General features: G+C 42.9%; 2 protein-coding genes across 2 annotated transcripts in view; one reads left to right on the top strand and one right to left on the bottom strand.

Annotated features, from left to right (window-relative positions):
- The window catches only part of LOC132406691 (glutathione S-transferase A-like), an 8263-nt gene extending 7023 nt beyond the window's left edge, over positions 1 to 1240 (bottom strand). The window contains exons 1-3 of the mRNA XM_059992546.1: positions 1012 to 1240; positions 745 to 810; positions 417 to 522 (exon numbers count right to left, since the gene is read on the bottom strand). Of these exons, the coding sequence (XP_059848529.1) occupies positions 417 to 522; positions 745 to 810; positions 1012 to 1179 (340 nt within the window). The 5' untranslated portion in view covers positions 1180 to 1240. The remainder of the gene's footprint in view (positions 1 to 416; positions 523 to 744; positions 811 to 1011) is intronic.
- A 57622-nt stretch (positions 1241 to 58862) lies between these two features.
- LOC132406688 (endonuclease/exonuclease/phosphatase family domain-containing protein 1-like) lies at positions 58863 to 142859 on the top strand. The gene is made up of 8 exons (XM_059992543.1): positions 58863 to 59072; positions 65345 to 66225; positions 77727 to 77778; positions 104531 to 104641; positions 111662 to 111796; positions 115260 to 115380; positions 128714 to 128908; positions 139899 to 142859. The coding sequence occupies exons 2-8, from the start codon at positions 65354 to 65356 to the stop codon at positions 140012 to 140014; spliced, it is 1602 nt and encodes a 533-aa protein (XP_059848526.1). The 5' UTR covers positions 58863 to 59072; positions 65345 to 65353; the 3' UTR covers positions 140015 to 142859.
- The last annotated feature ends 1320 nt before the right edge of the window (positions 142860 to 144179 follow it).

Here is a 144179-nt window from a genome sequence, read left to right as displayed (position 1 = left end):
TGCATTTACAACCAAACAAGATGGTAAAAAGGTATGTTAACAAACGCGATTGCTGTAGGGAGCAATTCTCTCAAGTACTAGAAGTAGATATCTAGAGGAATAGACATTTCAAGATTCACCAGTTTAACTGAAAACTGAGCTCTGTGAGCATACCGGAAAGACATTCATCATTTTATCAGTGATTTGACAAACTACAAAGGCATTTTCCAAACAATTCCCTTTTATGTTTTTCCTTTGGCTTAATATTGCGTGCAATCTTTTTCTTTCCTCTCACAGCAATGAGAAGCACAAAAACATTTACACAAGGATAATTGCTCTGGGGATTAAAGTCAGTTAGCCTTACTTGGCAACAGGGCTTTGAAGTGACATGAAACCATAACAGGTGCCACATGGGGTGGGGTGGAGGGCGGACTTACCGACTTTTTCCTGCAGAGTCAGAACCTCGAACATTCTCTGATAAACAAGAGCCTGCTCAGCTCCGGAGTCCGGAATCAGTTGTGTGCCTTGAGACTTGAACTGGTTCTGAGGGAAGACAATTCCAGAGTGAGCACGCCTAGACCTTGCAAGCCCGGAAACACAGCCGCCTGATACTCAGTTGATACCTCGCTAACGACAACCATTCCACCACCCTCTCCATTACAGAGGAAGGCAACAGCGCCGAGAAACAAAAGGTTTAGAGATTTAAAGAGCGAAGTTTGTAGTTGGTTTTGTTTCTGGGAGGTGGCAGTAGGAGGCGATTCTTACCTCTAAATACAGACAGACTCCAAAAGATTCGTTTAGGATAATGTCCCCATGACGGAAACTGGGTAACTGCAATTACAATGTTGAAGTAGTTTTTAAAATAAAGCCATCAAAAGTCCAATTTGAATTCGTTTCGACTTTTATTTTTAAAAAATTGTAGATAAAAAAATATCTGCTCTACAGCCGCTGATTTAATTGAAAAGTAAAATCAGTTCTATATAGCAGGCTACGGAAAGGGTTCGCGATATGGAACATATTTTCACTCTGTACCTGACCCCTGGAATTAATCGCCACAACCTCTTCCGATTTGTGCTCCATCTTCTCGAAGGACAACAACTTTTCCTTATAGCCTTGCAGTTTTTTCTCTTCCAAGACAATCATGATCCTCCAGCAGGGTGGGGAACCGGAGCCCCAATACAGGAACATATCCTCTGCCATGCCCGCGTCTCAGTATACCGAGCAGCTGCTTTTCAATTCCCTTTTATATAATCACGCTGCTCCCTTCCAAGCCTCACACTGGTGACGCCGTTTCCTGATTTCCTCAACTCCCAGATGTAGCACCAGCTGAAGGCAAATATTTCAGCCCTTTTCACTCCACTGAAACTGCAAACTGCAATTATATACTTCGCCAGATAATGAGATTTAATGAAATTGTCTATAAGATAAGTGTACTTATTTATTGAGATACAGCGCGGATTAAGCTCCTCCCTTCGAGGCACATCGCCCCGCAGTCCCCGATTTAACCCTAGCCTAATCACCGCAGGATTTACAATGATTAATTAATCTATTTACCTGTAGGTCATTGGACTGTGGGAGGAAATCGTAGCACCCGGTGGAACACATCGCAGTCACGGGGAGAACGTACAAGCTCTTTATAAGCAGCCACGAGGAAATCTGCAGACGCTGGAAATTCAAGCAACACACACAAAATGCTGGTGGAACACGGCAGGCCAGGCAGCATCTATAGGGAGAACCACTGTCGACGTTTCAGGCCGAGACCCTTCGTCAGAACTAACTGAAAGGAAAGATAGTAAGAGATTTGAAAGTAACAGGGGGAGGGGAAAATGCAAAATGATAGGAGAAGACCAGAGAGGCTGGAGTGAAGCTGAGAGCCGGAAAGGTGATTGCCAAAAGGGATACAGAGCTGGAGAAAGGAAAGGATCATTGGACGGGAGGCCAATGTCCCTTCTTTCTCCCTGGGCCTCCTCCTAGGCATTTTCCCCTCCCCCTGTTACTTTCAAATTTCTTACTATCTTTCCTTTCAGTTAGTCCTGACGAAGGGTCTCAGCCCGAAACGTCGACAGTGCTTCTCCTTTTAGATGCTGCCTGGCCTGCTGTGTTCCACCAGCATTTTGTGTGTGTTCTTTATAAGCAGTGGCAGGAATTGAACCTGGGACTTGTACTGTAAAGTATTGTATTAGCCACTATGTTACTGTGCTACCCCAAAGTACGGACTGGTTTACAAGAGAGGATAATCAAATATTGGCATGCTCTTTTTTACTGAAGTCCAAGCAGCAGATAGCTCTTTGATTTTTGCTGTTTGGTCCTAAAGATGTGGGGCATCCTCAGAACAGGGTATAATGTCATTCTTGATTATGTGTTCATCTCTGCTGCTTCACTGTCACACACATCCTTCTAAGATGCCAAGGGGAGAAGTACTACTCTGAACCAACAACCGACTTAACATCAAATTCAAAGTTTGGTACTTTGTAGTATCAAAGTACATATATGTCACTTGAGATACATTTTCTTCCTGGCATTTACAGGAAAATAAACAAATACAATAGAATTTATGAAAAGAGATTCAAAAGCAATCACTGAAGTAACAACCAATATGCATTTCAATTCCAGCGAGTGCCATCCGTGAAGAGTTTGTACATTTTCCTCAAGTCCGTGTGGGTTTCCACCCACATTCCAAAGACACACAGGTTAGTAAGTTAATGGGTCACATGGGTGTAATTGGGCGATGTGGACACGTTTGGCCAGAAGGTCCTGTTGCTGTGCTGTATCTCTCAGTAAGATAAACAAATGATAAAAAGTAGACTGAAGGCAAATTGGATACATGTATCCATGCAAACTCTAATTCCCATCAAAACTTGGAGGCTTTGGAATTTATTTATTTTTATCCTTTATGGAGGCCCAGTTTTGAGCCAATGTTCTAAAATTGTGTCCCACCATCAGCATCAGAAATATATTCCACTGCAACCTGTAATGTTATGACTCCATATACCCCTCACTCTAGCTTTATAATCTAGACTGAGAATTAACCCTTCTTGAATGGGAAGTGAAGAGCATTCCAAGAATATCCATAGGGATACATAAATCGAGGAGTCTGTCCAAGAAAACTCAAACAAGGGACAATGTGCATGCTTGACAATGAAAGCAGTGTACAATAAACAGAGATAGTACGTCCTGGGATCGATGCTGAGGACCAAGTCCCAAGGGTCAAATCAGAAATCTGGAGTCGAGTCAGAATCTCTAGGAGTCCACTGGGGAAGTCAAAACCCAAAGCCTCCAGGCCCAGGTTGGAGGCCACTGTTTGCCTGTCCTATGGTTAAAGAACCGTGTAGGTGGGAGGGAGGAATGGGTCGTGTTTTGTTGTTTGCTCTGATTTGTGCTGTTCTGCTGAGCACTATGGGCTGCTGTGTTGGTAATGGAATGTGTGGCGACATTTGTTGGCTGCCCCAAATACACCCTCGCAAATTGTTGGTAGGTTAATTGGTCATTGGTCATAGGCTAGGATTATATTGGGGGATTGCTGATGGTTCAAAGGCCAGGAAGGGCCTGTTCCACACTCTACCTAAAAACAAAATAACTACGTTTGCAAAAATTAATAAGTAAATAAACTTAAAATGAAATAGTTGCATTTTTCCAGTGCAAAGACAAACTCAGCTGAGTTATTTCATCAAGGCTGATTCTGCCTATAAATCAATGTATATGACTTGAAATTAATTGAAACTAGCAGATTTAACAAACTGTTTTGGGTCATCATCAATCTTAGGCTGACAAAAATATTAATACAAGTATATATTGCTTCCAGTAATGTTTGCCATTCCAAGTTTCAGGGTGTCATGGGGCCTCTGTTTTTTGACAAGCAGTCTAGTTTTTTCTAGTTCCAATTTTTCAGGATTGGACCTCAAGGTGTTATTTTATTCTGTTAGTGGTTAGTGTGGCACTATTACAGTTCAGGGCATCAAAGTTCAGAGTTCAATTCCAGCGACTTCTATGAGCAAGTTCCTTCCTGTGTGCCCATCGGTTTCCACCAGGTGTTCTGGTATCCTCCCACAGTCCAAAGACATACTAATTAGTAGGTTAATTAGTCCCCAATTAGATGAGGATTAAATTGGTGGGCTTATGGACTTCACAGCTCATAGGGCCAGGAGGGCTGTATCTCAAAATTAATTAATTAATTAATTAAATGTGTTAAATTCCTTCTACGATCGTGCTTTGCTTATATTTGCAATTACAATTCACTGCAGTAAAGCAGAATGGAAACTTTGCTGAGAATGTTCAATTAACCTGTTCTGTTATCGCTTTGCTGCTATTTTTACCATGTGTGCTTAGCCCCCTACACGTCATATATGTTTGCTGATGACACCACTGTGTGGTCTCTATCAAAGTTGGTGATAAATCAGCATACAGGAAGGAGATTGAAAATTTGGCTGAGTGATGTAATAACATCAACCTCTCACTCTCAGTCAGTGGTATGGAGATGACCCCACGTGCTCCCTCTACCCGACTTCAGCAACACTAAAACACATTCTGGTAGGCTGCAAGACCAGCCTCACTCAAGGCCGATACACCTGGCGGCACAACCAGGTGCTACGGTGTCTTGCAGCAGTGCTGGAAAGTCAGCAGACAAGTGTCAATGCCCTCCCTCCCCCTTCATACCGCTGGCCATTAACAGTCTTTGTCCAGAAAGAAGAGTGTCAGGCCAGACTTGCCACATCAAGACCAGACACCAGGCAGATAGGTGGGGCACATGATTGGAAGATGGTGGCAGACTTAGGCTAGAGGCTCTGCTTCCCGACTGAAATTGTGGAAACTGACCCCAGACCAGACCTTGTGCTATGGTCGGCCTCACTCTATCTCGTTTACATCATTGAGCTTACAGTGCCCTGGGAGGATGCAGTGGAGGAGGTCTACGAACACAGGAAGCTGAAGTATGCTGAGCTTGCAGCCGATGTGCAGCAACATGGCTGGAAAGCAAGGGTGCGATCGGTCGAAGCAGGCTGCAGAGGATTTGTAGCCAGATCAACATTAAGGCTACTCTGGGAATTGGGAGTGCGAGGGAAGACACACCAAAAAGCAGTCAAAGACCTCTCCAGAGCTGCTGAAAAGGGTAGTCAGTGGCTCTGGATGAAGAGGAAGGATTCCATCTGGGCCCCCAAGTGAGTGAATGGCATCTAGGGGGGTGAACCCAGGATGCCAGGATTCACTACTGAACCATCTGGAGGTGTCGTGGGCCTATCAGAGAAACACTGAGGAAAGAGGGCGCCCACTTAATAACCCAGAAGATGCCACCACTCACTTAGCTACCCCACAGAGTGTAGGTAGCATATCTCAGGAGTGCAAATAAGGGATATTAAAATCTAGTCCTACATAACATACCTGAAGAGGAATAAGGAATGTACTTTGGCCACATTCTGCAAAGTGTATGGTGATTGAAATGATATCTTCTGGATGATTCAGCAATCCCATCATGAATTTTTAGTTTACTTTTTCTTTTTAGTTTGCTTTGAGTTTTAGTTTTCAGATTACTTAAAACATAGTAGAACAAAAAAAAATCTAAGAAAAGACCATAAGATATAGGAGTAAAATTGGTCTGTTCAGCCTTTTGAGTCTGCTCAGCCTCATGGCTGATTTATTATCCCTATCAACCCCATTCTCCTGCCATCTCCCTGGAACCTCTGACACCCTTAGTAATCAAAATCCTATCAACTTCCATTTTAAAAATACTGAATGACTTGGCTTCAGCTATCTGTAGGAGACCAAAGTACTTGGAGTGCTGTTTGGGTTCTCAAAATGAAATTACAAGTAAGTTTCAGAAACCCAGTCACTTTGCCCTCTTCTTGATACGTATGCTCTTCCTCTTTCCTTTCTTGTAAGAGTGAGGTAGATGGTACATTATCTCAGTCAGGTGTGTTGCTTCTTGCAGGGGATATGTTTTGTGTGCCTTTCTGCTGTCAGCCCTTGGGCATTTTGTAGCCACAGGCTGGTATTATAATCAAAAGAACACATAGTCTGATCCATCGTGGATAACCTGCCATCTTTACTGACACATTTTTCCTTATTGGTGGTAACTACAGCCTTCATTTTCCATTTCTTTGCCTCTCAGTGACCATTAATAAAGTATGATGAAATGGTGAATGTTTGCAGCTTGAGATAATGTTTCAGCTTCACTGTGTGTAGAGATATCACATTCAGTCAGGTCCAGCTTCTGATGAATGTGATATGGGTCACATGGTAACACAGGATGTCACAATCCAGTTTTCTGGTGCCTTCTGTAGCCAAATATGGACAAACGTATTGAATTAGGAATAGTTACTTGACAGAATTATGGCAGTTGCTACAATAAACATTAATTTTAAAATACAATAGCAGAGAATGGGGGACCCTTGAGATCTTCCTAAGCTAAATGAGAAAGTGTTTGATAGAAAGTTAAAACATTTCATCACAGTAACCAAACACTGTCAGGTGAACTGGAAACAGGATCCTCTATAATCTATTTCAATTCTTAGTAGGAAAAGAGATCCAGACCATTCAAACAGACTTTTTTGTGGAACGGAATATATGTCAAAGAACAAATGAGGTTAGTTACTGCAACAAAAAAAATCTATGTAACATTCTAAGTCTAAATTAAGGCTTGGGTTAGAAAGAGGGAAAAATTAATTACTGTTGTAACATGTTTAAAACCTCTAACATTATATTCACAATCACAAGCATAGTTCAATTGTAAACATTTTGAGAGAAGCTGGTGTTACATTATTAAAATGGACATTTTAAAATTTATTACAAGAGCTTTTACCAATTTCCAGAACACCTTTTCCCTGTAGTTACCTTTTAACTTAGGCAGGTTAAAGATAAAAACTGATCACATTATTATTTCACTCCAGTCTGATAGATAAGAGATTCCTTGTGAAAATCAGTGGGCAAGACAGAGCGGGGTCAGGAAGACTTTCTAACTCTAGGGATTGGGAGTTTAGAAGTTTAACACACATAAAATGCTGGAGGAATTCAGCAGAGCAGGCAGCATTCATTGAGAGGAACAAAAAAGTCAATGTTTCAGGCCAGCACCCTTCATCAGGCTCATGAACAATTATTTCAATAACAATTTCAATACTCAGATTCCTGAGCCAGCGGGGGTAACTTCACTCAACACTGAACTGATTCCACAGCCTATAGACTCACTTTCAAGGACTCTGCAACCCATGTTCTCAGTATTGCTTACTTATTTATTTTTGATGTATTTTCATAGATTGTCTTGCCTTGGACTTTGGTTGTTAGTTAGTCTTTGTGTACTGTTTTTTACTGATTCTATTGTATTTCTTTGTTCTGCTCTGAATGCCTGCAAGAAAATGAATCTTCGGTAGTATAATGGTACTTTTATTTTCCTTCATGGTGCTTCTGATATCTACAGAGAGAAAGTGAGGGTTCACAAACCATGGCTCAGGAGACCAAATTATATGACTTCATGGTAAGGATTTTTAATGTTATGTAAGCAGGCTCCACATGAAAACAACTCATTTCACTAAGTTATAGGTTGGAACTGTTTGGAACAGTTCACCACAGCTGGTCTTTGAGTAGATAACAAATTGTGTTTCAAGTTCTGAGCAATGGGATATTATACCCAATGGGGCTACTTAAAAAATCCTCAGTTTGGCACTGGCAACATTCTCCAATGTATTCTCTTGATATCTATTTGGACAGAGTAGATATAAATATTAACTTTAATGTTGTATGTTTCAATCTATGCAGCTTAATGATTCTGCAATTAAATGAGTTGCCATAGTGAAATAATAAGTAGAACCATGAGTAGGCCAATCAATTAGATCAAGGCTGATCATTTATCTCAGGGTGTCTTTCCTTAAGTAATTCCATATCCCTTGATTTCATCAATATCTTGAAAAAAATCAACTGATCTCTGTCCTGACGAGAAACAATGGCATGGAAGATCTATCACTGTTTCCTAGTATGACATCCCATGGCCATACCTGAGGAGAAACATAATCTCTTCAGAACTGATCAGCAAAGTAATATGGCACCCAGAGTTCTCCTCTCACTGATATTGTTTCATCATTATTTGTCTAAAAGGCCTTCTCATTGATGACAGAATTGGTAGGGATCCATAGTGAAAGCATAGAAGGTATCAGAGCTGGGCCTGATGCTGGCAAACTGTTCACCAGGCTTATTGGATAACATCTGCTGTTTCTGATTTCTCTCTCACTTTTTATGCAGTTCATTGCTAACACCTTCATTATAACCTAGTTGAGATCAGCTCCACAAGGTAGGTCATGATTAAGGATCTAGCAACAAGCTATCTTTACCATGTGATATATTTATACAATATAACAGAGAGAAACTACTAACACATTGTGAGAGATTGTGTTAGTCTGGCTCCATCGAAGGACTTTGCTATTACTGTGATAAATATACAACAGACTATTCCTGATTTACCAATACCCAAGAATCAAAAAACCTATAAAAAGTGATGGATACAGCCCGGTCCATCACAGGAAAAGCCCTCCCCACCACTGAGCACAACTGGAAAGGGTACTGCTACAAAAAAGCAGCATCTATCATCAAGGACCCCCACCATCCAGCTTTCCTCTTTTCTTGCTGCTGCCATTGAGAATGAAATACGGAAGACTCGGTTCCATACCACCAGATTCAGGAACTGTTATTACTCTACGACTATCAGGCTACAGAACTGATGTGGATAACTTCACTCACCTAAACATTGAACTGATTCCACAACCTATGGACATACTTTCAAGGAATCTACCACTCATGTTTTCAGTATTATTTATTTATTTTTTGTGTATTTACATAGATTGTCTTCCTTTCCAAATTGGTTGATTGAAGTCTTTGCTTGTGTGTATATTCTCATTAATTCTATTGGTTTTCTTCAGTCTGCTGTGAATACCTGCAAGAAAATGAATCTCAAGGTAGTATATGATGGCATTTAAGTACTTTGATAATAAATTTAATTTGAACTTTGAACTTTGGATTTTGATTTTTCCTGAAACAAAGTCAAGGTATGTCAAGCCACTCTTTCCAAAGTGAAATTCAGTCAAGTCCTCCCTTAATTTTTGAATGCAGACATTTTCCAGTCAGGGGGCAGGCTACCAATGTATAGTAATCTACAGTGATACCTGCTGCTGATGGTGCCTCCTCCACCACTCAGAACACCATCTAGATTGATTTCCATGATATCTCAGTGAGGAGAAGTCACCATATTTGGTTCTTAGTCAGGGCATCAAAGGTTACAGAGAGAAGATAGGAAATTGTGGTTGAGAGGGATAATAAATTAGACATGATGGAATGGTGAATCAGACTTGATGGGGTGAATGGCCTAACTCTGTTCCTATGTCATATAGTCCTATTAGATATCAATGTTAGCATTCTCTGTATGGTTATTACCACATTTGGGTTGGGGTTTTATGATAGGTTTAACCAAAGCATATCATTGGGCTCACTGAAAAAAACAACAAAACCAACAATAGATGTTTGAAATTGGAAATATAAACAAAAAATGTTAGAGATACTCTGTATGTATGGAACAAGAGAAGGGATTAACATTTTTGGTCACTGACTGTTCATTGAATAAAATCAAAACCTCAAGAGATTTAGCAGATGCTGGAAATCCAGAGCAACACCCACAAATTGCTAGAGGAACTGAACAGGTCAGGCAGCATCTATGGAAGGGAATAACCAGAGCAAGCTCTGGGTTTAAACTCTTCATCAGGACTGGAAAAGAAGAGGGAAGATGTCAGAATGAGAAGATGATGGGTAGGTGAAGGAGTACAAGCTAACATATGTTTTGTGTTACAGAGATGGGGAAGGAATGAATGGAATGAAGGGGGTGTGTGTTATTGAATGGAAGTAAGAAAGACTATGGTGGCATTGTCAGGTGAGAGAGGGTGATGAAAGTGCAGCTGAGGTGTAGATGAAAGAAGATGAATGGAAACTTAGGAGAGGAGGAAATGAATTGCATTAGTGCTGCTGTTTGTCTCAATTTAACCTCAAATTTCCATCACCATGGGACTTCCGGTAAGATGGCGATTGCTTAGCTGCTCCGAACTTTTGTTCTGTTACTGTCGCTATCTTTGCACTAAATGTCTCCATTTTTTAAACCTTAGTTGGGAACTTTTTCGGTACCTGTGAACACATCTAACTTACAATGTCTAGCAAGAGCTCTAAATCCGGGAGAAAGGAAGCTGCGGCTCTCTCAGACGAGACCCTGGCTGCGCTCGGTCAGCTCCGAGACGAAATTTTAAAGGAATTCAAAACCGCTTTCAAACAGTTGGAGGACAAGCTTGATCAGATCAACGACAAGGTGGGCAAGCATGCCCAACACTTATCTCACATTGATTCGACTTCTGAAGATTTAGAAAGTCGTGTTCGATACTTGGAGACTCTCTGTTCCAGCTTGGAGGAAAAGTGTAACAAACTCCTTTTCAAAACGGTGGATCTTGAAAATCGCAGCAGACGCTGCAATCTTAGAATTCTTGGATTGCCAGAGGCCACCGAACAGGGATCAACAGTGAAGTTTTTCGCCGAGTTTCTCTGTGAGATATTCGGGAAAGATTTGCTTCCGAACCCGCCTGAGCTCGAACGGGCACACCAGGTCCATGTTCCCGCCGGAATTCTGGGCAACCGCCCACGACCAGTAATCTTGTGCTTCCATCAATACCAGGTAAAACACCGTCTGATCATGGAGGCACGTCGCAGAGGTTCTTTTATTTTCCAGGATACAACCATTCGCTTTGTGGAAGATTTTGCACCCCAGACCTTAAAGATGCACACTGAGTTTAAAGGCGCAATGAAAGTGCTTTTTGATCATGGTTTTAAACCCTCTCTTCGTTCCCCTGCTGATCTACGAATCAAGCTTAACACTGGGAAGTACAAATGGTTTAAGTCAGCGAAGGAAGCTGAAGCATTTGTGGCAAGTCTTCCAGCTATCCAGCCATCTTCGGAACCCGATCAGACCTCCTAAAATGGTGGATAAGTACTTCTAGTAGTAAAATTACTTTTTCTGAACTCAGACTTTACTTGAATCATTCAGACATTATTCATCGAAACTCTAAGGGCAGTTGACAATCTCTCCCTGGATTTGGTGTGGGTGTAATCTATTTTTTATTTTTGTACAACTTTATCTACAGAGTTCTACAACTGACTTTAACGTGTTTTGGAGGTTTGAAGTCTTCAGTGAAGGCCTTCCTGTTTGTTGGTTCACAGGTTAATTGCCGATCTATTTTTTCCTTCTTTTTATATTTATTTATTTTATTATACTTTTTTCTTTTCTTCATCCCCTTTTTTCTAATCTCTGAATTCTTTTCTCTCTTCTCTGTAAATGGTTGATAAATACTTGTCTTGAATTTATAATTTTCCCCTTCCTCTCCTTTTTTTATCCTTTTTTTTCCTTTCTCTTACTTTATTCTTCTATAAGTTTTTTTCGCTGGCAGGTTAGCTTTGGTCTTCCGATTTTCTCTGTATTAAGTTTTATATTCCTGCAGAAGGTGTTCTAATCTGTAGTTATGTTTTCTAGTGCATAAACTAGTTACTATTTGTTATAGTATTTACACGGAACTGCTGTTAATGACACAAATCTGGAAGTTGTATTTGGGTTAATTTTTTTGGTAGAGCTAGCTACTTGTTTTGGTAGCCGTCTAGTTTTGGGTTGTGTGGATGGGGTGGATTTTCTAGTTCCAACATCACTCACTGTATACATTATATCTCTTTATTGCTCAGGACATGTATATGTTTTGATTTTACGAATCTATGTTTACATCTCTGCTCCCAGACTGCTATTGTACTGCTTGACTTTTTATATGCCTTCTGCCTTTTATGCATTAATAATCGATAATGGCTAGTGCACTTAAATTCGTGAGTTGGAATGTAAAGGGATTGAATCACCCTGTTAAAAGGAGGAAGGTATTCTCACATATCAAACAACTCAAAGCTGACATTGTTTTCCTTCAAGAAACTCATATTCGTTGTTCTGATAACTCCTGGCTTTTGTCAAAGTGGGCGGGTGAGCATTTTCATTCATCCTTTACCGCTAAAGCTAGGGGAGTCTCCATTCTTATTAACTCAAATATTCCTTTTGAACTCCATAATAAAATATCTGATATAAATGGCCGTTTTATTATTGTTTCTGGCAAACTATATAACACTAAAGTTGCACTAGCAAACCTGTGTGCCCCCAACTTTGATGATGTTAATTTTCTTGAGCGGTTTTTTTTCCTCACTACCGGACTTAAACTCATACTCCCTTATACTGGGTGACTTTAATTGTTGGTTAGATCCTAATTTGGATCGATCATCCTCTGTTACTAGACCACCTACTAAATCTGCCTTAGCTATTCAATCGTTTCTCTCTAATTATGGTATCTCTGATATATGGCGTTTCCTCCATCCTACGGAGAGAGATTATTCTTTTTTCTCACATGTTCACCATACCTTCACTAGAATTGATTATTTCTTACTTGATAACCAACTTATTCCATTTGCCCACTCTTGTGACTATCAGAGTATACTGATCTCTGACCATGCCCCAATTACTCTCTCTCTGAATTTGCCTGGTCTCCCTCAGAGGAATAAACACTGGCGGTTTGATTCAACTTTACTATCGGATGATGATTTTTAAAAATTTATTAAGGATCAGATAACCTTTTATTTTAACACTAATACATCACCTGAAGTGCCATCCCAGATTGTCTGGGATGCCATGAAAGCATATCTGAGGGGGCAAATAATCTCTTACACAGCAAATCTCAACAGAAGATCCCGTGCAGATCGATTAGACCTCATTAACCAGATTAAAGAATTGGATCAAATATATGCCCAAATTAAGAACCCTGAATTATACAAGAAGCGTGTTGAACTCCAAACTAAATTTAACCTTCTGTCCACTCAACCTGTCGAACGCCAACTTCTCGAAAGCAAGAGTTGCTTTTACATTCATGGGGATAAGTCTGGTAAATTCCTAGCCAATCAGCTGAGGCGTTCCAAAGCCAAACAACATATTACAAAGATCCGGAAGGAGAACGGAGACTTTACATTGGATCATTTAGAAATTAATGACGCATTTAAAAATTTTTATTCTCGGCTTTATTCCTCTGAATCTCTGAATGACAATATCTCTGTTGATCAATTTTTACAGAATCTGAATATCCCCTCACTTTCATCTGCTTTCAAAGCCAAACTCAATGCGCCTATGTCATTAGAAGAAATATCTACTGCAATTTCTGCACTGTCTTCAGGGAAATCTCCTGGACCTGATGGGTTCCCTGTAGAATTTTATAAATCATTCTCTTCTCTTCTTTCTCCTCAGTTACTTTCAGTATTATCTGACTCATTTAATTATGGCAAATTGCCACCCTCTTTCAGTGAGGCATCTATTATTCTTCTTTTAAAAAAGGGCAAAGACCCAACAGAGTGTTCCTCGTATAGGCCGATCTCTCTGCTCAATGTTGATGTAAAGATCTTAGCTAAAGTTTTGGCTCATAGATTAGAAACCGTCATTCCCTCCATTATCTCTGATGACCAAACAGGCTTTATTAAAAACCGTCTCCCTTTTTTTAACATACGGCATTTATTTAATATCTTATACTCACCTCCAACTGGGATTCCTGAATGTGTTATTTCCCTCGATGCGGAGAAAGCATTTGATCGCATAGAGTGGAACTACCTTTTTGCAGTTTTAGAAAAATTTGACCTTGGCCAAAGTTTAATCTCTTGGATCCAATTGCTGTACCTGTGTCCTACTGCTTCTGTTTTAACTAATTTTCAGAAATCCCAAGTATTTAATCTCAAACGTGGCACCCGCCAGGGATGCCCCTTAAGTCCCTTTCTCTTTGATTTGGCTATGGAATCTCTGGCGATAGCATTTCGAAACTGCCCTGAATTGACTGGGATTTGGAGAGGGGGTGTTGAGCATAAAGTTTCTCTCTATGCTGATGACTTATTACTCTTTCTCTCAAATCCGTCTACATCCTTACCTCTAATGTTTTCACTTCTTGACCAGTTTAGCCAGATCTCTGGCTATAAACTTAATTTACATAAGAGTGAACTTCTCCCAATTAATAAAGAAGCACAATAACTAACATTTCGTGATCTCCCTTTTAAAGTAGTCCATAATCAATTTACTTATCTTGGAATTACAGTCACAAGGACGTTTAAAGATCTATTTCGTGAAAACTTTGCCAATCTTTCATATGCTATAAAACAGAGTCTGGTACAATGGTCACCTCTATCTATGTCTTTGGTAGGTCGTATTAATGTTGTTAAAATGTATGTTCTCCCCAAATTTTTATACCTATTTCAATCTATCCCAATTTTTATTCCTAAATCTTTTTTTGATTCCTTAGACTCTATTATTTTGTCATATCTGTGGCAGAATAAGCGCAGATCTTTTCATTGATAATCGCTTCGCTTCTTTTCAGCAGCTCTCTGATAAGTTCAATCTGCCCATTCAATGCTCATTTTTTCAGATATCTCCAAATCCAACACTTTATTGCTCCTTTAATTCCTAACTTTCCTGAAATGCCTGCGAAAAATGCTATGGACCTATTTCTTTCCATGAATCCACAAGGTAAAGGCTTAATATCAATCATCTGAGATAAACTAGCAGCCTTACGATGGGCCCCCATGGATAAAATCAAAATGGCCTGGGAGCAGGATTTAAATATCTCCTTATCTGAGGAGAGCTGGGATTCAGTTCTCAAATCGGTTAACTCAACCTCTCTTTGTGCTCACCACTGCCTTTTACAGTTTAAGATTGTTCATAGAGCCCATATGTCTAAATCTAAACTATCTCGATTCTACCCTAGCATTAGTCCGCTCTGTGATAAATGCAAGAGGGGCGTGGCCTCTCTCATCCATATGTACTGGTTCTGTCCTAGCTTGGAGAAATTCTGGAAAGATGTCTTCACTACGTTATCGTGTATTCTGAATCAGCACCTAGAACCAAACCCCTTAATTGCTCTGTTTGGTTTTATGTCTGGGTCCGACCAAATGCCGAATATTATCCTTTGCCTCTCTCCTGGCTAGATGCTTGATCCTCCTCAGATGGAGAGATGTTGCCCCGCCCACTCATGCTCAATGGCTTAACGACATCATGGCCTACTTGGACCTCGAAAAAATTCATTATTCAGTTCTCAATTCGGATCTAAAGTTCCATAAGGTCTGGGGACCTTTTATCGAGTACTTTCATAACCTTCCTCTTGACTAGGGTTTTTTTTTTGTTTTTTTTTTCTTTTCGGTCCCTTGCTTTCAGCTCCTTTTTTTTCTGGTAGAAGGCATTACTATCCTCTGTTGCTGAGTGTACTCACAGTCTGGGAGTTTGGCTGTCCTGACTTATACTCTCTATATTGTGTTGTGGTTGGTCTGGAGTTGCTGTTGTTTTTTCTTGTGTTGTGGGGCTTGGGGAGGACACTAAGCTTACTTGTCTTTAATTTAGGTGCTTTTTTTTGTTAAATTCTCTTCCTTTGTAGCATATTGTTATTGTATGCTTAATTTTGCACTGTTTTAATGTTCCTCATTGGGATTTGGGGTTTTTAATTTGTAAAATGCTTTGAAACTATAAAAAAAAAAAAATTCCATCACCATTACTACCAATTTCTACCCTGAACTGATTTTGACATGATCCACCTCTAACTCTTCACTTCTCTTTCTCTCTATCTCAAGGGATAGGTTATCAGAATCAGAATCAGTTTTATTATCATTGGCACTTGACGTGAAATTTGAAATTTGAAAAGGGCATGCCCTGGGGTGCTGGAAGTCCTTAATAATGAATGCTGTCTTTCTGAGACACTGCTCCCTAAAGATGTCCTGGGTACTTTGTAGGCTAGTACCTCAGATGGGGCTGACTAGATTTACAACCTTCTGCAGCTTCTTTCAGTCCTGTGCAGTAGACCCCCCCCCCCCATACCAGGCAGCGATGCAACCTGTCAGAATGCTTTCCATGGTACAACTATAGAAGTTTTTTGAGTGTATTTGTTGACATACCAAATCTCTTCAAACTCCTAATAAAGTATTGCCGCTGTCTTGCCTTCTTTGTAACTACATCGATATGCTGGGACCGGGTTAGATCCTCAGAGATCTTGACACCCAGGAACTTAAAGCTGCTCACTCTCTCCACTTCTGATCCCTGAAGGATTAGTATGTGTTCCTTCATCTTACCCTTCCTGAAGTCCACAATCAGCTCTTTAGTCTTACTGACATTGAGTGCCAGGTTGTTGCTGCAGCACCATTCCACTAGTTGCCATATCTCACTGCTGTATGCCCTCTCGTCACCACCTGAGATTCTACTAACAATGATTGTATCATCAGCAAATTTGTAGACTGTATTTGAGCTATGCCTAGCCACATAGTCACGTGTATATAGAGAGTAGAGTAGTGGGCTAAGCACACACCCCTGAGGTGTGCCAATGTTGATCGTCAGTGAGGAAGATATCTTATCACCAAACCACACATATTGTGGTTTTCTGGTTAGGAATTCAAGGACCCAATTACAGAGGGAGGTACAGAGGCCCAGGTTCTGCAACTTCTCAACCAAGATTGTGGGAATGATGGTATTAAACGCTGAGCTATAATGAACTATAACTGTAGTGTTATAGCCAATGGGACCAAACTAATCTTCCACTAGCTGGCAGAACCCTTGGAGGCAGGAGCTTTGATCATGATGAATGCTGTTCAAAGCCATTCTTTATAGGTGAAAGCCATTGGAGGAATACCTTGTGTGGCCTAATTCCCCTAACCAATCCTGCTTCCAACATACAAAAAAAATGCAATTGATTCAAGGCCACTATTTTTGACACAGAATTAAAAAATAAAACTGATCTGGAGATATTCTAAAATTGGTAGCCAGACTGACGTGACATGAGTGTACAGAGTTTAGGCTAGAAACTATCAAGAACAATCATTAAAACTATTTAACTTTGTCATGTGCACATTAGCATGCAAGCAACATTATTGCGATAGAATTATTTAACTCACCGAAGTCACAGTAAATTTTACCACAATAAAACAATACAAACTCCAATGGATAGGTCATCTTATCCAGGTCTTCCCAAACAAGTCCTTTTCTCCCAGTTGAAGGAAGGTCAGCAAGTCCCTGTAAGTCAAAGGAAAGGCTTCAAAGAGAACATTAAAATCAGTCTGAAGAAATTCCACATTACAGGTAAAAACTGGGAAAACATTACACTCAATAGATACACCTGGAGGTAATCTGTTCAAGAGGGAGCTCATGAGAACAACCTCCATTGTGCCACACAGAACAAGCAGCAGCTGCAAAAGGAGAGACTGTAAAACCAAAAGACCCGACCACTAACCACAGCAACCATTTGATAATATATGGATCCCAGACTGGCCTCTACAGCCACCTAAAGATCCACCAATAGACAATCCCTGAGGAGAACATCATACAGGACACAAGTGATTGTATCACTTACTAATGTTACAACATACAATTCAGATTCATTTTCTTGCAGGCATTTACAGAAAAATAAAGAAATACAATAGAGTTGTTGAAAAAGCTCCATACATAAATAAAGACTGACAAACATCCAATGTGCAAAAGAAGACTGACTAATTGTGCAAATAAAAAATAAATATTACTGGGAACATGGGTTCTTGAAAGTGAGTGTCAGTATTACTTCCCCACTTTTTAATCATGATCCTGTAAGTAGATGTACAAATTTCATTCAGGTATGTGAATTCAATATCTAGTTCTGAAAAGGTATTCAAGTCTAGCATGCCATTTGAGGAAATGAATCCTCCAAGATGACTAAACATAAGAAATTCTGCAGATGCCACAAAGTCAGAGCAAGACACAAAATGTTAGAAGAACTAAGCAGGTCAAGCAGCATCTATGGAAGGGAATAAACAGCTGATATTTCAGACTGAGGTTCTGATGAAGAGTCTCAGCCTGAAATGTCTACTGTTTATTCCCTTCCATAGATGCTGCTTGACCTGCTTAGTTCTTCTAACATTTTGTGTCTTGCTCTGACTTTGTGGCATCTGCAGAATTTCTTATGTTTAGTCATCTTGGAGGATTCATTTCCTCAAATGGCATGCTAGACTTGAATACCTTTTCAGAACTTAGTGTATTCTTTCAGTATTTTGTGTGCTCCTCAACAAAAGAGCTAGTTTTGGATGGTGTAGATTGAGTTAATGGACAAAAAAATGAGAAGTATTTGCTGTCTTGATATGTATGTCCAGTGGGAAAAGTTGTAACCATAGAGCAGAATTGCAGAAGGAAGCCACTAGCATCACTAGTTTCTTTGAGATGACAGCCATGGAACAAGGTAAATACAGCATAGAAATGCTTTGTCTGTCCATTGAGACAACATCAATGATCAACCACCCATTTACACTAATGCCATTGTAGTGTCATAGTTCCACACACTTCACTGATTCAGTCATCCACCTACACTCAAAAGACAATGACTGTGACTAATGATCCCCAAACTGTGTACCTGTGGGATGGTTGAGGAAACCAGAGTACATAAAGTCATGGGATGAATGTGCAAACCCCACACAGATAGCACCAGAAGTCATGACTGAGCTTGGGTCGCTGGAAGTGCGAAGTGCAGCTCCAATAGCTAGGACATTTGTAATGTCGTATATTACATTTAAAACAAAATTTGTTTACAATGAAATTGCCTGTGGGTAATCCAGGACCAAGACAGCTGTGGTGCTTAGCTACCTGCCTGGCTTGGGCCTTTAAGCACACCTTATTAGATAAGTTCAACTGGTTTTGACAGTTAAGAGCTGCTGAGGTCAGACACTTAGCTCAGTTCATTTCAGCCTCCCTCTTCAAATAAAAACCTTTTGTTTCTAACAATGTGTGACATTTTAAAATGTGATCTCTGATGCCTGGCCATGTGTTTTTCATATGAATAAATATAATCACATTTGCTGCCTGGAGCAGGATGAATAACATGCGCTTCAGGACCAGGCGCTTCCTATGATGTAATGCATAACAGTAAATTGCAGTCTACTTTCAGAAAGGTCAGGGAAGGTGGGTGTGTAGGATGTTCAAACTCAACCAGAGTGGACATTGCAAAATGATTTACACATTCTAATGCTATTTCTATAACTTAAAAGACCCTTCAAACAATAAGGGCCAAAAGGCCTGTTTCTGTGCTGTAATGTTCTGTGGTTCTATGGTTCTTCTAATTTGCATTAATGAAAGCAAGTGTTGCTGGCAATGATCTCCAAGTCAGGTGGGCATCTACGGAAACAAAACCGATTAACGTATCAGGGCTGAGATCTTTCATCAGAATAAAGGAAAATGTAAAATCAATTAGTTTTAAGCAGCAGCAATTGTAAGGGAGGGAAAGGGTAGAACAAAGGGAATATCATAAGCAGGATGAGACTAGATGATGTTTAAGAATTATTTAAAATCACATTAAGCTTCTTTGAGTAATGTATTATAAGATTATAACCATCTGATTAGGAACAGTCAACATGGATTTGTGTGTGGAAGGTCATGTTTGACTAATCTTATTGAATTTTTTGAAGTGGTTACTAGGAAAGTTGACGAGGGTGAAGCAATGGATGTTGTCTATATGGACTTCAGTAAGGCCTTTGACAAGGTTCCGCATGGAAGGATAGTTAGGAACGTTCAATCTTTAGGTGTTAATATTGAAGTAGTAAAATGGATTCAACAGTGGCTGGATGGGAGATGCCAGAGAGTAGTGGTGGATAACTGTTTGTCAGGTTGGAGGCCGGTGACTAGTGGTGTGCCTCAGGAATCTATACTGGATCCAATGTTGTTATATACGTTAATGAACTGGATAATGGGGTGGTAAATTGGATTAGTAAGTATGCAGATGATACTAAGATAGATGGTGTTGTAGATACTGAAGTATGTTTTCAAAGCTTGCAGAAAGATTTAGGCCAGTTAGAAGAGTGGGCTGAACGATGGCAGATGGAGTTTAATGCTGATAAGTGTGAAGTGCTACATTTTGGTAGGACTAATCAAAATAGAACGTACATGGTAAATGGTAGGGCATTGAAGAATGCAGTAGACCAGAGTGATCTAGGAATAATGGTGCATAGTTCCAAGAAGGTGGAATCTCATGTGGATAGGATGGTGAAGAAAGCTTTTGGTATGCTGGCCTTTATAAATCAGAGCATTGAATATAGGATTTGGGATGTAATGTTAAAATTGTACAAGGCATTGGTGAGGCCAAATTTGGAGTATTGTGTACAGTTCTGGTCATTGAATTATAGGAAAGATGTCAACAAAATAGAGAGAGTACAGAGAAGATTTACTAGAATGTTACCTGGGTTTCAGCACCTAAATTACAGAGAAAGGTTGAACAAATTAGGTCTTTATTCTTTGGAGCTTAGAAGGTTGAGGGGGGACTTGATAGAGGTATTTAAAATTATGAGGGGGATAGATAGAATTGATGTGGATAGGCTTTTTCCATTGTGAGTGGGGGAGATTCAAGCAAGAGGACATGAGTTGAGAGTTAGGGGGCAAAAGTTTAAGGGTTACACGAGAGGGAACTTCTTTACTCAGAGAGTGGCAGCTGTGTGGAACGAGCTTCCGGTAGAAGTGGTAGAGGCAGGTTCGATATTGTCATTTTAAAAAAATTGTATAGGTATAGGAAAGGAATGGAGGTTTATGGGCTGAATGCAGGTTGGTGGGACTAGGGGAGAGTAAGCGTTCAGCACAGACTAGAAGTGTCGAGATGGCCTGTTTCCGTGCTGTAATTGTTATATGGTTATATGGTTATGGAAAGAGGCCATGGACATAAAGTTCTCAAGAGAAAGGACACCAACTTTTCAGTCTGCGGCCATCTGCACTGTTACTTCTCAAGCTTGAGGAATAACACTTCATCTTCCATTCTTTTCCATTCACCATTTTGGATCAGTTTTATTTTTGTTTGTATAGTCTGTATATGGTCAACCAGGCGTGGCTGGCCGTCTTTTCATTAGCAGCACATTACACAGATAAAGAGCCTCAATTTGATCTTTAACTACTACCTACAAAAGCCCCTGCAAACCTGCCTCCACTGCTCTGCACTGCCTGCCAACAAGAAAGATTTGTACAGAAAATGAAAAGACATAGACAACTTCCCATACCTTCTGGTGATGGCAGACATTGGTGAAGAAAATCACTGATTTCAGAGCATTTGGTCATTTAGAAAAAGGGTAGTTGAAGATCAGGCCCTCAGATCTGGCACAGAACTGAGCAGCAGTGATCATATCCTTTTATGTGCTTCTGAGACCTGGATACCCTATAGACGATATCTCAATATACTGGGAAAGTACCATTAAAGCTGCTTCCATGAAAATCTCCAGTCCCACTGGAAGGACAAGCAAGCCAACATCAGGTATTTCCAACAGAATAACATTCCCAACATTGAGTAACACACATCAAAATCCTGGATGAACTCAACAGGTCGGGCAACATCTATGAAAAGGAACAGATAGGTGACATTTCAGGCTGTGACCTTCTTTATTGCTGAGTTCTTTCAGCAATTTATGTGTCTTCCTCTGGATTTCCAGCATCTGCAGAATCTCTTATGTTTATTGCCAACTTTGTTGTCTATTTCATTTAACTAGATTGGGCAGGTCATGTCATTATCATGGCTCACACCAGAGTCCCTAAATGGACATTGTACTCCAAGCTCTGTCATTAGAAAAAACCCAGCAGGAAACAGCTAGAAAAAAAATCAAGAATATGCCTCAAATCCCCTTTGAAGAAACTGAATATGTCCACTGAAAGTTGGAGATCTCTAACCCTTGTCAACTCAAATTAAAGGAGTATTATTGAGACCATCATGGATGTGCACTAGAACCACATAGGGATCTGACAAAGGACACAGAAGGGGTGAACCAACTCATATACTAATGCCAACCTCTTGCCCCATCTCTGGAGAAGTTTCTCATTTGAGCAACCACAGGTCTGCGATGCCCTTAGATGTCCAGGGCTGCACAAGCGCTACACAAAATGGAGCAGCATATGTCTACCCTACACTGCCAAGTGTGGGTAACCCAATGAACCCTATTCATGAGATGAAGGGTAAGCATGCATAAACTTTGGTTGAGGATATGATTAAACTTGGCAGTGTTGCCTCTGTGATTGCTTGCACTGCCATTTCTCAAAAAATGATTCTGTGGCTATGGTACTGTTACATTGTCTGTGCGATCTCACCTCAGTGGGAGTCTATGACACTATCTGTCAATAGAAAAAACTAAGAGTTGTGAAGAAGACAGCCTATAATATTCCTCTATTTTCATTATTAAATCCCCAACATAACAGGACACCAATTCAATATAGCAAGTTTTCTGCTGAAACATAGAAAGACACACTAAGTGAAATACATTGTCAAACAAAGGACTACTTTCAAAAGAAAAATTATTACATTGAAAGATACTAGTGTACCAAGGATAAATATTCCCCTATCAGCAAAACAAAGACTGGGCCAAATATTCCAAATGGCAAAGACCTAACATCTCTGTTGAACTCTAGAATTTCTGGAGAATGTTGCAATATTTTATCAAAGCTGTGTTGTTTTAACTTAAGATAAGACCACTACAGTTTTTATTACCACATACTGTAAAACATGCATTGCAACAACATAGATACAAAAGTGCCACAAAGCAAACATTGTTGATCCATCAGCACTTTTCAAAAATTCAATGCCATCAGCTTTATTGAAGCATAGAAAACCTACAGCACAATACAGGCCCTTTGGCCCACAATGCTGTGTCGAACATATACTTACTTTAGAAATTACCTAGGGTTACCTATAGCCCTCTATTTTTCTAAGCTCCATGTACCTATCCAGGAGCATCTTAAAAGACCCTATTGTCACAGGCAGCCCATTCCATGCACTCACCACTCTCTGCGTAAAAAGCTTAACCCCGAAATCCCCTCTGTACCTATTTCAATTTCAGCCCTGGGAAGACCCAAATGACTATCCACATGATCAATGCCTCTCATCATCTTGTATACCTCTATCAGGTCACCTCTCATCCTCCGTCACTCCAAGGAGAAAAGGCCGAGTTCACTCAACCTATTCTCATAAGGCATGCTCCCCAATCCAGGCAACATCCTCGTAAATCTCCTCTGCATCCTTTCTATAGTTTCCACACCTTTCTTGTAGTGAGGTGACCAGAACTGAACAAAGTTTAAATGGGGTCTGACCTGGGTTCTATACAACAGAAACATTATCTCGGCTCTTGAACTCAATCCCACAGTTGATGAAGGGCGATGCACTGTATGACTTCTTAACCACACAGTCAACTTGCACAGCAGCTTTGAGTGTCCTATGGACACTGACCCCAAGATCCCTCTGATCCTCCACACTGCCAAGAGTTTTACCATTAATAATATATTCTGCCATCATATTTGACCTATCAAAATGAACCACCTCACACTTATCTGGGTTAAACTCCATTTGCCACTTTTCAGCCTTGTTTTGCACCCTCTGTAACCTCTGACAGCCCTCCACACTATCCACAACACCCCCAACCTCTGTGTCATCAGCAAATTTACTAACCCATCCCTCCACTTCCTCCTCCAGATCATTTATAAAAATCATGGACCCAGAACAGATCCCTGAGGCACACCACCGGTCACCAACCTCCATGCAGAACATGACCCCTCTACAAGCACTCTTTGCTTTCTATGGGCAAGCCAATTCTGGATCCACAAAGCAATGTCCCCTTGGATCCCATGTCTCCTTACTTTCTCAATAAGCCTTGCATCGGGTACCTTATCATTAACTAAAATAATAGATCCCAGTGGAATCAATTTCACAAGGATGCTCTTTGTTCTAAATCTCTCTCATTCTAACACTGATACCAAGCACTAAAATGCAATAATTCTTATATATTTATTTCAAGATTCAAGATTGTTTATTGTCATTCTTCAGCACACAAGAGTAAAGGAGTTCTTAAAGCTTGTCTGGCTCTACAACCTTTGTTCTACTCTGTATTCTTGACGGTTTACTTGATACCACATAGCACAATTCATTTTGGTGAAGAGAGAGTGGGGATCACAGCGGGATGTCAACACAGAGGAAGAAAGAAACAAAAGCAGAAACTGGCCATTTTCCCCTTGCTGCTATCCTACCATTCATATGAATATGGCTGAATTTAGAACCTCATTGTCACTTTCATGCACGAACTCCATACCCCTTGGCTTCCATAATGTTCATAAAAATCTCTCAGCCTTTTGTCTTCAATATTCTCTTCTCTCTCACAGACATTTGCAGGCTGCCCCCAGTGCAACCTCAGGTGTTTTGGGTGTTAACTCAAATGATACATTTCAGTTTATGTTTCAATGTTTTTGTGATAACAAAACTTAAAAGATGTTAATAATTAGTCTATCCCTTGATAAGGAGACAGAGAAATCCAGAAGAAGAAGCAAATTATCAGAAATGGGCTTGATATATATGAGGGCAGAGTGTAGCTTGATTGCAAAAGGGATAATATTTTCAGGTTCCATGTGAGTGCAGTTGGAGCAATCATCCAGTTATCAGAGAGAGTTGGGGAAATGGTACCAAATAAACCTGGAACAAAAACAATTCCATGTATTCAATATCATGGGCACTTAGAAAAATAAAGATAAAAAGGATGGTTTGTGAAAAAGAAATCATGTTGGACCAATTCATTCTGTGAAGCAAAGAAATCTCGATCAGTTAGGCTGAGGAATGGCAAATGAGTGTATCGCACTGGGAAAGGTTTCACTGCTAATGTAATGCTTTTTCTGTAGCAGCAGTGTTTGGATTATGACTAGAGATAAAGGGGACTTTGAAATATGTGCCATCTAATGAAAGGAGTGTTTTATTCTTCTTGTGTGCCTTAGAGCAAGTTGCTTGAAGTCTTTTGTTCAGTGGAAGATGGAGAGAGAAGATGCCGGAACAGAGAGCCCATAGACTGCAGGACAGAGTGGACTTGGAATGGGGCTGAGTGTCAACGATGCCCAGGGAAAATGGATGGAAGACTAATGGACAGGAAATCATGAGCTCCAATGTGCACATTAGCCTGTTTCATTAAAATGGGCCCTTTTCTTTTACTTTTTCTTTACTAACCCCCTAGTCAAATTAAGAATTATAAAGCTCAATCGTTTAATTGCATATGGTGTACTGTTAGTTATTTCATGGTACTGATTTGTAACAGGGGAACAGATCACATAGCATCCACACAAACAAGAGGTTTTGCACCTCAGACTTCACACGTTTGGCGGGGCCAGAGACTGTCTTCCCTAAACTAACACCACCAGCCGAACTTGAGGGTTACAATTGTGGGGGTATCGTTCCAGGATTGATTTTGTTGGATGCTATGCAATTGCCCTGAGCATTGAACCAGTAGGTTGTGTGTTTAAGTCTGTGCTAGTGTGGATTCTTTCCAGGTGGAGCGGTGGTGTTCATCCATGGCGTTACCAGTAACTAATGCATGCGTGTTGAGTGGGGTAGATATTCATACTCCTGACAAATTGTTAATTCAACTTTTAAGTACTGTTGAAGCTGTGGGCAAAGTTAGTATTTTTGATAAAATGGCGGACACAGACTTTGATTTAGTTCAGACTAGCGCGGATGTAATGGTAGTGGGACTGCCTGGTACTATTGAGGCTCCAGGAGAGGGGGGTGTGTCATGGACTGTCCATACTTTCTGAGGAGAGGAGAGTGTTGGAAAGTGGGCCAAATCACAAGTCAAGTCTCCTGTAGCTGGGGACAGAGACTTCATAGACAAGGTTCTCTCATTTCTGCTTAACGAGCAGACTGAGTGGTCTGCTTTGGAATGTCTAACGAGTCCCTGTCTCCCAAGGAAGAATGAGAATTCTGTTAGCATCAGCTCTTACCTCTCTGGCAAATAAATGGAAAAGTGCCTAGGTCCATTGTTCCACCTATGGTAGGTTCCTTCTATTCTCAGGAACGAAACCCACCCTTAAAGGGGAAGAGGAGTACGAGACTTGAGCAGAGCAGTCCTCTCAGTTATTAGAGGAGTGGCAGTGCTCTGATGACATAGAATGACAGGTATTGGTCGAAAGTTAGAGGGTATTGGCTGCTGAAGTTGTGAGAGCTGTCAAATCCCAGTATCCCATTGCCACTATTGCCATTTTCCACGCGAGCACTGGAAAATGCATTTGGCAAGACAGGAAGCCCAATGAAGCTCATGATGGAGTTTCAGAACACGCATCATGAGAAGGGCGAGAAGCTTTCTGTCTACATCTTTTGGCTAGAGAGGTAGCCAAGTTGCTTGCGGTGCAGAGGGGCCATTCAGACAGCTGAGGTGGATCAGTAGTTAAGAATGGACCAGATAGCAAAGGGTGCCCAGTCCCAGGACCTGATCAATTGGGGTCTTCAACTGGCTTGGAAGAAGCACCCCATCCCTCGTTTGTTGAGCTGATCAGAGAAGTACAAGAGGAGGAGAATGTGCAAGAGGCCTCCATCAGCAGGGTACAGACCTCAGTAGTGGTCCCCCGCAGTGAAGTGACCATAGATGGCCTGCCCTGGGGAGCGGAAGAAGAGATTGTGGCAGAGTTAAGAACTGAGATGTCCCAGTTGTTTCCAGTGGATGTGGACCCCCCCCCCCTTAGCAGGTGGTATTTTCTGTTAAAAGTGTGGTGCAGAGTGACTCTTCAGGCGGGAGTGTGAATGACTGGAAACCCCTTGGAGAATGAGCGCATGAGTACCTAAGGACAGAAAAAACTTTAAAGAGACCCAGTGAGAGGATGGCCTGGCGTATCGGGGTGGGGGGGGCGGAGACACGTTCCCAGCAGTATATCAAGGAACACCCTAAAGCAAAGAACCATATTCCTGAAAGCTTAGTGGGGCCAAGCTCCAGTGTATCGCTATGGATAGAGGGTATTTATGCTAGAGCCATACTTGACACAGGGTCGCAGGTCACTTTTCATTTTGCAACCAGTATTTGACACATTGATGCCATTGACACCATTCAGTGCACTGGAGATCTGGGGTCTTATTGCTGGTGATTACCCATATGATGGTTATTTGTCAGTGAAGCTGGAGTTTTCGGAGGCCAACGTGGGAGTGGCTGAGGTCCTTGATACATTAGCGCTAGTTTGTCCAAACTCCATTGAGAAGGGCGGAGTTTCAATTCTTGTGGGGACCAACACTCTTATTGTGAGGAGCCTGCAAGGAGAAAGCTGGAGAGAGCTTCCTGAGAACATTGTCCATTCACCCAGGGTTTCGAGCTGCTTTTGAGGACGTGCGTGCCCGCATTGGGCCAGATAATGAGTTTAGATGATGGACTGTGTGGTTCACCCATCCAAGCCAATCGTGTTACAGCCTGAGGAAGTAACGAGAGTAATGTGAAAGCCCAAATTCAGTGGAATACCTGAAGGCGAGGCCCTCTTGGTGGATGCTCCGGAAGACCATGAAGAGGAGTCGGGAGTGCCTGCTGGAGTACTGGTGAAGCCTGAACTGCAGAAGCCCTCGGTTGTACAGGGGAACAGGATGGCAGTGATTGTCAGGAACACTACGAAGAGGGAGGTCACCTTCAAGCGGGGGATGGCCTTGATGCATCTCTTCCCAGCGACAGTAATGACTAGTGTCCCTGTGATACAAGCCGGAGAGAAGCTATTGGGAAAAGTGGGAAAGTTGACAGCTGAGATATTTAACTTTGGGGACTCCCCAGAACCTGCAGGTTGGAGGAGGAGGGTGAAAGAGAAGAAGTTGAAGCTGGAAGGTGTCTTTTCCATGGACAAGTTTGATGTGGGTTGCTCCAAGAGCACTCGTCACACTATCCAGATGACCGAAGACACCCCGTTCAGAGAGAGGTCTCTGCAGGCAACTGGCCCCTGCAGACGTGGAAGATGTTCAGCAGCATTTATGGAAGTTGAAGGAAGGTGGGATCATCACTGAGTCCAGAAGCCCCTATTTGTCCCCAATAGTAGTGGCCAGAAAGAAGGATGGGAAGGTATGGATGTGTGTAGACTATAGAACTCTGGACAAGTGTACCGTTCCTGACGAGTATATAGTCCCAAGGATCGAAGACACGCTGGCCTGTCTGTGGTGTGAAGCAGTTCAGTATGCTGGACTTGTGGAGTGAATATTATCAGATCCTCATGAGTGAGGCTGACAAAAAGAAGGCAGCATTTGTACGTCCACTGGGATTCTTCCAGTTCAAAAGGATGCCCCAGGGCATATCGGGAACCCCTACAACCTTCCAGCATGTCATGGAGAAAACAGTAGGGGATATACAGTGACACACCAAAGGTTTAAAAAGGAGAGGAATTTTTCAACTGTCTTTTTAAATCGAAGCAAGAGGCTGAGAATGAAGGACTAAAGGCATCTCGGAGAGAAGTCTTTTTTTACTGCTCGGGGAAAAGAGGCTAGACTGTGTAGGCATGTGACGTAGCGCACCAAAGGTTTAAAAAAAGATTGCCATATACAGTGGCCATCGTCAGAGTGGACTGAGTCAGAATGGGACGGCTTTGGCATGACCAGGCAGAGGTGAGGGTAGGTTCCGGTAAGTTTTGTTTTGTTTGTTTAGAGTAGAGAGAATGCCAGGCAGGATGTTGGAATGCTCCTCTTGCAGGATGTGGGAGGTCAGGCAGATCTCTGGTTTTCCTGACAATGACACCTGCAAGAAGTGAATCCAGCTGCAGCTTCCACATTAGGAAACTGGAGCAGGTGCTGGATGACCTCCGGATCATTCGGGAGAATGAGAAGTTTATAGATAGTAGTTTCAGGGAGGCAGTTACGCCAAAGGAGCAGTGCACAGGGAGATTTGCAGGGGGATGGTAACTAGAGTGCCAGAGTAGATAGTTAAAGGTTAAATGATGTTAAAGGTTCATGCAAAGTCACAAATAGCAGGGTTGGGTGTGGTGATAATAATCTTCTGAGGTGTGTCTATTTCAATGTGAGGAGTATTGTGGGGAAGGCTGATGAGCTGAGGGCATGGATTGACATGTGGAATTAGTGAAACCTGGCTACAGGAGGGGCAGGACTGGCAGCTTAATGTTCCAGGGTTCTGATGTTTCAGACATGATAGAAGCAGAGGGATGAAGGGTGGGGGAGGGGGGGTTGAGGTGACAACTGCAGGAAACATAAAGTTGTGATAGTAGGGGATTTGAATTTTCCACATATTGATTGGAATTCCCATACTGTTAAAGGTCTAGATGGGTTAGAGTTTGTAAAACGTGTTCAGAAAAGTTTTCTAAATCAATATATAGAGGTGCCGACTAGAGAGGATGCAATATTAGATCTCCTATTAGGAAATGCGGGCAGAGGGGGTGGGGTGGCCCTGTTGGTGAGGAATGAGATTCAGTCCTTTGCAAGGGGGGACATAGGATCAGGAGAAGTAGAGTCTGTGTGGATAGAACTGAGGAACAGTAAGGGCAAAAGGACCCAAATGGGTGTTGTCTACAGGCCACCAAACAGTAGCATGGATATTGGGTGTAAGTTGAATAGGGAGTTAATATTGGCATGTGGCAAAGGTAATGTCGCAGTAGTTATGGGGGATTTCAACATGCAGGTGAACTGGGAGAATCAGGTTGGTGCTGGACCCCAGGATAGGGAGTTTGTAGAGTGCCTACATGATGCATTCTTGGAACAGCTTGTACGAGAGCCGACCAGGGACAAGACTATTCTGGATTTAGTGTGATGTAATGAACAGAATTTGATAAGCAATCTTGCAGTAAAGGAGCCATTAGGAGGTAGTGATCATAATATGATAAGTTTTTATCGGCAATTTGAGAAGGATAAGGGCAGCTCGGAGGTGTCAGTGTTTCAGTTGAACAGGGGAAACTATGGAGCCATGAAGGAGGAGCTGGCCAAAGTTGACTGGACGGATATCCTAGCAGAAAAGACAGTGGAACAGCAATGGCAGGTATTCTTGGGAATTATGCACAAGGTGCAAAATCAGTTCATCCCCTGGAGAAGGAAGGATCCAAAGGGGGGAAAGGGGCCACAGTGGTTAACAAAGGAAGTCAGAGATTGCATAGCATTAAAAAAAAAGGAAGTATGACAGAGCTAAGGTGAGTGGGAGGACAGATGATTGGGAAGTTTTTAAGGAACAACAGAACTTAACTAAAAAGGCAATACGGGGAGAAAAAATGAGGTACGAACGCAAGCTAGCCAGGAATATAAAGGAGGGTAGCAAAAGCTTTTTTAGGTATGTGAAGAGAAAGAAGATAGTTAAGAACAATGTTGGGCCCTTGAAGAATGAATTGGGTGAAATTGTTATGGGAAACAGAGAAATGGCAGAAGAATTTAATGAGTACTTTAGATCTGTCTTCACGAAGGAAGACACAAGCAATCTCCCAGATGTATGGATGGGCCAAGGACATAGGGTAACAGAGGAAATGAAACAGATTGACATTAGGAAGGAAATGGTGATGAGTAGACTGATGGGACTGAAGGCTGACAAATCCCCAGGTCCAGATGGTCTGCATCCTAGGATACTAAAGGAGGTGGCCCTGGAAATTGCAGATGCATTGGTAATCATTTTCCAATGTTCCTTAGATTCAGGATCAGTTCCTGAGGATTGGAGAATGGCTAATGTTATCCCACTTTTTAAGAAAGGAGGGAGGGAGAAAACAGAGAACTGTCGACCTGTCAGCCTGACATTGGTGGTGGGGAAGATGCTAGAGTCCATTATTAAGGATGAAATAGTGGCATATCTAGATAGCAGTGATAGGATTGGGCCAAGCCAGCATGGATTTACCAAGGGTAAATCATGCTTGACTAATCTGTTGGAGTTTTTCGAGGATGTGACCAGGAAGTTAGACGAGGGAGATCCAGTGGATGTCGTGTACCTCGATTTTCAGAAGGCATTTGATAAGGTCCCACATAAGAGATTGGTGGGTAAAATCAAAGCTCATGGCATTGGGGGGAAGACATTGACATGGATAGAAAACTGGTTGGCAGATAGAAAGCAAAGGGTAGCGGTGAATGGGTGTCTCAGAATGGCAGGTGGTGACTAGTGGGGTGCCACAGGACTCGGTATTGGGACCACAGCTGTTTACAATTTACGTCAACGATTTAGATGAAGGCATTGAGAACAACATCAGCAAATTTGCTGATGATACTAAGCTGGGTGGCAGTGTGACATGTGATGAGGATGTTAGGAGCATTCAGGGTGACTTGGATAGGCTGAGTGAGTGGGCAGATACTTGGCAGATGACATTTAATGTGAATAAGTGTGAGGTTATCCACTTTGGGAGTAAGAACAGGAAGGCAGATTGTTATCTGAACGGTGTAGAGTTAGGTAAGGGAGAAATACAAAGAGATCTAGGAGTCCTTGTTCATCAGTCACTGAAGGTGAATGAGCAAGTGCAGCAGGCAGTGAGGAAGGCTAATGGAATGTTGGCCTTTATTACAAAGGAAATTGAGTACAAGAGCAGGAAATCCTCTTGCATTTGTATAGAGCCCTAGTAAGACCACACCTGGAATATTGTGTACAGTTTTGGTCTCCAGGGTTAAGGAAGGACATCCTGGCTATAGAGGAAGTGCAGCGTAGATTCACAAGGTTAATTCCTGGGATGTCTGGACTGTCTTACGCAGAGAGGATAGAGAGACTGGGCTTGTACACGCTGGAATTAAGGAGATTGAGAAGGGATCTGATTGAAACATATAAGATTATTAAGGGATTGGACAAGATAGAGGCAGGAAATATGTTCCAAATGCTGGGAGAGTCCAGTACCAGAGGGCATGGTCTGAGAATAAGGGGTAAGTCATTTAGGACAGAGTTAAGGAAAAATTTCTTCTCCCAGAGAGTTGTGGGGGTCTGGAATGCACTGCCTCGGAAGGTAGTGGAGGCCAGTTCTCTGGATGCTTTCAAGAAGGAGCTAGGTAGGTATCTTATGGATAGGGGAATCAAGGGATATGGGGACAAGGCAGGAACCGGGTATTGATCAGCCATGATCTCAAAATGGCGGTGCAGGCTCGAAGGGCCGAATGGTCTACTTCTGCAGCTATTGTCTATTGTCTATTGAAACGAGTTAGGACAGGTGACAGAAGTGTGTGTAGGGGAACACTTTGGTTTCAGTGATCATAACAACATTAGTTTCAACTTGATCGTGGATAAAGATAGATCTGGTCCTCGGGTTGTGGTTCTAAACTGGAAAAAGTTCAAATTTGAAGAAATGACAAAGAATCTAAAAAGCATGGAGTGGGACAGGTTATTTTCTGGCAAGGATGTCATTGGTAAGTGGGAGGCCTTCAAAGGAGAAATTTTGAGAGTGCAGAGTTTGTATGTTCCTGTCAGGATTAAAGACAAAGTGAATAAGAATAAGGAACCTTGGTTCTCTAGGGATATCAGAACTCTGATAAAGAAGAGAGAGGTGTATGACATGTATAGGAAACAGGGAGCAAATAAGTTGCTTGAGGAGTATTAAAAGTGCAAAAAATACTTAAGAAAGAAATCAAGAGGGCTAAAAGAAGACATGAGGTAGCTTTGTCAGTCAAGGTGAAGGATAATCCTAAGAGCTTCTACAGGTATATAAAGAGCAAAAGGATAGTAAGGGATAAAATTGGTCAATAGACAATAGGCAATAGGTGCAGGAGTAGGCCATTCAGCCCTTCAAGCCAGCACCGCCATTCAATGTGATCATGGCTGATCATCCACAATTAGTACTCCATTTCTGCCTTCTCCTCATATCCCTTGACTCTACTATCTTTAAGAGCTCTATCTAACTCTTTTTTGAAAGCATCCGGAGAATTGGCCTCCACTGCCTTCTGAGGCAGAGTATTCCATAGAACCACAACTCTCTGGGTGAAAAAGTTTTTCCTCAGCTCTGTTCTAAATGGCCTAACCCTTATTCTTAAACTGTGGCCTCTAGTTCTGGACTACACAACATCGGAAACATTTTTCCTGCCTCTAGCGTGTCCAGTCCCTTAATAATCTTATATGTTTCAATCAGATCCCCTCTCATCCTTCTAAATTCCAGTGCATACAAGCCCAGTCGCTCCAATCTATCAACATATGACAGTCCCGCCATCCTGGGAATTCACCTCGTGAACCTACGCTGTACTCCCTCAATAGCAAGAATGTCCTTCCTCAAATTTAGAGACCAAAACTGAACACAATACTCCAGGTGTGGTCTCACCAGGGCCCTGTACAACTGCAGAAGGACCTCTTTGCTCCTATACTCAATTCCCCTTGTTATGAAGGCCAACATGCCATTAGCTTTCTTCACTTCTTGCTGTACCTGCATGCTTACTTTGAGTGACTGATGAACAAGGACACCTAGATCTCATTGTACTTACCCTTTTCCTAACTGAACACCATTCAGATAGTAACCTGTCTTCCTGTTCTTGCCACCAAAGTGGATAACCTCACATTTATCCACATAAAACTGCATCTGCCCACTCACCCAACCTGTCCAAGTCACCCTGTGTTCTCCTAAGATCCTCCTCATATTTCACACTACTACCCAGCTTTGTGTCATCTGCAAATTTGCTAATGTTACTTTTAATCCCTTCATCTAAATCATTAATGTATATTGTAAATAGCTGTGGTCCCAGCACCGAGCCTTGCAGTAACCCACTAGTCACTGCTTGCCATTCTTAAGAGGACCCGTTAATCCCTACTCTTTGTTTCCTGTCTGCCAACCAATTTTCTATCCATGTGAGTACCTACCCCCAATACCATGCACTTTAATTTTGCCCACTAATCTCCTATGTGGGATCTTATCAAAGGCTTTCTGAAAGTCCAGGTACATTACATCCACTGGCTCTCCCTTGACTATTTTCATAGTTACATCCTCAAAAAATTCCAGAAGCTTAGTCAAGCATGACTTCACCTTCATAAATCCATGCTGACTCGGACCAATCCTGTTACTGCTATCCAAATGAGCCATAATTTCATCTTTTATAATTGACTCCAGCATCTTCCCCACACTGATGTCAGGCTAACTGGTCTATAATTCCCCGTTTTCTCTCTCCCTCCTTTCTTAAAAAGTGGGATAACATTAGCTATCCTCCAATCCTCAGGAACTGATCCTGAATCTATAGAACATTGGAAAATGATTACCAATGCTTTCACGATTTCTCGAGCCACCTCCTTAAGTGCCCTGGGATGAAGACCATCAGGTCCTGGGGATTTATTGACCTTCAGTCCCATCAGTCAACCCAACATCATTTTCTGCCTAATGTGAATTTCCTTCAGTTCCTCCGTTACCCTAGGTCCTCTGGCCACACCTGGGAGATTGTCTGTGTCCTCCCTAGTGAAGACCGATCCAAAGTACCTGTTCAACTCGTCTGCCATTTCCTTGTTCCCCATAATAAATTCACCCGTTTCTGCCTTCAAGGGCCCAACTTTGGTCTTAACTAATTTTTTCCTCTTCAGGTACCTAAAGAAGCTTTTACTATCCTCCTTTATATTTTTGGCTATCTTACCTTCGTACCTCATCTTTTCTCCTCGTATTACCTTTTTAGTAATCTTCTGTTGCTCTTTAAAAGTTTCCCATTCCTCTGGCTTCCCATTCATCTTTGCTATGTTATACTTCTCTTTTATTTTTATACTGTCCTTGACTTCCCTTGTCAGCCACGGTTGCCCATACTCCCCTTAGAATCTTTCTTCCTCTTTGGAATGAACTGAACCTGCACCTTCTGAATTATTCCCAGAAATACCTGCCATTGTTGTTCCATTGTCATCCCTGTGAGGGTATCCAGTCAACTTTGGCTAACTCCTCCCTCATGGTCCTCTTGAAGACCAGAGTGGTCGGCTATGTATGGAACCAAAAGAAATGGGGGAGATCTTAAATGGGTTTTTTGCAGCTGTATTTACTAAGAAAACTGGCATGGTCAATGGAAATGAGGCAAACAAGTCCTGAGGTCATGGAACAGATTGAAGAAGAGGAAGTGCTTGTTATCTTGAGGCAAAATCAGAGTAGATAAATCCCCAGGATCTTGAAGAAGACTAGTTTTGAAATTGTAGGTGCCCTGGCAGATATATTTAAAATGTCAGTATCTACAGGTGAGGTGCCAGAGAATTGGAGGATAACTCATGTTGTTCCATTGTTTAAAAAAGGCTCTAAAAGTAATCCAGGAAATTATAGGCTGGTAAGTTTGACATCGGTAGTAGGTAATGTTACGAAGGTGGTAAGTCGCCCCCTCCTTTTTGAGAATCGCAAGATCACTATTATTTCGGGTCTGAGACCCAGGAAATGAGAGAGATACACATCATGAGATAGAGAGACACAGAATACACAAGGTTTGGAATGTCTCCTGACATAAGCGGAACGGAACCACTGACTACTGCTATTGTCTCTTGGAGAAGGAATTGTGTATTGAGTACTGTACTATTCATTGAAACCCCTCAGGGGGCAACCAGAGTGGTCTGGTTGTGGGATTGCATCATCCCAACCTGATTAACATCTGAGACCCCGTGAGTGAGGATAAAAGAGGGGTCTGGGGAACACCCCTTTAGACGCACCAGGATAAACGCTAGAAATCCAGTGACAGCGTTTTATAGCGAAAGCCGGTGGGAGCTCGTGTGCGTCCTCCCTTGCCTGGGTGGTGGGCTCATCACGGAAGAATGGTTTAGCTAAAGGAGAGGTCACCCTTGAACGGCCACGACAACGGATTGAAAGCATAAAGGAAAGTTGGCAAGTTTTTCTCTATCTCTCTCTCTCTCTCTCTCCAACAATTGCAACACAGTGACAACCAAATGACGGCAGCTTGTGTGAACTGCAGCGAACTTTATATTTCCATCTTACAATACATTATCCCCTAGACAACGATAGAGCTTATTTCTTATTAATTATTATTATACCCGCACTTTTAGGTTTAGTATTGACGACGTATGTTATCTGTATATTTGCACTGATATTATTTTTGTGTATTTTTGCTAATAAATACTGTTAAAAATAGTATCATCAGACTTCAACGGATGTCTCTATCTTTGCTGGTAAGTAACCCAGTTACGGGGTTCGTAACAGTAAGTTATTGGAAGGAGTACTAAGAGATAGGATCTACAAGTATTTAGATAGACAGGGACTTATTAAGGAAAGTCAACACGGCTTTGTGTGTGGTAGGTCATGTTTAACAAATCTATTAGAGTTTTTTGAGGAGGTTACCAGGAAAGTGGATGAAGGGAAGGCAGTGGATGTTGTCTACATGGACTTCAGTAAGGCCTTTGACAAGGTCCTGCATGGGAGGTTAGTTAGGAAGATACAGTCGCTAGATATACATGGTGAGGTAGTAAATTGGATTAGACATTGGCTCAATGGGAGAAGTCAGAGAGTGGTAGTGGAGGATTGCTTCCCTGAGTGGAGGCCTGTGACTAGTGGTATGCCATAGGGATCAGTGCTGGGTCCATTGTTATTTCTCATCTATATCAATGATCTGGATGATAATGTGGTAAATTGGATCAGCAAATTTGCCGATGATACAAAGATTGAAGGGTAGAGGACAGTCAGGAAGGTTTTCAAAGCTTGCAGAGGGATCTGAATCAGCTGGAAAAATGGGCTGAAAAATGGCAGATGCAGTTTAATACAGACAAGTGTGAGCTTTTTTAGCTATGTGAAGAGAAGGAAGATAGTTAAGAACAATGTTGGCCCCTTGAAGAATGAATTGGGAGAAATTGTTATGGGAAACAGGGAAATGGCAACAGAATTTAATGCGTACTTTAGATCTGTCTTCACCAGGGAGGACACAAGCAATCTCCCAGATGTATGGATGGGCCAGAGTCATAAGATATCAGAGGAATTGAGACAGATTGACATTAGGAAAGAAACTGTGATGAGTAGACTGGTAGGACTGAAGGCTAATAAATCCCCGGGTCCAGATGGTCTGCATCCGAGGGTTCTAAAAGAGGTGGCTCAGGAAATTGCGGATGCATTGGTAATCAATTTCCAATGTTCCTTAGATTCAGGATCAGTTCCTGAAGGTTGGAGAGTGGCTAATGTTATCCCACTTTTCAAGAAGGGTGGGAAGGAGAAAACGGAGAACTATCAGGGCGTTAGTTAGCCTAACGTCAGTCGTGGGGAAGATGCTTGAGTCCATTATTAAGGACGAAATAGTGTCACATCTAGATGGCAGAAATAGGATTAGGCCGAGCCAGCATGGATTTACCAAGGGCAAATCATGCTTGACTAATCTGTTGGAGTTTTTTGAGGGTGTAACAAGGATGTTAGACGAGGGTAAGCCAGTGGATGTTGTATACCTAGATTTTCAGAAGGCATTCGATAAGGTGCCACATAGGAGATTGGTGAGTAAAATCAGAGCTCATGGCATTGGGGGCAGGGTTTCAACATGGATAGAAAACTGGTTGGCAGATAGAAAGCAAAGGGTAGCAGTGAATGGGTGTTTCTCGGACTGGCTGGAGGTGACTAGTGGGGTACCACAGGGCTCTGTATTGGGACCACAGCTCTTTATGATTTATGTCAATGATTTAGATGAGGGCATTGAAAACTATATCAGCAAGTTTGCTGACGATACTAAACTGGGTGGCAGTGTGACATGCGAAGAGGACGTTAGGAGAATACAGGGAGACTTGGATAGGCTGGGTGAGTGGGCAGATACTTGGCAGATGTCATTCAATGTGAATAAATGTGAAGTTATCCACTTTGGAAGCAGGAACAAGAGGGCAGAGTATTGTCTGAACGGTGTAGAGTTAGGTAAGGGAGAAATGCAAAGAGACCTAGGAGTCCTAGTTCACCAGTCAATGACGGTGAATGAGCAAGTTCAACAGGCAGTGAAGAGGGCAAATGGAATGTTGGCCTTTGTTACAAGGGGAATTGAATACAAGAGCAAGGATGTCCTTTTGCATTTGTACAGGGCCCTGGTGAGACCACACCTGGAATATTGTGTACAGTTTTGGTCTCCAGGTTTAAGGAAGGACATTCTGGCAGTTGAGGAAGTGCAGCGTAGATTCACTAGGTTGATTCCTGGGATGGCAGGGCTGTCTTACGCAGAGAGATTGGAGAGATTGGGCTTGTAAACGCTGGAATTGAGGAGATTGAGAGGGGATCTGATTGAAACGTTTAAGATAATTAAAGGATTTGATGGGATTGAGGCAGGAAATATGTTCCAGATGTTGGGAGAGTCCAGTACCAGAGGGCATGGATTGAGAATAAGAGGTCAGTTATTTAAAACAGAGTTGAGGAAGAGCTTCTTCTCCCAGAGAGTTGTGCAGGTGTGGAATGCACTACCTCGGAAGACGGTGGAGGCCAATTCTCTGGATGCTTTCAAGAAGGAGCTAGATAGATATCTGATGGATAGGGGAATCAAGGGATATGGGGACAAGGCAGGGACTGGGTATTGATAGTGAATGATCAGCCATGATCTCAGAATGGCGGTGCAGACTCGAGGGGCCGAATGGTCTACTTCTGCACCTATTGTCTATTGTCTACTGTATTGCACTTTGGAAGGAGAAACCAAGGTAAAACATACAAGGTAAATGGTTGGGCATTGAGGAATGCAGTAGAACAGAGGGATCTGGGAATACAGATACAAAATTCCCTAAAAGTGGTGTCACAGGTAGATAGGGTAGTAAAGAGAGCTTTTGGTACATTGGCCTTTATAAATCAAAGTATTGAGTATAAGAGTTGGAATGTTATAGTGAGGTTGTCTAAGGCATTGGTGTGGCCGAATTTAGAGTATTGTATGCAGTTTTGGTCACCGAATTACAGGAAGGATATTAACGAGGTTGAAAAGGTGCAGAGAAGATTTACAAGGATGTTGCCGGGACTTGAGAAACAGAGTTGCAGAGAAAGGTTGAATAGGTTAGGACTTTATTCCCTGGAGCGTAGAAGAAAGAGGGGAGATTTGATAGAGGTATATAAAATTATAGATAGAGTGAATGCAAGCAGGCTTTTTCCACTGAGGCTAGGGGAGAAAAAAAGCCAGAGGACATGGGTTAAGATTGAAGGGGGAAAAGTTTAAAGGGAATATTGGGGGGACTTCTTCACACAGAGAGTGGTGGGAGTGTGGAATGAGCTGCCAGATGGGCTCACTTTCAACATTTAAGAAAAACTTGGATAGATAGATGGATGAGAGGTGTATGGAGGGATATGGTTCAGGTGCAGGTCAGTGGGACGAGGCAGAAAAATGGTTTGGTTCAGCACAGCCAAGGGCCAAAAGGCCTGTTTCTGTGCTGTAATGTTCTATGGTTCTATATGAACTTGCTTGAGGTATTGATGTATCTGGATGACCTCATGGTGTTTGGGTAATTTTGGAAGAGCATGAAGAGAGGCTACTGAAGGTACTGGGCCATCTGAAAGCTGAAGGGTTAAAACTTTCCCTGGAAGTCAGTCGGCTATGGTGGGCACATAGCTCACAAATGGAAAAGCTACAGATGTGGTTAAGCTAGAGCCGGTGACCACTCTAGGCCACAGACTATGAGCGCTTTGTGCTCATTCCTTGGATTCTGTGGTTACTATCGAGGGCTCGTGAAGGGCTGCGTGATAGTGAGTCACCCTTTAATTCAGCTTCTGTGCGGTTACCCCCCCTTGTGGAAGAAAGGGAGAGAAGAGGAGGGTAAAGTGTATTTAACCCTTCGAAGGCTTTTGGACCGAGGTGGGATGCAAAATGTGAAGAGGCCTTTCAGTGGCTGAAGGAAATGCTGACCCAGGCATCTGTGCTGGCTTTTGCAGACCCCCGTTTGCCATATGTACTGCATACAGATGCCAGCAGAGAGGGCTCAGGGAGTGTCCTGTATCAGGAACAGGGCATCGGGTTGAGACCTGTTCCGTTTGTAAGCCAGAGTCTGTCACCCTCTGAGAAAAACTATCCCACGCACAAGTTTGAGCTTCTGGCATTGAAATGGGCTGTGGTGGATAATCTGAGTGACTATCATTATGGTGCCAAGTCTTTATGGAGAAGAAAGAACCTGCTAACATTGGAGAGTGGACATTACGAGAAAGGGAAGGAGGAGGGGACCCGGGGAAGTAATAGACAATAGACAATAGGTGCAGAAGTAGACCATTCGGCCCTTCGAGCCTGCACCTCCATTTTGAGATCATGGCTGATCATCTACTATCAATACCCGGTTCCTGCCTTGTTCCCATATCCCTTGATTCCCCTATCCATAAGATACCTATCTAGCTCCTTCTTGAAAGCATCCAGGGAATTGGCCTCCACTGCCTTCCGAGGCAGTGCATTCCAGACCCCCACAACTCTCTGGGAGAAGAAATTTTTCCTTAACTCTGTCCTAAATGACCTACCCCTTATTCTCAAACCATGCCCTCTGGTACTGGACTCTCCCAGCATCTGGAACATATTTCCTGCCTCTATCTTGTCCAATCCCTTAATAATTTTATATGTTGCAATTAGATCCCCTCTCAATCTCCTTAATTCCAGCGTGTATAAGCCCAGTCTCTCTTATCTCTCTGCGTAAGACAGTCCTGACATCCCAGGAATTAACCTTGTGAATCTACGCTGCACTTCCTCTACAGCCAGGATGTCCTTCCTTAACCCTGGAGACCAAAACGGTACACAATACTCCAGGTGTGATCTCACCAGGGCTCTGTACAAATGCAAGAGGATTTCCTTGCTCTTGTACTCAATTCCCTTTGTAATAAAGGCCAATATTCCATTAGCCTTCTTCACTGCCTGCTGCACTTGTTCATTCACCTTCAGTGACTGATGAACAAGGGCTCCTAGATCTCTTTGTATTTCTGCCTTACCTAACTTTACACCGTTCAGATAATAATCTGCCTCAGATCATAATAGGCAGGTGAGAAGAAGTGAAAGTTCAATGTGAGGAATAGAGGAAGTGAGGGGGTGAAATTAGGTTTGCAAAAGGAGAAGTCTATATTCATGCCATCAGTCTGGAAGGTGCCCAGATGGAATATAAGGTGTTGCTGCTCCTTCTCCCTGCGAGCACAAGAAGAGGCCATGGACTGACATGTCAGAATGGGAATGAGAACTGGAATTAAAATGTTTGGCCACTGGGAAGTCCTATTTGAGGCAGATGGAGCGAAGGTGTGCGACAAAGCAGTCCCCTAATTTAGGACAAGTCTCACCAATGTAGAGGAGGCTGCATTAGGATCACTGGAAGCAATAGACAACCCCAGCAGATTCACTGGTGAAGTGTAGCCTCATCTGGAAGGACTGTTCGGGGCTTTGAATGGAGATTAGTGAAGAGGTGTATGGGCAGGTGTAGCACTTAGGCCATTTCCAGGATAAGTGCCTGGAGGGAGATTAAGTGGGGAGGGATGAATGGACAAGGGAATCACAGAGGGAGTGATTCCTACAGAAAATAGAATTAGTATTGGTGGAGGCAAAGATATGTTTAGTGAAAGGATCCCTTTGAACATGGCAGAAGTTACGGAGGATAATGTGTTGGACATGAAGGCTGACGGATGGTAGGTAAGGACAAGAGGGACTCCATCACTATTAGGGCAGCAGGAAGCACGGAAGTACAGGAAATGGAAAAGATACTGGTGAGGGCAGCGACAATTATAGAGGGAGGGAAATCCTTTTCTTTGAAGAAGAAAGATACCTCTGATAGCTTAGAATGGAAAGCTGCTTCCTGGGAACAGATGCAGCAGAAGTGAAAAAAACTAAGGGTACAGCATTTTTACAGGAGATAGAGTGGGAAGAAATATGATTCATCTGTTGTTGGCCCCTAACCAACACATACTCCACTCTCCCCTCCAACCCCTCCTCTCAGCCCCCCACCCTGCTCTCATGACTACACCCCTCCCTCACCTGAAACCACCACGGTGGGATTCACAGCTGAACAGGTGAGAAGACAGCTGAAACGTCTCCACCCAAGCAAGGCTGCAGGCCCAAATAGTGTCAGCCCCAGGGTGCTCAAAGCCTGTGCCCCCCAGCTATGTGGAGTCACCATGTCTTCAACCTCAGCCTGAGTCTCCAGAGGGTTCCTGTGCTATGGAAGACGTCCTGCCTCATCCTTGTATTGAAGATGCCACGCCCCAGTGGCTCCAATGACTACAGACCAGTGGCATTGACCTCCCACATCATGAAGACCCTGGAGAGACTTGTTCTAGAGCAGCTCCAGCCTATGGTTAGGCCACACTTAGACCCCCTCGAGTTCGCCTACCAGCCCTGAATAGGAGTTGAGGATGCCATCGTCTACCTGCTGAACTGTGTCTACACCCACCTGGACAAGCTGGTGAGCACTGTGAGGGTCATGTTTTTTGACTTCTCCAGTGTGTTCAACACCATCCGCCCTGCTCTGCTGGGTGAGAAGCTGACAGTGATGCAGGTGGATGCTTCCCTGGTGTCATGGATTATTGATTACCTGACTGGCAGACCACAGTACTGCACTTGCAACACTGTGTGTCAGACAGAGTGGTCAGCAGCACTGGGGCTCCACAGGGGCCTGTCCTGTCTCCCTTTCTCTTCACCATCTACACCTCGGACTTCAACTACTGCACGGAGTCTTGCCATCTTCAGAAGTTTTCTGATGACTCTGCCATAGTTGGATGCATCAGCAAGGGAGATGAGGTGGAGTACAGGGCTACAGTGGGAAACTTTGTCACATGGTGTGAGCAGAATCATCTGCAGCTTAATGTGAAAAAGACTAAGGAGCTGGTGGTGGACCTGAGTAGGGCTAAGGCACCAGTGACCCCTATTTCCATCCAAGGGGTCAGTGTGGACATGGTGGAGGATTACAAATACCTGGGGATACAAATTGACAATAAAATGGACTGGTCAAAGAACACTGAGGCTGTCTACAAGAAGGATCAGAGCTGTCTCTAATTCCTAAGGAGACTGAGTGGAACTGGACTCTCTGACGGTGGTGTCTGAAAAGAGGATGCTGTCCAAGTTGCATGCTATATTGGACAATGTCTCCCATCCACTCCATAATGTACTGGTTAGGCACAGGAGTAATTTCAGCCAGAGACTCATTCCACCGAGATGTAACACCGAGCATCATAGGAAGTCATTCTTCCCTGTGGCCATCAAACTTTACAACTCCTCCCTCTGAGTGTTAGACACCCTGAGCCAATAGGCTGGTCCTGGACTTATTTCCACTTGAAATAATTTACTTATTATTATTTAATAATATATGGTTATTAATATTATTTAATAATATATGGTTTTATTATTATTATTTAATAATATATGGTTTTATATTGCTATATTTCTACACTATTCTTGGTTGGTGTGACTGTAACGAAACCCAATTTCCCTCAGGATCAATAAAGTATGTCTGATTCTGATTCTGTGTAGTCGAGATAGCCACGGGAATCAATAGGTTTATAGAAGATGTTGGTTGACAAATGCCTCCAGAGATGGCAGCAGAGATCCTGACAGATCCTGCATCATCTAAACCTTCTGCACTAAAGAGGTTCCAAACTGTATTAATGAAATCGGCTAACAAGGGAAAACTGGGATCATTTCCAATATCAATGGGTTGGTCAGGTGGACATAAAAGAGGCATAGATAATTTATTTAAAGGATGTTATTTAAAAGCTATTGTATTGGAGAGGGCAAACAAGGTAAAGGAATTGCAAGAAATGGTGGGGACACCGAGTCCAGTGAAATAGAAATATTTCTGATTGTATAGAGGCCATGTCAGAAATGGAGAAAACACTTGTAAGCACATAATTTTGCTCATTGCATGAGAAGGGGGATGGGATAGTGCTGGAGAGGATGTAGGATGTATTTTTGAAGATTTCTCCAGGACAAAAATTCCATCAGGCCCATTTGGGAGCCTAGATTGTTTAGTTTGGAAGAACAAGACTGAGTTAATTAGAAAATATAAAGGTGTAACTGCCCTATTAGAGTGGGATTGAATGATTTAGTTTTTGAACTCTTTGCAAAGCAAAGTCATGTACATAAACAGTTGGTAGAAGGATTAGGGAGAGATTTCTTATCAAAAACTGGTGCAGTCAAGAACTCACAGCCACAAGGAGTGGTGGAAACGGAAACCTTCAATGCATTATAAAGTACCCTATAGGAGTAGAGAAAATAAAATGACATTAGACCTGACAGCACTTCAACAAGGGATATGGTCATGATGGGAAAATGGGCAGCTTTAGGTTTGTAATTTGATATGATTTAAAGTAATCAAAGTAAACTTATTTTCAAAGTACGCAAATGTGACCATATTGTGTCATGCATCAGTGATCCTATATCCTACAGGAAAATAAGTAAATACAGTGGAATTTATGAAAAGTTAAACATAAACAAAGGCTGACAAACAACTAATATGCAAACAAAATAATAAATATATAAATAATTCTGGGAACCTGAATTTGTAGAGACCTTGAAAATGACTTCATTGGTAATTGAATCAGGTCAAGTTAGGTGAGTGAAGGTATCTACACTGGTTCAGGAGTCTGATGTTTGAAGAGTAATAACTTGTCCTGAACCTGGTGATGTGGGACCCAAGACTCCTATACCTCCTGTTCAATGTGGCATTCTATAACGTGTGGAGGAAATTACCAGAGGTACCTTATAAAGTGGCCACTTTTGTGATCTTCTACAGCTTTAGCCCATCCACTTCAAGGTTCGATGAGTGTGGTCAGAGATGCTCTTCTGCACCCCACTGTTGTAACGCATGATTATTTTAAATTACTGTTGCCTTCTTCTCAGGTTGAACCAATCTGGCCTTTCTCCTCTGACCTCTCTCATCAACATGGTGTTTTCACCCACAGACCCCTGCTCACTGCATTTGTTTATTGTTTCTTTGTACCACTCTCTGTAAACTGAGACAGTTGTGCATGAAAATCCCAGGAAATCAGCAGTTTCTGTGATACTCAGACCACCCCATCTGCCACCAACAAATATTCCATAAAGTCACATAGAAATAAGTCACATTTTTTCCCCATTGCGAAGTTTAGTCTGAACAACAACTGAACCCCTTGGCCATGTCTGCATGATATGCATTAAGCTGCTGTCACATGATTGGCTGGCTAGATATTTGCATTAACAAGCAGAGCTACAGGTATACTTAATAAAGTGGCCATTGACTGTACATCCCTGCGATCATTACCAGCACCAAGCAGAAAATAGAATGCAACTGAACACAAGCAAGTAGAATGAGAAGAGGAAAGCCCACTCTTCTCAAAGGTATGAAAATAAAAAAAAACACACACAGATGCTAGAAATTTGAGATAAAAACAGAGTGCTGGAAATGCTCTGCAATTGAAGCTGCATCTGTAGAGAGAGAAACAGTTCATGTTTTATGTCCAGGGGCCTTCATTAGAACTGGAAAAAAAGAGAAAACAAGTCAGTTTATGCAGCAGAGAAATTAGGAAGACTGTGGGTAGGAAAATGGTATATCTCTAACAGGGTGAGACCAGGTGACAATGTCACAGTTTAAGTTTAAGTTTAAGATCAGTTTAAGTTTCTTTATCTGTGTAACGTCTGGCTATTGGTAAAGGCTGTGGACATGCCCAGCAGGGCAGATTATACAAAACAGAAAAAGAAATGTTGAGCCAAAATGTGTACTACATGTGGGCAGGAGGACCAGAATATTTCTGATGTGATATCATTATCCAAAAAGTGACAATGTAGGTATTAATGAGAATGAAACTCCATGTTGTACAAAGTGATTCACATTCAGGCTCTGTGAAGAATTCGATAGAATGCTGAAGAAAATCCTGGAGCTATCTAAAAGTCTTTTTAAGTAACTAACAATTAAGTTTCTGAAATAAGCCACAGGATCCTTGTTATATTTCAATACCTGTTTTAGCACAATGAGACAACCTGTCACAGTTGTCTGCTTTGCTTCTGAAAATGACTCTGAGCAAGTCAGTTCACTTAATTTTCACCAGAGTTTCACCAGAAAATTTGGTACTAACAGAATCCATAAACTAATAAAGATTACAATTAAAATTAAGAGAGTTCTGTTTTTGTCATATGTACATTGAAACATCAGAACATACAGTGAAAGATGTTGTTTGCATCATTACAATGAATTACATTTAACTACATCTGCCCATTATTATAACTCAAAGTCTAGTTGTGTAGAGCATGCAAGGCAACTGGTTTGCTAAAATTGTTTTTATCTGTTTTATTTCCCCTTGTTGACTACAGGCCTGATGTAAACTTTAAATGTATTGTGATATTTATTATATTTCATTATAGAACCATATATATTCATGCAGGTGTATTAAATAATTATGAATATGTGTGCAGCAACCGAGTTCAGTAACATTCCTCAGAGCAAATTCAAGTTCCTGGGTGTCAATACCTCTGAGGATCTCTCCTGGTCAGTGCTCTCCAAATTCCATCAGTACGTGGACTTTCAAGCAAGGGAGGAGAACGTGTTGGACCTAGTTTACACAAACATTCCTGATGCGGGCCTGGCGGAGCCCCGCCCCCACCTCGGTTACTCAGACCACATCTCTGTTATGCTAATCCCAGCATATAGACCACTCGTCAGGTGTTCCAGAACAGTTCAGAAGCAGGTGAAAACCTGGCCAGCAGGAGCCATCTCTGCTCTTCAAGACTGCTTTGAGAACACTGACTGGCACATGTTCAGGGAGGCTGCAACCGATGGCGACTCTACCAACTTAAAGGAGTACACGGCATCAGTGACTAGCTACATCAGCAAGTCCATTGATAATGTTACTCTGTTCAAGACCATCACTACATGCGCTAACCAGAAACCATGGATGACCACGAAGGTGCGTGCGCTGCTGAGGACCCGTGACTCCGCCTTCAGAGCAGGCGACAAGGCAGCCCTAACAATAGCAAGGGCCAAACTGTCCCGGGCCATCAGAGGGGCAAAGCGTGCACATGCCCAGCTAATCCACAGCCACTTCCAGGATAGCGGCGACAAGTGGCGCATGTGGAAGGGCATCCAGGACATCACCAATTACAGGACAACATCACATGACTGTGCGGGTGATGCCTCCCTCCCAGATGCGCTGAATAACTTCTATGCCCGTTTTGAGGCAGAAAATGACGTGGCGGCAAGGAAGTCCACCCCTCCTCCAAATAACCAGGTGCTGTATCTCACCGTGGCCGATGTGAGAAGAACCCAGGGAAGGCTGCTGGACCAGACAACGTTCCTGGTAGAATGCTCAGGAGATGTGTAGACCAGCTGGCAGATGAACACACTGACATCTTCAACATCTCCCTGAGCAGCACCACCGTTCCAACATGCTTCAAGACTGCCACCATCACTCCCCTGCCAAAGAAGTCTTCAGTGTCCTGTCTAAATGACTACCGTCCCATTGCACTCACATCCATCATCATGAAGTGTTTCGAGAGGCTCATCATGAGGCACATCAAGACCCTGCTTCCCCCCTCACTGGACCCCCTGCAGTTTGCGTAATGACCCAACCGCTCAACAGACAACACCATTGCCATCACCCTCCACCTGGCCCTAACCCACCTGGACAAAAAAGACAAGTACATTCGGATGCTTTTCATAGACTTCAGTTCAGCATTCAACACAATCATCCCTCAGAAACTGATTGGAAAGCTGAGCCTACTGGGCCTGAACACCTCCCTCTGCAACTGGATTCTAGACTTCCTGACTAGGAGACCTCAGTCAGTCTGGATCGGAGGCAGTATCTCCAACACCATCACACTGAGCACAGGGGCCCCCAAGAGCTGTGTGCTCAGTCCACTGCTGTTCGCTCTGCTGACCCATGACTGTGCTGCAACTCACAGCTCGAACCACATCATTAAGTTTGCTGATGACACGACCGTGGTGTGTCTCATCAGCAAGAACGACGAGTCAGCTTACAGAGGGGAGGTGCAGCAACTAATGGACTGGTGCAGAGCCAAAAGCCAGTCTCTGAAAACAAAAGAGATGGTTGTTGACTTCAGGAGGGCACTCCCCGCTGAACATCGACAGCTCCTCTGTAAAGATCGTTAAGAGCACCAAATTTCTTGGTGTTCACCTGGCAGAGAATCTCACCTGGTCCCTCAACACCAGCTCCACAGCAAAGGAAGCCCAGCAGCATCTCTATTTTCTGTGAAGGCTGAGGAGAGTCCATCTCCCACCACCCCTCCCCCCATCCTCATCACATTCTACAGGGGTTGTATTGAGAACATCTTGAGCAGCTGCATCACTGCCTGGTTCAGGAATTGCACCATCTCGGTTCACAAGACCCTGCAGCAGATAGGGAGGTCAGCTGAGAAGATCATTGGTGTCTCTCTTCCCACCATTACGGACATTTACACTACACGCTGCATCTGCAAAGCAAACAGCATTATGAAGGACCCCATGCACCCCTCATACAAACTCTTCTCCCTCCTGCCATCTGGGAAAAGACACTGAAGCATTCAGGCTCTCACGACAAGACTATGTAACAGTTCCTTCCCTCAAGCAGTCCTGGGTAGGTCTGTAGTCCAGTGTAGTTTTTTTCTGTGTTGTTTACGTAGTTCAGTCTAGTTTTTGTACTGTGTCATGTAATACCATGGTCCTGAAAAACATTGTGTCATTTTTACTATGTACTGTACCAGCAGTTATGGTCGAATTGACAATAAAAAGTGACTTGACTTGATTGGACCCAACATATTGATGCAGCTACAAAGAAGACATGACAGTGGTTTTATTTCATTAGGAGTTTGAGGAAATTAGGTACGTCACCAAAGGCACTTGCAAATTTCTACAGATGTACAGTGGAGAGCACTCTAACTAGCTGCATTGCCATCTGGTATGGGGGGGTGGTGCGCTACTGCACACGATCGAAATAAGCTGCAGAGAGTTGTAAACTTAGTCATCTACATCTGTGGGGGCAAGGGTGCTGGAAGAGGACCCACAAGCAGGACACAAACACGTCTTTCTTAGGTTCAATAAAATAGCGTTTATTACTCGCTACACAGAGAATGGGGAAGTCAAGGAGGACAAAAGGGAACACGAACCTCAGACTAGGAGACTAGGGACTTGGATCGCCGCGGACCTTGGACTTGGATACTGGGAACTTGGATCGCCGCGGCGATGACTTAGACATTGGGAACATGGACCACCACAGACCTTGGACTTGGACATTCGGAACTTGGATCATCGCGGACCTTGGACTTGGAGACTAGGACCTTGAATTGTCACAACCAGAACGGGACACCACGATTGTCACAGCCAGAATGTGGACACCATGGATCACTGCAGACAGAACGTGGACACCATGGATCACTGCAACCAGAAACGTGGACACCATGGATCACTGCAGACAGAACGTGGACACCATGGATCACTGCAGACAGAACGTGGACACCATGGATCACTGCAACCAGAAACGTGGACACTGTGGATCACTGCAGACAGAACGTGGACATCATGGATCACCGCAGCCAGAACGTGGACACCATGGATCACTGCAGACAGAAACGTGGACACCATGGATCACTGCAACCAGAAACGTGGACACCGTGGATCGCTGCAGCCAGAAACGTGGACACTATGGATCACCGCAGCCAGAACGTGGACACTATGGATCACCGCAGCCAGAACATGGACACCATGGATCACTGCAGACAGAACATGGACACCATGGATCACCGCAGCCAGAAACGTGGACACCATGGATCGCCGCAGCCAGAAACGTGGACACCATGGATCACTGCAGACAGAATGTGGACACCATGGATCACTGCAACCAGAACGTGGACACCGTGGATCACTGCAGACAGAACATGGACACCATGGATCACCGCAGCCAGAAACGTGGACACCATGGATCACTGCAGACAGAATGTGGACACCATGGATCACTGCAACCAGAACGTGGACACCATGGATCACTGCAACCAGAACGTGGACAGCATGGATCACCGCAGCCAGTACGTGGACACCATGGATCACTGCAACCAGAAACGTGGACACCGTGGATCGCTGCAGCCAGAACGTGGACACCATGGATCACCGCAGCCAGAATGTGGACACCATGGATCACTGCAACCAGAAACGTGGACACCGTGGATCGCTGCAGACAGAACGTGGACACCATGGATCACCGCAGCCAGTACGTGGACACCATGGATCACTGCAACCAGAAACGTGGACACCATGGATCACTGCAACCAGAACATGGACACAATGGATCACCGCAGCCAGAATGTGGACACCATGGATCACCGCAGCCAGTACGTGGACACCATGGATCACTGCAACCAGAAACGTGGACACCGTGGATCACTGCAGCCAGAACGTGGACACCATGGATCACCGCAGCCAGAATGTGGACACCATGGATCACCGCAGCCAGAATGTGGACACCATGGATCACTGCAACCAGAAACGTGGACACCATGGATCGACGCAGCCAGAACGTGAACACCATGGATCACCGCAGCCAGAATGTGGACACCATGGATCACCACAGCCAGAAACGTGGACACCATGGATCGCTGCAGCCAGAACGTGGACACCAAGGATCACTGCAGACAGAATGTGGACACCAAGGATCACCGCAGCCAGAACGTGGACACCAAGGATCACCGCAGCCAGAAACGTGGACACCAAGGATCACCGCAGCCAGAACGTGGACACCATGGATCACCACAGCCAGAAACATGGACACCAAGGATCACCGCAGCCAGAAACGTGGACACCATGGATCGCCACAGCCAGAAACATGGACACCAAGGATCGCCGCAGCCAGAACGTGGACACCAAAACACAGGACAGGAACATTGAGCAAGGACTCTGCCTTCAACTCAGACACCGAGCCGGGACTCTTCATTGAGGGATAGACACGGACACTGGGCATGAACGTCGAGCCAAGACTCCGCCTTCAACTCATCCTTGGTAGTTTGAACTTACCCGGACCCACTCTGGAGAAGGAAGGCGAATTGCCGGCACTCTGATGCAGGCTAGATAACTCTGGCTTGCGGTAGTGACAGTGACTTGCTAAGGCTTCCTAACACTCTCGCCCCAAACGGCTAAAGCCAGGGGCTTATAAGCTGCCAGTTTGGGTCGAGAGTAGATTACCTTAATGGCCAAATTCAAGGGACATGTGAAATGGAACTAGAAGGGAACAAGGAGTCAATGGTCCGGATAACGCAACCTAACTAAATTTAAAGGGGAACTGATCTGGACCATGACAACATCATGAGCACTAGCCTCTATTGTATCCAGGACATCTTCAAGGAATGATGCCTCAAAAGGTGGCATCCATCATAAGGACCCCCATCACCCAAGTCATGCCTTCTTCTCATTGTTACCATCTGGAAGGAGGTACAGAAGCCTGAAGGCACACACACAACAATTCAGGAACAGCTTCTTCCTCTCTGCCATCTGATGTCTGAATTTTCTTACCAGCTTTCTACCTATGTAACACCAGTTCAATTTCAGAAGAGCCAACTTTGAATTCTGAAGAGAATTAACAATTGCTGAAAATAACTGAAAATAATATTAAGATGGTAATGTTTTAAGAAAACCTGCAGAACAAGGAAAAGCTGAGAAATGCCTATGATGTCCACATCCGGAGAATGAATTGAACGGAAATTAAGAATGGGATTTCAAACCTGGAGTGAACAGTATGGTGAGATTGCAGGCCAGTTATTTAGAACTGCAAGCACTTGAATCTCTCAGGGATGGAGATTATGTAATGCCCCAGCTTGTATTGGGTACCAGCCTTCAGTTCCCAAACAGACCTAATTTTAACCATCTCCCCAACATCTGCTGCAATGCAGAAACCTGCTGTACAACACACATTGTTAGTTGCTGCAGAGCTGTGCTGAGTTGTGTGCACTTTGTAAAGTCAGTGAGAAATCATTGAATCTTTACTGGAAGATTAGTCATTCCACTTTAGCTGGAAATGCTACTCCAGGTTTTCCAGCCAGCATCTCTTAGTTACCATACAGCTGGTTCCAGGAAACTACTACTTTGTTTCTACAGTGCATTAAAGAGAGTTTGCACTTACAATGTTCCTACCTGCTTCAAGGGCTTTTGACAAAACAAGCTCTCTATTTTTATAAGCTTTTTCTTCCCAATAGCTCAAATAACTGATAGCATGGAAAAAAATTGGTTCAAGAATTGGTTCAAAAATGTGTGAAATATTGACTAAAGGGAACATTATCTTTAAAAGCTAAGGAAGTTCCAACAAACTATTAAAATGGCTATCAATAAAGTTCCCATGAACTAACTATGTGGCCTGGTCCCACCCAGAAATGTACTCTTTTCCAAACAGACTGAGGCATCTTGCTTGGTGACCTCACCCACCCATTGCTGGTGTAACCTATATATAACCTATAACTGGGATATCTTCAGAAGAGAGGAGAGTTAGTTAAGAAGTATAAAAGCCTAGATGGATGGATAACAAGGATGGATGAATGGATAACATTGAGGACAGTGTAGAGGAAGGGGGATCAATAAATAGTGGATATGGAATTAAGTAAGTGACTAAGTTTTATAGGGAATAGAGGAGAAACATTTCACCCAGAAGTCAGTGGGGTTTGGAACTTACTGCTGCAAATAGTGGTGGGGTCAGCCTACCTTCCTTGTCTTCCTAAATGTTTACATTGCTGCTACATATTATAGAGTTGAATTATTTTAGTACAGTACATATTTTTGAAAGCATGCAACTGTGGGTATTACTTAAGGATACTCTATATGGATTGCCTCAATAATGCTTACAGTGGACATTTTGGTGTTGAATAGGTTTATAAAGCAACCCGCTATATCAGTAATTTTATAAACGGTTCCATGACTGCAAAATTCTGAGCTGACAGGCACACCAGAAAGGGCCCCACTCATTGGACTTTGTTCAAAGTTCTTCTGCCATTCAGTGCTAACTATTGTAGGAAGTCAAGTACAAAGGTAAAATTAGCTGGGTAGTAGTTTTGGCAGCAGGTGGAATTGGGAGATGCGTGGGAGGATTGTTGATTGGAGACAATTGGGTGTGAGTTTGTTGGATCAGTAGTGGGTTAATACAGGAAGAAGCCTATAGGTTAAGGGAGGTGGGAGAAGCAAGGAAATTGGCTGTTGGTGTCTCATACACTCCACAGGACATTATTGCACATTCCAAGTGCCACAACAAACATCTGGAAGTGCAAGTCCAGTGCTGTTTATAAGCATAATGAGATCCTTGACAAAATTCTATCCTGTGTTACACAAAAATTTTAAAATGAATTTATTATCAAATTATGTATATATCATCATATACTATCTTGACATTTATTTTCTTGTAGGAATTCAGAGTAAAACAAAGAAATACAATAGTAACAATGGAAAACTACACACAAGACTGACAAACAATGCACAAGAGGACAGACTGTGCAAATGCAAAAAATAAAAAATAATATAATAATGAAACAGTAATAAATTATACTGAGAATGAGCTGTAGAGACCTTGTGTTGAGTGACCAATTTAGTGTTGAGGCAAGTGAAGTTATCCACGCTAGTTCAGGAGCTTGATTGGTTGAAGGGCAATACCTCAAGGGCAATAAGTCAAGAAGAAAAGCTTACAAAAGGTTCAGAGTGCTACGTAATGTTAGGGATCTAGAAGATTATAAGGGATCTTGGGGTCCGAGTCCATAGGACACTCAAAACAGCTGCACAGGTTGACTCTGTGGTTAAGAAGGCATATGGTGTTTTGGCCTTCATCAATTGTGGAATTGAATTTAGGAGCTGAGAGGTAATGTTGCAGCTATATAGGACCCTGGTCAGACCCCACTTGGAGTTACTTTGCTCAGTTCTGGTCGCCTCACTACAGGAAGGACATGGAAGCCATAGAAATGGTGCAGAGGAGATTTACAAGGATGTTGCCTGGATTGGGGTGCATGCTTTATGAGAGTAGGTTGAGTGAACTCGGCCTTTTCTCCTTGAAGCAATGGAGGATGCGAGGTGACCTGATAGAGATGTATAAGATGATGAGAGGCATTGATGGTGTGGATAGTCAGAGACTTTTTCCCAGGGCTGAAATGGTTGCACAAGAGGACACAGGTTTAAGGTGCTGGGGAACAGGTACAGAAGGGATGTTGGGGTAAGTTGTTTTACTCAGAGGGTGGTGGATGCGTGGAATGGGCTGCCGCCCACGGTGGTGGAGGCGGATACGATAGGGTCTTTTAAAAGACTTTTGGATAAGTACATGGAGCTTAGAAAAATAGAGGGCTATAGGTAAGCCTAGTAATTTCTAAGGTAGGGACATGTTCAGCATAACTTTGTGGGCCGAAGGGCCTGTATATTGCTTTAGGTTTTCTATGTTTCTATGTTTCAAACTGTTTCTGAACTTGGTTGTGTGGGATCTAAGGCACCTGTATCTCCTATCCATTGGAGTACTCCAGATGCAATCAGAATTTTGCAGTACAAGAGAATTTCTAGCTCTTAATGCAAGAGTTTGCCTGATAGTCTAGTCTAGGCCATTACCTGTAAATAAATAAATATGGTTTTTAACCCTAACAAAACTCTCTCTCTCCCTCCTCCCTCTCTCTCTCTCTCTCTTTCCCTCTCTCTCTCTGTCATAGTCCCGCCTCATCTAGGCGTTTTATAGTGACGCCCACAGTAAACGAAACCGTGGACATGTAACAAAGGACTGGAACAGGAGCAAATCTAGAACACAGTATATCTTTGTTATGTTTCCTCACATGTATAATGCGATTGCATTTACCATGACCTGCTTCATAGTCAATAAGTTATCAGCAATTACTATGTCGGTGAAGTTCACCATTTTAAAATCTGAATCAAACATTTTTTCATACATCCCTCCTGTTGGATATATCGATTCTTGATCCTTGCATCCAATATCTGAACCTTCCTCAGTACATTAATGACCTCCAAAATCATCAGTCTATTGCAGATTTATTAATGATTGTCTCTCTTTTATTTCAGTTTGAAATACATTCCAGTATGTGTTATGACAGGTGCACTTTTATGGAGCAATCTTCAGTTACCATTCCTACAATATTCTCAGATTTAATTTTGACTTGGACCCACAATATTTTGTGTTTCAATGAAAAATTCAACTTCAGTGTTGTCTATCATTTTTTAGCCTGTTTGCTTAAGTAGTTTTGATTGCAATGATCCCAGTGCTGAGGTTCAAGAAAACTTTATATCTTCATACAAGGATTTCAGATGTAAATGTAACTTCTATCAGTAAAATACACAGTGATTATTTTATTAGTTATGCCTGTTCATTAAAATAAGTATGTCATCAGCCAATCATGTGGCAGCAATCTGCATAAAAGCATAGTCAAAAGGTTCAGTTGTTGTTCAGACCAAACAACAGAATGGGGAAGAGACTATGACCGTGGAAGAATTGTTGGTGGTAGACGGAGTGGTTTGAGAATCTCTGAATCTGTTGATCTCCAGGGATTTTCACACACTAGTTTCTAGAGTTTATAGAGAATGGTGCGCAAAATGAAAAAGCACCCAGTGAGTGACTTTTCTGTGGTCAAAAACACCTTGTTAATGAAAGCAGTCAGAGGAGAGTGCCCTGACTGGTTGAGGCTGACAGGAAGGTGACAATAATTCAAATTACAACAGTGGTGTGCAGAAGAGCATCTCTGAATGCACAACATATTGAATCTTGAAGTGGATGGGTTACAGCAGTTGAAGACTACTCCAAGTTCCACTCCTGTAATTAATAAAGTGGCCACTGAGTGTAAATTTAAAAAATGCCAATTACACTCCCTTGCTGAATTCTAACTGTCCCAAGGACTTATTCAGTTATCATCATTATTAACTTGCAGTACTGTGCCAGCTTTGAATTCATTTTCAAGATCAATCATGTTAACTCCAAGAATGAAGGCCTCATGGGAATCCCAACACTGGCATGTTCCCTCCAAGTCACATAGAATCCAGACATAGAAATCCATCACCAGTCCTTCATAATTACTGGGTTTCAATACTGGAACTCCTTCATTAAATGGAACTTAACTTTGCTAGTAACACCCAACTCCCCCAAAAAAATAGATTTCTTTCATCAAAATACATAAATGATTTGAAACCTAAAATCTGTTGTTGCCAGCAGGCAGAACAGTTTGTGATATCCCTCAATGCTCATTGTTATTAACATAATCACATTGTTGACTAGAAATTCCATAAATCCTTGTGGTGTTGTAAAGTTATTGCATGGTATCTCACCATGGCAATAATTTTATAATATTTCCAGGGTAGAATTCATGAATATCCATGGCAACATAATGGTTAACCATGCATTACAACAGTGGTGTGCAGAAGAGCATCTCTGAACACCCACAACATGTCAAACTTTGAAATGGATAGCAGCAGAAATTCACAAACATGTACAAAGTGGTCTCTTTATCAAGTACCTCCTGTATCTAATAAAGTGGCCACTGAATGTATTTGCAAATCAGGATAGTGTGCGACTTGGAAGTAAATGCCTCATATATCTGGAAAAAAGATAATCCATCTTAAAATCAGAATTACATGAGAACACAGTGGATATTTTATCAATTTCACTAGAATTTCTGGAAAACATGGAATTTGTGATCTGAGTACACACAGGAATAAATGTCTTTTGGATGAGATACCAGACAAACAAGCCAAACCAGTAACCCAGCATGAATTAGCCAGTGATAAATGCAGGCTGATAATTAGAACAGTGTTTGTCTGCTTAACACAATGCCAGTTAGATGTCAGAACCTTGAACTTACTCAGCTGGGGTAAGTATTGATTGTACAACCACATTATCACAACCTTGAAATCACCACGGTAACGGATGATTGAAGGCTGCTTTTTATGCCGAAATTTGTTTACAGCTGCCTTAAAAGACACCTGTTTGAATTTGCTTACATGACACAAATTTCTTTGCTGATTGCATATTTTAACACTCTCTCCCATGACTTTGCAGCCTTACTACAATATATAAATTTACACAGCAAGACGCCTCTAGTGTGAGTTGGTTTAAAAGTCTATCATGTGAAAGATGCAAGATGTAAGCAATTGGTCAAGCCTGTGTACAATCCCTGACACGTTGTAACAGGAGATATTGCACAACTAATCAGGCAGGATTTCTCACTGAATCTGAGACTCCACGTGCCTGAGAAAATACCTTTGATATTTCGTAAATGATGACTAGGTCTCTTCTCAACCTTCCAAACTCAAAACAAATCCTGTTTTCCCCTAAAAGCTCTGGTATAATTTTGGTGAATTTCTTAGCCAAAGTATAATTCTGAGATAAAATAAGATGCAGTCAATACTGCAGACAAAGTTTGAACTTCAGAATCCGGTTTATTATCACTGACTTAAATGATGTGAAATTTATTTGTGGAAGCAGTACAGTACAAAGATCAATAACCAGTGCAAAAATTGAATAACAAGGTAGTGTTCATTGGCTCATGGCAGAGGTGACAATTGTATTCTTAAATTATTGAGTGTGGGTCTTAATACTCCTGTACCTCCTCCCTGATGGTAGCAATGAGAAGAGGGCATGCCCCAAATGGTGAGGGTCCTTTGTGGTAGATGCCACCTTCTCGAGGCACACATCTTGAAGGTGTCCTTGATAACGGGGTGGGTTGCACCCATGATGGATCAGGCTGAGTCTACAGCGTTCTGCAGCATCTTGTGATTCTGTCCTCTGGAGCCTCCATATTAGGCTGCAATACAAAGAGTTAGAATGCTGTCTGTCGTACATCTACAGAAAATTATAAGAGTCTTTGGTGACATACCAAATCTTCTTGTCATGAAATACAATTGATGGCATATGTTCTTCATGATTGCATCAATGTGTTGAGCCCAGGATAGGTCTTCTGAGACTTGACACAAAGCAACTTGAAGGTGCTCACTCTTTCTGCCACTGACCTCTCAAGGAACATTGGTACCTGTATCTGTTATCCTGACTTCTCTTCCTGAAGTCCACAGACAATTACTTGGTCTTGCTGACATTGAGTGTGAAATTGTTTTTGTGACACAATCAGTCAATCTATCTCACTCCTGTACACCTCCTTGTCACCATCTGAGACCTTATCAACAATATGTCATCTGTGAATTTATAGATGGTGTTTGAACCTGCTCATAAACCATCACAGAGCAGGGGTGGAAATTGGTGCACAAAAATGGGAAACAGCAGTGAATGTAAAGAAAGAAACAGTATTAATGTTTCTGGTTGATGATCGGTTCTAATGAAAGGCCACTGACCAGAAACATTATCTGTTTCTCTCTCTCTCTCCACATATGCTGCCTGACCTGCTGGATTTTTCTCACAGTTGTTTTTATTTCTGCTTGCACCTGCTTTTTTTGTTCGACACTTCACCTGTGAGTCAGCTGGTGTGGTATACTGCGTCTGGTGCTCCCGGTGTGGCCTTTTATATATTGGTGAGACCCAACCCAGACTGGGAGATCATTTCGCTGAACACCTACGCTTGGTCCACCAGAGAAAGCAGGATCTCCCAGTGGCCATACATTTTAATTCCACATCCCATTCCCATTCTGATATGTCTATCCATGTCTCTACTGTTAAAAGGAATCCAAACTCAGGTTGGAGGAACAACGCCTTATATACCAGCTGGGTAGCCTCCAACCTGATGGCATGAACATTGACTTCTCTAATTTCCGTTAATGCCCCTCCTCTCCTTCTTACCCCATCCCTGACATATTCAGTTATTTGCCTGTTCTCCATCTCCCTCTGGTGCTTCCCCCCACCTTCTTTCTCCTGAGGCCTCCCGTCCCATGATCCTTTCCCTTCTCCAGCTCGGTATCATTTTCACCAATCACCTTTCCAGCTCTTAGCTTCATCCCACCCCCTCCAGACTTCTCCTATCATTTCACATTTCCCCCTCCCCCCACTACTTTCAAATCTCTTACTATCTTTCCTTTTAGTTAATCCTGATGAGGGGTCTCAGCCCAAAACATTGACCGTGCTTCTCCTTATAGATGCTGCCTGGCCTGCTGTGTTCCACCAGCATTTTGTGTGTGTTGTTTGAATTTCCAGCATCTGCAGATTTCCTCATGCTTGCTTGTACCTGCTTTTTTTTTTGCTTTTGGAATGAAATATAAGTAATCCCTCACTTGATTAAAGTTATAAACCCAAGAATAGTTCCAAGCTGATTGTAGAATACAACCGAAGGGACGAAAAGGAACTGTACCTTTAAGGGGCGGTACTCAAAAATTAAACGTCAAATGGATAATTGTAAACCCCGCCTTCTCTCTGATTCCATTTGACCCAAGGCAGTACCTCTCTATGTGAGCCTGCCCCAAACAAAAAGAGATATGCACAGAGCTTGTAAAGCTTGATATCTGGTCTATCAACCTTGCAAAAGAGTATTTATACAAATGTGTTAGTGTGTGCACACAATATAGATCCTTCCTGTAAGTGTCTGGAACCAGAACCTGTGCTCAGGAGGCCAAGAAAACAACATTCTTTCACCAACGCGATTCAGGTAAATATTACATTCAAATACTCACTGGAAAGTAAATTTATGTGATTTAGGTTAAAACCAGCAGCAAAATGGATGAAATCTCCATCAAGTTGTGGAGCACTTTAAATTTCTCTTTTCAGTTTTTAGCAGTGTTTTCTTTCCACTGGGGTCAATCAGCCGGTCACAGTTTCATCCAGAACCAAACACTCACACTTCACCTTCTTTCAAATGGTAGTTTAGACCCAGTGAATGTCTGGCAAAACAATGAAGAATATAGACGTTAGTCTTATAAAAACTCACTCATGTTAATTTAAGGCAGAAATGCAATCCTGAGTGCAAATGAGGAAGTGGAACTCTATCAAAACTTGTCAACAGAGTATTGACAATTTGGCATTGTTCCAGCTTCCTGATCTAGGATTGTCAGAAGAGACCTGTATTACTATGTTGCAGGTGAGTGTGTAACTGAAAGTTTAGTTTAGTTGAATGCTTTGTTTAAAAAAAAGAACTCTAGATGAGGAGCTTAGTGATTTAATCAATCTGGCATTCTGAACTTTCTAGAATACATACACACAGTATAACAGGACATGGGTCCAGCAAAATGCATTACACAAGGAAAGGAAATTTGGAACCTCAAAAGACTTCATTATTATTTCTCCATGACTACCTTATTATAGTCCCAACATGTTTATAAAATAGCTAGCATTTTACCGCGAAGCCTTACAACGGTGCACTTCACAAAACTTCTCAGACAGAGCCCAGAGTTCAAGGCTGATTTGCTTCTGCTCCAGTTTGTGGGTTCTAAGGTGACTGAGAAGGCCAATATGGGAATCACAGACTGCTCCACCCTGGAGGTAGTGTAACCTACGGTAATTTTCACATACGGCCTTGGTCAGAATTGGGTGTGAGCCTCATATGCAGTGTGGCTTTAATGCACCCTTGTACCGTGCTTTTGTACATATGTTTGCAGCTGGTTTGCTTGAGATTTGTGAAGTGGCATGTACCTCCTGTTGATTGCAAGCGGTTACTTAGTGCTCCCAATGCATGGGCTCAGGTTCTCAGTATCATTCCCAGTGGTCCAGAAATCCCAGGATTCTGTAGGGATGCTGCAACTTTTCAAAGTGATAACATCCCTCTACTGGTAGTCCCCAGGTTCCCATGTACAGTCCATACTCAAATGGTTTGTCAGTTGGAGGTGACCAACCACCAGTGTGTGGGAGAGGATCACAGAAACAGCTGAGGTGAGAGCGTGAGCTGGTGTGGGAAGAGCGACTGCCAACTACCCTCACCAACTCAGTGAGTGAGCCAACGAGTCTGCTCGAATTTCTTGGCTCTGCTCAGTTCCATCCAGCTTCTGATTGCTGCAGCTCGGGGGTGGTGGAGAAAAGACACAGGGAAATGGCCTTCCCACATGAACAAGAAGCCTGCAGCTCTGCAACAACTAGTAATTTCATGTCCGTTCACCCCATCATTTCAAATAATCGCTTGTGTATAGAAGGTGTCCACAAATCAGACATTGGTAATGTGGGGAGGACCTGTAATCTCTTCTAGCACATGCCTAAATACATATAAAAGGACTATGGTTAGTGTCTACTCCCTACTTTACTGCTTTCTTCTTTAGATAAAATTGTATAAGATGATAAAAGGCATCGGTCAAGTGGATAGCCAAAGATTTTTTTCACAGGGACAAAAATTATGCCCCTAATATGAGGGGCATAACTTTAAGGAAAGTATAATGGGAGAGGATGTCAGAGGTAGGATTTTCATACAGAGAGTGGTGAGTGCGTGGAATGCCCTGGCACAGGTTGTGGTAGAGGCAGATACATTAGGGGTGTTTAGAAAACTCCTACATTGGCACCTGAATGATGGAAAAATGGATGGCTGTGTGGGAGATGAGGGTTAGATTGATCTTTAAGTTAAAAGTTTGGCATAACATCTTGGGCTGAAGGACTGTGCTGTAATATTCGAAGATCTATGTTGCATCAATCACTATGAGTGCAGGTGGCCCCTTGGGTACAAGTTTTGATTGGAATCTGTGGAGAGAAGAACAGTATAGATTTTTTACATTGTGTTATTTGCATTCGCAGTACTTTGCATAGGTGCAAAGAATTTGTTAACTTAATTAGTGAACCTGTAGGAGCAGGAGGGAGGGAATTTGAAATGTCTTTCTCGTTACCTGCTTCATTTTTGGGTTTCACCCATCCTCCAGAAGACTGATGTTCCACTCTATACATTCCCAACTCCACCACTATCCTAGAACAACAGCAGTTTTCTTAAATATACAGGCAAACATCTATTGTGAGAAAAGGCAAGACTTATGTGCCCTTTCAAAGTTCAAAGTTCTAATTAAGTTTATTTTCAAAGTATATTTATGTCACAATATACAACCCTGAGATTCCTTTTCTTGTGGCATACTCAATAAATCTACAGAATAATAACCATAACAAAGTCAATGGAAGACCGGACCAGCTAGTGTGTTCAACCAGTTTGCAAAAGACATCTGTGCAAATACAAAAAGAAAGAAATAATAATAATAATAATAATAAATAAGCAATAAATATTGAGAATGTTAAATGAAGAGTCCTTGAAAGTGAGTCCATTTAGTTATAGGAACATTTAAATGATGGGGCAAATGAAGTTGATTGAAGTTATCCCCTTTGGTTCAAGAGCCTGATCGTTGAGGCGTACTAACTATTCCTGAACCTGGAGGTGTGAGTCCTGAGTCTCCTGTACCTTCTTCGTGATGGCAACAGCAAGAAGAGAGCATATCTGGGTCTTGAGGGTCCCTGATGTTGGATGCTGCTTTCTTGTGAGAGCATTTCATGCAGATTTGCTTGATGATAATAAGGTTTTACAGTGATGGACTGGGCCATATCCACTACTTTTCATTGAATTTTTCATTCAAGGCATTGGTGTTTCCATGCCAGGCTGTGATGCAGCCTGTGATTCAAAGAAGGCACAGCAGCACCTCAACTTTCCTAGGCATTTGTGCAGATTTAGCGTGTCATCAAAAACCTTGATAGACTTCTATAGATAGACAGTGGAGAGTATCCTGAGTAACTCACACAAAATGCTGGAGGAACTCAGCAGATTAGGAAGCATCTATTTAAAAGGATGTACAATTGACATTTCCTGTTGGGACCCTTCATCAGGACTGGAAAGGAAGGGAGAAGAAGCCAGAATAAGATGATGGGGGAAGGGAAGAAGTAAAAGCTGGAAGGTGATAGGTGAAGCCAGGTGGTGAGGGAAGGAGAGTGAAGTGAGAAGCTGGCATGTGATGGAAAAGGTAATGCACTAATGCAGAAGGAGAGGAGAGTGGTCCATGGAAGAAAGGTAAGGAGGAGGGCTCCCATGGGGAAGCGACAGAAGGGCGAGGAGAAAAGAGGTAAGAGGGGTATCAGAAAGGGGAATAGAAGAAGTGGGAAGGGTAAGTATCCTGACTAGTTGTATCACAGCCTGGTATGGAAACACCAATGCCCAAGAAAGGAAAAGCCTACACAAGCTTGTGGATACAGCCTAACTAATCACAGGAAAAGTCCTCCCCATCATTGAGCACATCTACATGGACAGCTGCCACAAGAAAGCTCTCTTCTCACGGCTGCCATTGGAAAAGAAGTACAAGAGCCTTGGGTCCCACACCGCCAGGTTCAGAAACTGTTATCCTTCAAACATCAGGGCTTGAGGACATGAGTTACAGACAAATGTTGAATAAGTTATGTCTCAGGTAATATGTTAAAGGGTGAAAGGTGAAATATTTAAGGGGAACGTGAGGGGGAACCTCCTCACTCAGAGGCTGGTGAGAGAGTGCGGTAGTGAATGCAGGTTTATTTGCAACGTTTAAGAGAACTGTGAATAAGTACATGGACGAGAAGTGTATGGAGGGCTATGGTCCATGTGCAGATTGACAGGTCTAGGCAAAATAACAGTTCGGTATGAACTGAAAGGCCCTGGTTCTGTGCTGGAGTGCCCCATGACTACATGGTTCTAATAAAGGAAAGTTGATACTCCTGTACATTGTGTACATAAAATCAGACTATGTAAATAAGCTATTCTTAAGCATACACTGCGACTCCCAACAGTTACTTGGATATTGCCTTTCACAGGTTGGTTTAATATTTATATTTAATTATTTTGTATGCATATTGTGTTTTTTTTAATGCTCCATTGGATCCAGAGTAACTATAACTTTTTTCTCCTTTACACTGGTATACTAAAAAATGACAAACAATAAAGGAACACATTATTGGGATTATTATTATTCACATAGGATGGCATACAATTGCTGGATCAGAATACCCCTAAGGTATTTCAAACAACTAATGTGCTTTGTGATAATGGTTATGTAAGGAATCTGGGCAGAGGGTCCCAAAAATTGTTAACTGATCCTGAATGTATGAGAAGAAAAATTAGCAAACAACAGAATAAACTTCACAGAAATACTTATTAGCAAATCATTGTCTCTGTTAACTAAGCCAGCAGCAGGAAGGCAAATGATTAATGTCATTGGAGAGCTAATTACAGAGCCCATTGTATTTAGATCACTATCTTGTTCTATATTTAAAGATCCCTGCACTATATTACTGGTTTTTAACTCCACTTACACTCTCATCATTTTGCATTATGCATCTTTTTGTAATCATTGTATCCTTCCATCTTTTACAATCTCACCAAGAAAACATCAGAAATTAAAATTAAAATTAAAAATCTATCAAGGGCAGATAACCATCAGTGTCATTTTAACCTGTGGATGACAAAAGGAGTATCAATCCCAAGGACACAAATTGCAGGTAGCACAATGTGCAATACAAATTCTAAAGGCACTAGTCTGAACATTAGCCCACACATGAAAAGGTGCACTAAGGCAGCATTGCATACCAAGGCCAGACCAGTTCTGTGCAAGACCACACATGTTCTGTCAGTCATAGACCCAACATGTTGTGTGTATCTTTATCTTATTTACACTATCTGTGCTACAATAGTGCAGTGAGTTGTGTAGCTTCATCACCATTCCAGCAGCCCAGGATCTATCCTGATCTCCAGCACTGCCTGTCAGCAGTTGCTAGTTTTCTCTGTGGCTGCACCGTTTTGCTCCAGGCCACAGTTTTCTCCCGTGCCACAAAGATGCGTAGGTGAATTGGTACAGAAAGTTGCCCCACAGTGCTGACAGATGATGTGGGAAGCAGTGGGGGAAAGATATATGCGATACAGAATAGAGGAAAATAAGTAGGGATATGTCCCCTTCATAAGACTAATTGAGTAGGAAGAAGAAAATGATCTAAAAAGTAGTGTGTTAGCAACCATTTCTTGTTAGTTCCTATTTTATTGCCTCCTAAAATCAAACCAGGCTATTTTGGTGTCACTGAGGTTAATCTTTTGTGAAAAGCAACACAATGCAGATAAGTGTGAGGTGATGCATTTTGGAAAGACAAACCAGAAGGCTAAGTACAGGGTTAATGGTTGGTTACTTAAGAATGTGAACAGAGGGACTTTGGGGTTCAAATCTATATATCCCTCCAGGTTGCTGCACACGTTGATAGGATAGTTAAGAAGGCCTATGGGATGCTAGGATTCATTAGTAGGGGGATTGTGCTCAAGAGTAGAGAGGTTGGAACTCTACAAATCTCTGGTGAGACCACACTTGTATTGTGTATTGAGTATTGTGTTCAGTTCTAGTCACCACATTAGAGGAAGGATGTGGAAGCTATGGAGAGGGTGCAGAGGAGATTTACCAGGATGTTGATTAGATCGGAAAGCAAGTCTTATGAGGCAAGGTTAGCAGAGCTGGAACTTTTCTCTTTGGAGCATAGAAGAATGAGAGGGGACTTGATAGAGGTCTACAAGATCATGAGAGGCATAGATAGGGTGGATAGCTAGTACCTGTTTCCTAGGGCATCAATAGCAAACACAAGAGGGCATATGTACAAAGTTAAAGGAGGGAAGTTTAGGGGAGACATCAGGGCTAAGTTTTTTACACAGAGTGGGTGCCTGGACTGACTTGCCAGGGATGGTGGTGGAGGCTAAAACATTAGGGGTATTTAAGAGCCTCTTGGACAGGCACATGGATGAAAGAAAAGTAGAGGGTTACGGGGTAGTGTGGGTTTAGTACTTTTTTAAGGAATATGTGAGTCGTCACAACATCGAGAGCTGAAGGGCCTGTACTGTGCTGTAGTATTCTAGTGTCTAGTGTTCTAAGGTAGGTGACTAAATAATCTGGGCTGTTCGTTTCCCTGCATCGTTGCTGCCTGGCCTGATGAGTTCTGTGCCTTGCCTTTCACAGTGTATTTGAATTTTCCCAGGACGATTACATGATGGGCTACCAACTGAGCTGTCATAGGCCCCAGCGGGACCTGAAAGGGATGAAGCCACCGAAGGGGCGACCAATCACACCCCCAGACAGCCTGCACAGCAATCAGGTCAACATAAACACAGCAGCTGAGGAGGAGCTGATGACCCTGCCGGGCATCAACCGGACACTGGCACACAATGTGGTGCTGTACCGTGACAGGATTGGGGGCTTCCGCAAGATTGAGGACGTGGCGCTGGTGACAGGAGTTGGGGCCACTAGGCTGCAGCAGATAAGGTCCGAGATCTGTGTGGGGGACATGGTACCGCAGCAGTTGGATATCAAGGTTGGCCTGGGGACTACCAGGCCACAGATAAGACCTCTGTTTAGTACGGAAGACCGAGAGCGCTCCCGCTCCATGGACTATCTGAACCTCCTCTCCTGTGCCCAGCTGAACATCAACCTTGCCTCAGAGGAGCAGCTCACTGACTTGCTTGGGGTCTCCAAAGAGCTGGCCCACCGAATCGTCCACAACCGGCCATATCGACACGCAGATGACCTGCTGCGGGTAACCGGAAGCAGTGCCTTCTCCTTGACTCCTATCAACTCCAGGCTCAGTGCTGCCTTCCTGAAGCCCGTCACCATGTCTACCTCCACCTCCACACAGCTGTGCACTGCCCTACCTTCCTTCTGCAGTCTGCAGGACCTGAGACTGAACCCTGGCCTCTGTCCTCGCACCCCTTCGCTGTGCTCCCCACAAGCAGCTTTCACTGGCTGTTTTGATGGCAGGAAGGTGATTCGTATTGGCACTTGGAACCTGCAGGGGCTTAACTTGGACAAGGTCAACAACCCAGGCGTGAGAGAAGTCATCTGCATGACCCTACTTGAGCATGGGTTTGTAATAACTTTGTTCTTTCATTCAATTTGCCTCATCGCCTGTAATCTATAAGCTCCAGGCATTTTTGTTCATGCTTCATTCTATCTGCACATCCCTAGAAATCCTTCAGCCTCCCATTGAGTGTGCAATCCACTAAAAATTGACAACTGGTACCTCCATGAGCTTCCCTTGGTCTGCTGACTTCTTAACTGTAAAACCTGTTGGTTTGGCCACATTTTGAACATTGTGTTTATTTTTGGCCACCCTGGTGTCTATTAAGCTGGAAAGAGTGTAGAAAAGTTTTACCAGGATGTTGCCAGGATTCAGGAGACAGTGATGGAGAGAGACAGTTCAGGCTTAGACTTCATTCATTGGAGCATAGGAGAATGAGGGATGATCTTATAGAGGAGAATAAAATCAGGAAGGGCATAGATAGGGTGAATCCATATGGTCATTTATTTCAGGATTAAAGAATCAAGATCTAAAGTCCTTAAGGTTTAAGGGAGCATGGGAGAGATTTAATAGGAACCTGAAGGGCAACTTCTTCACCCAGAGGGTAGTCCGTATGTGGAATGAGGTTCCAGAGGAAGTGATCAAAGCAGGTACATTAACAACACTGGAAAGACACTTAGATGGGTTCAGTGGGTTATGGGCCAAACAGGAAGAACATGCAAACTGCAAACTCTTCTAGTGCTGCCTGTGTGAACAGATTGAACCCTGGGTAGCTAGAACTATGATGACTGGAGAAAAGGTGTTTATGGGTTGCTACATGATATCCTTATGGATAGAATATACTGTAGCCATGATGCATTAATGGCAGAGAGTGAATGTTTAGAACAACCCAACAATCAACAGTTGTAATCCTCCCTTTACAGAATGTGGATTTAGCCATGTTGGGTAAAGCATTTGACTTCCTAACATCTAAATGACTGACAGAAAATCTGCTTTAGACTAAGCTGCATTATCTGGGTAACACAAAGTGCTGAACATTCCCTTTTAAACCAGTTTAGAAGTCAATATTTATTCAGTATCTGTTTCAATAATGCAGCTTTGGTTCTTTAGCTTGCTTCCAGCACTCAAGGTATGCCACTATTTACTTAACGATGCAGACAGCTAATCAAGGGTCTATTTTCCTGTTACATCTATTTTTTAGTAAAGGACTACCTGCAAAGTACACAGATGTTTCACTGGCAGACTGTTCGTTTGTCACCACTAAATCATCATCCTCAAACCCCCATCCCTGATACTGCTTTGTGTCCTTTTCTTCACTCATGCTGCTCAGCAAGTAAGCTGAACTGACCAGTTGGCCAACCCAATCAGTGCTGAACTTTGCAACAACCTCAGCTCAGAAAGGAAGGAGGGAAAAGAGGAGAGCAGTAGTGATAGGGGATTTGATAGTTAGGGGGACGGATAAGAGGTTCTGTGAGAGAGATCGAGAATCCCCAATGGTCTGTTGCCTCCCTGGTGCCAGGGTCCGCGATATCTCAGATCGAGTTCTCGGTATTCTCAGGAGAGAGGGTGAGCAGCCAGGTGTCATGGTCCACATGGGGACCAATGACATAGATAGGAGTAGGGATGAGGTCATGAAGAAGGAATATAGGGAGTTAGGAGAGAAGTTGAAAAGCAGGACCTCAAGGGTGGTAATCTCGAGATTGCTGCCTGTGCCAAAAGACAGAGGGTAGGAACAGGAAGTTATGGCAGATGAACGTGTGGCTGAAGAGTTGGTGCAGGGGCAGGGGTTCAGATTTTTGGATCATTGGGATCTACTCAGGGGAAGGTCTGACCTGCACAAAAAAGATGGACTGCACCTGAACTGGAAAGGGACCAATATCCTGGAGGGCAGGTTTTCTAGAGCTGTTGAGGGTTTAAGCTAGTTTGGCAGGGTGGAGGGAATCAGAATGTGAGTGCAGATGTTAGGGTAGAAGGACAAGGGCATGATGCTATGTGTTCTGAGTTGGTGAGGAAGGACAGGCAGGGAACAAAACATAAATGTAGCCAGTTAGAGGGGTTGAAATGTGTCTATTTCAGAACCAGGAGTATTCGGAATAAAGGGGATGAGCTAAGAGCATGGATCAGTACATGGAACTACGATGTTGTGGCTGTTACTGAAACTTGGCTGGAGGAAGGGCAGGATTGACTGATGCAGGTACCGGGGTTCAGGTGTTTTAAAAGGAATAGGATGGGAGGTAGAAAAGGATGGGAGTAGCATTACTGGTCAGGGATAGTATCACGGCTATAGAAAGGGAGGACACTGCAGAGGGAGTGTCCACTGAGTTGGTGTGGGTGGAAGTCAAAAATAAGAAGGGATTAATCATTGTGCTGGGAGTAGTCTATAGGCCCCCAAATAGCCCTTGGGACACCGAGGAGATAAGCAGGCAAAATTTAGAATGGTGTTGGAAATACAGGGTTGTAATTATGGGTGATTTCAACTTCCCTCATATTGACTGGCACCTCCTGACTGCAAGGGAGTTAGATGGGGCTCAATTTGTCAGGTGTGTTCAAGGATTCCTGACACAGTATGTGGTCTGGTCGATGAGAGGAGAGTCCATACTGGATCTAGTCCTGGGTAATGAACCTGGTCAGGTGGCATACCTCTTGCTGGGGGAGCATTTTGGTGAGAGTGACCACGTCAAGTCATCAAGTCAACTCCCTTAGCTTCAGCATAGCTATGGAAAAGGATAAAAATAGACAAAATGGGAAAGTGCTTAAGTGGGAAAGGGCTAACTATGAAGGGATGAGGCAGGAAGGAACTAGCGAGAGAAAATTGGAAACAAATGTTCAAGGATGACAGCACAGAAGTAATGTGAAGGAAGTTCAGGGACCACTTGTGCTGGGTTCAGGATAAGTTTGTACCACTGAGACAAGGAAAAAATGGTAGGAAAAGGGAACCATGGCTAACGAAACACGCGAGGCAACTTGTCAAGAGGAAGAAGGAAGCATATGTTAGATACAAGAAGCAGGAAGCAGGAGCGGCTCATGAGAAATATAGGTTAGCCAGGAAGGAGCTTAAGAACGTGTACAAAAGCTGGATGAACTCAGTAGGTTGGACAGCATCTGTTGAAAGGAGCAGTCAACGTTTCGGGCCGAGACCCTTTGTCAGGACTGAAGGAGGAGGGGGCAGGGGCACTATAAAGAAGGTGGGGGGAGTGTGGAAGGTGCCAGGTGAAAAACCAGTCAGAGGAAAGATCAAGGGGTGGGGGAGGGGATAGGCAGGAGAGGTGAAGTAGGAATGTAAGGGGAAAGCACTATGGGTAGTAGAAGAAGACAGAATCATGAGAGAGGTGATAGGCAGCTAGAAGAGGAGGCAGAGTGAAAGTGGGATGGTGGAAAGGAGAGGGAGGGAATTACCAGAAGTTGGAGAATTCAATATTCACACCAAGGGGCTGGAGACTACCCAGACAGTATATGAGGTGTTGCTCCTCCAATCTGATTTTGGCCTCAGATGGCAGTAGAGAAGGCCATGTATGGATTTATCCAAATGGGAATGTGAAGCAGAGTTGAAGTGGATGGCAACCGGGAGATCCTGTCTGTAGCGGAGGTGCTCGACGAAGCGGTCCCCCAATCTGCGTCGGGTCTCGCTGATGTAGAGGAGGATGCACTGGGAGCACTGGATGCAATAGATTACCCCAACAGACACACAAGTGAAGTGTTGCCTCACCTTGAAGGACTGTTTGGTGCCCTGAATGGTGGTAAGAGAGGAGGTGTAGGGACAGGTGTAGCACTTGCGCTTGCGGGGATAAGTTCCAGGTGGGAGATCTGTGGGGAGGGAAATGTGGACCAGGCAGTTGCGGAGGGAACGATCCCTGCAAAAAGCAGATAGGGGTAGAAAGAGAAAGATGTGTTTAGTGGTGGGGTCCTGTTGAAGGTGGTGGAAGTTGCGGAGGATAATATGCTGGTGGGGTGGTAGGTGAGGCTATTGAATCCGGTGCTCCCGGTGCGATCTCCTCTACATCAGCGAGACCCGACACAGATTGGGGTACCACTTCATTGAGCACCTTTGCTCCGTCCGCCACATCTCTTGGTTGTCACCCACTTCAACTCTCCTTCACATTCCCATTTGGATATGTCCATACCTAGCCTCCTCTACTACCATATGAGGCCAAACTCAGATTGGAAGAGCAACACCTCATATACCGTCTGGGTAGACTCCAGCCCCTTGGTGTGTACATTGAATTCTCCAACTTCTGGTAATTCCCTCCCTCTCTCTTCCCCCATCCCACTTTCACTCTGCCTCCTCTTCTAGCTGCCTATCACCTCTCTCATGATTCTGCCTTCTTCTACTACCCATAGTGCTTTCCCCTTACATTCCTTCTTCACCTCTCCTGCCTATCCCCTCCCTGCTTCCTCTCCCCCACACCTTGATCTTTCTGATTGGTTTTTCACCTGGCACCTTCCACTGTCTCCCCACCTTCTGTATAGGGTGCCTGCCCCCTCCTCCTTCAGTCCTGACAAAAGGCCTCAGCCTGAAGCGTTGACTGCTCATTTCAACGGATGCTGCCCAACCTGCTGAGTTCATCCAGCTTTTGTACATGTTGATTTGACCATAGCATTTGTAGTGTACTTTGTGTTTAGGAGTTTAAGAAATGTCTGAGGAGAGCTTGAAGGAGTCATGAGAAGGCCTTGGCATGTAGGATTAAGGAGAGCCCCAAGACGTTCTATGCATATGAATACTTTGCTTCAGTATTCACAAGTGAAAAGGATCTTGATCAGAGTGAGGTTGAAATAGAACAGACCTGTGTTCTGGACAATGTGGAGATTAAGGAAGAAAAAGTGTTGGATCTTCTTAAAAACATCAAGATTGATAAGTCCCCAGGGCTAGATGTGATATACCCCAGGTTGCTGTGGGAAGTGAGAGAAGAGATCACAGGAGCAGTAGCTATGATCCTTGAATCCTCTTTGGCTGCAGGGGAGGTGCCAGAGGACTGCAGAATGGCAAATGTAGTTCCCTTGTTTAAAAAAGGTAATAGGGAGAATCCTGGGAACTATAGACTGGTGAGTCTTACATTGATGGCCTGCAAACTGTTGGAAAAGATTCGTAAGGATAGGATCTAGGAGCATTTGGAGAAGTATAGTCTATTCAAGGATAGTCAATGTGGCTTTGTGAAGGGAAGGTTGTGCCTCACGAGCCTGATTGAGTTTTTTGAAGAGGTAACAAAAGAAATTGATGAGGGTATGGTGGTAGATGTGGTCTACATGGAGTTTAGCAAGGCATTTGACAAGATCCCTCACGAGAGACTCATTCAGAAAGATATGAGGCATGGGATCAGTGGAACCTTGGGTGCTTGGATAAAAAATTGGCCTACAGGAAGAGAGCAGAGGGTAGTACTGAAAGGAAAGTATTCTGCCCGGAGGTCGGTGACTGGTGGAGCACTGCAAGGATCTGTCCTGGGACCCCTGCTCTTCGTGATTTTTATAAATGACCTGGATGAAGAGACGGAAGGATGGGTGAGTAAGTTTGCAGATGACTTGAAGATTGGAGGAGTTGTGGATGGAGATGTAGGTTGTTGGTTACAAGACAATATAGACAGGATGCAGAGTTGGGCAGAAAACTGACAGATGGAGTTCAATCTGGATAATTGTGAGGTGATACATTTTCAAAGGATGAACCAGAAGGCTGAGTACAGGGCTAATGGTCAGTTACTTAAGAGTGTGGATGAACACAGGGATCTTGGGGTTGAAATCTATACATCCCTCAAGGTTGCTGCACAGGTTGATAGGATAGTTAAGAAGGCCTATGGGATGCTAGGCTTCATTAATAAGGGGATTGAGTTCAAGAGTAGAGAGGTCATGTTGCAACTCTACAAAACTCTGGTGAGACCACACTTAGAGTATTGTGTTCAGTTCTGGTCACCTCATTATAGGAAGGATGCGGAAGCTAAGGAGAGGGTGCAGAGGAGGTTTACCAGGATGTTGACTGGATTGGAAAGCAAGTCTTATGAGGCAAGGTTAGCAGAGCTGGGACTTTTCTCTTTGGAACGTAGAAGAATGAGAGGGGACTTGATAGAGGTCTACAAGATCATGAGAGGCATAGATAGGGTGGATAGTCAGTACCTGTTTCCCAGGGCATGAATAGCAAACACCAGAGGGAATATGTACAGAGTTAAGGGAGGGAAGTTTAGGGGAGACATCAGGGCTAAGTTTTTTACACAGAGTGTTGTGGGTGCCTGGACTGACTTGCCAGGGATGGTGGTGGAAGCTAGAACATTAGGGGTATTTAAGAGCCTCTTGGACAGGCACATTGATGAATGAAAAATAGAGGGTTACGGGGTAGTGTGGGTTTAGTACTTTTCTAAGGAATATATGGGTCAGCACAACATCAAGGGCTGAAGGGCCTGAACTGTGCTGTAGTATTCTAGTGTCTAGGGTCTAACATCCACACATCAAGAATGAATGTACATTGAAGAGGGGATGTGGGACCAAGCTTGGGCAGAGATGGTTAGAATTAAGTATCATTCCTTGTTAGTCCTATTGTCTTTGCCAGGAGGCTGACTGAAATATACATAAACATACAGGTACAGGATACATTGAAATATAGAAAATAGAAGTTAATAGAACAGTACAGCAGAGATGCAGGCCCTTCGATCCAATGTGTCCATGTTGAACACAGTGTTCCCCACTCTAGCTAGTCCAAATTTCCTGCACTCGGACCATAACCCTCTAAGTCCTGTCCCTGCATGTAAAGTTACGATTGGGCCTGCCTCAACCTTTTCTTCTGATAGCTCATTCTGTTTATTCACCACCTTCTGCTTGAAAAAATTGCCCCTTGGTTCCCTTTTAACGTTTCCTCTTGCACCCTAGCTCAATGCATCATTGCTCTGGACTGCCATTGCCTGGAGAAAAGACTTACCATAAAACCTTATCTATGCCTTTCATGATTTAATATTTTCAATAAGGTCATCCACCCCCCCCCCCACCCTTCTTCTGCATCCCAAGCAATAAAGACTTGCCTGACCTCTACCAATAACTCAGTCCCTCTAGTCCTGGCAACATCCTTGTAATTATTTCCGGTGAATTAGGTTAGTTAACTCCTTCACCCTGTTGTACCCTTCCAGCCAATCATGGCTTAACCTCCCTCCCAATATCAAATTCCCATGGCTGCCCACAAAAGACATTTGTGTCTGTAAATCTATCTCCTTAAATATATACAATATCTTAGCCTCGAGGACCATCAATACTGGACAATTCACAGGTTCACTGCACAAATGTCTTGTCAAAAATATTATGTTGCATCCTTGTTCTGGAACCCACAGCCAGCGGAAATAATCTTATTGCTTTATGAGACATGTAAGAATTTTATATGCTTCAATGAGATACCATCTCATTCTTATAACCTCTAGAGAAAGTAGGTCTATTTAACTCAACGTCTTGTTATGTGGCATTTCCACCTTGTTAGGTGTCTGCTGAAGGCTTGCTGCATGCCCTCCATGGCAATTACATTATTTCTTGGGCATCAGAATTAGATTTATTATCAGTGACTTAAATGACATGGCATTTGTTGTTTTGTAGCAGCAATTCAGTGCAGTTAATTTTACTATACATTACACAAATAACCACAAAAAAGGAGAATAACAAGGTACTATTAAAGGTTCAAGGACAGATTTTACAATGATCAATTAACCTACCCAATATGTCTTTGGACTGTGGGACGAAACTGCAGGAGATGGAGAAAACCCATCGGGAAGACATAAATACAACAGAATTGAACTCCAAACTCTGACACCCAAAGCTGTAATAGTGTTGCATTAACTGCAGCTACCATTTACATCATCCTTCACTGTGTGTCAGAAATGCAAGAGTGTCAGAGGGCAGAAATGAGGGCTTTTGCTATTACTAAGGAGGAAGTGCTGGGGAAGCTGAGAGATCTGAAGGCAGGTATGTCACCTGGAGCAGATGGACTATAACCCAGGGCTTAGAAGGGCATGGTTGAAGAGATTGTGGAGGTATTGGTAGTGATCTTTCAAGAATCATTAGATTCACAATCACACATCAACTCCTGTTTGAGGAATGATTTGGGTCCATTCCAATTTGTCTATCATCACACATCAACAGCAGGTGCATTTCATTGGTTCTTCACTCAACCCTGGAACATTTGGATAGTGAAGTGTATACATCAGGATGCTCTTCACAGACTATAGTTTGACATCCAATACCATCATCCCCTCAAAACTAATCAATAAGCTCCAAGATGGGGGTTCATTAGCTCCTCGTGCAACTGGATGCTTGGTTTCTAACTTGCAGATCCCAGTCATTTTGGGTTGGCGACAACATCTTCTCCACAATCACCATCTGTACAGATGCAACATAAAGTAACATGTTTAGCCCTGGCGCTATTTGCTTTATATTTATGACTGTGAGGCTAAGTACTGCTCCAATGCCATATTTAAGTTTGTTGATGACACCACTACCATTGGTGGTGATGAATTAGCATAAAGGAGGGAGTTGAAAATCTAGCTGAGTGGTGTTTATAACAATAACCTCTCACTGACTGTCAGCAAGACTAAGGAGCTGATTATTAACTGTGTGAGGAGGAAACTGGAGCCCATCCTCATTGGGAGATCAGAGGTGGAGAGGGTCAGCAACTTTAACTCCCCCTGTGTTTCCATTTCAAAGGATCTGCCCTGGGTCCAGAACATAAGTGCCATTACAAATAAAACACAGCAGCACCTCTACTTTCTTAGAAGTTTACAAAGATTCGGTATGTCATCTAAAATTTAGAGAAACTTCTATAGATATGCAATTGACTGGTTGCATCATGAACTGCTATGGAAACACCAATGCATTGAATGGAACATCCTACAAAAGATAATTGATATGGCCCAGCCTATCACAGGTAAAGCCCTCCCCACCATTGAGCACATCTTCATGGAGAGTTGTTGCAGGAAAGCAGCATCCATCATCAATGACCCTCATCATGCTCCCTCTCATTGTTGCCATAAGGAAGGAAGCCTCAGAGCCTCAGGTTCAGGAACAATTTTTATCCCTCCAATATCAGGCTCTTGAACCAGAGAGGATAATTTCACTCATCTTCACTCACCCTAACACTGAACTGTTCCCTCAACCTATGGATTCACTTTTAAGCATCTTCATCTCATGTTCTCAATATTTATTGTTTATTTATTGTTTTTTTTTTAATTTTTGTATTCACACAGTTTGTTGTATTTTGTAGGTTGGTTGTTTGTCTGTTTTGTGTGCGGTCTTTCATTGACTCTATTGTGCCTCTTTGCATTTATTGTGAATGCCCACAAGAAAATGAATTTCAGGGTTGTACATTGTGACATGTATGTACCTTGATAATAAATGTATTTTGACATTTGGACCTTGGTATAGTTTTGGAATACTGGAAAATTGCAAATGTCACTCCACACATTAAGAATGGAGGGAGGTAAAAGACAGGAAATTATAGTCAGTTAGCCTGACTTTGGAGGTTGGTAAGATGTTGGAGTCCATTACTAAGGATGAGATTTCAGCACATGATAAAATAGGCCAAAGGCATTGTTGTTTTCTTTAGAAAAAAATGTTGTTTGACAAATCTGTTGGAAATCTTTGAGGAAATAACGAGCAGGATAGACAAATTGGTGGATATTGTGCACTTGGATTTTCAGAATGCCTTTGACAAGTTACTCCACATGAGGCTCCTTAACAATATAAAAGTCTGTGGTATTACAGGAAAGATACTAGAATGACTAGAAGATTAGCTGACTGGCAGGAGGCAAAGAGTGGCAATAAAGGGCACCTTTTCTGGTTTGCAGCTGGAGACTGGTGGTATTCTGCAGGGTTTGTGTTGGGACCGATCTTTTCATGTTATATGTAGATGATCTGAATATGGAATTAGTGGCTTTGTGACAGTTTACAGAAGCTATGAAGGTAGGTGGAAGTGTAGGTGATGTTGAGGAAGCTGGGAGTCTGCAGAAGGACTTAGACAGATTGGAAGAATGGGCAAGGAAGTGACAGATGGAATATAGTGTAGGGAAGTGCACGGTTTTGCAAATTGGTGGAAGGACAAAAGGCATATACTATTTTCTAAAGGAGAAATAATTCAAAAATCAGAGGTGCAAAGGGACTTAGGGGTCCTTGTGCAGGATTCCCTAAAGGTTAAGTTGCAGCTTGAACTGGTGCTAAGGAAGGCAAATGCAATGTTAGCATTCATTTTGAAAGGACTAGAATGTAAAAGCAAGGGTGCAACTTTGAGGCTTTATAGGGCAATTGTCAGACTTCACAGAGTGAGCAGTTTTGGGCCCCTTATCTAAGAATAGGCATGTTGGCATTAGAGAGGATCTAGAGGAGGTAAACGAGAATAATTCCACATATAAAGAGTGTTGATACTCTGGACCTGTACTCACTGGAATTGAGAAGAATGAGGGAGGATCTCATTGAAATGCATTGAATATTGAAAGACATGGATAGAATGGATGTGGAGAGGATATTTCCTATAGTAGGAGAACCTAGGATCAGAGGACACAGTTCAGCATAGAGGGATGTCCCTTTAGTACAGAGATGAGGAGGAATTTCTTTACCCAGAGGGCGGTGAGCCTGGGGAATTCATTATCACAGATGTCTGTGGAAGCCAAGTTATTGGGTATATTTAAAGTAGAGGTTGATAAGTTCTTGATTAGTAAGGGCATTAAAGGTTGTGGGGAGAAGGCAAGAGAATGGGGTTGAGAAGGTTAATAAATCAGTCATGATGGAATGGCAGAGCAGATCTGATGGGCCATATAGTCTAAATCTGCTCCTATGTCTGATGATCTTATGTTCCTCGTACAGGATTCCCTAGAGGTCTGAACATTGAAAGGTCTGGATGAAGTGGATGTCGAAAGGTTACTTCCTACAGTGGGAGAGTCTATGACCAGAGGGCAAGGCCTCAGAACATAAGGATGTCCCTTTAGAATAGAGATGAGCAGGAATTTCCTTAGTTAGAGGTTGGTGAACCTGTCAAATTAAAGTGGTTTTGAGGAGGAGGTAAGAGAATGGGGTTGAGAGGATAATATATTAACCATCATGGAATAGCAGAGTAAACTCAACGTGCTGAATGGTCTAATTCAGATTTCAAGTCTTATAGTCTATACATTCTATACATAGATAAAATATAAGTGTTTGAAAATAGCACCAATGCAATATAGATTATTGCCAAACAATGCTGGTATTTCGGGGCTGAGGGGAAAGTGAAGAAAAAGTTTTAATCTCCATTCTGACCCTTGCAAGCAAGCAAATAAATAAATAAATAAATAATGCGAAGAACATGAGTTGTATAGTCCTCAACAGTGAGTTTATAAGTTGTTGAGTCAGTTCAGCTTTGAGGTGTGGGAAGTTATCCACATTCCTCTATTACCCCTGTGGTTGTACAGTTCAGAACCCAGAGAGTGGAACTTTCAAGAGGAAGGTTGAATGCTACAAGGATGCACAGTTTAGTCCAGATGGTCTGGTCCTGTGCTGCATTCTGTGCAATGCTAAGTATGTTTACTTGATGAGGGCTTGTTGCCTCCCAGTTGATGTGACTAATATCAGATTGTATCTGTTCCAGGATCAAACTATTGGCCATCCAGGAAGTGCTGCATGAAGATGCCTTAGATAAGGTAACCTCATTTGCTTACCTTGCTTAGTTTTATACATGGAATGTTTTTACTCTAAGCACACAGACGGTCTTGCATTTGAGAGTATTCCAAAACATTTCTCAGCTAAAAGGGAAATCTTGCTCTGCAAAAATTTTAAGAAGCCTGTGATTTTCTTTCACTTTTTTTTTAATCTCTGTGCTTTTGGTCATATCAAGCAGACTAAAATGAAGTAGTGAGAGTTAAGAAATTCAGATATTACCTAGTTAAGAAAGGAGGATAAAAAAAATTGGAAGCTTCTGATCTGTTGCCCTCACATCAGTGGTAAGGAAAACATTGAAATTTCTAATGAAAGATGTCTGGAATAAACAATAACAGGATTGAACAGACTTTATTGGAGTTCTTGGATTATATGAACAGCAGGGAAGGAAAGGGGAAACCAGTGGATGTGTGTATTAAGGTTTTCAGAAGGACCTCAATAATGTCCTATACATGACAATCAGAAAGGACATGTCACATGGAATTAAAGTCAAACATTTTTACTCCTGAATCAAGAATGCTAAAGATAATCTACTATACTCACCATATATATTTCTATGTATTAGGAATTTGCTGTGGTGCATTGGCATGATATACAACAAAAAAATTCAACAATTCTTTAGAATCAAGAACTATATAAAAACAAAGTTAGAAGTTGAAGTATGGATATGGAATAAATTGCACATAAATACATAAATCCCAGTTTGATTGTGAAAGGTGCAAAATTCCAGCACTCTATGTATCACATAGTTCCAGACCAAGTTTCAACACCCTAGCTCCAGCTGGACTTGATCCTGGTCAATCCCTCCTTTCTCAGCAGCGTGCTTTTCACATGCTGCTACCATTGTGCAGGTTGCAACACAGATTACTCATGGTGTGTTGCACAATCAAGCTGTAGTCAAAGAGATTCCATTATGCTAAATAAGAAGGGAACACTTGCATTAATATCAGCAAGGAGTCTCATCCAGATCTGCTGGAGCAGTTTGCTAAGCCCTTCAAGGAAGATCTAAGCATCCACAGCCTGAAAACTCTGTCACAGAGAAAGTGGAACTTCTGGGGAATACCGTTTATAGCACAGCCTTTGGAAAGAAGATCTTGAACATAAATGACTGGTGTGAAGCCAGATCCCTGTTGTTGAAGACAAACGTGTTGCCCTAGCTGAGAGTAAGTCTTCTCCAATTAAGAGAATCCTACAGCCCTTCAGGGCTGGAGGTGAAGTTCAGCAGACTGTTGGGCACTATGGCAATGAATATTGAATGCAGCTCAGTAAAGGTGTCCAGATCACAACACTGACAGGCAATATCAGGGGTATATATGATGGCATCAAGATAGCCTTTGACTCCTCTCAAAGCAAGATGGCTCCCCTCAAATCTATCAATGATTTGACAATCACGATCAGGGCAAACAGATGGAGAGATGGAACATTACTCTGACCTCTACTCCACTGTCACCACCACATCCCTGAGTGTCTGCCAAAAATGGAAAAACTGGAAACAGAGGTGACCCTAAAGGAGCTCAGCAAGGCCATCAATAGTTTAGCCTCAAGGAAGGCACCAGGCAATGATGGCATTCTCCAGACCTGGTCAAGCATTGCATGACAGCCCAACTGAATCATTGAATGAAGTCCTCTGTCAGTCCTGGCAGGAAGGACCTGTACCACAGAATATAAGGGACACCAACATCCTTACCCTCCACAAAAAAAGGCAAGAGAAGTGACTGTAACAACTAGAGGAGCATCTCCCTCTTGAATGTTGTTGACAAAATCTTTGCTCAAGTCTTCATGGACCATTTACAGAAGTTGGGTGAATGAATCTATCTGGAATCACAAAATGGCTTCTGCTCTTCTGTGCTGAAAGGTCAACTGTCAACATAAGATTTCTTGTTTCCACCAACTGAAGGAGAAGTGCAGAGAACAAAATATTTTGTGTTTATTGATCTCACCAAGGCATTTGACTCAGTCAGCAAAGACGGGCTGTCTCAGATCGTCTGTGAGGTAGGCTGACTGACAAGGCTGCAGAGCATCCTATCGAATCCTTCCACAGCACGAAGGGGACTGTGCAATACAACCGCAGATCTTCAAAGCCCATTGACATAAGCAGTGGCTTCAGGCAGGCTGTGTTCTCACCCTAACGTTCACTGGGATCTTCTTTGCCCTCTCCTAAGGCAAGTGTTTGGCACTGCTATATCTACGACACTCTAGCTTTTTAACCTTGCCTGCCTAAGAGCCAAAACCAAAGTGCATGAGGCTATGATCAGAGACATGCTGATTGCTGATGATGCAGAAGCTGCAACCCCCACTCTGCTGCACATCCAGATCTTGATGGATCACTTTTCCCAGGCTTGGAAGGAATTTAGTCTCTCTATAGGTGTGAAAAAGACAAATATCTTGAGATCAGGTGTGGAGGAACCACCAGTCATTACCATTGATAACTACAAACTAGAAGTTGTTCATCAGTTTACATATCTAGGGTCCATCATCAGTGACTACCTCTTCTTGGGTGCAGAAATCGACCAGAACAATGGGAAGGCTGCAACAACTCTTGCCCTCCTCACTGCACATGAATGGCAGAACTCCACATTCTCTGTCAAAACAAATATGACAGTGTGCAATGCTTGTGTCACCGGCACACTCTGACAGCAGCAGAAAATTTTTGAATGGAAGAAGGACACTACCGTGGCTGACAAGTGAAGTCAGAGCCAAAGTAAAAGCAAAAGAGATGGCATACAAGGAAGACAAAGCTAGTGGGAAGATAGAGGATTGGGAAGCTTTTAAAAACTTGTAGGAGGAAAGTAAAAAGATCATTAGGAAGGAAAAGATGAACTATCGGGGAAGCTGGCGACTAATATCAAAGAAGATACTAAAAGCTGCTTTAAGTATATGAAGGGTAAAAGAGAGTTGAGGATAAATATAGAACTGACAGAAAATGACGCGGGAGATATTGAAATGAGAGACGCAGAGATGGCAGAGGAACTGTCTGTGTATTTTGCATTAATCTTCACAGTGGAAGACATCTGCAGTATACTGGACATTCAAGAGAATCAGGGAAGTGAAGTATGTGCAGTGAAAATTACAACTGAGAAGGTGCTCATGAAGCTTAATGGCCTGAGGGTGGATAATTCTCCTGGACCTGATGCAATGCATCTTCCGATTCTGAAGGAAGTAGCTGGACAGATTGCAAGAAGCATTAGCATTGATCTTTCAAGAACTGATAGATTCTGGCATTGTGCTGGATGACTATAGAACTGTAAATGTTACTCCTCTATCTAAGAAGGGTGGGAGGCAGCAGAAAGGAAATTATAGACCTGTTAGCCGGACATCATTGTTGGAATTGATTGTTAGGGATGAGATTATGGAATACCTGGAGGCATATGACAAGATAGGCCAAAGCCAGCATGGTTTCCTAAAAGGAAAATTCTGCTTGACTAACCTACTGCAACTTTTTTTAAGGAAATTACAAGCAGGGCAGGCAAAGGAGTTGCAGTAGATGTGGTGTATTTGGATTTTCAGAAGACCTTGACAAGGTGCTGCACATGAGGCTGCTTAGCAAAATAAGCGCCCATGGAATTACAGGGGAGTTATTAGAATGGATGGAGCACTGACTGATCAGCAGAAAACAGAGTGAGAATAAAGGGATCCTATTTTGGCTGGCTGCCAGTGGAGTTCCACAGGGGCGGTGTTGGGACAGCTGCTTTTTACAATGTATGTCAGTGAATTAGATTATGGGCTTAATGGATTTGTGGCTAAATTCGCTGATGATACAAAGATAGCTGGAGGAGCAGATAATGTTGAGGAAATAGAGAGCCTGCAGAGAGACTTGGATAGTTTAGGGGAAATGGGCAAGGAAGTGGCAAATGAAATACAATGTTGGAAAGTGTATGGTCATGCACTTTGGAAGAAATAAACAGGCAGACTATTATTTAGGTTGGGTGAGAATTCAAAATGCAGAGATACAAAGGGACTTGGGAGTCCTTGTGCAGGACACCCTAAATGTTAACCTCCAGGTTCAATCATTGGTGAGCAAATCAAATGTAATGTTGACATTCATTTCTAGAGGTACAGAATGTAAGAGCAGGGTTGTGATGTTGAGGCTCTATAAGGCACCTGTGAAACCACACTTGGAACATTGTGTGCAGTTTTAAGCTCCTTATTTTAGAAAGGATATACTGACATTGGAGAGGGTTCAGAGAAGATTCATGAGAATGATTCCAGGAATGAAAAAGGTTACCGTATGAGGAATGTCTGGCAGCTCTTCAACTGTATTCCTTGGAGTTCAGGAGAATGAGCTGGGATCTCAGAGAAACTTTCTGAATGTTGAAAGGCCTGAACAGATTAGATATGGCAAAGTTATTTCCCATAGTAGGGGAGTCTAGGACAAGAGGGCATGACTTCAGGATTGAAGGCTATTGTCCATTTAGAACAGAGATGTGGAGGTGTATAAGATGATGAGAGGCATTGATCTTGTGGATAGTCAGGAGGCTTTTTCCCAGGGCTGAAATGGCTAACATGAGAGGACACAGTTTTAAGGTGCTTGGAAGTAGGTAGAGAGGAAATTTCAGGGGCAGGTTTTTTACGCAGAGGGTGGTGAGTACGTGGAAGGGGCTGCCAGAGACAGTGGTAGAGATGGATATGATAGAGTCTTTAAGAGACTCCTGGAATGGTACATGGGTTTTAAAAAATAGAGGGCTGTGGGTAACCCTAGGTAATTTCTAAATTAAGTACATGTTCGGCACAACATTTTGGGCCAAAGGGCCTGTATTGTGCTGTAGGTTTTCTATGTTCTATGTTCTAAATTACTTTAGTCAGAGGGTGGTAAATCTATAGAATCTGTTGCCACAAGGGCCATGGAGGCCAAGTCATTGGGTGCATTTAAGGCAGAGATAGGCTCTTGATTAGCCAGGGCATCGAAGGGTATGGGGAGAAGGCAGGGAAGTAGGGATGACTGGAAGAATTGGATCAGCCCATGATTGAATGACAGAGCAGACTCGATGGGCCAAATGGCCTACTTCTGCTCCTGTCTTATAGTCTTCTAGACCCGGGCAATATACATTAAGCAGGAAAGAAGGCTCAACACCTTCTATGTAAGATGCCTTTGTTGCTTCTTGTGCATCACTTGGAGAGAGAGAGTACCCGGTGCTGGTGTTCTCGTATGCCAGTCTTCCTAGTGTGCACACTGTGGCTGGATGAGCCACATCTGATGCATGCAGGATGGATACATTCCAAAAAATATCTTGAATGGTGAGCTGGCTTCAGGCAAGTCTACCACTGCCAGCAGGACATGAAGGGACTGGACATCAACATTAAGTCCTGAGAGGAACTTGCAGCTGACCACACCAGGTAGAGAAGCATCCTGAAACAACACATTAAGTTAAATGAAGGAAAATTCGTGAAAGTGGCAGAAAACATAGGAAGAAATGCTACAGCTCCAACAGAGCTAAGACCACTTATAGATGTGACTTTTTTAACAGAGACTGCCACTCTCCCATTGGTCTTGTCAGCCACAGCCAACAACATAGAAAGCTAGGACACAACATCTATGGTCTTCTTCAACCAATGGAGGGCCACAGGAATGCTTTGAAGAGTTTAAAGAGCCAAGAAATTAGGAAACACAGATGTTCAAAGAGATCTCGGTATCCTTGCACTCAAGGAAAATGAAAGCCAGCATGCACACCCAAGAAGAAATGAGTAAGACAAATGGTATCCTGGCCTTTCTTACAAGAAGAACTGAGTACAAGAGTAAAAGTGTCTCAGTACAACTGTATGAGCCATTCAAGTTTGAGTTTCAAGTTTCAAATTTGAAATAGTAACTTTTAATTATTATCTTTATTTGTCACATGAATGTCAAAACAGAGTAAAATGTATCATTTGTGTCAAAACAAATCAGTGAAGATGGTGCTGGGCAAGAGTTGCCACAATTCTGGTGCCTATACAGCATGATCACAACTCATTAATCCTAACCAAATGCGGAAGAGAACCAGAGCACTTGGAGAAAACCCACATGGTCTTGGGGAGAACATACGAACTCCTTACAGGCAGTGGTAGGAATTGAATCCCAGTCGGTGATCATTCTGTAATATCATTACACCACCTGCCACCCACTTGAAACTTGAGCTTCCACTGTTGGAACTGCACTGGAGTGTTGTGCATTTATGTTTGGAGTTGCCCAATGAAGGGACCTACTTGTCATACAGAAAGTGGGTGTAACAAAGGTTCACTAAACTGGCTCTCCCGGAATGGCAGATTTGCTGTCTGAGTAGTGATGGATTAGACTGTGTGTATTCTTTACAATTCAGAAGAAGAAGAAGAGGGGGTGTAATTGAAACACAGAATTGTTACAGGGTTTGACAGGTTGAATGCAGGGAGATTGTTTCTTCTCCCCAAGGAGCCACCATCTCAGAGTATTAGAAAATACATTTGCGTTTGAGACAAAGAAAAATTTCTCAACACAGGGTGGCAAAGCTTTGGAACTTTTTTTAACCATGAAGGGTGATGAGAATCAATCTGAATCCATTGAAAACAGACTTTGATAGATTTCTGAACATAAATGGTATCAAGGGATAATGTGGTGAGTAATCATTAACCATTATTTTCAAGCTGTTAAACGAATTGGGGGGGTGGTGTTTGTTTTTAATAAAGACAAACTTGCAGTGGTCTTACGTTAGAACTTATTATTACTGAACTTCTCTGTTCTATCAGGAGGTACTGGAAGAGAGGTGACAATCATGACAGCATCAGCCTGTATATCTACGTTAACCTCTTGGTCATTCTTTTCTTTCTTGTCAACTGCTTGAGACAGTGCATCCACAGCAAACATAAATTTTCTTGCATATAAATCATCTTCTCATCATATTTATGCAGACTTATCAACATGCACTGTATCCTCATGGGACAGTCATTTAGACATAATTGAGACCAGTGGTTTATGGTCTGTCTCCACTTCAAAAGTTGTCCATAAATGTACTGATGGGACCTTTCACATGCATATGTGTTGGCAAGAAGCTCTTTCTCTATCTGTGCATAGTTGGCTTCCGCACTTGTTAAAGCCCTTGATGCATAGGCCACGGTTTGCCATGTGTCATCATGCTGCTGCTGCTGCAGTAGTTCTGCTGCAAGGTTGTGCTAGGACATGTCTGCCAAGATCCTATTCCAAAGTGGGGGTTGGGAGTTGGAGGAGTTAGAGAAGCAATCTTGAGTGGCACAATTTTGAGATGGGTGGAGGGTGCTGATAGTCATCTTAAGAACAGAGACAATACATGGAATAGTACCCTGTCCAAGGGATGATTAGAGAATGATACAGCAGATTCAAATGATTGGATGACCTTTCCTTACACCTAATTCTTAAGATCTCATTCCAAACACTTTAGTATCAGAGCAATACGCACAAAATGCTGGAGGAACTCAAGGGGTCAGGCAACATCTATGGAGAGGAATAAACAATTAACATTTCTGGCCAACTGGAAAGGGGAAGAAGCAGAATAAAGAAGTAGGTGGGGGAAAGATGTACAGGCTGGTAAATGATAAGTGAAGCCTGGTGATGGAGAAGGTAAATGAACAGGGGAGAGGGGATGAAGTGAGGAGCTGGCAGGTGATGGGGGGAAGAGGTTAAGGGTGAAGAAGAAGGAATCTGATAGGAGAGAAGAGTGGACCATAGGAGAAGGGGAAGGAGGAGGGGTGCTAGAGGAAGGTGATGGGCAGGTATGGAAAAGAGAATGGGAAAGAAAGAAGCCATAATGAGGATTGGAAAAAAGAGAATGGAGAAGTGAAAGAAATTACCCTAAGTTAAAGAAATTAATGTTCATGCTGTCAGGTTGAGCAGTAGAGGTGACCATGGACTGACATGTTGGAATGGGAATAAAAAGTTGACTTAACATAGTGAACACCAGGAAATCCCACCTATGGCGGTAGACAGAGCAAAGTACTCATGAAGCAGTCCCCCAGTCTACACTGGGTTTTACTGATGTAGAAGAGGCAGTAAAGGGACAGTGAAAGTAGATCTTTCTGGGACAATAAAGATAGATCAGGAAAAAGCAATAGCCCAGGAAGTGTTTGGCTTCAGGTAGATATCAATATCAATTTGTCAGCCAAAGTCATTCTGATCCCAGTATGCTATATTGATTCACATGTTTCAAAAAGGATCTGGCAGAAAGTGATGGGATTATGGGACAGTGACAGTTTGATACCAGAGGGTCAGAGTCAGCACTGGCAAACCAGCCAGTGTGTTCCGTATTCTTCAACACCCACCCCGATCTTATCCTGCATGCTGCTATTAGGTGCCTTGATATAAATTAGAGTACAAAAGGTGAAATTCCATGACAGAAAAAAATTAGAAATCCCATTAAACAAGTTATCTGGGTACCAGATTTCCAAACAGACCAAACAGGGCAGCCATTTTAACATAGGATCTTTAGCATGACAGAAAGGATGTAATGAAAGTGGTGAATACAGCCCAGTCTATCACAGGCAAAGCTCTCAACATCAATGAGCACTGCCACAAGAAAGCAGCATCCATCATCAAGGAACCCTACCATCCAGACCACACTGTCTTCTCACTATTACCAACAGGCCATAGATACAGAAGCCTCCATATCCACACCACCAAGTTCAAGAACAGTTATTACCCATCAACCATCAGGCTCTTGAACCGGCTTGGTTAACTTTACTCATCACAACTCTGAACTGATCTCATAGCCTACAGATTCACTTTCAAGGACTTAACAACTCACGTTCTCAGTGGTAATTATTTTCGCTTGGGTGTCGCTTTTGATTGATTCTATTGCATTTCTTTGTTTTACTGTGAATACCTGCAAGAAAATGTATCTCAGTGTAGTACATGGGAACAAATATCTACTTTGATAATAAATTTACTTAAAATTTTGAACTGCCCCACATTACACCCCTGCACTGCAGACTCAATATGTGCATCATCTCAGTGTGGGAATTGTTGATGCAGTAGGGGAGGCCATAGACTGACATGTTGGAATGAGAAAGGGAAGTAAAATTAAAATGTGTGGCCAATGGGAAAGCCTGCCTTTTGTGGTGGATGGAGTGGATTTTTGCTATGGCAGTGTTAGAGATAGGTTATGCTTGGGGGTCATAGTAATACACTTTGCAAAACAGCATTTCTGGGTTTTTTTTTTTTGCCTAGTCAGTAATGTTCATCTGTTGCACGATGAACTCTGACCAGCTGGTGGGTCTGTTTGAACTATGCACTTTCCAGCTCCAAAGTAAACTGTGGTGAGTCACACATCAGGAGTCAACCTTGCCAATGACCTCTCACTGAATGATAAGCATATACACAAAGTAATTTTGTTCCAGTTTCAAACCCTTTATTTCTGGAAGTTCTAAACTAATTGATTCTGTGTTCTGGATGAGCAGTGATTGAAGTTAGTGGAAAGGATGCATTGTCCTGTCAGAGCTACTCCAGGGAAGTTTGGACAATCCACACACTCAGTTCCCATTGGAAGGCATGCATCAGCAAAGTTCCCACAATGAGATGACCCACAGATTGAGTATGCAGTGCAGGGGTGTGATCTGGAAGAGTTCAAAGTAATTTTATTATCAAAGTACATATATGTCACCATAGACTACACAGATAAATTTTCTTGCAGGTATTTGCAGTAGGACAGTGAAATGCAATAGAATCAATGAAAATTACACACAAAAACTGACAAAGTGGGCACAAAGATAAACTAAGGTTACTCTGGGCGAGATGATGTGAGATCAGTCATCTTATTATGACTGGAAACTTCAATTTTGATTTAATTCTGAGTCTCAGGCACTACATATATTTTAGCTGAAAGAAACTGAATCACCATCCCTCTAATTTTTACACTAACTAATGTAAAAGAGTCCTCTTGAGTTTTCTGTATGTCTTGCCCAAATCTGTCAAAATTTTGTACACCTCAAAGTAATATTCTCTTACACTTCATTGTGGAAAAGAAAGGCATGCTAGCCTTGTCAGTTTCTCCTCATAACTTTAATTCACTAGAATCAGAAATAGGATTTAATATCACTGGCACTTGTCATGAAATTTGTTGTTTGCGGCAACAGTCCATTGCAATACATTAAAATCTACTGTAAATTACAATAAGAAATATATATTGAAAAGTTAAGTAGTGCAAAATTAAATAAGCAGTGCAAAGGAGAACAAAATTATGAAGTACAGTAGTATTCATGGTTCATTCTCCATTCAGAAATATGATGGCTGGGAAGGGTGGGGTGGTTGAAGAAGAAGCTGTTCCTAAAACATTGAATGTGTATCTTAAGGCTTCTGTACCTCTTCTCTGATGGTAGTTATAAGAAGAGAACATGTCAATAGATAATAGGTGCAGGAGTAGGCCATTCGGCCCTTTAAGCTAGCGCTGTCATTCAATGTGATCATGGCTGATCATCCACAATTAGCTCCCCATTCCTGCCTTCTCCCTATGTCCCTTGACTCTGTTATCTTTAGGAGCTCTAAGTAACTCTTTCTTGATAGCATCCAGAGAACTGGCTCCACTGCCTTCTGAGGCAAAGCATTCCATAGATCCACAACTCTCTGGGTGAAGAAGTTTGTCCTGAACTTCATTCTAAATGGCCTACTCCTTATTCTTAAACTGTGGCCTCTGGTTCTGGGCTCCCCCAACATTGGGAGCATGTTTTCTACCTCAATTGTGTCCAATCCCTTAATAATCTTATATGTTTCAATCAGATCCCCTCTCATCCTTCTAAATTCCAGTGTATACAAGCCCAGTCGCTCCAATCTTTCAACATATGACAGTCCTGCCACCCCAGGAATTAACCTCATGAACCTATGCTGCACTCCCTCAATAGCAAGAATGTCCTTCCTCAAGTTTGGAGACCAAAACTGAACACAGTACTCCAGGTGTGGTCTCACCAGGGCCCTGTACAACTGCAGAAGGACCTCTTTGCTCCTATACTCAACTCCCCTTATTATGAAGGCCTACATGCCATTAGTTTCACTGCCAGCTGTACCTGCATGCTTACTTTCAGTGACTGATATACAAGAACACCTAGATCTCGTTGTACTTCCCCTTTTCCTAACTTGTCACCATTCAGATAGTAATCTGCCTTCCTGTTCTTGCACCAAAGTGGATAACCTCACCTTTGTCCACATTAAACTGCATCTGTCCACTCACCCAACCTGTCCAAGTCACCCTGCATTCTCCTAACATCTTCCTCATATTTCACACTGCCACCCAACTTTGTGTCAGCTTCAAATTTGCTAATGCCCGAGATGATGGGAGTCTTAATGATGGAAACTGCCTTTTTTAAGGCATCACCTTTTGAAGTTGTCATCGATGGTGGAGAAGCTAGTGCCCATGATGGATCTGGCAGAGTTTGCAACCCTCTGCAGTCTTTTCCAATCCTGTACAGTGGCCCTTCCATACAACACATTGATACAACTAGTCCAAATGCTTCCACGGTACATCAGTAGAACTTAGTTGGAGTCTTTTGCAGACATACGAAATCTCCTCAAACTATATGTTCCAGCACTGTGACTATCATTATCACTTGCTCTGACAATGTCCTCATAAAATTCTTTGCACCATTTCTAACACACATTCAGCATATAGATTGCCAACCAAGGTGGCACAGAGACTTCAGCTGTTTCTGAACTAATGTCTTCAGTCTGATTAATATGTTTATAAATGCATTTATTATATAGTTGGCCTTTTTAATACCATTGCTTCTAAGCCTTCAGGCTGAGTGGGAGTTGCATAGGATGAATAACAATTATAATAACAATTATGAATAACAAATAATAACAATTATGAATATTTTCATAATAGTATTACTGAAAATCTCAGTCATGGAAAATTCTGTTTTGTTACATTAGGGCAAATTTAACACAGGACAGACAGCACGGGGGGGAAAAAGAAAATCGAGCCCAACACATTAGTGACTAGTGCTAAGACTCAAAATTATGACAAAGTTGCTTCACTTTACCATAACACAGTTTTCAATATTGCAGCACTAGTGTGCATAAATTTCTAGTCCAGTGTATTTGGATCACTCAGTGGAATGTGCAATTATGTATGGCATCCGTTAATCTTGCGAGGCCATGGATCTGCGCTTGGAAAGACTTCTCCAGGGCATAGGCTTGGGCAAGGTTGTATGGAAGACTGGCTGTTGCCCATGCAGCAAGTCTCCCTGTCCATGCCACCGATGTTGTCCAAGGGAAGGGCAAGGGCTGATACAGCTTGGCACCAGTGTCGACACGGGAGTTGCCGGAACGAGGTTGAAGACAACGTCGGACTGCCTTAGGGACTCCAGCTCTGGATTTGTCCTCAGGCTTCACTCCCGAAGCCTTGCTCGTGAGTGGGTATGGCCACAAGGCAGCGGAGGTTTGAAATCAGAGTTTTCCCTCTCTTAGATGGACTGCCTTCCCAGGCTGACAAGCTCCATCTACCTGAAATGTGCAATTAAGCAATATTAAAAAGCAATAAACAAAGAAATATCTTGCTTTAGGTTTTGTAAGCATTAGAAACAAAACACTAGAATCAGATTTATTTTCACTGACATACTGCATGTTGTGAAATTTGGTGTTTTGTGACAGAGGTACAGCTGAATACATGATGGTAGCATAGCGGTTAATGCAATCATTTACAGTACAGGCGATGTGGGTTCAGTTCATGCTGCTGCCTGCAAAGAGGTTGTACATTTACCCCATGCTCTAGTTTACCCCCAGAGCACAAAGATGTACTGATTGGTTGGTTAATTGGCCATTGTAATTTGTCCCTGATAAGCCTCAGACTAAATCGGGGATTGCTGTGCAGCATGGCTTGAAAGGCCATGCTGAATCTCAATAAATAAATAATAAAATATTCTCTAAATTATAAAAAAGAAATATATAAAGTATATATTTTTTGAGATCATAACTGTCTGAGAACAAATGAATAACAGTGTGGAAGGAATGGGCTTACAGAGTTAGTGACCTTTCTGAGTTTAACGTCTTATCCTGGTGTGTCCTACATAAACAATGTTCCCAACTGTCTCATCTGTCACCATCGTCTCACATTCCTTCCATCCTAACCTCTGGTCAGACCAAATTTTTGCTTTAGAGGCTCTGACCTTGATGGACTAAGATCTGTGATGTACATTTAACCCAAAACAACTTCATTGTAAAAATATCCAGCAAGAATTCAGGTCATTCACCCCCAGCCCTTGAATGTGCTCTCCTTGTGATTATTTGGATTTCCAGGATTAGTGACACATTCCAAAACTCACTCTAGTGCTAAATTCAGATGCCACATAGTCATTCCTCAGTGTTTTCTACTGTCTGCATACCTGCTTTCATTCCTGAGTTAATTTATAGATTCCAGAGTGGCAGTCCTCTCATTATTTCAGTTAAAGTGATTTTGAAGAGCAAAAAAGACCTCAGTCTTTCAATTCAGTTAAGATAGTACTGTGCTGCATCTCCAATGAGATTGTGCCTCTGACTTAGTTGTATCTTAAACTTGTAGGATGATTTTGGGGACAGAGAGGAGAGGAGAGAGGAGAGAGAGGAGAGAGGAGATGGTGTTTAGGGACAGTGATGTGGCAGAGTTAGAGGTCAGATTAGACCTTGGGGAGAGGGATGTGGAGGAGATAGAGGTCAGGCCGTTGCTCAGCACTCAAAGTCCAGGGACATAAATGGGTGGTAAATAATATCCAGAGTCCAGTCCTCTGCTTTGTGTTCAAAGGCCAGCGACGTAGTTATGTGATAAACGGCATCCACATTTGGGCCTCCACTCTGCAGTTGAAGGCCAGCAACTTGGATAGGTGATGAAGAGCATTCATGGATGTCAGGTTGTTCCAGGTTTATGGGTCCTGGGATCGGATGCTCATGTGAGCAGGAGACATGAAGAAGCATGAAGACTGGTCATTTGGCATGCATGGACTGTGATGTCCTGTCATCAGCTAGTCCGGGGGTCAAAACAAAAGATCGAAACTGAAGGTAGATTGGGAGTCCAGAAGTTGAAACCTGGAGAGTGGAGGCCCTGAGGCCTGCATTGGACTGGCAGGACTGTCTGTGTATGTGTAGGTGGTGAGAGGGAGGATGGGATGGATGACTGGACTTGTTTTGCTGTTGTTGATTTCTTACTTGTTCTGTTCTGTGTTGTTCTGCCAAATGTTGTGGCTATGCTACGTTAATGCCGGATAGTGCAGTGACACTTGTGGGCTGCCCCTAACCTATCCGTAGGTGTGTTGGTTGCTGGCACAAATGACTCATTTCATCTTCTGCTTTGATATACATGCGATAAATATATCTGAATCTGGACTACAGATTCCACTCCCAGGAAGACTCCTGGCCTTTAATCCACCATCCAAAGAACAGATTTACTTGATCTTTGTTCCCATGGGAGATTCAGGGCTGAAACATTTATCTTGCTGTTCAGTTCCTCCTCTATCAAAACCTTAATGTAGAATAACATTTCACCAGGTCGAGCTACCTCCAAGGAAGTATTATTTATTTTAGTTTATCCAGTGTGTCTGTAGACCTGCAACCACTTGCTTCTTCCAACATCATCAGCAAAAATATTTGGCTAATGGCCAGGATGTGGGTAAGTCCATCCTTTCTCAGGAAGCCTGCATAATCCAGAGGGGGCTGAGATGGCATAATGCAATCCATTTACCAACAGATACATGGACAACCATAAAATGCACATCAACAGTTCCAGCCTGTTAGTGGTTGAACAGGAAATGCCATCAGTGGCATACTCAAACACAGTGTTCTTTCCACAACATTTGCTGGGAGATATTGACCTCAACTCTTCCTGGCTTTAGGTAAAGGATTTGTCCAGTTTTTGCATTGTGGTTTACATTATTAGCTGAGTAACTACTAAGAATGATGTTCCTGCTGTGGAAGATGTTAATATAAGACTCTCAAGACTGATCCTTGGTAGGCAGGACTAATACGAGAGGTAGATTGTGTCAATCAGACAATAACACAAGTGTTTCTGCAGATGGTAATGTTGATTGGCACCTGATCAGATCCAATAGTTTAGACAGGGCAGAGTTTGTTAAGTGCGTCCAGGACGGATTCCTGTCACAGTATGTTGACAGGCCGACTAGGAGGAATGCCATACTAGATCTAGTATTAGGTAATGAACTGGGTCAGGTCACAGATCTCTCAGTGGGTGAGTATCTGCGGAACAGTGACCACCGCTCCCTGGCCTTTAACATTATCATGGAAAAGGATAGAATCAGAGGGGACAGGAAAATTTTTAATTGGGAAGGGCGAATTATGAGGCTATAAGTCTAGTACTTGCGGGTGTGAATTGGGATGATGTTGTTGCAGGGAAATGTACTATGGACATGTGGTCGATGTTTAGGGATCTCTTGCAGGACGTTAGGGATAAATTTGTCCCGGTGAGGAAGATAAAGAATGGCAGGGTGAAGGAACCATGCGTGACAAGTGAGGTGGAGAATCTAGTCAGATGGAAAAAGACAGCATACGTGAGGTTTAGTAAGCAAGGATTTGGTGAGTCTATTGAGGAATATAGGGTAGCAAGAAAGAAGCTTAAGAAGGGGCTGAGGAGAACAAGAAGGAGGCATGAGAAGGCCTTGGCAAGTAGGGTAAAGGAAAACACCAAAACGTTCTTCAATTATGTGAAGAACAAAAGGTTGACAGGAGTGAAGATAGGACCGATTAGAGACAAAGGTGGGAAGATGTGCCTGGAGGCTGTGGAAGTGAGCGAGGTCCTCAATTAATACTTCAGTATTTACCAATGAGAGGGAACTTGATGATGGTGAGAACAATATGAGTGAGGTTGATGTTCTGGAGCATGTTGATATTAAGGGAGAGGAGGTGTTGGAGTTGTTAAAATACATTAGGACGGATAAGTCCCCAGGGCCTGACGGAATATTCCCCAGGCTGCTCCACGAGGCGAGGGAAGAGATTGCTGAGCCTCTGGCTAGGATCTTTATGTCCTCGTTGTCCGGAGGATTGGAGGGAGGCGAATGTTGTCCCCTTGTTCAAAAAAGATAGTAGGGATAGTCCGGGTAATTATAGACCAGTGAGCCTTGAGTCTGTGGTGGGAAAGCTGTTGGAAAAGATTCTTAGAGATAGAATCTTTGGGCATTTAGAGAATTATGGTCTGATCAGGGACAGTCAGCATGGCTTTGTGAAGGGCAGATCGTGTCTAACAAGCAAGAGTTCTTTGAGGAGGTGACCAGGCATATAGATGAGGGTACTGCAGTGGATGTGATCCACATGGATTTTAGTAAGGCATTTGACAAGGTACCACACAGTAGGCTTATTAGAAGGCATGGGATCCAGGGAAATTTGGCCAGGTGGATTCAGAATTGGCTTGCCTGCAGAAAGCAGAGGGTCGTGGTGGAGGAAGTACATTCATATTGGAGGGTTGTGACTTGTGGTGTCCCACAAGGATCGGTTCTGGGACCTCTACTTTTCATGATTTTTATTCACGACCTGGATATGGGGGTGGAAGGATGGGTTGGCAAGTTTGCAAATGACACAGTGGTGTTGTGGATAGTGTTGAGGATTGTCGAAGATTGCAGAGAGACATTGATAAGATGCAGAAGTGGGCTGAGAAGTGGCAGATGGAGTTCAACCCAGGGAAGTGTGAGGTGGTACACTTTGGAAGGACAAACTCCAAGGCAGAGTACAAAGTAAATGGCAGGATACTTGGTAGTGTGGAGGAGCAGAGGGCAACTAGTGGTGTCCATCAACCATGCACCTTATTATATCAGAACATTATATATGCAACCCATTTAGCATAGAAATAAAGTCAAAGTAGCCATTGAACTGTATGCCAGTATTGCCTATTTTAAGTGTTCATTCAGGTCTATGGAGTCCCATCTCAATAGAATTATGGTTTCAACAAACAAAAATGTTGTAAACAATAGAAATAGGCGAAACAATAAAGCTATTCTGGTGATATAAACAACCCCTTAAATACAGTATATTTTCAAGAATAGAATAAAAGAGACTAAAGTGGCATTTCTAGTGAAAGAAAAAGAGAGGAAAAAAAAGATGTCTTCTGGGACTCAGTGTAGGCTGTTAAGTAGACAGTACCAGCTGATTCTCATGGGTATGGAAGTAAACAAATCTCACTACTGCCTTAATCAGACCCCTCAAGCATGTCCTCGATGGAAATCTTCCGCCTCTGGTGATGAAAACAGGTGTATTTTCCCATTGTGGAGGACTCTCATCTTGCATGGATTATGTTGAAATCTGCGGAAAGTTCCTTTCTCGACGAACACTCTTCTGACCCTGTTAAATTTGTTTTGCTGTCATATTGTCTCAACTGAAAGGTCTTAATCAAAGAAAAGCTTGTTTCCCTCATACATAGTATTACACTGTTTAATGGAGCGGAAAACAGACTGATCTTGAAATTTCAGAAACCAAATGAGAACCACTCTGTCCTGGTTTGGTTTCAACAGTGCTAGAGTTCAGTGAACTCTTTCTAGGATGAAAGATCTGTTGGTGTCCAACTCCAGCCAGCACGGTAGCATGTTTGGTATGAATTCCAGCAGTGGTTGGTTTCCTTCAGTGCCCTCCTGGAGGCCGAACAACCGCAAGTTTTTCCTTCAACTCTGATTCTCCAGGTCTTCAGTCTTGGATTCCATGTAAGTGATTTGTTTCATGGCATTGGTTAGTTCAGCCTTGTTCTTTTTCATGTGCTTCTCTGCCGCCATTATTCGGTTTTCACCCTCTACCATCCGCGCTGTATTAGAAGCAACATTTCGCTTCACCTCCGACATACTGTTTTCTAAGGCAATGACAAAGCTGGCCAGCTTCTCTAGGCGGTCATCTATACTGTCCAGTTTGGATCCAAATCCTCCAAACTCAGAGCGAGGTAACTTTAATTCATCTAGCACTGCTGTTAGCTCCGCCATGTTGCTAGAAATTTCCTCATCTTCCTTCGTCAATGAAGTGTTGATTTTTGATTTTTTTGGTGCCGCGTTTTGGGTGAAGATATCACAGTTCTTGATTGTAGTTGTTTTTGACATAGCCCAAGTTCAGTTGGTATTGTTAACATAGCATTTTAAAGTTGTTTAGTGCAAGGTTAACCATATAACAATTACAGCACGGAAACAGGCCATCTCGGCCCTTCTAGTCCATGCTGAATGCTTACTCTCACCTAGTCCCACCGACCTGCACTCAGCCCATCACCCTTCATTCCTTTCCTGTCCATATACGTATCCAATTTTACTTTAAATGACAATATTGAACCTGCCTCTACCACTTCTACTGGAAGCTCATTCCACACAGCTACCACTCTCGTTCCCCCTCATGTTACCCCTAAACTTTTGCCCCCAACTCTCAACTCATGTCCTCTTGTTTGAATCTACCCTACTTTCAATGGAAAAAGCCTATCCATGTCAATTCTGACTATTCCTCTCATATTTTATATACCTCTATCAAGTCCCCCCTCAACCTTCTATGCTCCAAAGAATAAAGACCTAACTGGTTCAACCTTTCTCTGTAACTGAGGTGCTGAAACCCAGGTAACATTCTAGTAAATCTCCTCTGTACTCTCTCTATTTTTTTTACATATTTCCTATAATTTGGTGACCAGAACTGTACACAATACTTCAAATTTGGCCTTACCAATGCCTTGTACAATTTTAACATTACATCCCAACTCCTATACTCAATGCTCTGATTTATAAAAGCCAGCATACCAAAAGCTTTCTTCACCACTCTATCCACATGAGATTCCACCTTCAGGGAACAATGCACCATTATTCCTAGACAACTCTGTTCTACTGCATTCTTCAATGCCCTACCATTTACCATGTATGTCCTATTTGGATTAGTCTTACTAAACTGTAGCACAGGGTCAGGGTCAGACACAGAGAGAATCTCCCTCCACACATCACATCAGGTACTCCTGGGTCTGACAAAGAGAGAATCTCCCCACACACCTCCATATCAGATACACCCAGGGTCAGACACGGAGAGAATCTCATTGTATGGAGCCTCCACATTAAGCTGCCATCTTGGTTCGTGGCTCCATAGCGCTGGCTCTGAACCTTAATGCTGGTAGTCGAGTAGTTGCATTTTCTTGTTTCACTATACACCATAATTTTAAACATGAGGAATGATGGAATAAAAGCTAAATATTTCCACCCACGAACGATAGCAAATCCTTAGGATTAAGTCACCTCCTTGCCACTCCTGCTATCGCATAGATTTTCCTATCTGCCTGATTACAGAGCATCACTGAAAATGTCTTGGAGAAGGTCACCCTCCAATCCTGTTGTCAGAATTTATGGGAGTAGGACAGGGCCAGAGAGGTAAGGAGAAATGAACAGTAGTCTCATCCTCAACAAATAAAATCCCCAAACACAGGGAGGCATTTTCTAGATTAAGTATGTCTGCGATTGACACAAAAGATTTCATGGTTTAGTACCTGCAGGAGATCAATTGCAAAGGATTTGGTGTCTTAGCATCTGTGAGAGATTGGATAAAAGAGCTTGTTGTTTCATTTCTAGTCAGTGACGGAACAAGGTTTTGTTTCGTTTAGTCCCTGTCTGTGATGGGCAAAGTGGATCAGTGTTCAGTGGAAATTGGATAAGGAATTGTTGGATCAATGCCATTGATTGTACAAATGGGATTAGGTGGATTGGTGTTACTTAGTAATTGGATAAAAATGATCTGATAGATGGATTCCTGTTATGAGCCCAGTGGGACTGTACGGCAAGCAGTAGTGTATTGGGATCCAAGGTTTCTAGAGCACTTATATTTGTTAATTGTTGACTTAACTAGAGTCATAAAGTCCCTGTGCTTTCTGTTTAATCTTGTCAAGTTTTGACTGGCACAAGTTTTCTGATATTGTGATTATTTAAAGTGGACTCCCAATTAGCACTAATTGCATGTGCTACTTTTAGAAGCATAGAAAAACATAGAAAACCTACAGCACAATACAGGCCCTTCCGCCCACAAAGTTGTGCCGAACATATCCCAACCTTAGAAATTAGAACATAGAACGTAGAATAGTACAGCACAGTACAGGCCTTTCGGCCCACAATGTTGTGCCAACCCTTAAACCCCGCCTCCCATATACTCCCCCACCTTAAATTCCTCTATATACCTGTCAAATTACTAGGTGTACCCATAGCCCTCTATTTTTCTAAGCTCCATGTACCTATCCAAAAGTCTCTTAAAAGATCCTATCGAATCCGCCTCCAGCACTGTTGCCAGCAGCCCATCCAACACGCTCACCACCCTCCGTGTGTTTTAAAAAAAACCCACCCCTGACATCTCCTCTGTACCTACTCCCAAGCAGCTTAAACCTGCGCCCTCTTGTGGCAGACATTTCAGCCCTGGGAAAAAGCCTCTGACTATCCACACGATCAATGTCTCTCATCATCTTATACACCCCTATCAGGTCACCTCTCATCCTCTGTCGCTCCAAGGACAAAAGGCCGAGTTTACTCAACCTGTTTTCATAAGGCATGCTCCCCAATCCAGGCAACATCCTTTTAAATCTCCTCTGCACCCTTTCTATGGTTTCCACATCCTTCCTGTAGTGAGGCGACCAGAACTGAGCACAGTACTCCAAGTGGGGTCTGACCAGGGTCCTATATAGCTGCAATGTTACCTCTCGGCTCCTAAATTCAATTCCATGATTGATGAAGGCCTATATATCGTATGCCTTCTTAACCACAGAATCAATCTGCGCAGCTGCTTTGAGAGCCTGTGGACTCGGACCCCAAGATCCCGCTGATCCTCCACACTGCCAAGAGTCTTACCATTAATACTATATTCTGCTATCATATTTGACCTATCAAAATGATCCACCTCATACTTATCTGGGTTGAACTCCATCTGCCACTTCTCAGCCCAGTTTTGCATCCTATCAATGTCCCCTGCAACCTCTGACAGCCCTCCACACTATCCACAACACCCCCATCCTTTGTGTCATCAGCAAACTTACTAACCCATCCCTCCACTTCCTCATCCAAGTCATTACTAAAAATCACAAAAAGTAAGGGTCCCAGAACAGATCCCTGAGGCAAACCACTGGTCACTGACCTCCATGACCTGTTTATAACCACTCTTTGCCTTCTGTGAGCAAGCCAGTTCTTGATACAGAAAGCAATATCCCCTTGGATTCTATGTCTCCTTACTTTCTCAATAAGCCTTGCATGGGGTACCTTGTCAAATGCCTTGCTAAAATCCATATACACTACATCTACAGCCCTTCTTTCATCAATGTGTTTAGTCACTTCCTCAAAAATTCAATCAAGCTCGTAAGGCCCTGGCCTTGACAAAGCCATGCTGACTATTCCTAATCATATTATACCTCTCCAAATGTTCATAAATCCTGCCTCTCAGGATCTTCTCCAGCAACTTACCAACACCTGAAGTAAAACTGACTGGTCTGTAAATTCCTGGGCTATCTCTACTCCCTTTCTTGAATAAGGGAACAACATGCATAACCCTCCAATCCTCAGGAACCTCTCCGGTCTCCAGTGATGATGAAAAGATCATCGCCAGAGTTGCAGCAATCTCCTCCCTCACCTCCCACAGTAGCCTGGGGTACATCTCATCTGGGCCCGGTGACTTATCCAACTTAATGCTTTCCAAAAGCACCAGCACATCCTCTTTCTTAATATCCACATGCTCAAGCTTTTCAGTCCATGAAAGTCATCACTACAATCACCAATGTCCTTTTCCATAGTGAAAACTGAAGTAAAGTGTTCATTAAGTACCTCTGCTATTTCCTCCAGTTCCTTACACACTTTCCTACTGTCACACTTGATAAATCCTATTCTTACACATCCTATCCTATTGCTCTTCACATACTTGTAGAATGCCTTGGGGTTTTCCTTAATCCTGTCCACCAAGGCCTTCTTATGGCTCCATCTGGCTCTCCCAATTTCCTTCTTAAGCTCCTTCCTGTTAGCCTTATAATCTTCTAGATCTCTAACATTACCTAGCTCTCTGAACCTTTCTTAAGCTTTTCTTTTCTTCTTGACTAGATTTACTACAGCCTTTGTACACCATGGTTCCTGTGCCCTTCCCTGTCTTAATGGAATGCACCTATGAGGAACTTCACACAAATATCCCCTGAACATTTGCCACATTTCTTCCGTACCCTTGCCTGAGAACATCTGTTTCCAATTTAAGCTTTCAAGTTCCTGCCTGATAGCTTCATAATTCCCCTTACTCCAAAACGATTTTCAAACTTGTCTGTTTCTATCTCTCTCTAATGCTTTGTAAAGGAGATAGAATTATGATCACAATCTCCAGAATGCTCTCCCACTGAGAGATAGACAATAGACAATAGGTGCAGAAGTAGACCATTCGGCCCCTCGAGTCTGCACCTGACACCTGATCAGGTTTCCCAATACCAAATCAAGTACAGTCTCTCCTCTTGTAGGCTTATCTACATATTGTATCAAGAAACCTTCCTTGACATAATATTTTGAGATTGTTACTTCTTATGCCATTTGGCAAAGCCACTAATGTTCTTTTGGAATTATTATGAATGAATATCACCGTCTCTACTCCAGAAACTGTAGTTCCTCTGCACCTGTGTTCTAATATTGTCAGTGCACATTGTTATGAATGTACCACAGCTCTGAGGGGCCGAAGGGGCGGGAGCAGCCCCCTCCTTCCGGAGAATCGTAAGAGCACTATTAATTCGGGTCTCGGACCCAGGCAAATGAGAGACAATATAACGGTTTTGGCCAGGGCTCTTAGAGACACCTGTGCTAAGTGCATGACCCTGCTACGTGACAGCTACCACGGATATGGACACCCTCGGGCAATGTGGGGGTGGGGATTGGATCACCCTACTTTGATGGACATCTACAACTCTGCAAGTCAAGATAAAAGGGGACTGCAGAAGGCGGTACCCCAGAGAGACGCACCAGAAGGACTCCATTCGCTCAGCGCTCCCGTGATAGCTGGAAGCCAGTCAAAAGCCACGTGCGCTCCGTAACTTCTTTGCCTGGGGAGCGGGTGGCTGATAATACCGAGAAGGACTTCGAACTAATAACAGGGAAACAACGCTCCCCTGATTCAGCGGAGTTGCTTTGTCAAAGACCCGGGCAAGTTTTTCTGTTTCTCCTCAATCTCACTGAAACACGTGAAACCCAGCGATTCCCCAAAAAGACTGAAGCCTGCAGACTTCTGAGTGACTTTTATATTTCCAACGGACAATATATTATCCCCTAGACAACAGTCGAGATTATTTCTTATTGATGATTATTGCTATACCCGCGCTTTAGATTGAGTTTTGCCGATGTATATGTTCTGAATGTTTGACTTAACCTTACTTTTGTGCCCCCCTTTATGAATAAAAATGTTCGAAAATAGTGCCATCAGACTCCAACGGACCTCTCTATCTTTGCTGGTAAGTTATCCAGTTACAGGATACGTAACAACATCATGACAGAGGGACCCTGCAATAAGCACAGTTTGTGGAAAACACATGCCAGTCAAAATAAACTTGATAAGATTAAACAAAAAATATAAAGTTTCTTACGGCTCTAGTTAAGACAGCAATTAGTAAGTACAGATGCTCTAGAAACTTTGTAGCTCAGTGTTTTACCGCTCAGTGCACAGTCCCCCAGAGCTCATGACAGTACCTCCCTCCTTGAGAGCAGCACCTAATTATTGGACAAAGGGAATTATATGAATGGGTTTGAGTCAATGATTGGACAAGAAGGATTAGGTCAGATTAATGGTGGAAATTGATTGTAATCTTGCCTCTATATCTACATATTTCACACATTTAATTTAGTTTAATCCTCTAGACTAGAGCATCAATGGTAAAATCCTTGGGAGAAAAGTTAAATCAAGGCCCTAACTATTCTTTGTGTTTGTTATTACTCATGATCACAGATTGATTCAAAGAAAAACAGAGTGTCCTTCAGTGAACCACTGATATTAGTCCATTAAAACAATTATTATTACAACGTAGTGAAAACAGAAAGGGCTGTTTCTGTGGAAAGGAAATTAATGTTTCAGGTTGAAGACACATCCTCAGGGAAAGGGAGAACCTAAGATGATTTCAATTGCACTGGGTGTGTGTGGGGAGAGGAGACCGAGATATGGCAGCTGGACAGGAAAAAGTGAATCTCTCTGATAGGGTGACAGCAGAGTTGCTGTGAGAATATACTGTAATTCAAAGCTGCAAAATGTATGGCTTTACAACTTCATGCCCCACAGTTCAGGTTATGCTAACAGAGTGGGGGAAAACAGCCAATATTACAAGGGACTATCCAGTTCTGAATAAGATAGACTTTTGTCATCTAAACTAGATTAATTTATTTCTCCACTATTCCTGAGAATTTGCTGTTCTGCAAAATGGGTGCATTGTTTTCTCACATAAAACTGCATCTAAATTGTATGTCAAGGAGTCCAAAAGAGTTCCAGAAGTACAATTCTCCCACAGAATCCGAGCAAATAGCTTTTATGTCCATGCTGGCCAAATAAAGTGACTGAGGGTTCATCCCACTTCCCAGCTCTAAGGTCCAGCAGATTGTGGTTTTTTCAAATGCTCATCCTGGTGCAACTTAAATATGTTGACAATTTCTACCTCCACTACTTTCTCAGGCACTGAGTACCAGGACCACTTACTGACCTTAATTCTTATCTAATTTTTCTACCAAGTACCTTCGATCTATACCTACTGGCTATTGATCCCTTGTGAGGGAAAGGGGGAATCAGTTCTACCTGTTCATTTACTCATAATTTATACACCTCACTTAAATCGCCCCTTAGCCTTCTCTGTTCTATTGCCAAGTAAATACAACACCTAATAAAACACACAACTAGTCATTGTCTTTACCCAACAACTATCAACAAATACAGCACCAATAAAACATGACTAGACAATGTCTTTGCCTAATAACAATCCTTCTTTATATAATTGGATGTGGAAGCCATAGAAAAGGTGCAGAGGAGATTTACAAGGATGTTGCCTGGATTGGGGAGAATGCCTTATGAAAATGGGTTGAGTGAACTTGGCCTTTTCTCCTTGGAGCGACAGAGGATGAGAGGTGACCTGATAGAGGTGTATAAGATGATGAGAGGCATTGATCGTGTGGATAGTCAGAGGCTTTTTCCCAGGGCTGAAATGGTTGTCACAAGAAGACACAGGTTTAAGGTGCTGGGGAGTAGGTATAGAGGAGATGTCAGGGGTAAGTTTTTTATGCAGAGGGTGGTGAGTGCATGGAATGGGCTGCCAGCACTGGTGGTGGAGGCAGATGTGATAGAGTCTTTTAAGAGACTTTTGGATAGGTACATGGAGCTTAGAAAAATTGAGGGCTATTGGTAAGCCTAATAATTTCTTAGGTAGGGACATGTTCAGCACAACTTTGTGGGTTGATGGGCCTGTATTGTGCTGTAGATTTTCTATGTTTCCAATTCTGATTGCTTCAAAGATTCACTACATAGTTTCAAACAAAACATTAACTTTTTAGCTTTATAACTCTTAGTTGTTAGCATAACTCTTTAGCATACCTTCCGAGCTTCTAAAACCCCCTACCTGTATTCAGATATCACCCACCTAGCCAGGGTTCGATCTTGGCAAGTTCTTCTCTCAGCCCCTCACTCTGGGTTATCTTCTTTTTCACTGGCTGGTCTCTGAAGTCCCTATTACAGTTATCATGCAAGGCAAACTTTATATATTTCTTCTCATACTGGCTATTCTTTGCTCAGTTCTTCATTGTTTTGATACAACCTTAAATCCAATCCTTATCCTTAACTTTAAGTTGCTGCTGGTGATTGACTTCAATTAATTTAACCATTTAGTTCCTAAATTCCCAGAATGTGTATTTGAGATTTGTAACCTCTCATATTGTACTTTTCCACAAGATGCTAGGTCTCAAACACAGACATCTGTCTGCTGTTTTCCATATAGCTCACAGTTGGATGTTTACAATGGGAAAGTCCACAGACCTGTAAAGCTGTCTCAGTAATATTCTCTCCTGATACTGTCCAGATGTTGAACTTCCTTCAATGTGTGTCTATGTTCTATAAATTCCAACATCCCTTCTTAGGCAGTAGAGTATCCTCTCAATTGCTGATGGGAAAGTTGGCATCACTCTGGCCGCAGCAGTTCCAAAGGTAACAATCTAAACTTAGTCAATCTCTCCTTGTCAGTAAAGTTCTCCAGTGCGGGCAACATTCCCTCAAACTGCAGCCTCCATCATTAACTGCATTCAAACCTGAGATCAATAGATCTCTTAATACTCCAGGCTCTGGGTAGAGCTGCTGGTAACCAGTTGAGTTCTGCAAGGGTTGGTGTGGGGACCACTTCTTTTCACATTGCTGTATATGTCACTGATGTGGATGACGGAATTGATAGTTTTAGAACAAATGTCCCATTAGAAAAGCAATGAGGAGGAATTTCTTTAGCCAGAAATTACTGAATCTGTGGAATTCATTGCCACAGGCAGCTGTGAAGGCCAGGTTATTGGGTAAATTTAAAGCAGAGGTTGGTAGGTTCTTGAATAGTAAGGACATCAGATCCTTAAAGGCAGGAGAATGGGATTGGCAGTGATAATAAATCAGCCATGGAGCAGACTCAAAGGGCCATAAGGCCTAATTGTGCTCCTTTGTCTTATGGTCGTATATAGGGAAGTAAAGCAGCCGTGGTCTTGTTAAAGGTTGGAGCAGGTTCAGGGGGCTAAATGATTGATTCATCGTCCCATATGCTCTTCTGCACCCTCTTTGGTTTGTCTTCATAGATCAAGATATTGTAATTTTCACCACCTCCCAAGTGTATCATGTTATCAATCAACTGCAGTGTTTGCTCTCCCCAGCTCTGTCTGGAGTTCGAGAACCCCACCATAACTGCACTGCAGGAATGGAAAGCTAGCCGGGGCAGTTGGAAGTATGTGTTGCTGGAAAATCCACCTGGAGAGGAAGAAAAGGTACTGTCAAAGTTAAAATTATTTACCAACTGTAAATTATCAGCCCCTCTTGATAAACAGTAGCATTTTGTCCTTATTTGGAAAATTAATGTAGCAAAATGGGTTAAGTCCATGCTATTATCAAATAAAAACACATACCATCCTGGAAATCCAGAGCAGCACAAACAAAATGCTGGAAGAATTCAGTAGGTCAGGAAGCATATTTGGAGAGGAATGAACAATTGAAATTTTGGGCTAAGACCATTCATCAGGAATGAAAGGGAAGGGGGAAAAACCAGAATAAGAAGGTGGAGAAGAGGTAAGAGTACAAGCTGGCAGGTGATAGGTAAAGCCCAGTGAAGGAGAAGGTAGGTGGGTGGGGGAGGGGTCATGAAGTTGGAGGTGATAGGTGGAAGAGATAAAGGGCTGAAGAGGAAGGAATCAGATAGTAGAGCAGAGTGGCCTATGGGAGAAAGGGAAGTTTGAAACTGGTCGAAGTAAGGTCATAACAGGAAAAGTGCATTAACTGACAGGGTCTATTTCATCATATTTCTTTTCAACAATAAACAGGCCCTTTATCCCCTCCCATCTGGCAGCACTCAGAGCAACACCATCAACACCATTCCCACATTTATTTCTTGAAACTCTACTGACTCACACTAAGGGTAATCCAGTCTATTAACTTTCCAGCCAACATGACCTGGAAATATGGGATGAAACTAGAACACCCAGGGAGACCCACACAATCTCAGGTACAACAAATACAGTATCTTATGTGATATTACCACCACTCACACTGCCCTCACCTCTCCTCCATTTCCTGAACATCTGCAGTCATCCCATCTTCCTGCTTCCCTGACAGGCATAGAGTTCCTATTGCCTTTATCCACCACACCATGAGCTTCCACATTCCACATATAAGTCTCTGCAACTTCTTCCATCTCCAAGGGGATCCTACCACTGAACGCATCTTTACCTCCTCACCTCTCTCCTGTTTCTATAGATATTGCTCCCTTCCTGATGCCCTTGTCCATTTGTCCCTCCCAATACTTCTTCCTGCAAGCAGCCAAACTGCTTATTCACCTACTCTCTCACCTCCATTCAAGGCCCCAAATAGTTCCTTCAAGTGAGGCAACATCTGCAAATCTGCAGGGGTCACTTGGTATTTCGAGTGCTCCCAATGCCGCTTCCTCTACATTGGTGAGATCTGTCATAAATTGGGAGACTGCTTCATCAAGCACCTCACTTTTACCATTTCGACATGGCAGTCCATAGCCTCCTCTTGTGCCATGATGAGGCCACCCTCAGTGTGGAGGAGTAACACTGTATAGCTTTCAACCTGATGGCATGAATATTGATTTCTCCTTCTAGCAAAAAAATATTTTCCCTCCTCCCTCCCCTCTTCTTCTATTCCCCACTCTAGTCCATTATTTCTTCCCACCTGAATATCACCTCCCCCTGAATCCCCTCCTCCTTTCCTGTCTTCTATGGTCCACTCTCCTCTCCTATCAGATTACTTCCTCTCCAGCCCTTTACCTTTCCTACCCTCCTGGCATCTCCCATCACCTTCTAGCTATCCTCCTTCACCTCCACCTTCCTGTAATTCTGTCATCTTTCCCTTTCTTTCCATTCCTGAAGAAGGGTCTTGGCCCAAAACATAGACTGCTACTGTTTATTCATTTGCATAGATGCTGCCTGACCTGTTGAGTCCCTCCAGCATTTTGTGTGTGTTGCTTTGGATTTTCAGCATCTGCAGAATTTCTCAGGTTGATTAATATTTTAACAGGATAGGTTGAATAAGCTAGGTATTTTCTCTTAAGAATGAAGGAGTATGAAGGGTAAATTTATAGAGGTGTATAAGTTGCTAAGAAGCATAGATCGAGTGGATAACTAGAGACTTTTCTCAGCATAGAAAGGCTAATATGAGAGGCATAATTTAAATGTGATTGGAGGAAAGTATAGGGGTTATGTCAGAAGTAAGTTCATTACAGAGAGTGGTGGGTGGATTGAATGCCCTGTGCTGAGTACCTTTTTTTGCTACGTCTCATAACAAACAACAAATAACTCAGAGTCGATCAATCATATGCGTGTTTATTTTACTTGCTGCAAGAGAAGACCATTACTGTGCAAGAACCATTGATAGCTTCTGACAATAGACAGCTTAGTCACTCTTATATACATAAGTGTTATCTACCCATGCCAGTTTAAGGACAAGGTGTTCTCATGATCTGATTAATTATTGGCATTCTTCCAATAACTGAATCCATTTGTTTTTCTGCAGTTTGTCATATACCCATAGTCCATTGCCATAATGTTGCTCAAACACTATTAGCAAAGCACTCTGGTACAATACAGGTTCCATTTTGTTACAAACTAAAATACCATTTTGATACCACAAGTACACTTCCATTTTCCCTCCTATTTGTCATTTCATGACCATAATATACTTCACTAAATACAGCAATTGAAATATGCATATATATGTATATAAAGCAATGATGCAGTTTCAAAACTCAACCTAAAATTCCCTTTGCATCTGTCCACTTCAACAAGTACTCATTCCTTTCCTTAATATCCTCTCCTTTGTCCTGTTACTTCATACAAAATTTGTAAAAGAATAATAATTATTATAATGTCAATAGTTATACCATAATGCAGAATAGTTGTCCACCATCCTCCCAATGCCCTGAATAGCCACTATCCAACTCCTGCAGTGTAACAGTTGTGAAACTGATCCACTACTTTCTTAATCTCTTTGTTAGTTTCTCAGATGTGATTTGCCAAGTTAGTTGTATTTTCTGATGCATCCAGTAACACACATGCCCCTTTTTCTGATGGAATAACATTCAAAACCATTCTGTTCTATAATGCTGCTGTACAAACAGCCATCAGCTCTGCTGGCAATGTTGGGTTTGATCAAAGGCATGTGTGGTTTCATTTGCTATTTTCTCCAAAGTGGATCCCATATCAATTGTCCCAGGACAATCTTGCAGTCCTATATTCCAGAAAGGCAATCGTCCAGAATCTCTCAGCCTCTGTTATGGACCTCTGGTACTGCTGGAACAGAAATTATTGAGGTAATGATTCCATGTGTTACATGTGGGACACCACATAGGCAAGATAACAGCAGCCCTTCCAGGGTACAGGTCTCTCCACTTCCCCTCACACCCAGGTGATGTGCCTGGCAGCTATGAATAGGCCTGTTAGGCCTAATAAGTGCTGTTAAGCAGTCAGAGAGGACTGAGATTTGTCAGTTCCATACATGTACTCTCACTGTTTCCCAGATTGGGGTCCTTCTGGTTGCAGTAATGGGTTACCTGATCAATGCATTTGGTTCCAGAAACATCCATTTGAATCCCTCTCTCAATCATTGAGGAGCCATCAATATATAGAATCATCTTTGGCAGAGTAATATCCAACAGGATGCTATCGGTCTCCAACAGGCAGAGTGATGGGCAGAGAGAGGGAGAGAAAAAAAGCGGGGGAAACTAAATATATCAGGGATGGGGGTAAGAAGGGGAGAGGCGCATTAATGGAAGTTAGAGAAGTCAATGTTCATGCCATCAGGTTGGAGGCTACCCAGCCGGTATACAAGGTGTTGTTCCTCCAACCTGAGTGTGGCTTCATCTTGACAGTAGAGGAGGCCATGGATAGACATACCAGAATGGGAATGGGACGTGGAATTAAAATGTGTGGCCACTGGGAGATCCTGCTTTCTCTGGCGAAAAGAGCATAGGTGTTCAGCGAAACGGTCCCCCTGCCCACCCCTTCCCACCGATCTCCCTCCTGGCACTTATCCTTGTAAGCGGAATAAGTGCTACACCTGCCCTTACACTTCCTCCCTCACCACCATTCAGGGCCCCAGACAGTCCTTCCAGGTGAGGCGACACTTCACCTGTGAGTCGGCTAGTGTGGTATACTGCATCCAGTGTTCCCGGTGTGGCCTTTCATATATTGGTGAGACGCGACACAGACTGGGAGACCATTTCGCTGAGCACCTACGCTCTGTCTGCCAGAGAAAGCAGGATCTCCCAATGGCCACACATTTTAATTCCACGTCCCATTCCCATTCTGGTATGTCTATCCATGGCCTCCTCTACTGTCAAGATGAAGCCACACTCAGGTTGGAGGAACAACACCTTGTATACCGGCTGGGTAGCCTCCAACCTGATGGCATGTACATTGACTTCTCTAACTTCCATTAATGCCCCTCCCCCCTTCTTACCCCCATCCCTGATATATTTAGTTTCCCCTGCTTTTTTTCTCTCCCTCTCTCTGCCCATCACTCTGCCTGTTCTCCATCTTTCTCTGGTGCTCCCCTACCCCTCTCTTTCTCCCTAGACCTCCCGTCCCATGATCCTTTCCCTTCACCAGCTCTGTATCCCTTTTGCCAATCACCTTTCCGGCTCTCAGCTTCACCCCACCCCCTCCAGTCTTCTCCTATCATTTTGCATTTTCCCCTCCCCCTCCTACTTTCAAATCTCTTACTACCTTTCCTTTCAGTTAGTCCTGATGAAGGGTCTTGGCCCGAAACATCGACAGTGCTTCTCCTTATAGATGCTGCCTGGCCTGCTGTGTTCTACCAGCATTTTGTGTGTGTTGCTTGAATTTCCAGCATCTGCAGATTTCCTCATGATTCCTTTTTACTAGTCATCTATAGAAACATGGCTCGTTAGCCTCTCGCTACTCAGTGTTGAGAAAACTACTTTTCTTGTACTCTGGGGTCAGCATGACTTGGGTCCCACCAATATTTGGAAGTTAGGATGTCTTGACCACCTGAACCCTGATCTATGTGAATCTTGTCCACTCACAATTATCCATCATTAAGAAATAATGGATCATACTCTGCATGCAATTAATAAAGAAGGTCTATTTATAAATGTGAATTTAATCAAAATGTTATTAAAGAAGAAAGAAAAACAAAACGCCATTATAATTTAAACAGTCAAATGTGCACAAGGTTGGAGCTCAGAGCTTCTAAAAGCTGGATGTCTCAGTTTTACTCACAGCACCAACTCCAATTCACTGATCAATGGTAGCATTTCCCATCTTGGACTCCCCTGAATTGCACATTCCAGTTGGATTGAATCCTATGGCTAGTTCTCACAAGATTCTCTCTCCAACTCCCAATGAAAAGAGCTCAACCCACCCCAGTGTCTGTCACATAATCTCTCCACCCAGCTTTCTCTGGAACCTTCTCCCAATTCCGCCATCCTAATTGACTGACTCGACATTCCCAAGTTAAACACCACAACCCTTATCTTTAACGATAACCCCAACACTACCAGCAGAACACTTTGCTTCTACAGAATGCTATTAAATGTAATACTCTGCATCATTATCAGTAAAATATTAATCAGGGCATTACATGTGATAAATGAAAAGTTAAAGGAAAAATAGGGCTATTTGGGGTCCTGCTCATTAAGCAGAGACCATGACTGAATTGATATTTTGAAATTAACTTTACCAAGGAAAAAAATGTTGCCACTGAGATGGAAGAATTCAAAGTTAATAGAGGTTCCTATAATCATAATCAGGCTTATTAATTCTGACATTTGTTGTAAAATTTGTTGTTTTATGGCAACAGTACAGTGCATTTGAAAAATTAGATATACATAAAGTGGATTAGTCATCCAGTCTAGATGGGGCCAATTCAAGTTCACTGGGGGATGAAGGGATGCAGAAGGACCAGTCATAATCACATAAGCACAGAACAAAGTTTTGTAAATTTTGAACCTTTTTCAGAAGAGGAGCGAGTAACCCCCAGCAACTATAAACCAGCCAATTACATCTCAGTGGGTAGCGGATTTTAGAAATAAAAATCCAAAGTAACGTATCACAAACAAGAGAAAATCTGCAGTTGCTGGAAATCCAAGCAACGCACACAGAATTCTGGAGGAACGCAGCAGGCCAGGCAGCGTCTATGGAAAAGAGTAAACAGTTGACGTTTTGGGCCGAGACCCTTCAGCAGGATCATCAACTGTACTCTTTTCATAGATGCTGCTTGGCCTGCTGAGTTCCTCCAGCATTTTGTGTATGTTACAACATTATCAGTCACTTGCATAAAGTTACTTATGGAAATCAGCTCTGCTTTATAAAAGGTAAATCATTTTTATGTCACCAGAGTTTTTTGAAAACACAACAGAATGTTGATTAGGGCATTATGCTTGAAACAAGTTAATAACTCATCAGGGGTGATTGATAAGTTCGTAGCCTAAGGTAGAAGGAGATGCGTTATTAACTTCAAACTTACTGCATAATCACTCAAAAAGTTGAACTGCCTGTGCATGTAACGAGAGCTGTATAACTCATCTCCTTCTACCTTAGGCCACGAACTCATCAATCACACATCTGTGGACACTTTCTGGAGGTCCAAGATCCGTATGCTCCACGACCACTGGACTAAGTCTGTAAATGTAGAAGGGGACTATATTGAAAAATATTTTCTAAAATTGATTCCTTCTACCTTAGGCCATGAACTTATCAATCATCCCTCAAATGTGCACAAATTTTTGAGGGTAATAGGACAGGTTGAAAAGAGTTTTAACAAAAAGAATGGCAGTGGGGTGGGGAGGTTAAGGGATTCAAAAACTGAGGTCCTTTTGAGGTTCTTTGTCCTAAAGCGGGGTAAGTATGATGAGTCCTTATAAAACAGCCACCCCAGTTGGAGCAATGTATCCAATTCCAATCTCCTCACTTCAGGAAGAGTCAATGGCAAAGGTCTTTGATTGCCACTGAAGGGAAACACCCAACTTTCCCTGTTATAAATTTATCCTATCCAATGTTATTTGGTGCATGTTGTACTTGGATGTGGTCTGTCATAACTGATGTCTATATGAGATACCATCTGACTCTTGGCTTTCTTGCTTTGGAGAGGATGCCTCCACAGAGATGCAGATGAGTTCCTCAAGACTCTAGATTAATTACAAGTCATGTGGATAACAGATGTTTGTCAGACAGCATTCTGAAATCCACTTTGCATCAGTTTTCATTTTAAGAAAATGCTTGACCACCTCAATATTTCTTGCATCTTTTCCACAGGAGGTAGAGCGTGTGGCCTTTTTCTGGGACAGCAGCATTGGCCTTGAACTACATCAGGCAGTCAGCCTAGAGGTGCTGTTTGAGCAGAACAATGGGTATCAGCCGTACCATCAACCTGTGTTGGCGCACTTCAAGGTAAGCACTTCAAGGTTCAGAGTGCTGTTATCGGGTCCATCCATGAGGCATCAAGAATGGAATGGTGACTTGTACTTGGCTATTGTCACATGTACTGAGATACAGAGATTTGTTTTGTGCACCATTGACACATACCATTTCAAGAAATCAGTGCATTGAGGTAATACAAAGAGAAAAGCAATAACAGAATGCAAACTATAGTGTTACAGTAACAGAGAAAGTGTAGTACAGGTGGACAATAATGTGCAAAAGCCAAAACAATATATTTTGTGAGATGAGAGTTCATCTTTATCATGCAAGGATTCTAGTCAGATGTCTGTAAGAGTGGGATAGAAGCTGCCCTTGAGCCTGGTGTGGTGTGTTTAAGCTTTTGTATCTTCTACCCGAGGAATGTGGGGAGAAGGGAAAGTTGTCCAGGGACCACGATCTTTGCTTATTTTTGCTGAGTTCCTGGAATAGTGAGAAGTGTAAACAAAGTCCATGGAGGGGAAGTTGGTTTTCATGATGGGCTGAGCTGTGTACACTACTCTCTGCAGTGTCTTGTCTTCCTGGGCAGAGCAAGTTGCTATGCATCCAGACATTATGTTTTCTATAGTGAATCTATAAACACCTCTCAGAGTCAACAGGGACATGCTGAACTTCCTTAGCATTCTGAGGAACTGGAGAAGAGTGTGCATCTTTAAGTATGCCTGAGGAGCATCACCATCATTGGCTGGCATTGGAGAGGGCCAAGAGGATGTTCATGAAGACTATCTGAGAATAAAATAAAGAGAAGTAATTGGTCATCAGTTTATTTTTTTGGAAGAACATATAGGGATGATGTTAGGGGCAAGTTATTTTACACAGTGTGGAATGTCCTGACTGGGATAGTGGTAGAGGCAGATACATTAGGGACATTTAAGAAACACTTAGATATGTACCTGGGTGACAGAAAAATGGAGGGCAATGTAGAGGAAAGGGTAAGATTGATCTTGGAGCAGGTTAAAAAGGTTGGCACAACATTGTGGGCTGAAGGGCCTGACGTGTGCTGTGGTGTTCTATGTTCTAAAACCCACTCATCTCAGCACTGGCTTCTGCATCCCCAAGGATCCATTCAATTTGACTTTTCAAGCAGGTACCTCTTGTCTCTCTCCTATCATGGCTTGTTTCAATCTTGCCCACAATGAATCATCTTAGAACATTTTTCTATGTTTAAAGCTTTGTAGAAATGCATGTTATTGTCAAAACCTATCATAGTATCTGTTAGTGAAAGCAGCACATGCCATAATGTTATTTGATGAAGTGTTGTTGTCCACAATGAATGGCTAGAATTCTTTCCTTAATAATTAAACATATTAACCACAAAGCACAAGTAATAAATCACTTGAGCAACACACAAAATTCTGGAGGAACTCAGCAGGCTAGGCAGCATCTATAGAAGGGAATAAATAGTTGATGTTTTGGGCTGAGACCCTTCGTCAAGAAGTTCCAATATATTGACTATTTATTTCCCTCTGTAGATGCTGCCTGACCTGTTGGATCCCTCGAGCATTTAGTGTGTTGTTCTGGATTTCCAGCATCTGCAGAATCTCTTGTGTTAGTGATAAGTTGCTAGCTACAACAGAGCTGTGTATCTTGGCATGGTGCCTCAGTGGTCCTGGGTTAAAGCCTGACCCACAGAGCTGTCTGAGTGGAGTTTGTACGTTCTTTCTATGAGGGCCCACATCTCCTTTCAGATGCTCTATTTCTTCCCACATCCTGGTGACTTGTGGGTTGGGATTTTTAAGTGTTCACTGCAAGTTACCCTGAGCGACCAGGAGAGCTGTAGAATTGGGTGGGTAATCAATATGTACATGGTGTGAATAGTAAGGGATTAGCGTAAACACAGGCTTGATGGTCAGCAAGGACTTGATGAGCCAAGAACCCTGTTTCTGTGCTGTATGATTCTGTGGCCATGCTCATTCAATCCCTTAGGACCAACCATATTTGGATGTGCAATCTACTGGACTGCAAGCAAGTTATGCACAGAATAATTTGATAAAAAGGAAAGACCAGCCTATATGGCACTTTATACCCTCAAAAAATCTGAAACTTCTCAGGTAATTAATTGTATCAGTTGTGAGGGAAATGCCATACTGGCAGACATTGCATACAGTTTGTACAAAGAAGTTATAGAAGGAGCCAATTAAAATTTAAAGAAGGCTGAAGATGCTGGAAAGTTAAAATACTGAGAACCTGCAAGTTGATTGGGATGTTGAGAAGGCATATAGTGTGTTGGCCTTCATTGTTGGAGGAATTGAGTTCAAGAGTTGCAAGGATGTTTGCAGATATATGCAACCCTGGTCAGACCACAGATAGAATAATGTGTTCAGTTCTGGTCACCTCATTATAGAAAAGATGTGGAAGATTTAGAGGGGAAGTAGAGGAGACTTATCAGAATGCTGTCTGGATTATAGAGCATGTTTTATGAGGATAGGTTGGGTGAGCTAAGCCTTTTCTCCCCAGAGTGAAGGAGGATGAGAGATGACTTGATACAGGTGTACAAGATGATAAGAGTATAGATAAAGTGGATAGTCAGAGAGATCTTCCCAGGGTGAAAACAACTAATACGAGGGGTCATAATTTTAAGGTGATTGGAAAATAAATGTAGGGGGATTGTCAGAGGTAGATTTTTTTACACAGAGAATGGTGAGTATGTGGAACATCCTGCTTAGGAGTAGTAGTAGAGGCAGATAGATCAGAACATTTAAAAAGCTCATAGATAGGCTTTTCACCCTGCCCAGGCAGCGGTATGGTAGATGTTCTCAATGGTGGGCAATTGGGTGCCGATAATCTGCTGGGCAGTTTTCACCACACACTGGAGTACTTTGCAGTCCGATACGGGACAATTGCCATACCATACAGAGATGCAGTTGGTGAGTATGCTCTCAATGGCAGTAAAAGTCCGTCAGTATCCTTCGACAGAGGTGAGCTTTCTTGATGCTCCACAGGAATAAAGGTGCTGTTGCACCTTTTTGATCAGGATGGAAGAGTTCAGGGACCAGGTGAGATCCTTGGAAATGTGGATACCAAGGAATTTGAAGCTTGATACACACACACCATGCAGCTGGAACTCTTCCCTGTAGGCTGTCTTGTCATCCCCTCTGATCAGGCCAACCACCGTGGTGTCATCTGTGAACTTGATTATGGAGTTAGAACCATGTACAGGAACACAGTCATAGGTGAAAAGGGAGTACAGAAGAGGGCTCAACACACAGTCTTGAGGTATGCCAGTGTTCAGGGTGAGAGTGGAGGAGGAGAGATTGTCAAAGTCATCCTAGTCATCCTGTAGTCATGTTGCTGATTTGCAAAATTTCCCTTATTACTTTGGGACTTTGGGCACTCTAATCTTTGCAGTATGACTGCATGAGTTTCTGGTAGGTCATTGGTTATCAAGGATTAATGAATACTTTCCTTCTGTATGCTTTGGGCTTGATTCATGCAGATGGGAGAGCTCTCACTCAACCTCATCAATGTCCATCTCAGGGCAAGCCAGTATCCTGGACTCGTGACTGATGACAGCAACAAAGCCCTGGACATGGATGCCCTCCAGCCACACATAACAGGTAACTCATAGCCAAGCTGCCAAATTGGAATAGCTATAACTGAAATAGAGAATATTTTGTGATAATTAAGTGCAAATCTTGCATGTATCACTGCATCACTTGGGAATGAAGAAGCTAGATCCGGTGACTGAAGTAACCCAGTGTTTAAAGGGAACATATTGGGTTGTATATAATTTGTCCTTATAAAGGAAATAATATAAAAAGAGACTTTACAGAGAATCAAGGAACAGACTGTAAGCAGAGCTGTCATGAGTTAAAAGGAATTGCAGAAGACGTGTGGATCGAGCAGATTTTAAATGGCAGATACAATGAGAAAGCGAGTGGACTGAAAATAATAAAGAATTTTGGGGAGAGTTAAAGGACAGGCAGTAATTGGCGTAAGGCCAGTGATGTTGTGGGGGTGGAACTGGACTCTCCGACGGTGGTGTCTGAAAAGACGATGCTGTCCAAGTTGCATGCCATCTTGGACAATGACTCCCATCCACTCCATAATGTACGGTTAGCCACAGGAGTACATTCAGCCAGAGACTCTTTCCACCGAGATGTAACACTGAGCATCATAGAAAGTCATTCCTGCCTGTGGCCATCAAACTTTACAACTCCTCCCTCAGAGTATCAGACACCCTGAGCCAATAGGCTGGTCCTGGACTTATTTCCACTTGGCATGATTAACTTATTATTATTTAATTATTTATGGTCTTATATTGCTATATTTCTTCACTATTCTTGATTGGTGCGGCAGTAATGAAACCCAGTTTCCCTCGGGATCAATAAAGTATGTCCGTCTGTCTGTAAGGGTGACAGGAGAGGTAAGGAAATTGTTTCTTTCCTAGAACATAGAACATAAAAATGTACAGCATATTACAGGCCCGTCAGCCCACAATGTTGTGCCAACTATGTAACCTACTGTAGAGACTGCCTAGAATTTCCCTAGCGCTCTGTGTACCTTCCTGATGCACCATCAAGAACTCTCTGAGACGTGAGGCAAGATTTCGGCTTTTATTGACTGGAAGAAAGAACAAGCAGCAATTGACCACCATGCTACATCCTGGAGACAGAGAGGCAGGGCTCAGGCCCCAATCACCTTTATACCGGGGTCTGTGGGAGAAGCCACGGTCAGTGGGAGGAGCCACAGGAGCAGTCAGCGGGGGAGGCAGGGGCGTGTCCAGACAGGTATATGTAGTTCACCACATTCACCCCCCCCCCTTGTTTTAAAAGAGAGTCCTCATGGGGTGAAGTTTCTGACAAGTATATTTACAGGTTAAGTCTATCAGGTGGTCGAATCTGTCGCTGCGATCTACGTAGCACCGGCTGTGATTGCACAGGTGTCAGTGGTGATTGCACCGGAGACGGTGGTTGTGCTGGTTCCAGCCTAACTGGAGGTGTCAGCCCACTAGGCATCAGTGATACCTCATGTGTGTGCGAGGCGCCTGGTATATGCGCGTGTGAGACGCCCGGTGTAGGAATGTCGTGAGGAGTCTGTGTAGGGCTCGGTGTGCGCAGTGTCACCTCGGGTACAGGGTTCATAGTTACCGTGGAGCGTTCGGGGTAGTGGTCTGCTGCTCCTGCGGGTGCCAGGTTGCGGACGGAGACCATGTCCTCCCTCCCATCAGGTAAGACCACGTAGGCATACTGGGGGTTCGCATGTAGAAGGTGAACCCTCTCGACCAGCGGGGAGTATTTATTACTCCTCACATGTTTCCGGAGCAGCACTGGCCCTGGGGACGTCAGCCAAGCTGGTAGGGTGGTTCCAGTTGCAGACTTCCTAGGAAAAGAGAATAGGCGCTCGTGAGGGGTGGCATTGGTAGATGTACATAACAGGAGTGGATAGAGTGGAGTGCCTCGGGGAGGACCTCCTGCCATCGAGAGAACGGCAACCCTTTCGACTTAAGGGCTAAAAGTGTGGCCTTCCACACTGTGACATTCTCCCTCTCCACCTGTCCATTTCCCCGGGGATTATAGCTTGTGGTCTGACTAGTAGCAATGCCCCTAGCCAGCAGGTACTGGTGCAGCTCCTCACTCATAAAGGAGGACCCTCTGTCACTGTGGATATAGCAGGGATATCCAAACAGAGTGAAGAGCTGGCGCAGGGCTTTTATGACGGATGTGGTAGTGGTGTTGGGGCAGGGGATGGCAAAGGGGAACCGCGAGTACTCATCGATAATGTTGAGAAAGTAGACATTGTGGTTGGTGGAGGGAAGGGGGCCCTTAAAGTCAACACTCAGTCGCTCAAAGGGGCGGGTGGCCTTGATAAGTTGCGCCTTTTCAGGACGGTAGAAGTGTGGTTTGCACTCAGCACAGTCTTGGCAGTCCCTGGTCATCGTCCTGATGTTCTCAAGGGAGTAAGGCAGGAAATGGTAAAATGGTAAGATCGGGTGACCCCCCCGGGTGGCAAAGATCTGCATGGAGGGCGTATAGCTGGTCGAGCTGCGCGCTGGCACACGCTCCCCAGGATAGGGCATCAGGGGGCTCATTGAGCCTTTCAGGCCGGTACAGGATATCATAATTGTAGGTGGAGAGTTCTATTCTCCACTGCAAAATTTTATCATTTTTGATTTTGCCCCGCTGTTGGTTGCTGGACATGAACGCAACCGAGCGCTGGTCGGTCAGCAAGGTGAACCTTTTGCCGGTGAGATAGTGCCTCCAGTGCCTAATAGCTTCCACTATGGCCTGGGCTTCTTTCTCCACCGCGGAGTGCTGAATTTCAGGGCCTTGAAGGGTACGAGAAAAGAATGCTACCGGCCTGCCTGCCTGATTGAGGGTAGCAGCCAGCGCGAAATCAGAGGCGTCACTCTCTACTTGGAAGGGAATGGTCTCGTCCACTGCATGCATTGTTGCTTTGGCAATGTCCCCTTTAATGCAGCTGAAGGCCGCATGGGCCTCGGCAGAGAGGGGAAATGTGGTAGACTTGACCAGGGGGCGGGCTTTGTCTGCGTAATGGGGGACCCATTGGGCGTAATAGGAAAAGAAGCCCAGGCACCGTCTGAGGGCTTTGAGGGTGGTGGAAAGAGGGAGTTCTAACAGGGGGCGCATACGGTGGGGATCAGGGCCAATGACCCCGTTATCCAAGACATACCCAAGGATAGCGAGTCGGGTGGTTCCGAACACACACTTGTCCCTGTTATAGGTAAGGTTCAGGGCTTTGGCCACTTGGAAAAATCATTGGAGGTTGGCGTTGTGATCTGACCAGTCGTGACCACAGATGGTGATATTATCCAGATAGGGAAATGTGGCCTTCAGTTGGCACTGGTCCACCATCCGGTCCATTTCCCTCTGGAAGACAGAGACACCATTTGTGACACCAAAGGGGACGCACAGAAAGTGATAGAGCCTGCCGCCCGCCTCGAAGGTGGTGTAGGGGCGGTCCTCTGGGCAGATGGGGAGCTGGTGATAAGCGGATTTCAGATCTATTGTCGAGTACACCTTGTACTGAGCTATCTGGTTAACCATAACCGTGATGGGGGGTAGGGGGTACGCGTCAAGCTGCGTTATCCTATTGATGGTCTGGCTATAGTCCAAGACCATCCTATTTTTCTGCCCGGTCCGAACAACAACCACCTGGGCCCTCCAAGGACTTGTGCTTGGCTCAATGATCCCCTCCCTGACTGAACCCTGTCCCCAACGCTGTACCTCCTGCTTTTAGTTGCCACAGGTTTACAGTCGGGGTTCAGGTTGGTGAACAGCAGTGGGGGAGGGATCTTGAGGGTGGAGAGGCTGCAAGTGGTGTCAGTAGCACAGCTGTCGGCATGGTGCTGGGTGGGATGTGTGGGTCAGTAGCGGGGTATATGACGAAGTCCCACAAAACTGAGGATTCCTGACAGTGAGTGGTGGGAGGGGCCCATCATATGCCATAGTCACACTTTCGAGGTGGCTCTGGAAGTCCAGCCCCAATAGCACAGGCGCACACAGTTGAGGCATGACCAGTAGTGCAAAGTTCCGATATTCTGTGCCCTGCACCACCAATGTCACTACACAATCCACCCGGATGTCTGTGGAATGCGACCCAGAAGCCATGGTGACCCTCTGGCTTACCGGCCGTGTCACAAGTCCGCAGCGTTGCAGCGTGTCCGAGTCAATAAAACTCTCGGCGCTGCCCGTGTCAAACAGGCAGCTAGTCCTGTGCCCCTCCACCAGGATGTCTATCATTGACCTTGCAAGCTGGTGTGGGGCACTTTGGTCGAGGGTTACGGAGGCCAGAGTTGAACTGCCGTCTTGGCGCCCGGTAGACACCGGTGGGTCAGGGGCAGGGCGAGTTGGCGCCAACGAAGATGGCCACCCCCATCCGGGCAGGCAAGATGGCAGCCCCCCATGCCTCGCATGAGGCAGGCAGGAAAGATGGCGGCCCCCATGCCTCACACGCAGCGCTGCCTGACCCCGCTCGTGGTTTAGACTTACAGACCTTGGCGAAATGGCCCTTCTTCCCGCAGCTGGAGCAGGTCGCTTCTCGGGCCGGGCAGCTTTATCGGGGGTGCTTTTCGAGTCCGCAGAAGTAACACTGCACGAACTTGCGACTGGCAGCAGCTGTGGTCGGGTTCGGAGAGTTTGTGGACTCGCGACTGGAGGCAGCTTTGGTGAATGCGCTCGCGGGTGGCGGGGTCTGAGGTGTCCACGGGACTGGCAGGGGATCGTGCGGCTGGACAGCGACAGCATTGTGCAGAACAGCCTCCAGCGTGTCAGCTGTCTTGATCGCCGAGCGTAAGGTAAGATCAGCATTTTCCAGCAGCCGCTGGCGCACGTACACTGACCTGATCCCTGTAACGAAGGCGTCTCGTACTAGCAGCTCCGCATGTTGTTCCACCATCAGAGCTTTGCAGTCGCAAGTTCGCACAAGTGTCTGTAGGGCTCGGAGAAACACGGCGCTCAACTCATTGGGTCGCTGCCACCGCGTCACTAAGCGATGTCTTGCATAGATGGTGTTCACTGGCCGCAGGTACTGTCTTTTGAGGGTGTCCAGTGCCTCTTGGTAGGCCGGCAGGTCCCTGATAAGTGAGTAAATTTTCGGGGTCATCCTCGAGCGGAGAATTCTGTGCATAATAGCGGGATCAGTCACATGAACCTCCTCCAAGTATGATTGGAAGCATGCAAGCCAGAGTTCAAAGGCAAGAGCTGTTTCTGAGTTTTGAGGGTCCAAATCTAATTTTTCCGGACGTAAAATACTTTCCATGTTTTAAAACTTCCAGTCAATAAAATTGATGCACCATCAATAACTCTGAGACGTGAGGCGAGATATCGGCTTTTATTGACTGGAAGAAAGAACAAGCAGCAATTGACCACCATGCTACATCCTGGAGACTGAGAGGCAGGGCTCAGGCCCCAAGGAGCCACAGGAGCAGTCAACTGGGGGTGGGGGGGGGGGGTGGGTGGCTGTTCAGACAGGTATATGTAGTTCACCACACTACCTAAGGGGCTCTTAAAAGACCCTATTGTGTCTGATTCTACCACCGCCACTGGCAGTGTATTCCACACACCCATCACTCTCTGTGTGGAAAAACTTACCCCTGACACTCCTCGGTACCTATTTCTAAGCTCCTTAAAACTATGTCCCCTTGTGTTAGCTATTTCAGCCCTGGGAAAAAGCCTCTGGCTACCCACACAATCAATGCTCCTCATTATCTTATACACCACTATCAGGTCACCTCTCATCCTTTGTCACTCCAAGGAGAAGAGGCCATGTAAGAACAAAGGTACGCCCTCCAATCCAGGCAACATCCTCATAAATCTTCTCTGCACTCTGTCTATAATTTCCACATCCTTCCTGTAGTGAAGTGGCCAGAACCGAACACAGTACTCCAAGTGGGGTTTGACCAGGGTCCTGTATAGATATAACATTACCTCATGGCTGTTGAATTCAATCCCACGGTTGATGAATGCCAACACACCATACACCATAAAGGCAGGTGGGGATCTTGAATTCAGTGCCCAAAAGGAAACAGAGACTCTCGGCACATTTCATCTGCACCAGGATGTTGACATCAACAAAGGTTCAAAAGTCAAAGTATATTTATTACAAAAGTACATACACTGCATGTCATCATATACTACCTTGAGATTTATTTTCTTGCGAGAATTTCAATGGTTCAATTCAATATTAGAGAACGTATACATTATACAGCATGAAGTTCTTCCCCTTCACAGACATCCACAATACAGAAAAAACCCAAAGAATGAATGACAGAAGCATGAGAACCCCAAAGCCCCCCTCATCCTCCCATGCACAAGCATCAACCCTCCCTCTCTGCCTCCCCCCACTTGCTCTAGCAAAAGCTCCAACCCCTCTCCCCACCATGCAAGCAATAACAAAGCCCCCTGAGAGACCATGTTCTAGTCCATCAAAAATCTACTGATCATGCCAACACTTCGGCATCTCAGACAGGCGAGGGAGAGAGAGAGAGAGACATTGCTCCTGCATCAGATGAGAGTGCGAGACCAGCAGCTCACTGTTTCAATGTTACAATCTGTCAAGTCATTTCTCTGAGACCCCAATTCGAGGCCAGATGGCTCTCACTCACCCTCTAAAGAGAGAGGGGGGGGGATTGCATGAATACAGGGGCCTTCTTCTGACAGCAGCACACACAATCTGCTGTCTCTTGTTTCTGTCTCCTGTAATGCTTCAGTCGGCAACATCAGCGAGGAACTGGGTTGTCCATGGGGCCACACCTGAAGGCATATAACCTCCAGGCTGCACCTGGAGAGATCAAAACAGATAACCGCATTGTGAGTTCAAGACCAAGAACCCACCACCCATGGAGAACTGTAGTTTGAGCTGCAGCTGTAGATCATGGACCCCATCACAACCCCAGCCACCTGAAAAAGTAAAGAGACCGGAGACACGAGAAAAGAAGCTGTTCTGCTGTTGAACTAGAAGTCACCTGGGGCTGCAAAAACCTCTGGCAGTATCTTTTCTCGCTCCTCTGACCTCGTTTAATTGTCACTCAACCATTCATGAATACCAACGAAACAGTGTTCCTCCAGGACCAAGGTGCAAATCGCAGTACCAACAGTCATACACAGCACAAGGCACATATAGCACATATAAGATAGCAGTAAACATACAGCCACACATACAGCCCAAGTCTCTGAGTGCCTTGCCCTGTAGATTACTGGTACCTGGATATTGTTGGCAAAATAAGCTTGAAGTAGTCCTTGTTGGCTGCAACGGGTAACACCAAAGCGCAAGGCCTTGTCCATGCTACAACTGATGCAATATAGCTCCCTGCCATCTGTCTCAGAGTTGAGGTGAGTGAAGGAGTTCAGAAGGAGTGAAGGAGTGTGAAGGAGTTCACACTGGTTCAGGAGCCTGATGTTGAAGGGTATTAACTAAGTAACTGTTCCTGAACCTGGTGGTGTAGGACCTAATGCTCCTGTACCTTTTGCCCAATGGTAGCAGTGAGAAGAAAGTATGGCCTGGATGGTGGGGTTCCTTGATGAAGCAGCAGCTGTGATCTGCAGGCTGCAGAGCCAGTGTTGGAAGTTGAGTTTATACCGAAGAGAGTTTCCTATGAGAAAAGACCCAGCAGGTTAAATTAGTCTTCATCTCCAGCAGAAATCCTGGTTGTCTTGAAATATAAAGACATCTGCCATCATTGAGCATAGGAAGCCAGATCCAGAAAATTTAAATGCTCAATCAGTACTGTTATTTGCCAGTCAAAGTTCCTTAAATCAGATGATAAACCTATTTCATTCATTGACACCTGGCCACCAACTGAATTGACATCACTAACTTTGTTATTTATTGACTATTGTATGAAGGTACCACAGCACAAACCGACAGCCTCCTTTCCAAGGCCTTCCCTGCCTAAATATCGTACACCATTCCTGGAACAGCAGTGTAGCAGCTTGGCTAAAATAGCTAGTGTCCTGCCATCCCCAAACTGGACACATCCTCAGTCATTCTCTGTAAGTGATCATTGTCGCTGCTCTGGAGGTTTATAGTCTGCTTCCAAAAATACGCTGGAGAAAGCCCTCTGGAATTTAGTTATCCTCTCATCCAACTTGCTTCTACCACTACCTCTGATAGGGTGTTCCACACACTCATCATTCTTTGTGTGGAAAAAACCTACCTCTGACATCCCCCCCTATACTTTCCTCCAGTCACATTAACATTATTTTTTTCCAGTCGGGATGAAGAGTCTCAGCCTGAAACATCGACTGTACTCTTTTCTGCAGATGCTGCCTGGCCTGCTGAGTTCCTCAAGCATTTTGTGTGTGTTGCTTAAAATGATGCCCCTTCGTATTAGTCATTTCCACCCTGGGAAAAAGACTTTGGCTGCCCACTCTGTCTGTGCCTCATAATCTTCCGGTTTAAGATGTATCTGCTGAAGGCGAGTGACAACTTACTGATGGTTAACAAGACAAGAAACATAAATAAATACAATAACATATTTTCTGTTAAAATTATGGTAAGCAATCACCACAAACAATGAAGATGCGAGTGAAGGTGAGGCTGAGTCAAGGGTTGAAGTATTCAGATGCAAGGTAAGGTCAGGGCGAGAACAAGGCATGTTTGAAGAGAAGTCAGGGCAAGGTCGAGGAATATTCGAGATGTCGGGGTGAGTGGAGCTGGTAGTTTCAGGGAACATCCATCTAAACTGAGAGCAAGGTTTGAATAACCTAAGAGCTGGGCTGGTTTGGAAAGATCAGAAACAGGCAATAACTTGGCAAAGGGGTCCAGGCCCAGAGTATATTGAAGCGACAGGGCCCGGGTCTTAGAGCGAGGAATATCCTGACATTTGGATGATTTAAACGTTGGGTTAAACGGATTGAAAAGGCAGGCTATTATGACTGGAGACGAAGATTGAGCTGGCTCTGCTTGCTGCTCCTAAGCATTTACTCCACTCTTCACTGCACTGGGGATGAAGCTGTGGCCTGCTTCAGCTGCTCTAGGCCCCATGTCTGAGGACTCACTTTCATTCTAAATGCTATTTCCTTACTTTTATTGTTTGCAATATTTAAGTTATTTTCTCCCTCTGCATGTGGGGTGATTGTTAGTCTCTTTAACTGGGTTCTTTTGGGTTTCTTCTTTAGTGGTTGCCTGTAAGAAACCAGGCAGCCACAACTTTGATAATAAACGTACTTTGAACTTTCATCACTTTCATCACCTCCATCAAGTTACCATTCATCCTCCTTTGTTCTAGAGAGAAAAGACCTAGTGTGGTCAACCTATCCTCAAAAGATGTGCTGTCTAATTCAGACAGCAGCCTGGTAAATCTTCTCTGCATTCTCTCTAAAGTGAGTAGATCAGCTGTGGTCTTCCACTGATCCTATTGTTTTTCTTTTATTTACCATGAATGCCCACAAGGAAATATATTTTAGGGCTGTATACGGTACTTTGATAACAGATTTACTTTGAACTTAGAACATCCTTCCTATAATGAGGTGGCCAGAACTGAACATGATATTCCGAGTGTGCTCTAGCCAGGGTTTTATAGAGCTGCAAAATTACTTTGCAGCTTTTGAACTCAAGGGATAAAGAACTGACAAATGGCCACAGAACCACAAAGGTGGAGAAGAGAAACATCCATAAAGCTTTGTAGTTTTCGACTAATGTATAGTGATCACCATGAGCTTCAGCTCTCAGGGAGGAATACAGGTTTTGGAGTTCACTGACCCCCTTCCATTGGACTGACTCGTAGACCCATAGTCATAGAGTCGTGTGCATGGAGACAGTCGGTACAGCCCACCACATCTATACCAACCTGTGGGTAACTATCCATGGTGCTCTTCTCATCATGTCTGTAGCCTTGTATACCCAGGTGATTCAAGTGCTTATCTTCTCTTCTCAGCACTTCTCCAATGCTGTCAGTGACTCTGCTCCCACCACTCTCTCTGGCAGTGTGTTCTCTCTGAGTACAAGTGATGACATCAAGCCTAATTCACAGAATGGGCTGATACATGGGATTACAATGGTTCAATGGCTCATTTAGTATCAGAGAATGAATACAATATACAATCTGAAATTCTTACTCTTCATAGACATCCACAAAACAGAAGAAAAGCCCCAAAGAATGAATGACAGAAAAAAACATAAGCCCAAAGCCTCCTGCTCCCCCCACCATGCAGCAGCAGCAAAGCGTCAACCCTTCTCTGTTCCCACTTATTCCAGAAGAAAACACCAATGCCCAGCACCCACCAAACAAGCAATTCCAAAGCCTCCAAAGAGAGATCACAATCTGCAGTCCAACAAAAATTACTGTTCTCCAAACAGTTTGATAAGAGAGAGGGGGAGAGGGAGAGAGATATCCCACATACTACATTGGGATTTATTTTCTTGCAGGCATTTATAAGAAAATAAAGAAATACGATAGATTTATGAAAAACTAGACATACAGTGGCATGCAAAAGTTTAGGCACCCCGGTCAAAATTTCTGTTACTGTGAGTAGTTAAGTGAATAGAAGATGAAGGCATAAAGTTAAAGACAAAACATTTTAAGTAAGATTAGTGTATTATTTCTGTTTTGTACTATTTTGGAGTAGAAAAAAAGGAAAGGAGCACCATTCAGAAGTTTGGGCACCCCAAGAGATTTGAGTTCTCAGATAACTTTTACCAAGGTCTCAGACCTTAATTAACTTGTTAGGGCAATGGCTTGTTCACAGTCATCATTAGGAAAGGCCAGGTGATGCAAATTCCAAAGCTTTATAAATACCCTGACTCCTCAAATCTTGTCCCAACAATCAGCAGCCATAGGCTCCTCTAAACAGCTGCTAGCACTCTGAAAATTAAAATAAATGATGCCTGCAAAGTAGGAGAAGGCTATAAGAAGATAGCAAAGTGTTTTCAGGTAGCTGTTTCCTCAGTTCATAATGTAATTAAGAAATGGCAGTTAACAGGAATGATGGAGGTCAAGTTCAGGACTGGAAGACCAAGAAAACTTTCTGAGAGAACTGCTTGTAGGATTGCTCGAAAGGCAAATCAAAATGCCCGTTTGACTGCAAAAGCCATTCAGGAAGATTCAGCAGACTCTAGAGTGGTGGTGCTCTATTCCACTGTGCAGCAACACCTGCACAAATATGACCTTCATGGAAGAGTCATCAGAAGAAAACCTAAGAGGAATAGACAGAGTGGACAGCCAGCGCCTCTTCTCCAGGGCACCACTGTTCAGTACAAGAGGACATGGCTTTAAGGTAAGGGGAGGGAAGTTCAAGGGGGATATTAGAGGAAGGTTTTTCACTCAGAGTGGTTGGTGCATGGAATGCACTGCCTGAGTCAGTGGTGGAGGCAGATACACTAGTGAAGTTTAAGAGACTACTAGACAGGTATATGGAGGAATTTAAGGTGGGGGGAGTTATATGGGAGGCAGGATTTGAGGGTCAGCACAACATTGTGGGCCAAAGGGCCTGTAATGTGCTGTACTGTTCTATGTTCCTGCATCCTCACCACAAAATTCAGTGTTGGAAGTTTGCAAAGGAACATCTAAACAAACCTGATGCATTTTGGAAACAATTCCTGTGGACTGCTGAAGTTAATATAGAACTTTTTGGCCACAATGAGCAAAGGTATGTTTGGAGAAAAAAGGGTGCAGAATTTTATGAAAAGAACACCTCTCCAACTGTTAAGCAAGGGGGTGGATCGATCATGCTTTGGGCTTGAGTTGCAGCCAGTTACACAACTTTATGCCTTTTGGAAATCAGGTAATCTTTACTTATTTAGCTATTCACAGTAACAGAAATTTTGACCAGGATGACCAAACTTTTGCATGCCACTGTACCAAAGACTGATACACAACCAATGAGCAAAAGAAGCAAATGGTTCAAATAAAAATAAATAATACTGAGCACACAAATTGTAAGTCAAGTTTATTGTCATTTAACTATATGCATATAATGCATATAACTATTTAATGCATATAGAAAAGGGACAACATTTCTCCAAACCAGGGTGTAAAGAGCAGTAGTACACATAACACTTGATACTTATGAAGGTAAAGATGGAATCTACAAATGAATCACACATAAATAACATTAATATTAAATACTGTAAAGTATGGAATAGATTAACCCAGTGACACTTCAAATACAATGCAGCCAGGAGTTCAGAAGCCTAACGGCCTGGGGGAAGAAACTGCTTCTCATCCTAACCATTCTTGTTTTTATGTACCATAGTCTCCTGCCTGATGGTAGAAAGTCAAAGAGGATTCTGGATGGATGGGTGGGATCCTTAATAATACTAAGGATGCATATGCAGCACTCCTGATAATTGTGCCTGATAGATGATAGGGAGACCTCTATGATCTTCTCAGCTGTTCTCACAGTCCTTTGTAGGGACATCTAGTCCAATGCTCGACTGTTCCCTTACCAGATGGAGATGTAACTTGATCTCAGTGGTACTTCTATAAAATGCAGTTAAGATGGGTGGTGGGAGGGGAGGTGCAGGGGAAGCCTTGCTTACCTCAATCTTCTTAGGAAGTGGAGGCGCTGTTGTGCCTTGTTTGGTCTCCAGGTTTAAGGAAGGACATTCTGGCAATTGAGGAAGTGCAGCATAGATTCACTAGGTTGATTCCTGGGATGGCAGGGCTGTCTTATGCAGAGAGATTGGGCTTGTACACGCTGGAATTGAGGAGATTGAGAGGGGATCTGATTGAAACGTTTAAGATAATTAAAGGATTTGATAGGATTGAGGCAGGAAATATGTTCCAGATGTTGGGAGAGTCCAGTACCAGAGGGCATGGATTGAGAATAAGAGGTCAGTTATTTAAAACAGAGTTGAGGAAGAGCTTCTTCTCCCAGAGAGTTGTGGAGGTGTGGAATGCACTGCCTCGGAAGACGGTGGAGGCCAATTCTCTGGATGCTTTCAAGAAGGAGCTAGATAGATATCTGATGGATAGGGGAATCAAGGGATATGGGGACAAGGCAGGGACTGGGTATTGATAGTGAATGATCAGCCATGATCTCAGAATGGCGGTGCAGACTCGAGGGGCCGAATGGTCTACTTCTGCACCTATTGTCTATTGTCTATTGTTCAGGGAGGTGATATTAAGGGACCAGGTGAGGTAATTTGGACTCCCAGGAATAGTGCACTTAACTCTCCTTATGGTGGAGCTATGTGGTGATGGGGTGTCGTGTTTTGCCTGCACCTTCCTGAAGTCCACAGTGATTTCCAAGTCCTTGAAAATGTTGTGGAGTCAGTTCAGAGGTGAAATAAGTGAAGTTATCCACGCCAGTTCAGGAACCTGATCAGCAGATGTCATAATTTCCAAAATGTTGTCCAGCCAGAGCTGTGATGTCAATCAAAGAACTTGGAGGGCTCATTTTGAGGTTTCATTAAAGTGAAGCTTAGATCAGTTCTCCTTATTGAATTACATTATCTAAGTGAACAATATTCTCTTCTGTCTTCCAGAACAGAAGCAGCTCATCATTCTGGGGCACTTTGGTTTGCAGCCCGATGCCACGGAATTCAACCTACTTAGAGACCACAACTTTCACCACTGTGTAGCCAATGACACCTTCACCAACATCAGCAGCAAGAGCAAAAATGGTGATGTCTCCCAGGACAATATCTGGTGGAACCATCTAGCCCAGACTGCCTACACAGGTACCCACTCCCCATCGATGACAAATACAGGTGTCCCCCACTTTTCGAACGTTCGCTTTACGCCAACTCGCTGTTACGAAAGACCTACATTAGTTACCTGTTTTTGCTAACAGAAGGTGTTTTCACTGTTACGAAAAAAGGCAGCGCGCACCGAGCAGCCGAGCTCCTCGCCCATAACTGCATTCTAGTCGGCATTGCTTAAATACGTGCCTGTGAGCATCTGTTCTTTATGTTGATTTATTTTGTGCTTCCATTAGCAAGATGAGTTCAAAGGTATCAGAAAAGCCTAAAAGAGAATGTAAGGGTGTTACACTTAGCGTAAAACTAGACATAATTAAGCGTTTCGATCGTGGTGAACAAAGTAAGGAGTGAGTTTGTCTAAGGGTTTATGGAAGTTGACGAAGATGATGTTGAAGAGGTTTTGGCATCCCGTGACCAAGAACTGAGAGATGAAGAGCTGATGAAGAGGAAAGGGTAACAATTGAAGCCGAACACAGTAGCAAACAGAGCAAAAGTGAAGACGTCCAGAAACTGAACGGGAAGCAAATGCGTGAGATTTTTGCTGCGATTGACAACGCTGCAATGATTGCAGAAAAGTATGACTTTAATTTTGAAAGGGTATGTAGGTTTAGGGCATATTTACAGAATGGTTTGAGTGCTTACAGAATGGTTTGAGTGCTTACAAAGAACTGTATGATTGAAAAATGCGCGAGGCTAAGCAATCAAGCATACTGGCAATCCTTCCACATCAGCCACAGCGGACGACGAAACTCGACCTTCAACATTGAGGCAGGCAGATATAGAAGAAGGTGATCTGTCTGCCCTGATGGAAGCAGACAACAATGAGATGACACCCCAGTCTCCTCTACCTCCCACCACCCCAACCTCCGACGATTCAGCTAACACACCATCATCAGTGTGCTCACTGTCTTTCCGATTCTGGTAAGTGAAACTACACTGGGCGTATATTATTTCTACTTTATATAGGCTGTGTATTTTATGTGTTATTTGCAGCTTTATAGCTTAACGGTTACAGGAAAGAGTGCTTCTGCCAGGTGTGCTTGCGCCATGTGTTTTTGCCTGCGAGTGCTGCCGAGAGCGCTTGCGTAAGATTTTCGCTGCGGTGTACAGTGCTGCAATAATTGTAGAAAAGTATTCCTACATTATATAGGCTGTGTATTTATCAGATCATTCCTGCTTTTACTATGTTACTGTTATTTGAGGTTTTATGTGTTATTTGGCATGATTTGGTAGGTTATTTTTTGGGTCTGCAAACACTCACAAATTTTTCCCATATAAATAAACCGTAATTTCTTCTTCACTTTACAACATTCCGGCTTACGAACCATTTCATAGGAATGCTCTACCTTCGAATAGCAGGGCAAACCTGTATTGCAATTGACCAATGTTCCCTTTAAGGTGTCCGCATGTGCGTGCGCACACATCTTTTGCTACCAGCGCATGATGGAATTTAAACTGTGCACAAAAAGTTGTCACCCTCTACATTATTGGCATGATAAGTATATTTAATGATTGTACATAATTACATTTCTTCTTCCAGTTTCTGATGCGGACGGTGTTGACAACATGGAGTTTGTAATGATTTGTCTGAAGATTTTACAACTGGCTTATTTATACTGTTTTTATTGAAGAAATTGTTCAGTGTGCACATGTTATTGTCACTGGGCAAAAAAATTGCACAGCACAAGATTTTTATGCACACTGGCTATTACAAATTAGAGGGAACATTGCACTGGATGGTGCTTGATCCTGCCCTGCCCACGGCCTATATTTACCTCACCATCTCTGGACAGTTGCCCATGGCCACCCACAGCTCTGCTTCCAATGGAGCTCGAGGCCTGAGTATTGAGGCCACTTGAGGTGGAGTCAACCCCACAGTGATCAGACTTCAGATAGCAAATCCTGACATTGTTTATAAACTTTCTTTGAATTTCTTTCAAATCTCTGAGAATCAGAAACATTTAAAACTGTTCAAATGAAGTTAAGCAATCAAAAACAAGCTTTAAGAAGCTTAAATCACAGGAGGTTAATCAAAAGTGTAAAATTCCAGAAACAATATTGTCGGACATACCTTTAAAGTTCAAAGTAAGTTTACTAAAGTTCAAAGTAAGTTTACCTAAGTACGTACATTGTATGTCACCATCAACTACCTGGAGATTCATTCTCCGAGGTTCACAGTAAAACAAAAAAGTATAATAGAACCAATGAGAACCTACACACAAACAAAGAATGACATACAACCAATGTGCGAAAGAAAACAAACTGCAAATAAAAGATAGATAAATAAATATTGAAAATTTGACTTGTAGAGTCCTTGAAGGTGAGTCCATAGGTTGTAGAATCAGTTCAGATTTGAGGTGAGTGAAATTATCCATACTGGTTTAGGAGCCTGATGATTGAAGATTAATAACTTCAATTGAACAATGTGGCTTCTTCTCAATGAATGAAGCTTGGTGACCCCAACGTAATGAATTAGGTTGGCAATGTTTCACAGCCACCACAGATGTGTGACTGAGGGCACAAATAAGAAGAGCATTGGGACATGAGGGGGTGGGGGGGGCAGTGTGTGTGTGTGTTTGTGTTCCACTGCTGTCGCCACAAAATCCAACATCAGAACATGCAGAGGATGTGCTCTCCTGCTTGTACCTGACTTTGCTATTTGAAGAATCCGTTGCCATAGCTGTAGATGGGCTGAATAGCAACATCAACAACAAAGGCAGCATCACCAATATATTATGGAACCTTGAGCCAAAGCACAGAGAACAGAGAAAGACATAAGAGCAGAATTTTCTTTTTAAAAGTGTCTGTATCAATTTATTGTACAGTAAAGGTCAATCGGTGAGATTACTAGGAAGTTCTTCACTCACTGAAGGTTACTCTCATCCAGTTTTTGATGAGAAATGTGAATCCTAGTCCCTTCCTCATCACCCATTTCTCACCAAAACCTGAAGATACAAAAAGCCAGGTATTCATTCTCATTGTCACTCTGGAACAGACCTTCAGTAGTGCAGTAGAATCTCACCTCTGAGTCACAAGGTGCAGGGTTCCAGTTAAGCGGAACCCTGTGACCAGACGTTCAGCTCTGAATTCCAGGTTAACATCAATGTGACACCTACCCAGTAGTTACAAGTGATCCTTCTCCTGTATATGGGTTGGAAAAGTCTCTGAATCTATTTGAAGGGTTGATCACCCTTTTATTTGACTTTAGAGATAATCAGAGTTAAGGGAGAAGTCTTCACAGCAGTTCCCCATTATGATCTTTGCTATCTGTGTAACACCTCAGCACAGAGTCATAAACCAATTCTGCATGGATACGAGCCCTTCAGCTCAGTCAGTTAACAGTGCCCACCCATCTAGTCCCGATTTCACATGTTTAGCCCAGTTCCCACTGAGCCCAGTCCAAGTATTTATGTAAGTTCTTCTTAAATGTTGCTATTGTGCCTGGCTCAACCACTTCCTCTGGCAACTCATTCCACATATTCACTACCTTCTGCCCCTCAGCCCCCTTTCAAATCTGTCTCCTCTCACCCTAAATCTCTGCCCCTAGTCTTGAACTTCCTTACCTTGGGAAAAGACTGATGATTTACCTTAACTATACCTCTCATAATTTAAACATTTCTGTAAGGTCAACTCTCATTGTCCTACATTCCAAGAAATAAAGACATAGCCTGGCCAGCTTCTCCCAATAGCTCAAGCTCTAGCCCTGGCAACACCTTTGGTCCAGCCCTGTTGATCTTTACAGGGACCTACCTAGTGACCATTTTACTCTTAATATAGCTATAAAATCCCTTGGGATCTTCTTTAACCCTACCTGTCCAGATGTATCTCATACACCCTCTTTGCCCTCAATATTCACCTCGTAAGTGTATTCTTAGACTTTTTATAGGATCACGGGATATACTTATCCCCTTTATCCTGAATCCAATGTATCTTTTATCATTAATGATTCCCTAAACTTGCCAAATTTACCCTTCACATTCTTAAAGCCTCTCACCTGCTATTCATTGCTCTCCTTTTCAACAGCCTGCCCCTGATAGATCCCCAAAAACTAGACCTGGTTTAGTTTAGCAACTTAACCTGTGGACCTGCCCAATCCTCATCATTCACTATTTCAAAACTGCTTTTATGTGTTCTGTTATGTGACTGCGGTTTCATTTACTGTTACTGTAGACAGGACTATGATGTCAGTATAAAAAGCTGCGACAGACTTCTGGGGAGAGAGTGTGTGTGTGTTTCTGTAAGTGAATGTTTGTGTGTGTGTGTGTCTGTGTATATGTGTGTCAGAGTGTGTGTGTGTGTGTCTGTCTACTGACAGGAGCTTGCTGCAACAATGGGAAAAGTCTGATACTTTCCCATGCCCAAAGGATTGGGTTGATTAACAGGACATAGTGCTCATTGGATGTGTGACTGTCACTTTGTATGATCCATGCGTAGATTTTTTTGGAGTATCCTGTGGCGACCACTTTTGTTAACCCTTACCTGGTTCGGGTATGTTATGTTGTAACCACTTGTGCTAAGGTATATTCCGTGACTGTCACCTTGTGATATTTCTACGTGGATTTCAGGATGACTTGATGGATAAGATCTTCGGCAACTGTTACTTCATTTTTCCCAGCGTGGAACCTGTGGAATTCTTTGTGATCACCTCCTCTCTACATTTTAAAGTGGATTTACAGTCCCTTCCCTCAGAGGTTGTATTAAGATCATCCTGAGCAGCTGCATCACTGTCTGGTTCAGAAATTGCAACATCTCGGATCAACAAGACCCTACAGCGGATAGCGAGGTCAGCTGAGAAAATCATCGGGGTCTCTCTTCCTGCCATCTCGGACATTTACACTACATGCTGCATCCGCAATGTTTCTTCCCCCAAGCTATCAGACTCCTCAATACCCAGAGCCTGGACTGACACCTTACCCTATTGTCCTGTTTATTATTTATTGTAATGACTGCACTGTTTTGTATACTTTATGCAGTCCTGGGTAGGTTTGTAGTCTAGTGTAGTTTTTTTTCTGTGTTGTTGTTACGTAGTTCAGTCTAGTTTTTGTACTGTCATGTAACACCATCGTCCTGAAAAACGTTGTCTCGTTTTTATTACGTACTGTACCAGCAGTTATGGTTGAAATGACAACAAAAAGTGACTTGACTTGACTTATTCTATGGATTACTGGACCTTTCTAGTTTGCCATCTTAAGACTTTAAGAACCGTTCCTACACTTGACAGTGCGGGAGACACAAACACCTAACATAGTTAACTTCTGGTTATTTCATGTAATTTTCTATACTTTGAGAAGGTACTAATAAATATAGTGGTTTTTTTCATTACAACTTGACTAATTTCTGATCTATTGCTGCCGGTATGTAACCTAAAACTGGGGGCTCGTTTGGGATTTTGAACATATCAGAGCTTATTGATTGATCGATTATCGATTTCATTTATTATTTCCCTTTTGATTGACTTGTGTGTGGAAACCAGCAACAATGGATATTGATGCACTTTTGGCATCACCAACCTCTGAGGCATTAGGGGAAGCCAAAAAGAAACACTTGTTACTCGTTGCTGAAAAGCTGAAACTTACTGTGGTAAAGTCGACTATGAGAAAGGCAGAGATTCAGAGGAGAATAGCTGAGCACTATGTATATGTGGCTGTGTATGAAGCTGAGGTGTTAGAAATGTTCCCTGAAAGTAAACTAAGTGACCCTGAGCTCCAGAACAAGCTTTAACAAATAAAGTTAGAGAAACATCAATTAGAGCTAGAGGTTGAAGAAAGATGATAATGAAGACAGCAAGAGGCTGCCGAAAGAGAAAATGAAAGGCAAAGGCAGTTTGAAGCCGCGGAAGCAGAAAAAGAAGAAGTTTGAGCTAGAGAGTTTAGAGAAACTGCAGCAAGGTGGTCCAATGTTTGACTCTGGTGATAGGTTTGTTGCCAGTCAGGAAGTTAAATTGGTCCCTCCATTTGATGAGGCTTAGGTTGATAAATACTTCCAGCATTTTGAGAAAGTTACTCAGAACCTATGGTGGCCAAGAGATGGTTGGCCTCTCCTGTTACAGAGTGTAGTTAAAGATAAGGCTCAGCAGGCTTATTCTGCCCTGTCAGTTGAAGATGCAACTGACTATGGGACAGTAAAACAGGCTGTGCTTAAAGCTTATGAGTTGGTTCCAGAGGCCTATAGACAAAGGTTTAGGAATTTGAAAAAATCTGTGAGCCAGACTCTTGTGGAATTTGCTTACAAAAAGTCTGTGTTTTGAATGTTGGTGTACATCTCAAAATGTGAACGATGATTTCAATGATTTGAAAGAGTTGATTCTAATTGAAGAGATTAAAAGGTGCATCCATAATGACATAAAGACATATTTAGATAAAAAGGATGCTGCAACTTTATAAGAATCTGCTAAGTTAGCAGATGAGTTTGCTCTACCCCACAAGTCTAAGTTTGCTCCAAGTAAGACTGTCTAAAAGAATAGCATGGATAATCAGAGTAAACCAGAAATCAGATCTGGGAATAGTGAGAAAGCTAAGGGTGAAGGGAAGCAATTAAAGGAGAAACGTTCTGGTCCTATTGTCACTATTGCAAGAAACCTGGTCATGTTATGGCTAGTTGTTTCCTTCTGAGGAAGAAAAAGGAGGTAGTTCCAGATGCCTGTATTCAGTGCTTTAAAACACCTGTGAACCCATAGGGTTCTGGACATTCGGATGAAGCTCTGTCAAAGGCTGAGACATCTGACTTAGTTAGGGAATAATTTATTCCTTTTGTGTCAGAGGGATTTGTTTCAATGAATGAAGGGTCGCCCCTGGTGCCAATGAAAATTCTTCGAGATACTGGGGCTTCTCAGTCACTCTTGTTGGACAATGTTCTAGAGTTTAGTGATGAGACTGCCACTGGTGAGGTAAATTTTATTCAAGGCATTGGGGGTGACATTGCTTTAGTACCTCTGCACAAGGTAATTCTGAAGTCAGAGTTAGTTTCAGGACTGGTTAAGATAGGACTACAGCCCAGTTTACCGGTGAAAGATGTTTCTTTGTTGTTAGGAAATGACCTAACAGGTGGCAGATTTGTCCCCGCAGTGCAGTTGACAACTAAGCATGTCACTGATGAACCAAAGGTGGATTCTAATGCTTATCCATCCTGAGCAGTAACTTGAGCTATGGCTAAGAAGCTTGCCTATGCAAATAGTCCTATGCAGAATGGTTCCAAATGGTTCCATGATAGCCAAAATCAGGACACAGGTTTTGAAGACCTATCAGTGACTTTCCTTCCTTCATTGTTGGACCAGGATCCTTGAACTAGGTCTGACTATAAAGATTTGTCTCTATCCAGGAAGGGGTTTATAGCAGAACAGACCAGAGACCCGGAGATTGCAGCCTTGAGAGATAGAGCTCTCTCAGGTGATGAGATTCAGAAGGTGCCAGTAGGGTATTATATCAAGAGTGGGGTGTTAATGAGGAAGTGGAGACCACCTGATATTCTGGCAAGTGAGGAAACGGCAATTGTTTACCAGGTTGTAGTTCCTAAAGTTTATAGAAATGATATTTTAAATTTGGCTCATAATATGCCCTTAGGTGGCCATTTGGGTGTGAGGAAAACTGTGGACAAGGTTTTGAAACAATTCTTCTGGCCTAGTTTGAGGAAAGATGTTGTGACATGTTGCCGAACATGTCACACTTGTCAGGTTGTGGGTAAACCTAATCCAAACCACATAGGGAGAGAGAGAGAGAGAGAGAGATCAAAAAAAGAAAATATACTTCACCCCAGACTACACTAATGCGTACCCCTGCCTAGTAGGGGTCAAAAATAATGAGAGTGTTGCTCACTGCGCTGTTTGCAACAGTGACTTTTCTATTGCCCATGGTGGGTTAAATTGTAAAAGATGTGTTGAGGTGAGTTTAACAGGTGTCATTCACTCATTAGCATAGCTAATGTCATTGAATCTCTTACTATCTTTCCTTTCAGTTAGTCCTGATGAAGGGTCTTGGCCCGAAACGTCAACAGTGCTTCTCCTTATAGATGCTGCCTGGCCTGCTGTGTTCCATCAGCATTTTGTGTGTGCTGTTTAAATTTCCAGCATCTGCAGATTTCCTCATGTTTGGTCATTGAAACTAGCTCGTTAGCTGCTAAGGAGCGACTCTATTACAGACACCCCCCTCTTCTGGAAGTTCCAGGAGTCTTCCACAATTGATGGTGCTACCTCCCTGAAATAAGTCTTTGCAGGGTGGGATGTCTGGTAATCAGGTCACCTCAGTGGCCCAGTGCAGCCCATTCCTGCATTTCGTGAACCCTCTTCTAAAGTTATTGTGGATTGTGTTGGCCCATTGCCCGAGACTAGAGCTAACCATCAGTATTTGCTAACCATCATGTGTACAGCATCTAGATTCCCAGAAGCCATACCTCTCAGGAATATAAAAGCTAAAACTGTGTCGAGGGCTCTTATAAAGTTTTTCACCCAACTTGGTTTGCCTAAAGAAATCCAGTCTGATCAGGAAATAATTGTATGTCAGGATTATTCCAGCAGATAGTTTACAAACTGGGAGCCAAACAAATTGCTTCATATGCATCCCATCCAGAATCCCAAGGGGCCTTAGAAAGATTCCATTCTACCCTCAAAACCATGATTAGGACATTCTGTATTGAAAATGAGAAGGATTGGGTTGAGGGAGTTCATTTGCTTCTACTTGCAGTAAGGAAGTCAGTGCAAGAGTCCCTAGGCTTTAGCCCTTCGAATTTGTGTTTGGGCACCAGGTCCAAGGACCTTTAGCATTGTTAAGAGCAGTGAGTTGACAATGACCTGCATATTAATTTGTTGGACTACATTTTAAAATTCAAGGACAGATTGCAAAGGGTTTGCAATATAGCAAGGGAAATTTTTAAATCAGCCCAGGAAAGAATGAGGCCATTCAAGCCAGGAGATAAGGCACTTGTTTTGTTCCCTGTGCAAACAAACCCTTTGCAAGCTAAGTTTCATGGTCCCTACGAAATTGTGTCTAAAGACAGTGATGTGGATTATGTAGTCAAAATACCAGACAGATGAAGGCCAATGCAGCTTTGTCATGTGACCATGCTTAAGATGTATCATCAAAAGCAGACTGCAGCTGTGGTGGTTGTTGTAAATAAAGATGGGCTTGAGCTCTTTGGGAATTTACTGACTGAACCTTATGAGTCCCATTTTAAATCAAACATTATTTCAGCCAGATTGACAAATTCAACTATTTTGGAAAATCTTGATCAAAATTGGCTCATTTACAGCCACAACAGCGGCAACAGATGAAGCAGTTGACCATGCAAGGTAGGGATTTGTTCCCTGATGCTCCAAAAAGAACCACTGTAGCCTCACATGATGTAGATGTCAGTGATGCCAAACGTATAAAACAACATAAGTATTGCATGAATATTGAAAAATTGAGACTTGCTGAACAAGAGATTGAGTATATGTTGGAAAATGGTATTGTTAGGCATTCTACTTCAGATTGTGTTATGGTACCTAAAACAGATAGTAGTATCAGGGTTTGCAATGATTACAGAAAGGTGAATGCTGTAAGTACCGATAAAAATCTTGTTTTTCTAATAAGTGTTTCTCTTTAAGCATTTCAAAACTGAACAGTGTTCCTTCCTTCTTTATGTTGCAAAGCACTGTTATTCCTTTAGCTGTCCAGTCCTTAAATCTAGCATCCAATTTATTTGGTGTAAAATCAGAGTCATATGCACACCATTTAAGAATTGCAATATCTCCCTCCAAATTATATTCTTTTATAGTAGTTTTCCATATTTTAAGAGTCAATTTCACCCATGGGTTATCAATAGTATTTATGTACCTTTGCAGGTTGTTATCAGCTAAAATTGCTTGTATGGGGATGGGAAGTACCCGCTCCTCAATGTTTTTCCATTGAGCGTCATATGATGGGTTGCATCAACATATCACAGCTCACAACTGTGCTGCAAAATAATAAACTCTGGAAAGCCCCATCCCCCCTTTTCCTTTGCTAATTGCAAAGTTTTGAGATGAACTCTAGACCTTTTACCCTGCCAAATATACCTTGAGGGCATCTTGTTCCATTCATTGAATTGATTTTGATTAATCTCTATTGGTAGGGTCTGAAAGAGATATAACAGTCTGGGCAGTATATTCATTTTAATAGACTCAATCCTTGAACTGAGACTGAAAAAAGGAATCAGGCTCCATCTTGCCACATCTTCCTTAATTTTTTTTATATATAAAGGCTGATAATTACATTCTGATAACTTTGCCAAATCTTTTGGCATAATGATGCCCAAATATTTGAAAGACTGTGTGCCATGCCCACGGGTATCAACTTTCAATTTCTCTTGGTGGGCTATAGTAATATGGAAGTAATTGGATTTTATCTATGTTGATCTTGTATCCTGATAATTGACCATATTGTTCAAAGGATTGTATCAATTTGGGTAAAGAGTATGTTGGTTGCCCTAGATAGATCAAAATGTCATGATCCTTCTTGAACCTGCTTAAAGTTCCACTTCCCATCCATCCAAAATAGTTTAAATCAGATGCAGATAAGGAAGCTGTTTGATGGAACATTCTGCTCTGAAACCTTCTCATGTCAGGTGAAGGGTTCTGTAAAAACTCCAGTGATGTGGTCTTTGTGATCCAATTTGTCTCCATCTGTTGCACTTGTGTCTTGGAGCACTAACCAGCTTGAGCAACACTTCTACTTCACATTACTCTCCAAAGAATAAATGGAAAGATGCAATAATATGTTTCTCTTTAGGCGTGCAAAGAATGGCACATAGACCATTTTCATGCCATCTGCCCCAGAATGTTAACACATTGTGCTGTTGGGTCTAAAACCTTTGATTCAAGGTGACCAGTTAAATTTGGGTAATTGACGCCATGAATCTGACAGGACACCATGTAGAGTCTCGAATATGGTAGCTATGTAATTTGTTAATCTTATCAAATTACTGAAACAGTTTATTTCTTTGTTTCCTCTCATCACAGGAAGATGGGGAGTGATCCGCCAAGGTCTCAGCAGTCCCTGGATACCAGATGGTTGGAAATGGGGAGGAATTGTCTCTGAACACTGTCCAGTTTGGATTGAGTTCTTCGTTGATTAGAGATGAAGCAGATACACTGGATTTCCATTAATTCAGCCATTGGTTATTCGGGGCAGCTGCCTACTTGGAACAACTCTTAAAGAACAAAAACCCATTGAGCAAATAGCCAGGACTTCCTTCATTTATTTGGGACTCTATACCACTTAATTGAGGCATGAGACTGTTGTCAAACTGTATCTAATTAGTGCCAGTTGCATACATTGGCATGGCCAATTACACCATTCTCAAAGCAAATAGTTTCTAAATAGCTTCCATTGTGTGTGTTTATGGCCAAAAATCAGTGATTTTTCTCACTGATTGTTGGTGAGTAAGACAATTCAGAACTGTTTTGTTCATTATCATTTCAAGCAATCAGGCTTGGGGATGCCAGAAATGGCAGGGGTGAAAATATATTGATTACATCTCTTCAACAAATTAGGAACTATGAAGAATTTGAAGGCCTCGGCAATCATAGAACATAGAATAATACAGCACAATACAGGCCCTTCAGCCCACAATGTTGTGCCAACTCTCCCATCTAACCCCCCCCCCCCCGCCTTAACTTCCTTCATATACCTGTCTCATAGTCTCTTAAATTTCACTAGTGTATCTGCCTCCACCACTGACTCAGGCAGTGCATTCCACGCACCAACCATTCTCTGAGTAAAAAACTTTCCTCTAATATCACCCTTGAACTTCCCATGCCTTACCTTAAAGCCATGTCCTCTTGTATTGAGCAGTCATGCCCTAGGGAAGAAGTGCTAGCTGTCCACTCTATCTATTCCTCTTAATATCTTGTATATCTCTATCATGTCTCCTCTCATCCTCCTTCTCTCCAAAGAGTAAAGACCCAGCTCCTTTAATCTATGATCATAATGCATATTCTCTAAACCAAGCAGCATCCTGGTAAATCTCCTCTGTACCTTTTACAATGCTTCCAAATCCTTCCTATAGTGAGGCAACCAGAACTGGGCACAGTACTCCAAGTATGGCCTAACCAGTGTTTTATAGAGCTGCACCATTACCTCGTGACTCTTAAACTCTATCCCTCGACTTATGAAAGCTACAACCCCATAAGCTTTCTTAACTACCCTATCTACCGGTGAGGCAACTTTCAGGGATCTGTGGACATGTACTGCCGGAACCCTCTGCTCCTCCACACTACCAAGTATCCTACCATTTACTTTGTCCTTCTAAAGTATGCCACCTCACACTTCTCCAGGTTGAACTCCATCTGCCACTTCTCAGCCCACTTCTGTATCCTGTCAATGTCTCTCTGCAATCTTTGACAACCCTCAACACTATCCACAACACCATCAACCTTTGTGTCATCTGCAAACTTGCCAACCCATCCATTTACCACCACATCCAGGTCATTAATAAAAATTGCGAAAAGTAGAGGTCCCAGAACCGATCCTTGTGGGACACCACTAGTCACAACCCTCCAATCCGAAAGTACTTCTTCCACCATAACCCTCTGCTTTCTACAGGCAAACCAATTCTGAATCCATCTGGCCAAACTTCCCTGGATCCCATGCCTTCTGAATAAGCCTACCATGTGGTACCTTGTCAAATGTCTTACTAAAATCCATGTAGATCACATCCACTGCACTACCCTCATCTATATGCCTCAAAGAACTCTATCAGGCTTGTTACACACCATCTTCCCTTCACAAAGCTGTGTTGACTGTCCCTGATCAGACCATGATTCTCTAAATGCCCATAGATCCTGTCTCTAAGAATCTTTTCCAACAGCTTTCCCACCACAGATGTAAGGCTCACTGGTCTATGATTACCTGGACTATCCCTACTACCTTTATTGAACAAGGGGACAACATTCGCCTCCCTCCTAATCCTCAGGTACCATTCCCGTGGACAACAAGGACATAAGGATCCCAGGATCCCAGCCAGAGGCTCAACAATCTCTTCCCTCGCCTTGTGGAGCAGCATAGGGAATATTCCATCAGGCCCGGGGGGGGCCTATCCGTCCTAATGTACTTTAATAACTCCAGCACCTCCTCTCCCTTAATATCAACAGGCTCCAGAACTTCAGTCTCACTGATATTGTCCACACCATCATCAAGTTTCCTCTCATTGGTGAATACCGAAGAGAAGTATTCATTGAGGACCTCACTCACTTCCACAGCCTCCAGGCACATCTTCTCACCTTTATCTCTAATCAGTCTTACCTTCACTCTTGTCATCCTTTAGTTCTTTACATAATTGAAGAATGCTTTGGGGTTTTCCTTTACCCTACTCACCAAGGCTTTCTCATGCCCCCTTCTTGCTCTCCTCAGCCCCTTCTTAAGCTCCTTTCTTGCTACCCTATATTCCTCAATAGACCCATCTAATCCTTGCTTCCTAAACCCCAAGTATGGTAAATTTATCCCTAACATCCTGCAAGAGATCCCTAAACATCGACCACATGTCCCTGCAAAAACCTCATCCCAATTCACACCCACAATTTCTAGCCTTATTGCCTCATAATTTGCTATTCCCCAATTAAAAATTTTCCGGTCCTCTCTGATCCTATCTTTTTCCATGATAATGCTAAAGGCCAGGGAACGGTGGTCACCCACTGAGAGATCTGTGACCTGACCTAGTTTGTTATCATTCATCTTGAATGTTACAATAAAAATGAAGATTTGGAGGATGCAATCATCAAAAGCATTATATGAAGGCAGCCTATTATCTGCACTAGGTATCTGTGCTGATTTTGTTCACTTACAGTCAACCAAAAAAACATAGTAGCATACATTGGATGAATTCCTCCCTTGATAGCTATAGGAATTAATACACACTTTTATTGTGCTGTAGTAGTTTTGGTAGTCTTCCAGTTTGTTCTGAATTTCAATTAAATGTATAATTTCTGACTCAATTAAACAGTAACGTGTCTTTTTATACCTTTTTAACAATTTCCATGGAACTTTGACTAATTAATGCAGCCACTTGTTGGTCCTGAAGTGTCCCAATTAATTGGAATCCATTTGTATTCTGGACTGCATGACATTCCTGATTGAAGAATGACCAAAAGCTGAATTACTCAAAATGGTTGTTTAGTTTACTTCCAAGCTAACAAAATAATTCTGCAGTGGCACAGGATCTGTCATTTGTGAAATGCATTGGGTCAGCTGATCCTTCTGATTCATATGTCTCCTCCTGGTTTCCTTCAAAAGGTTATCCTTTTGATTGCTCCAAAATTCTGGAAAAATAATATTAAGAGTAATTCATATCCTAGATCCTCACTTTCCTTTTGGAAATGGAAGATTGAGTCCACACCAGCCATAGAGGACCCATCTTTACACTGTTTTGATCTTTTATATTTTCCCTACTCTTCCTCAACTTTCCCCAGATTCTACCAGTCACCAACACTAAAGGACCATTTACAACAGCCAATACATCTACCAAGCCTCACAGCTTTGGTATTTGGTAAGAAACCAGAACACCCAGGGAAAACCCATGCAGTGCTAAGGAGAAAATGCAAATTCCATGCAGAGAGCGCCTAGGGCCAGCATAGAGCCCAAGCCATAGGAGGCATGAGGCAGCATCTGACTGAATTCCTAGCTCATTCCCCACCAGAGTCAGACAACATCCACTTAAGAAGTATCTAGATAAGAACTTGAAACATCAAAGTATAGAAAGTTGTGTACAAATGCTGGAAATGAGATTAGAATAGGAAGCTCAGCATGACATGGGGAATGGGCCAAGTAGTCTCTTTTTGTTGTGTATAGCATTATAGATTACAGTTAGAGATGATGTGAACAACTTATCCAGCCTTGGTTCTGACTTGAAATCTGCTTTCTGCCTTTAATCTATGTTTGGAATTTTAACTTCTCAAGCATCTGCAAGTTTTCTGTTGTGAGGACAGCCTGGTGAATGGCCTTGGTTTCCCATGAGACAAGTGGCAAGTAAACACAGGCTACAAGGGGTGATTGATAAATTCAAAGTAAATTATAAAGTACATGTGGTATACGAGGGGTGATTAATAAGTTTGTGGCCTAAGGTAGGAGTCAATTTTAGAAAACCTAGCACATTTATTCTTCAACAATAGAAGGAGATGAGTTATTAACTTCAAACTTTCTGCATAATCACTCAAAGAGATTACCTGCATGTGCATGTAACAAGAGCTGTATGACTCATCTCCTTCTACCTTAGGCCAGGAACTTATCAATCACCCCTTGTACTT

The sequence above is a fragment of the Hypanus sabinus genome, chromosome 17 (genome assembly GCF_030144855.1).
Source record: "Hypanus sabinus isolate sHypSab1 chromosome 17, sHypSab1.hap1, whole genome shotgun sequence".
NCBI lineage: Eukaryota > Metazoa > Chordata > Chondrichthyes > Myliobatiformes > Dasyatidae > Hypanus > Hypanus sabinus.
This window is presented reverse-complemented; position numbering and strand designations above follow the sequence as displayed.

What these genes read in the sequence shown, in the direction of transcription:
- LOC132406688 (XM_059992543.1), top strand. Translation starts at nt 65,354, where the DNA reads ATGATGGGCTACCAACTGAGCTGTCATAGGCCCCAGCGGGACCTGAAA. An exon ending in CTGTGTTGGCGCACTTCAAG is followed by an intron (nt 111,797 to 115,259) that starts GTAAGCACTTCA and finishes TGATTCATGCAG; the next exon opens with ATGGGAGAGCTCTCACTCAA. An exon ending in CCTCCAGCCACACATAACAG is followed by an intron (nt 115,381 to 128,713) that starts GTAACTCATAGC and finishes TCTGTCTTCCAG; the next exon opens with AACAGAAGCAGCTCATCATT.